This window comes from Pagrus major, chromosome 21 (genome assembly GCF_040436345.1).
Source record: "Pagrus major chromosome 21, Pma_NU_1.0".
Lineage (NCBI taxonomy): Eukaryota > Metazoa > Chordata > Actinopteri > Spariformes > Sparidae > Pagrus > Pagrus major.
In genome coordinates, this window is record NC_133235.1 from 3069768 (window position 1) to 3213946 (window position 144179).

At 40.5% G+C, this 144179-nt stretch overlaps 3 protein-coding genes across 4 annotated transcripts; all 3 read left to right on the plus strand.

Annotated features, from left to right (window-relative positions):
- The first annotated feature begins 21967 nt into the window (after positions 1-21967).
- On the plus strand, positions 21968-29461 carry LOC141017438 (proenkephalin-A-like). The gene is made up of 2 exons (XM_073492167.1): positions 21968-22111; positions 28862-29461. The coding sequence occupies exons 1-2, from the start codon at positions 21968-21970 to the stop codon at positions 29459-29461; spliced, it is 744 nt and encodes a 247-aa protein (XP_073348268.1).
- A 19832-nt stretch (positions 29462-49293) lies between these two features.
- LOC141016298 (epidermal retinol dehydrogenase 2-like) lies at positions 49294-111359 on the plus strand. Of its 2 annotated transcripts, none has more exons than XM_073490581.1 (7): positions 49294-49433; positions 52076-52403; positions 61532-61663; positions 63529-63628; positions 74059-74203; positions 87236-87361; positions 107861-111359. In XM_073490581.1, the coding sequence occupies exons 2-7, from the start codon at positions 52083-52085 to the stop codon at positions 107955-107957; spliced, it is 921 nt and encodes a 306-aa protein (XP_073346682.1). In that variant the 5' UTR covers positions 49294-49433; positions 52076-52082; the 3' UTR covers positions 107958-111359. The 2 variants fall into 2 exon arrangements, with proteins under 2 accessions (XP_073346682.1, XP_073346681.1); XM_073490580.1 differs by lacking the exon at positions 107861-111359 and adding an exon at positions 91774-91989 and having other exon boundaries at positions 49349-49433.
- Positions 111360-129386: 18027 nt separating this feature from the next.
- cyp7a1 (cytochrome P450, family 7, subfamily A, polypeptide 1) lies at positions 129387-136216 on the plus strand. Its single transcript, XM_073490687.1, has 8 exons — positions 129387-129628; positions 130591-130831; positions 130957-131166; positions 131482-131676; positions 131791-131990; positions 134173-134303; positions 134488-134666; positions 134788-136216. The coding sequence occupies exons 1-8, from the start codon at positions 129546-129548 to the stop codon at positions 135088-135090; spliced, it is 1542 nt and encodes a 513-aa protein (XP_073346788.1). The 5' UTR covers positions 129387-129545; the 3' UTR covers positions 135091-136216.
- The last annotated feature ends 7963 nt before the right edge of the window (positions 136217-144179 follow it).

The following is a 144179-nucleotide window of genomic DNA, read 5'->3' on the forward strand; positions in this document are numbered from 1 at the left end:
CAGAGCTAAGGGTATGGTATCCAAATTGTACCATTTTCTGCAGGTAACATACCTTGTCTCACTCCCTGTGGAGAGGGTCTGGAGGAGAGATTGCTCAGACCTAGCTCAGGATTTTGATTGGGATGGGGTGTAGTCCAGCATTCATGAAGCATCTCGTAATCCAGACCATCAACAAATTCACTTCAATTTCTTACACAGAACATACCTCACCCCTGTTAAACTCCATCACATGAAAATTGTTAATGAGCCGTGTTGTAATCTGTGTTCATTGAAAGCTCGGGGCACGTTTATTCACATGTTCTGGGACTGTCCTCCTGTCAGACAATTCTGGGGCAATGTTGCATCCAAACTGTCTGATTTGATACATGATTCGGTGCCTGTGACTACATGTGTGTTGATTTTAAATGATCTGTCAATCCTCAATATTTCTAAACTCAAAAAGCGAGTCATCTTTGCTGGACTGACAGCAGCCAAGAAAATGATTGCAACTCGATGGAAGCCACCTCATTCTCTAACTATTCAATCTTGGATTCTCTCCCTTTTGGACATCATATACATGGAGCTTTCAACAGCTCGGATTAATGGTGCTAATGAAAGCACCCTTAACACCTGGCGTGACACCGCTGACTCTTTGAAAAACATGCTGTAAGTTGATTCTGCCACTGGCTCTCTCACCTTAGTGCCTCTAGATGTCAAGTCCCCTCTGTCTTGTCTATATGTTTGTGGGTCTGTGTGGGTTTGTGTGTATTTTTTGTAGCTTATGTATGTAATTTTATTTTTATTTTAACTTTTACATTTTATTTATTATTATTATTGTTACTGTTATTATTATTGTATTTATTTATTATTATTATTATTATTATTATTATTATTATTTTGTATTATTGTTGTTATTACCATCAATACTACCCATGACACGTTCTTTTGTCCTGGGCTAACTGTCTTTCTCTGTGAATTCATTCTAATAATATTGTATCCCCTGAAATATTTCTGTTGAACTTAATGAAAATGAAAATAAAAATAAAAATTTGATCACAAAAAAAAGAAGTATCTGCTGCTGTACCACCAGACTACAGAGCAGCTTCACTCCTCAGATTGTGAGACTCCTGAACTCATCCTCAACAACACTTGACACTCCATAAAATAAATCTAGCAGGACTCCAGGACTTTCATATTATTATGTTTTTTAAAGCCTTGTTTAAAAAATGACAAATACATTTATCTTCAACCTTCAGTTAACTCCCTTTCAAATTACTACATTAAGGAGAAAGTCATTTCTATACTTACCAGGTTTTCTGTGATATTTCACAGCCAGCTGCTTTCAATTCCAATACTATACAAAGTATTCACCCCCTTGGGTGTTTTCCCCTTTAACTGCTTCTACAAATGAAATCATGGTTGATATAATTAGGCTTTTCTGACAAAAAAATACAAAAAAGCTCTTTAATGTCAAAGTGAAAACAGATTTCTACAAAGTAATGTCAATTAACTTGTGAGAATGACCACAATTACGGCTGGATGGTGCAGCAAAGAATGATCCACAGGCAGGTTTGAGGTGGGTCACAGAGGTAGTTCTTTATTCATCCATCTCAGCAAACAGCATAGACACATCAGTACCATGTCACCCAGGTTGTCAAAATGGCACCTATTTATAGGGTGTCACAGCTAATGACCCTGGAAGATTCCATCCACTGGGATCCACTGCCTACCAACATGTTTAACCCACCATTTTTATTCCTGTATTTACACCACATAATCGGTAACCTAAATACACACCCTCATTTACCTCCACTAACAAAGAAAATACACATATCCACTTCATATTGCATTTACTAAAATACAATACACACATCCACCACCTCCACACCAATTTACACTTGGTTGCCCCCAGAACTATAAAAGCGGTCCGTTTCCGTTTCCTAGTGATGGCGAGATGAAGCTTCATGAAGCATTGAAGCTTTCCATCCAATTGGTTCACTCATGGGCCGAAGCTTCATGGTGCTTCATTTGCTCTACTGTGCCATAAAGTGGACAATAAATGTAAAACAGGCAGAGTGATTATAATGACACCAGGGCTTCGGTGCGTGAAGCTTTGAATTGAATTGTGCTTAAATGATAATGCCAATAAACAAATAATATACTCATTAATATAGTGTCTGTTTTTCTGATAGAATGATGGCAGGGACAGAGGGGAAAGTTGAAACAAATTTGGGAGAGGGTTGTGATGTGAATGTGCTTGTGTTACTAACTCCACAAAATGTGAGGTGATGGGAGACCTCCATTGCGTTTCGTTGCCCCTTATATTTCGAATCGCACGCCAAACCGGCGACGCATTTCCTGAATCAGTCACGTGGTGCGGCCGGCTTGCGAGGCTTCGAACGTCACCACATACGTCATCGACACAAGCCTCGATACGCGCTTCACAAAAATCTTCCTGGACTACTCGACACACACTTCGAACCCTCGACACGGAAGACACATCACTACCGTTTCCTGGGGAAGCCTTTTGCCTGCACACCCTGAAGACAAAGACTGGTGAGTACACAATACACTTGACTTATTCAATGCATACACTTATTGAGCAACACAATACACATTCTTAGCTTAGCTCCTTGTTTAAGCAATTAACACATTTAATATGCACATTTAACCCTATGTCCCTCTGCTCTAGGTGGAGCTGCGTGGCCCACACAGCACCCACCAGCAAACCCAAGACCCGACAAAGGACAATAAACATGGCGACCAATATTCAATAAATACGTAAACATATCCATACAAATGTGCAAAAAAGCAATGCATTAAAATGTATTGTGCAAATCTCCAATAAAGTGCTGTTGCTCCTCTTAAAGTGTCTGTGCAATTATTAAAGTGCATATGTAGTCACACTCAGTCCAAAGTGCGTGGTGCCATGTGTGCAAAGCCAGGTGATGATGTGCTCTTCGTCACATAACTAAAATATATAATGTAAAATAAATGATTGGATAAGTATCCACCCCCTTCAAAGTGACTGACCTGGTTCAACAGAGGTCCAGCCGTTTGGTGCGAGTAGTGTCACAATTAAAATGGAGATCACTTGAGTGCAAGTGAATGTGTCTCAAGTGATTGTAGTATAAAGACACCTGTGTCTGAAGGTCCAGTCACTGGTTAATCAGTACTACTGGCTACAATTACACTATGAAGACAAAAGAACACTCCAAGAAACTCCATGAGAAGGTTATTGAAAAGTACAAGTCAGGGGATGGATACAAAAACATTTCCAAGTCACTGAACATCCCCCGAAGTTCAGTTAAATCCATCATTAAGAAATGGAAGGAATATGGCTCGTGTAAATCTGCCTGGAGTAGGCCGTCCTCACAAACTGAGTGACCGTGGGAGACAGAGAGTAGTGAGGGAGGCCACCAAGACACCTATGATTACTCTGAAGCAGTTAAAAGCTTCAGCAGCTGAGATGGGAGAGACTCTGCCTGCATAAAACAAGTCACCAGTCAAAGCTTTATGGGAGAGTGGCCCAAGAGAAAGCCACTGTTGAAGAAAGCTAATTAAATCTAGAGTTTATCCAAAGGCATGTGGGAGACTCCAAGGTCAACTGGAAGAATGTTCTTTGGGCTGATGAGACCAAAATGGAGTTTTTTGGCCATCAGACTTGATGCTTTGTTTGGCGGACACCAACAAACTGCACATCACCACAAACACATCATCCCCACTGTGAAGCGTGGTGGTGGCAGCATCATGCTGTGGAGATGCTTCTCAGCCTGATTCAGTCTGCAAGAGAACTACGACTTGGGAGAAGATTTATTTTCAAGCAAGACAATGACCTGAAGCAAACAGCCAAAGCTACACAGACAACAAGGTGAAGGTTCTGTAGTTCTGAGTCAAAGCCCAGACCTCAATCCAATGGACAATTTGTGGGCTGTTCATGCCCAATCCCCGTGCAACCTGACAGAGCTTGAGCAGTTCTGTTAAACAGAATGGAATAAGTATTTATTTATTTATTGGTTTATTTGACAGGGACAGTGCAACACTGATCAACAGAATTTAAAAGAAACTGCAAGTGAGCCAGAGTTAGCCATTAAGGCTAATTTTCATCCATTGTCCCTGGCCAGATGTTACAGGCAACCTAAAAACCAAAAAAGGGTAACAATTAAGCAATGCATTAACATACAACTGAACTTACATATCAATTTACCTAGTAAAAGCTCGTAATAACAAATAAGACATGTACATAACAACAGCTCATGAAGGCAGGTGACACATAGCAACACTGGCATGCAGCCATAACATGCAGACAAGGGGGGGAAAAAAATGTAGATAGCACATAGAGCTATGACATTAGCACAAACAGTAACAGACATTAAAAAGCAGGATATGCAATGGCAAACATGGGCAAACATAGGGAAACAGCACGAACAATAACAAGCATTGGAAAACAGGACATTGACATGTACATAAGACAGTGACAGACACGACAAAGCACAATGTAGTTCACATGATTAGTGGGTAGACATGGCATAAGACAGTAACAGACATGACAAAGCATAATGTAGTTCACATGATTAGTGGGTACATGATTGATTATTGATTAACCACTGCCTTAACTGCCTTTTAAAGGAATACTGAGTCTTTGATTCTCTAATATGCCCTGGTATTGAGTTCCAGTCCTGTGCTGCTTTAACTGAGAAGGCAGCTTGGCCAAAAGCACTTTTTCTTATGGGGACAACACAGTCTCCTCGAGCTGATCCTCTGGTTGCCCTGTTATTGCTTGATCTCTGGGTTATGAATGTTTGAAGAGGAGGAGGGGCAGTATTGTGCAGTATTTTAAAGACCAGGCATAGATTTGCATACTTAATTAAATTATCCCAACTCAGAAGATTATGCTTTTTTAAAATAAGGCAGTGATGATAGGTGTTGGGTTTTTGATCCAGGACCTTAAGGCTTTGTTTATATAATGTTTCAAGTGGTTTAAGAGTGGTCTTGTTTGCTTGTGCAACACTCGTCAAACAGTATGTTAAACATGAAACAATCATTGCATTTATGTAAAGCTTTGCTGCATCCATGCTCATGGAGTTTCTAATAAATCTGAAGTTGGATAAACTAAATTTAAAGCTATGGTCTACAATCTGAGAACGATTTGAAAAAAGCACCCCCCCCCACACACACACACACACACCCCTCCCCTCTGTGCTCCTTCATCCCTCCCCTCCGAGCTTGTATGGCTCTCCCCTCGGAGCCTCCCGCGACACACCCCCTCCCGCAACAAGCATCAAGAGCGACAAGCCGGTGTGACAGTTTAACTGGTGTTCATTTTAACTGGCGAGGGTCCCAGATGTGCTGGAGGTGTGGTTAGAGAATCCCGCCTCGAGAGGGGTCCTCGGCCCTGTCCGCTGACCAGGAAAAACATTCCGATCACCCTGCTCATCGATCCAAGTCATGTATATGTATATTAATGTTGACGTGGCTTGAACACTCCTATTCCACACGGAGATGCCGGGGTCCGGGACCTGCAAGCCACTTCAGAACGAATGCTACAGAGCGCACAATGACAGTGTAGGTGACTGTGTCGATGCCTGTCCAAAAAACCGCAACTGTCAATAAATCGTCCAAAAGTGCATGTTGTCGGTCTCATATCTGTGTCGCGGATGTCTGTACTTACATACAGCTGGTGGGTGGAACAGTATGAGACATTTGTTCACGCCGAGCGGCTCGAGAGCAGCGTGCAGAGCGCTGTTAGCTGTGGCGTTGAGTGCGCAGCGTCCAGGTCAACTTGTGACACTTGTTACCATCGCGTATTTCTGTCATTCCACACTCCGTTCAAATGGTCACTTAAAGTCATCGGTCCCAGCCGTATACATCGCTATTAAGCTGGCGCCAAGTCGATGTGAAAACTGTGTACACTGTCATTCAGCCTGCTGGTGAAAGAGTCTGCAGAGTATGTTGACACCCAGCCCGAACTCAGCGTGAGGTCGGTCAGCTGTGGCAGAGCGTGAGATACCCAGATCAACCTGTGATACAAACACTTGTATCGACTGTCGATCGTGATTCATAGCAAAGCCCAGACATGTATCTCACACTGCTCAAAGTGCAGAGATGAATATCAGAAGGGATAGGATGACTCCTCACCAGAAGTTAGGGCAGGTGTCAGCAACTTAGACTTAGACTTAGACTTAGACTTCACTTTATTGATCCCGTTGGGATGACTCCCTCAGGGAAATTGAATTTCCAGCAGCATACAGTTCACGAGAAAATAGACTCTTAGCAAAAATAGAAAATAAAGATAGGAATAGAACAAAATACAATAGAATACAATAAAAATAGATTAAAATAAAATAGGATAAATAAAATAAAATAAAATAAATGTGAATGTAGGACTGTATATTTGTTATTGTACAGAAATTATTGCACGAAAGTGAGAGTGTCCAGGTATGTATGTGAATAAATAGATAAATAGATAAATAAGTTGTTGCACAGTGAAATCACAGTATTGCAGTATTGCCGGTTATTTGTTTCCTCCTATTAGTGAGGAGTTGTACAGCCTGATGGCATGAGGGACAAAGGAGTTCTTAAGTCTGTTGGTCCTACACTTGGGAAGGAGCAGTCTTTCACTGAACAGGCTCCGCTGGTCACTGATGACGGTGTGCAGAGGGTGGCTGGTATTGTCTATAATATCCAGCAGTTTTTCCAGTGTCCTCCTCTCTGCCACCGTCACCAGAGGGTCGAGCTTCATGCCGACCACAGAGCTGGCCCGCCTGATCAGTTTATCCAGTCTGGATGTGTCCTTCTTGGATGTGCTGCCCCCCCAGCACACTACAGTGTAAAAGAGGACACTGGCAACCACAGACTGGTAAAACATCCACAGCAGTTTGCTGCAGATGTTGAAAGACCGCAGTCTCCTTAGGAAGTACAGCCTGCTTTGCGTCTTCCCATACAGGTGGCTGGTGTGTGTTGTCCAGTCCAGTTTATTATCCAGCCACAGCCCGAGGTATTTGTATGAGTCCACAGCCTCCACCTCAGGTCCCTCTAGCAGGACTGGTCGCGGTTTTGGTCTAGACCTCCTAAAGTCAATGACCAGTTCCTTCGTCTTAGAGGTGTTGAGCTGTAGGTGGTTGGTGCGACACCAGACAGCAAAGTCCCCCACCAGACTCCGATACTCCTCCTCCCTGTCATCCCTGATGCATCCAACGATGGCTGTGTCATCGGCGTACTTCTGTATGTGACACAGCTCCGAGTTGTAGCAGAAGTCCGAGGTGTACAGGGTGAAGAGAATGGGGGCCAGCACTGTTCCCTGGGGGGCTCCGGTGCTGCTGACCACAGTGTCAGACGTGGTGTCCTTCAGCTTGACGTACTGCGGCCTGTCGGTGAGATAGTTGGAGATCCAGTCCACCAGGTAGGGGTCCACTCCCATCCTGTTCAGTTTGTTTTGAAGCATAGGGGGCTGGATGGTATTGAAGGCACTGGAGAAGTCCAAGAAGAGAATCCTCACTGTGCCACTTCCCTTATCCAGATGGGAGTGGACTCGGTGTAGCAGGTAGAGGATGGCATCCTCCACACCAACACCTGGCTGGTATGCAAACTGCAGGCAGTCCTGGGCGTGTTGCACCTGGGGTCTGAGGAAACTGAGGAAGAGCCGCTCTAACATCTTCATTAGATGTGAAGTGAGTGCCACCGGTCGGAAGTCATTCAGCTCCCTGGGCCGGTTCTTCTTCGGGACTGGAACGATGCAGGATGTCTTCCAGAGGGTGGGCACTCTCCCTAGCTGCAGGCTAAGGTTGAAGATCCGTTGTAGTGGTTCCCCCAGTTCTGTAGCGCAGGTCTTCAGTAGTCTTGGACACACCTTGTCTGGACCTGCTGCTTTCCTGGGCTGGAGCTTCCTCAGCTGTCCTCTGACCTGGTCTGTGGTAATGTGGGGCGGAGATTGTGTTGGGGTGGGGGGTGGGGGAGGGGGATGTTGTGGTGTCTGGGGGGAGGAGGGTGTTGTCGGAAGGAGAGGTGGCTGCGGTGAGGGTGGGGGTGGGGGGGACATGGGCTGGTTGAACCTGTTGAAAAAGTCATTCAGTTCATTCGCCCTCTCCATTGTCCCCCCTTCAGCTCTGGTCTTTGTGTTGTAACCTGTGATGGTCCTCACACCTTCCCAGACCTCCCTCATGTTGTTCTCCCTTAGCTTTTGTTCCACCTTTCTCCTGTAGCTGTCCTTAGCTTCCCTCACACAGTGTTTCACCTCCTGTTGTGCGGCCTTCATGGCCTCCCTGTCTCTGCTCCTGAAGGCAGCCTTCTTTTGTTGAGTACAGCTTTGACTTCACTATCAAAGGAGACGTTTCACCCCGTCTGGTGCTGCAAAACACATTTGTGTCCTACAATGAAGGTAGCGCAGCCCAGAAAGTAAAAGGAGTATCAATAGGCCCAAATGAGCATTCATTCATATTTTCACAACTCTGCAATGGGCAACTTATACTCATGGGCTACAGTATAAAGGTACTTGAACTTCTCATTTCCATGATGCCATGTTGTGGTGCATTTATGGAATAAAAACTAACCTACCATTAAATTAAATATAATAGCAATACAGAACTATATATGCAGACCTCCTTAAGACCTCCCCGTGTTGGCGAAAATGTACAAAAAGTAGCCGCAGTCAACACATAGCAGCAGCCCAGATTCAAAAACAGTAAGAACAAAATTAAATATAGTACAAATTCCATTTCAGTCTAGTTCAGTGCGAGTTAATGCTTCTTTTTAGTCCTCAGCCACATACAGCGGGCAACCCTCAGGCTTGAGCATAAAACACAATGATATCAACTCAGGATCATTCAATTAATCACAACTCGATAGAACAGAGACAATTTGCTGCGCATGTTTATTGGCAGAAAAGAAAATTATTTCTGGCCATTGCAGCCTGTACAAAAATAGGCCCCCTCAGCCGAGGGACAACCAACACATGTGGAATGAAACCACACGCTGCATTTGGTACACTCAATCTGAAAGGGAAACAGAAAAACAGATGTACGATTTTGGCAAACAGGTAAGCGTCACAGTAAGAGAAGGATGTGTACAATGAATAAAGTAGTCTAACACTGAGTACACATCAATACGGTGTATCATTACTCAAGATATTGTGACAATGTGTGCTGGATTCTGCGTTTAAATCCTAGCTTGGGTCAGTCCTGTCAGTGTTCCTTCAGCTTCAGTGTCCTCGGGAAGTGCAAAGACATGCAAGTGAGTATAATGAAACTGCATTTTCAATAGCCATGTGATAGATAGTGAGAGTTCACGCAGTGTTGTGGAGGTAACCTATCCAAGGTGGATCCCAATCTTCCATCTTAATGTCAGTCAACATTAAAATACACTGTCTTACCCACTCATCCACATCAGCCCCTGAGCTCTCCTCCCCACAGGCCCGACACAGCTCCGACAGGTCATCTTTAAACACAGACACAACAATGATAGGTATTCATGTATGTAATGTTAATACAGACACAAATGTTTCAGTAAATGTGTTGGAGTAGTACATACCAGTGTTAGTTAAAAGGGCTGTTGCCATGTCGAGCCTGATTTGGTCCACACCCTGCTGGTCCATGGGGTAGTTTATGTCTTCACCCTGCAGGATCTGCTCTGCAAGCTGAAAAGTGACTGCTCAGTATCAGAAAATTGACTCATCCTGATGATGGATTGGCAAAGGCATAGTCAAATTGTTACCTTGCATATGAACACACCACATGAAGTGGCATCCACCTGTTGTGGATGCTTCATTGTAGAGCAGGCCCATCGTCCCATTGCTGGGCAATGTCTCCTAACCAATGCCCTACACAGACAAGACATTGATCACAGCTCATTATTTCTAACCTCAGCCCATTCCACAGACATGTATTCCACACATCTCAATCACATCCAACACAAATCAACACAATGCCATCCAAAGTACACACACCAGTTACTTGTTGGGCAGTTAGGGAAGGACATTGGTTAGTCATCACTCACAGGTGGACAGAGTACTACATCAGCAGGGAGAATCACAGGCTGTTGTAAAATGGCAACCCATGCACATCTGCAAGAACTCAAATCAATACAGGGGTGGGGTGGTAGCCTTTAAAACTCACACACACATCACATCTTTGTGGGTTCTGAGTAGGTTGGAATTAGACAGCAAGCAAGCAAGCGAGAGAGAGATACCATTTGAGATAGTATGGATCCAAAACTAGTGCAGGAGGTGGTGGACCTGAAGCTCCGCAGTCACTATCCTGATGGACTGACCTCCAAGGACCGTTATATAATCAGACGGAGGGCGGACACCTTCAGGATGAAGGGTAAGGATGCATGCTCTATCAACCCTAGAACACAACGATCAACTGCTACGGTTCAACTCCCTACAAAACTAACACTATACCATTGAATCATCAGATGGAGAGCTGCATTACATTTGCAGGAGAAGGAAGGACGGCTCTGAGCACCTGGCCAAAGTTGTGCTGACTGCAGTGGAGGCCAACTCCATCTTTGAGGAGTTCCACTGCAGTCCAGTTGGTGGACACTGTGGGGTGGAAAAGACCCACAGTGCCATCATCTGCAGGTACTATTGGCCAGGAATGCTGCAAGACGTCCGCAAATGGGTAAGTTGGTATCCTCAGACTCTTGTGTTGATACATGTGCTGTTCACACACACTTCATTATTGATTATCTGTGGTACATCCACCTGCCACAGTTCTGTCCTGGTGCACTGGGGAGTGTAATGTGTATTCTTGCCAATGTAGTAGGGGCGTCTGTGGATGTAACACTGAACTAATGTGTCCGTTCATCACAAATTTGACTATTTCGTCTCTTCCAGGTTGCTCAGTGTCCACAGTGCCAGACCAAGAGGGCAAGCATTAAAGAAAAGAGGCAATACAACCCAATAGAGGTAGAGACAGTCATGGCAGACAGTCAGCTTTCAAATACACCACTGATCTGATCACATTCTCATGTCCTATTGTCTGTTCCCTCAGGTGACCGAGCCTCTCGAGCTTGTCGGGATGGACTTGGTGGGTAAACTAACACTCACAGGTGGTGGCAACCAGTACATGTGTCATGGTTGATTATTTCACCAAATGGGCTGAGGCCTACCCACTGAAGAGTAAAACAGCAGTCGAGGTGACAAATTGTATACTTGATTTCTTTTACAAATTTGGTGCACCTAAAAGACTGCTAACAGACCCGGGCAAAGAGTTTTGTAACAAGGTACAGTAATGATGCCTCATTTGTCCCCAGTATGCAACTACTGCTATACTGACTTATGTCATGTTCATTCAACTAATCATTTGAAGGTCAACTTTGAACTGTGTGAGAAGCTGGGCATCCAGAGAAGCCTGTGTTCCCCCTATCATCCACAGACCAACGGCCTTGTGGAGAAATTGAATGGCACAATACAGAGGTATAATTTGTTGTCAATACTGGAATGAGACGTAGCTCTCTCGATATGACATTAAGTTGCTGTTGCTAGCAGAGCAGCTTTATTATGCACATGAATGTGATATCTGCATTTCTAGGTCCCTGAACAAAATGGTGGCTGACCACCATGCTCAGTGGGACCAATTTCTGCAGTCCACCATGTTCGCCCTGCGAACAAAGAAACAGCTCACGACACAGTACTCCCCGTACTACTTGATGTTTGGGCGGGAGGCGAGGTACCCCTCAGAGGTGCCACAAGTACAAAGTAAGATTCCTAAATGTTCCCACCATTACACTGTGTGTGTGTGTGTGTGTGTGTGTCTACTACAAATGATTTGTCGCAGGTCACAGAAGACAGGGTCACCAACCTGCTAAACAGGGAGGAACCCTGTGATGGCCTTCAGAGGCAGGGCGCCGTTCACAGGGCAGTTCTGGGGAACATTAAGAAAAGCCAAGACAAGGTTCGGAAAAGGAAGGAGGACAGAGGCCAGGAGGACCATTTTAAGGTCGGAGAGCTTGTCCTCAGAAAAAACAGATGGCAGGAAGAACGGAAAGGGGGCAAGCTGGAGGCTGATCTACTTGGCCCCCTTAAAATTATTAAACTGGAGGGGAAAAGTGCAGACCTGGTGTCCCAGAAGGGAAAGAAACAGATCAAAATTAACATTGACCAGCTAATACATTACATCCAGCCAGACGAGAGGGTCCCTGCCAAACTAAGAAAGGTGTTGGATTCCTCTCCTCTGGCTGGTCCATCACAGACAAACACACAACAGACACACACACACAGCACACATGCACACATCCACTGGGACACCAGGCTGCCAAAAAGCCCCAGGCCCTGCAAAGGATAAAGAACATTGTGAGTAAAGATTCATTAAAGTACACCATGAATCATGCATTTCACAAATGACTGTCATTGATCTGCATCCTTGCAGTAATCAGGGACATATGGGCAGGTGGCCGAGAAGAGACCCTATGGTCAAGGGTTGGGCCATATAAGGTCTTTTCAGAAACCCTGTGGCACCTGGCCCCAGGGAAGGAGTTGGAGACGGAGGTAATATCTTCTAAGTGCTCATTGTTGTTCAATTCATTTTTCTCTCAGTTAGCTAAGTGTAACGTCGGTCACTCTTGTACTCACAGATTGTCAATGCATATTTAATGCTGCTCGGAAGGAGGACGGGCACGCATATCATAGACTCCTTCGCCATGTCTGCAGTCTGGCGAGGATCACAAAAGCAGTATAAAAGAGTGAGTACCCTGTCTACCAATTCCTATGTAGTGACATTTTATACATTGAGATGTTTGTGTGTAAAACATGATTCTTGTTTCTAGCTGGATCTTGTAAACCATGATGTGGCAGCTGGGGCTGTATGCCACCAGGGACACTGGACCCTTATTGTGAGTAATTGTTCACTGAGTGGATACAAATCATGTGACTATCTGGTGTACAAGAGGCTGGCTGTAATCATCAATTGCATTTCCATAGATATTGTATCTGAAGGAGAACAGGGCCCTATATTTGGACCCATTTGGGGCCACGAAAGAGCAGCTTGACACTGCAGGGATGTCACAAGGTTAGTGAAATGTCAACTCTAATGATGTATTCCTTGGATGATATTGTGGCAGCGACACAACACATTACATCATTCTCTGTGTGACCACTGTTTAACTTAGCTACCATGAGCTTGTCCTTGTGAATTTAACACCAGTTAACTGACAGTTAATTGGTGAAGATCTTGAATGGGCTGAGGTTAGAAATAATGAGCTGTGATCAATGTCTTGTCTGTGTAGGGCATTGGTTAGGAGACATTGCCCAGCAATGGGACGATGGGCCTGCTCTACAATGAAGCATCCACAACAGGTGGATGCCACTTCATGTGGTGTGTTCATATGCAAGGTAACAATTTGACTATGCCTTTGCCAATCCATCATCAGGATGAGTCAATTTTCTGATACTGAGCAGTCACTTTTCAGCTTGCAGAGCAGATCCTGCAGGGTGAAGACATAAACTACCCCGTGGACCAGCAGGGTGTGGACCAAATCAGGCTTGACATGGCAACAGCCCTTTTAACTAACACTGGTATGTACTACTCCAACACATTTATTGAAACATTTGTGTCTGTATTGACATTACATACATGAATACCTATCATTGTTGTGTCTGTGTTTAAAGATGACCTGTCGGAGCTGTGTCGGGCCTGTGGGGAGGAGAGCTCAGGGGCTGATGTGGATGAGTGGGTAAGACAGTGTATTTTAATGTTGACTGACATTAAGATGGAAGATTGGGATCCACCTTGGATAGGTTACCTCCACAACACTGCGTGAACTCTCACTATCTATCACATGGCTATTGAAAATGCAGTTTCATTATACTCACTTGCATGTCTTTGCACTTCCCGAGGACACTGAAGCTGAAGGAACACTGACAGGACTGACCCAAGCTAGGATTTAAACGCAGAATCCAGCACACATTGGGTCTCATTCATGAAACGTGAGCAGAACGAATTTGTGTGTAAACTGTTCGCAGACGGAAATTTACGTGCATCTCGCATTCATCAATATTTTAGTAGCTCCGATCTTTTCGTAGCTACTAACAAAATCTACACATGCTGCTGACCACGCGTAGTGCTTGTGTAAATTTAAGAATGCACATAAATAATGCTTGTCACTATTGGAAATTACAATTTAAATTCATATTGCGCTCTGTTATGTACACAATACGCAGATGCCTTTGAAACACGTGATATAGCCTAAACATATGATAACAATATAACACATTTAGTTAAAGTAGTTGGCAATTGGCAGGTTTAAGATCCAGATTAGGTTCATGATTGTGAATTATCTATGTAAATCGACTCAATAGATTACACATTCTTTCTACATGTTGAATGATGATAATAAAAATATAGGCTCCAGTGGAGGCATGTCGCTGTCTCCGCCAGGTATAATTCCTGACAGAGAGGTCTCCCCAATTATCCCTGCGATGCGCTTGTCTGCAGGTGATAGCTGCGACTGTGAGCCTCCTCCTCCTGTGGCTGATATATTTCTTTTGTGTGAGGTTATGCGTTTCTTTGCCTCCAGTTTCATGTCAAACCATTTACGCTCCACCTCGGACATGGTTCTTTGGACTACAGAGACAATATTGACGGCATCTGTCACCTCCCTCCAGGCCTTCGCTTTGCCTGTCCCTGTCACACCACTGCTAACAGATGAAAATACATTTTTTTTTCTTAATTCCACTTCACCCAAAAGTATTTCTATCTCCGCTTCCGCAAAGTTCTTTTTTCTTTCTCTCCCTTTCTTCGTTTGCGCCATGACTGACAGGTCGACTGGATGCATCTACACCTCCTTATATGGTGGTCATTGGCAATTCATGGGCGGGGATTTATGCTAATAGCTGATTACCGGGAGCGCGCTGTCACTTTACGATGGATTGGCATTCACGATCATACACACGTGTTTACGATCAGATCTGAGTTTCCCGCAGTGTTCATGAATCCGGAGTAGGTTTTTAGTAGCGTAGGCTTTTATGTGCAAATCTACGCACACATTTACTAACGTTTCATGAATGAGACCCATTGTCACAATATCTTGAGTAATGATACACCGTATTGATGTGTACTCAGTGTTAGACTACTTTATTCATTGTACACATCCTTCTCTTACTGTGACGCTTACCTGTTTGCCAAAATCGTACATCTGTTTTTCTGTTTCCCTTTCAGATTGAGTGTACCAAATGCAGCGTGTGGTTTCATTCCACATGTGTTGGTTGTCCCTCGGCTGAGGGGGCCTATTTTTGTACAGGCTGCAATGGCCAGAAATAATTTTCTTTTCTGCCAATAAACATGCGCAGCAAATTGTCTCTGTTCTATCGAGATGTGATTAATTGAATGATCCTGAGTTGATATCATTGTGTTTTATGCTCAAGGCTGAGGGTTGCCCACTGTATGTGGCTGAGGACTAAAAAGAAGCATTAACTCGTGTAACAGTTGGATATTTACTTTGATATAATTTCACCAAAATATTCAGTTATTATTTTATTTTTCACACAGTTAAGGTTTTTCTCTTCTGCCTGTCTGTTTTGGGGAGCTCTGTGTGTGTGTATGTAGGGGAGGGGCTATGACGGGGAGTTATGAGGTTCTGCGCCTGCGCGTTATGGTCAGAGTCTGACTGAAACATGTCTGCAGGTAGGATGTGTGGAAGCTTCTCTCCCACTAAAAGTACAAAAAGTGTTGTTTTATGAGACTGTTGCTTAACAAGTCCGGTGCGGTTCATGTCGGGATGTTGTGGGTAGTGTTTTCAGCCGTTAACCGCATTGTGTGTATGTAAAAAGTGACTCCGAAGCGGTCTGTGAATATCGCTAGTTATCGTTAGCTTGTGCTAATGTTTACATTACACGCTTCATTAGCCGAGAGCCGATTCACGGTGTTTTTGTTTTGTGTGTGTGACTCTTTCATTTCTCCTCGGCGGTGTCGACAACCTCTTCATGTACACCGCTCAAGTCTCTCCTGTTTATGTTTATTTTGTGACAGGTATGGAGATGGTTAATTATGTTTATTAGAGGTCCACTGGTTAATAAGTGGGGATGCTATTCATATGTGAATGACTAGGGTTCTGTGAGAATAACCGAAGTTATTTCAGTTAATTTATTTATTTTTTATTTATTTTGTTAATTTATAATATTCTGGAGATTATATTTTTCATTTTCACATATTATTTTCTGTTGCTTTGAGAAAGAACATTATTATTTTATGTGAATGAGAGTCTGACTGAAACATGTCTGCAGTGTCGACAACCTCTTCATGTACACCGCTCAAGTCTCTCCTGTTTATGTTTATTTTGTGACAGACCGAGTAAAGTGAGTGTCAGAACCCTCCAGCCCGTTTCCCTGGTCATTCTCGCACAACACATCGCAGAGTAAAGACAAAGAGGTTTCTACATGGGTTACACTCGCACTGAACTAGACTGAAATGGAATTTGTACTATATACTGCGGCTACTTTTTGGACATTTTCACCAACACGGGGAGGTCTTAAGGAGGTCTGCATATATAGTTCTGTATTGCTATTATATTTAATTTAATGGTAGGTTAGTTTTTATTCCATAAATGCACCACAACATGGCATCATGGAAATGAGAAGTTCAAGTACCTTTATACTGTAGCCCATGAGTATAAGTTGCCCACTGCAGAGTTGCCGCCTCATGTGAAAATATGAATGAATGCTCATTTGGGCCTATTGATACTCCTTATACTTTCTGGGCTGCGCTACCTTCATTGTAGAACACAAATGTGTTTTGCAGCACCAGACGGGGCGAAACGTCTCCTTTGATAGTGAAGGTTGCTGACACCTGCCCTAACTTCTGGTGAGGAGTCATCCTATCCCTTCTGATATTCATCTCTGCACTTTGAGCAGTGTGAGATACATGTCTGGGCTTTGCTATGAATCACGATCGACGGTCGATACAAGTGTTTGTAACACAGGTTGATCTGGGTATCTCACGCTCTGCCACAGCTGACCGACCTCACGCTGAGTTCGGGCTGGGTGTCAACATACTCTGCAGACTCTTTCACCAGCAGGCTGAATGACAGTGTACACAGTTTTCACATCGACTTGGCGCCAGCTTAATAGCGATGTATACGGCTGGGACCGATGACTTTAAGTGACCATTTGAACGGAGTGTGGAATGACAGAAATACGCGATGGTAACAAGTGTCACAAGTTGACCTGGATGCTGCGCACTCAACACCACAGCTAACAGCGCTCTGCACACTGCTCTCGAGCCGCTCGGCGTGAACAAATGTCTCATACTGTTCCACCCACCAGCTGTATGTAAGTACAGACATCCGCGACACAGATATGAGACCGACAACATGCACTTTTGGACGATTTATTGACAGTTGCGTTTTTTTGGACAGGCATCGACACAGTCACCTACACTGTCATTGTGCGCTCTGTAGCGTTCGTTCTGAAGTGGCTTGCAGGTCGCGGACCCCGGCATCTCTGTGTGGAATAGTAGTGTTCAAGCCACGTCAACATTAATATACATATACATGACTTGGATCGATGAGCAGGGTGATCGGAATGTTTTTCCTGGTCAGCGGACAGGGCCAAGGACCCCTCTCGAGACGGGATTCTCTAACCACACCTCCAGCACATCTGGGATCCTCGCCAGTTAAAATGAACACCAGTTAAACTGTCACACCGGCAGAAACCAAATACAGCGCCAGCTTTAGTAACGATGTCGGATTCACAGGTAAAGTTACTACAATGCACATTGAAACTAACGTAAATCTTGTAAGTCATTACAATGTCCACAGCTAAGCTCCACAGCCAAGCTAGCGTAACGTCATTAGCATGTTACAGCTACGTTACGTTACAGCCAGGTAATAAGTTACTATTTGTCAACAGCTAAGTTAGCCACTTCTAAAAGTTATTGAGGGCCAAGAGACTAACAGATGCTGCCGCTAGCTTTAATCATAATGATCGCTTCCACATTGTGACTGAAAAATAAACCTGCATGAGCCTCGGACCAGCTGTGTCCCAGCTGTTGTTTGAGTAGCACCAGACCGCGACACAAACGTGCCCTGTAAACCGTAATATCTTGTTTATGACAGATAAGACACACAAATACGCACATCGTAACGCCTATATGATAATCCATCATATTGATTTAGCAAAGGCTTCATTGAAAACAAACGGACAAGACCGGGAGGAAGGTTAGCAAAACAGTTGAGTAGTGACCGGGCGAGAGGTTGTTATGGAGAAATAAATCCGGACAGGATGAATGAAACCCCGACGTGAAGCGGAGGGTTTCATTCATCTTACTCGCATTGCTGCTTCATTTAGCTGACACGAGCAAAGAAATAGGCTGATTTGTTGTAAACATGATAGCAATGTTAGCTTACAAGGCTAACATTGAGGCTAACGTCTCTAAATTGTTTCGACACCGCCTAATAACACAGACAAAAACGGCAGCTTTCACAGTCATAAGCCAGCATCGGCATGAAAGTTATCGTTGTTACAGCATCCACAATAAAGACGAAAGATTACCTGCTCAACAGAAACTCCGCTGTATCAGAATAGCTTTAGCTTGCATTACTTGCTGCTTCATTTAGCTGCCACGAGCAAATACATAGGCTGATTTGGTGTAAACATGATAGCAATGTTAGCTTGTTGTTAGCTTACAATGCTAACATAGAGGCTAACGTCTCTGTCGAACAAGTAAACAAGTGTTGACAATACTGCAGAGACAGAAATTGTCTCGACGCCGTCTAATAACACAGAAACAAACTAACAGCAGCTTTCACAGTCATAAGCCAGCATCGGCATGAAAGTTATCTGTGTCACAACATTCACAATAAAGACGAAAGATTACCTGTTCAACACAAACTCCGCTGTATCAGCATCGGGTCCATATCTTCACGGACATTTCACCACCGTTCAAATGATGACCCGATGTTTACTCGGGTTTGAGACCTCTTTGTTTCACATCTCCGCTTTGTGTCTGCCTTTTCAGTGACAGCCTTTCACTTTCTTTCAGCCTTTGCCGGTGGGGCAAGCAGACGCCGCTTGCTGTCGCTCTGCTTTCCCTCAATACCTGAACTGCTCAGGGCAAAACAAACCTTTTGTCCGCTTGTAGTTTCAAATGCGGAAGTGGGTCGGGACGAGGCGTGACCAGGAGCAGGAGAGTGAGTGAGGGGAATGGATTGGAAAATTGACCAATAGGTCAATTTCTTTTCAGTTTTGCAGGCGCTATTTATTTGGTTCCTTTTGCACTTCACATTGTGTAGGTCATACTATTGGGTCATAACCACCATCTAAATAATGTTAATAATAATGATCAATCTTTCAAATCGTAGACCATAGCTTTAATCTTATGACAAACTGTCTTCACGTGAGATTTAAAGGACAGCTGTTGGTCAATCAGTATGCCAAGATATTTGTGCTTATTTACAATTTGAAGTTTTTCACCCAACAAAGTTATGTCTGGATCTGGGCTTGTGGTTGACTTTTTAGAAAAGAGCAGTCCAACTGTTTTACTCGTATTTAATTTGAGACAAGACTTATTTAGCCATGCTGTGACACCATTCAGTGCCTAAGTGAGCTTTTCTGCAGCCTGTTGTTTTGAGCTGCCATGAGCATATATCACTGTGTCGTCAGCATAAAGCTGGATCTCAACTTCAGAGCATACAGAGGGCAAATCATTGATATATAGACTGAACAAGAGTGGTCCTAAGATGGATCCTTGCTGAACACCAGTAGGGCAATTAAGAGCGTCAGATAAGTGGTTGTGGACCTTCACATGTTGAATTCTATTATGCAAATATGACTTTATCAACTCAAGGGCTTCATCTGAAAAGTTAAATGTAGATAGTTTGGAAATGAGCACTTTATGATTCACTGTATCGAATGCTGCAGTACAGTCTGCAGTGTCCAGATGTGCAAGCCTGATTGAGATCAGTCCACACACACTGAATACTTGTGCAATTACGTATTTTACATTCTAGATTTTTTATTTATTGACATTATTTTGTAGAATTATGTCTTAATGATGACATTAAAAAGGTTTTCTGTACATTTTTTGTCAAAAGAAGCCAAATTATATTGATCCTGATTGATTTATAAAAGCAATAAAAGAGGAAAACATCCAAGGGGTGAATCCTTTTTATAGGCACTGTATGTAAAGCTACAGAGAAGACAACAGTGGATGTTTCAAAAGGTTTTTGAAGCATCAGTGGGTTCTGACAAAGGATATTGATAGGAATAATGAACAGAATTACATTTTGAACATAGAACATAGAATTGATCTTTCGTTTGATTTGACATTGATATGGGGCTTTTATCTATGATCTCCAAAAATGTCAGAAAATCAGGACTAGTAGTTTAAGCTCCGCATTACTGGAACAATGGAAGAGCAGCACACAGAATCTCTGCAGCCCGCCTTAAAATCAAGCTCAGACAAACCGAGTAACTGAATAAGTGCAAAACAAAAATAACACGTGCAAAACAAAAAGTCCCTATAATTTCACACTGTAGCTCTTACTCCTTTTCTGGCATGATAGTAAGTTTTATTGGATATTTGTGATCCCATTTTTCTTTGTGTTAACGGAAGAAATTAAGCCCATAGAAAATGAAAATTCTGACTGAAAATGTTCTCACCCACATTCAACTTTGTAAAATGTGGATTTTGGTGTTATATCGATTGGATTTTTGTATAAATGTGACCTTTACTGGCCACACAACATTTTAAAGCATTTTAAACCCCAGTGTTGAACATTTCCTCTCATTCCAATCATGTTACTGAAATAAGGACTGCCACCAAAGGTTTATATGCTGTACATAGCAGGGCAGGTTTACAGAGCGTGGAGTGGAATAATATTACTCATGGAATATTTTCCCATCTGTGATCAGACATCAGACTGAAAATCATAAGAGTAAAACATTATGAGTAGCTAGATGTGGTCAGTAAAGCAGTGACTGGAGCTTATTGGATTTTCCATAAAAGAATAATCCATACAGCAGCATGCAAAAAACCCTGCAGGGTTCCTACTGGCCCTGCTGCATCCGTATTCACATTCAAAGCTTGTATGCGTTAATTAATACTTATATTAAAGACGTTTGTAATTTAGAGTTTCTAGTTTCTGAGGAACAATAAATTAGATGACCAGTCAATGCGTGACATAAAATAAGTGTGTGTGTGTGTGTGTGTGTGTGTGTATGCGTGTGTGTGTGTGTGTGTGTGTGTATGTGTGTGTGTGTGTGTGTGTGGTACAGAGAAGGGGGAGGCTGTCACGTCACATTATCACGCTTTTATCCCCTGCACCCCCTCCCCATTATCCTCGGTGACGTAAGCCTCACAAACTACTTAAACAAGCCGCGGAGCCTCGAGTCGCAGATGCAGCGCTCTGAGTGGACTCCTCCAGAGGTGACCGGTGTCAGACAGACGACACACAAAGGAGAGAAAGCGCGTGTGTGTGTGACCCCTCCAGTGCCACACAGGTAGCCGCACGCAGATACATCGGGTGCGCAGTCTCGCGCCACTCAACAGTTTCCCACTCCGCCAGCACTCCCGAGGGCACGAGGACAGCATCCACCGGCTTCAGTAGCGTTTAAAATAAGACAGAGGTAAGAAAAGAGCTGTACTGTGACCTCTGCTGCTCCTCCTCACTGCGGGCAGCCTGCAACAGCTGGAACCACAGCAGACACTAAGACACTCAGGCAACTTCATGGCATGGTCTACATTCATATTTTCAAATGTGTTAAAATGATTGATGTAAGAAAAACCTGTCACCTTAATATTAAGCATGATGAGTATTAGTGTGAGGCTGGTGGTAGTGGAAGAAGCAGACTTAGTAGGAGAGTTAATAGTTACAGTGGGAATATTATAGACCTAGTGGTAGAAATCTCTACTTAAAGGTTGTCACCTTTGAAAAAAGATTCATTTTATCGTCAGATTTTTTAGTGATCATGATTCAAAAGTGAAGTAATTGTTAACAATCTGAGCTGAACTTTTCGTGACTGATGTTGCTGTGTTTTGTCCTCTTCTGTCTTCAGTCCATGGCTGCCGCTGCACACAGCAGCTGCGTGTGGATGTTGGTTCTGGGCATGTGTGTGTCGCTGGTTGTTGGAACAGACTGCAGAAAGGAGTGTGCACTGTGTGTGTACCGTCTGCTGGGACAGCAGTCTGGTTTCTCCTCCCTGGTAATGTCACTATATTTAATTATTGCTATTAAGTTAAATGATTATTTTATAATATATATCAGTAAAAGTTGCAGAGACAGTCTGGTGTCTCACCAAAGGTAAAATGTATTCAGACTACCAGAGCGGGTACCAGACGCAGCAGTGTGGTTTTTTCTCCTCATGAAGTCGTACAGTATAGGTAGCTCTTTAATTTATCACTGGACTGCTCCTTTTTATATTCTACCATTAAGATATATTAAACAACAGACAGGTAGAATTTTAGAAGAGTTTTTGAAAAAAAAAGGGTTGTATTTTCTTGAAACGTTCTCCTTTCCTCTTCATGCCCTCTGCAATTTTATTGTTTCACTCCTGATCTGTTTTTTCTGAAATTCCTCTTTGTCCCTGTTCTGTTCTCTGTTCTCTCTGTGCCTCCCATTCCTTAGCTCTTTCCCTCTTTCATTCCCCAACGCTCCTCTTTTCCTATTTCATCTTTATGTCCTCAGTTATTAGATGACAGTAATTATGATGATACTGTCCCGTAGTTTTCTAAACAATGTAGTCTTGACAAATACAAGGTGAGAACATAAAGTCATTTGAAGTGAGAACATTTACAATAAAAACATCTAAGTACATTCTCTCATTTGAAGTGTCAATAATTAATTTATACCAATTTCTAGGTTATTGTTTAATTTGTGAAAATATCAAAAGTGTAGCAGGGGCTTAATGGGGAACTTTAAGCCCATAGGTGGTCCAAATAAGCCACCGTAATGATTTGTTGATAAATAAATCAAATATATATTTAAAGAGTGATATCAATACTGTAACAATATTACTATACTATACTACATTGCTTTACTATACCATATTACTATACTTTAACAAAATATAAACACAATGAGATTTTCAAAATAATCATCAGTAATGTGAATATAATGACTACATGTGTAAAGACAAGTATTAGAACAGGTCGGTACGTTCAGAAAATGACATCACTTTACTGTAATGAGCCTTTAAAAGTAGGAAAAGACAGCACATATACCATATCACCATATAACCATATCCAACATCTAAGACGATATACATATAGCCTCCTATTCCGATAACGATATGATATTGATATATTACCCAGCCCTACTTACAACTTGTCTACTTTGAAATGCAGCCAAAAAACTATGTGGGAACAGAATCAGAACTACAGTGGAAATGACTCTTCAACACTTCTTTTTTCAATATGTATTGTCATTTTGTCTGTATCTCGCTGGTGTTGCCATTTGACAATTAGCACATTTGACATGTGCCAATTGTCCACATTTTCTGGTCCAGCCAGCTGGTTTAAGGTGCAAATGTTTTTATGAAGGCTTCTGAATACAGACTGACTGAAGGAAAAACAGTTTGCCTTTTCAATTCTAATGTTCTAAGGATAGTAAGGTTGCATCAATTTCAGGATTTATTATGAAACAGTAACTTTATTAAATTTTTTAATTTTCATCTCATTTAGGCGAGCAGACATTGAATATATTCGGATACAGGGCCATCCAGAACACCACCCACACAGTATCACTGACATTTAAACATGAGAATTAATGATCTGAATCATGGAGCCAGTTCATCATCAAAAATATGAAGGAAAATGGTTCAAAGGTCAAAATGGATAAAATCCCCCTTGAAACACAGTGAAGTGGCATAATTGGAGGGAACATCAGTGAGTTTATTGTTTAGAGACAAAATATTTTAGTCTATGCACATGACATTAAACAACAACAATATGAAATGAATCTATAAAATGCACTAACATAGCATGAGAAGTATAAATTGATCATGCAGAGAAGTAATTAGCTGTATTTGATCGTGCCGCGTTGGTATTGCTCCAAAAACATCATAATTAATGTTGTTCCAGGACCATCATTAACTATTGTGATGTCATGGCTTTGCCACGACAGTCAGAATTCAGAGCTAATGTTTCTCGGGGCGACATTGTTTCAATGTACGAACCAGCATTGAAAGAGAGCTCGCGGTCGTGGCTGAGTGAGCTCCATACAGGACTCTCACTCAGGAGGTGGAGGTTTGTATCCTATTTGGAACCATTATACTTTTCACTTATTATTTTCTGTTTCTTTTCAGTTTTCTGACGCTGATTAACGTTAAACGTGTTTTGAAACATGTGGCCCGTCTGTATTTTTCCAGTCTTTTTTTCACAGAGTCACTCAGCTGTGACATTACAAACATGTAGCAGGTCAGTTTATATGACGGCTCTGCAGCAACATTAATTATGATGTTCCAGGAACAACAGCAACGCAGCGACATCAAGTCGCGTACTCGTTTACACCACATACAGTGTGAGTTTTTTTTGGTAGGGGCCCACCAGGTACAAATGATAATTAAGAAATTAAGATAGACATTAATTGACTGTTTAACAATATAATAATATAAACTGCATTCCAAAATTTAAACTATTCATACTTATCATGCTTTATGTCATTACAATGAACTACGCTACGCAGCTACTGTATTGATACAGCTTTTGTTTTCATTTGATTTATAATTAAGTCATACTGTAATATGTCTCTTTCATAACAATAACTTACATTTTGATAATAGAGTACTTTACAAATCCTCTGAGGGAAACAAACACACCACAGCGTTTTCTTCTTCAGGGATCAGCAGGTTTGTCACACAGATGTGCTTTGTTAACTCAATATCGACAAATCTGATCGGCTTACAATAAAAAGTCTCGTGTAAGAAAAAACATCACAGAACAAACATTTTGATGTAGTTTTTTTTATTTGACTCAATATGTAAGTGGCCTTATATGGTCCGTGTGCTAAATAGGGAGGTTTCTCTTTTTCTTTTTCTCTTTCTCTTTTTTCTGAGCGTTCTCCTTTACTTTATTTCTCTGTACTCTTCTCCCTCTCTGCTTTAGTTCCTCCTCTCCCTTTCATCACCTGTCCTCTTCTCCCATTTGAAACCTTTCAGCCTGTCGAGGACCACAATCATGGTGATATTGTTCCAATAATGCCAGTGTTTTTTTATGAGGCCTTTCCTTTCCTCCATTCTTCTTTCCTCTTCCCTTCTCATTCTCTTTACTTTCCATGACAACCTTCCCTTTCTCAATTTTTCTTTCGTCGCTTCCATTCCCAAACATTTCAATACCACTTAGAAACCCATAATTGCCAGTAGGAGGGAAATGACAGTATAAGACCCAGAGATATAACTAGAAATACTAGAAATCCAAATGGAATATTTTCTTTCAGCTTGAAATCCAAAAACTGTCCACATTTGGTCGTTCCTGTGTCTTTTTGCTCTTTACACAATCATCACTTGCTGCATACTTCCTATAATGCCCACCAGAGAGTGCTGCTGCCTTCCCCCCTCCTGGCCCCTCAGGCAGTAATTTGTCCTCAATTCAATTTTCTTGTTCATTAAATCTGTCTTCATAAGCCGGCAGCACTGAAAGCTCAGCAAGAATCCCTCCTCCGAACGATCAAACAGTAATGTCTGATGGCTCGAATAAGTGAAATCCAATGACACATGTGGGGTTGGGAGCAGGTGATCCTGGCAGTATGCAGCCCCCAGGGCTCAGCAGATGCCTTTAGTCTGATTATACTCCTGCCATCAGTGTTATATGGACTCACATAGTTAAAGGATGACTGGGATAAGTGGGCTTTTATAGCAGAGGCTTCCATTAGATGAGTAGGATACTATGTCAATATATGAGGAACAGGCTGCTACAAAGGGTTTTTAGGGAGAAATTGTGTTTTTCTAAGTTGTTAAGGGGCTGTGGGAGACAGCGTGAATTAAATGTGCTGTTGTATTCTCCCAACCCAGCTATTGAATCTCCCCCTCTTCACTGCTTCTCTCTTTACTCTAGTCTTTGTTTGTATTTCTCGATATCAACACAATGTTTGAGTCCCACATCTCAGATAGCAGAGCTTTCTTTGTGTTTCTTTCCGTCTACATTTGAATTTTTATAACAATTCATCAATCTTATTGTCAGGTTTTAATATGTTTCGTCTACAGTGATGGATTGATAAAACAAAATTTTAATTTCTTATCTATTTGAGGACTATAAGAGACAATAACCTCAGACGGCTGTCCTATCACCATAAAGTTAGTTAAGAACTGTTCATTTTTTCTGTGATCCAGGTGACAAGGTGGTGGGAGAGTCAAAAAAGCACAACATTTACATAAACTATTTTTATATTGCCTTAAATGCATTCAGTTCTTGTGTTTTTGGATATTTAATCGCTGAAAAACATTAAACAAAAGGCGGCACACTGTCGCTCCCTTAAGTGCAATTTAAAATCCATTGGATGTGCTAATAAATTGCACTTGAGGGAGCTACAGTGTGTGGCCCTTTTTTTTATAATTTATATATTTTTTAAATTGTTTTGTGTCAGCCCTCATCTTCTTTTCTTCGGTACTTGAGGTGAGCTACCACTAAGCATTAATTATTTAACATCTTGAATAATAAATCTGTGGCGTTTCATGGTGAATTGGTAAAAAATAATCTAAACTGATTTGCCCATGACAAAATTGCTTGTTTTTTCAAACGCATAATCCAAAACTCAAAGCTGGATCCAGAATTTACTTTGAAATTCTGCTTTAAAGAATGTGAATCCATTACCCACATCAGGTAATACTTTATATTATGGCTTACCCAAGTAGGGGTGCAGCAATACAGTGAGATTGGTAACCGTAAAGGCTTACCTACTCCTACCTACTAAGTCTTACTGTTGTTGGGAAGCATTTTATTATTTTAAGGACATCACGGACTTAACCTGTTAACTAATGCTTATTACAAGGACCTTAACATAAAGTAAGAAGCAGCAGAGGCCAACAAACAAAACAAAATGTTGTAAAACAAAATGTATCCTACATTTCCTGCTCAGCAGTGTTTCTTCATTAGACCCGTTGTTCCCGCTAAATGCTGACATATTTATGAGTCCTGACACGCAGTTCATAACACAAGCTTTCCCCTTCAGGGCCTTCAGTGCATTGGTGCACAACAACCCCGCTCTTGTGCAGGACATAAGGGAATTGCCTTGCATGGTCTTCAGCGAAAACTTTTGTCAGTAAATGTGAGATGTTCAGATTTTGCACATCTGCATCTTCAGCCTGCTGCTACAGCCACAAAACTTGACTAGTTTTCAGTACATGGACAAATGAATCTTATTGGAGCTGTTTTTATGAGGTGAACCTGAACTACTAACTCATACGTTTCATTTCCTATAAATTCTTCACAATAAAAACTCCTCATTATAATTATGATTTAGTTATTTAAAAGTAATTACTATGAAGCAGCAAAATCAGTAAAAATGTTGGGTTGTCATCAACAGTAACTTAACACAACGCCTTTACAGCTGCATTTGAAACAGGAAAATAAAGCAGATATATGTCCTCTGGCTCGCTTTGGCCCCTCTATTAGAAGGTCGATGGAAACACAAATCCTTGCAGCGTGATTTGACTCGGTGTGGCCAAAAGTGCTGATAGAAAAGCTCCAAAGGTGTCTGCGAGAATATCACAGCATCATTTTCCATTTAACAGTAGCTCATCTTCTATCGCCATAAGGTTAACTACTCTTATGGAGCACAGAGTTGTGGTGAGCAAAGACAGTTCTACCTTCTCTCAAATTAATATACATTCTGCAGCCCATCTGCTTGGCGAATTGTCTACATACGTTACATTGGACTGCAGTGATGTACATACTGATGTGCATTTGAAGAGGTGTGATTGTTTGACTTGGGAAAAAAATGAAATGAACTACAGTATATTTTCAGACTCCAGCTCTGTACTCATCGCATATAGGATTGATCATCTTCTCATTTTATTTTCAGAAAGACAACAAATTATGGAAGAATAATCCTATCTTTATTCAAGAGCGTAGATTTTCAGTTTGAGAGCATGATTTCATTCCTTTTCAGTGACACAGCTCCTTCTCGTGCTCAGATTTATTCTCCTCACACTCACATTTTGTGCTCGCACTGAGATGTTTGCTGCTTTCTTTCAAAATGTGTGCTTGAACTCAAAAATCACACGCTTGTGAAGGAATGCACCCAAGGCGGCATCCGTCATTTGATTGGTCCACACTCTAGCTGTGCCCCTATTGGCTGGTGAAACACAATATTTTGAGCGCAGGGAGGGACAGCCTTGAGTCTGAGCAGACTCCTCAACTGGAGAGGAGGTGCTTGTTCTGAGTGCGTGCACATTAGGTTTGAGTGCGCAGACTTTAGATCTGAGCGAGCACAGGACATATTTGAATGCGAGCGAAATTTTTGTGTGCAAGAAGATGTGTGAGCACAAGCATGTGATTTTTGAGTTCAAGCACACATTTTGAAAGAAAGCAGCAAACATCTCAGTGTGAGCACAAAATGTGAGCATGAGGAGAATAAATCTGAGCACGAGAAGGAGCTGTGTCACTGAAAAGGAATGAAATCATGCTCTCAAACTGAAAATCTACGCTCTTGAATAAAGATAGGATAATTCTTCCATAACAAATGTGTATTTTCTAAAATGTTTAGTTCCTTAAATATCTGCTCATAGGCCTCTACATAACTAAGGGACTCACATTGAGTCCCTTCAGTTCACAAAGTGTTTAAACAGCAGTTTGAGGGTTATTTGATGTAGAGAATTTAAAAAAGATTCTTTCCCTGATTAACCCATAGTGATTCGGGTACTGATATTTCAATAGAACCATGCCATGTTTTATTTAGCAGACATTACATTGATAAAATTCATTATGAAAAGTAATACTCATTACTCTGACTTTTGCAGACATGCTCACTTGAGTGTGAGGGTGGTTTGGACAGCCAGAAGCTGCGCCTGTGCCAGGACTTACTATTGGAGGAGGAGAACCACAATCCTCTGACTGCTGACTCCCGTCAACAACAAGAACAGGAAGCGGCGGGTGGAATCATGGCCGATAATAACGACGCAACATCTCCAGAACACCAGCTGGCCAAGAAGTACGGCGGCTTTATGAAGCGCTATGGTGGTTTCATGTCTCGCCGTTCCTCTTCTCCAGAGGGAGCACTTGAGGATCCTGGGAACCAGGACGAGGAAGAAAATGCTCGTCTGGAGATCCTAAAGATTCTCAATGCAGTGTCCGAGCATGGCGGTGAGGGGGATGGTCAGGGAAGTGAGGCAGTTAAGAGGTATGGAGGCTTCATGCGTCGGGCTGAAGAAGGGGTGGTGCAGGGTGACCTGTTGGAAGCAGTGTTAGGGCGTGGGCTCAAGAAGCGCTACGGTGGCTTCATGAGGCGTGTGGGCCGGCCTGAGTGGTTGGTGGACAGCAGCAAGAGTGGGGGGGTTTTGAAACGGGCTTGGGAGAATGGCAGTGAGCTACAGAAGAGGTACGGGGGGTTCATGGACTAGGACCCTTCACTCCACCCATTCCTCCAACCGCCTCTCTTCAACCAGTCACCTTGTAGTCTGGACTTGAACGGCCCAACTGCTCTGCTAATCACATTGCATCATCTGGCTTTGTATAACATGCTGCTGCCTAATCCATTGGTTCAATTAATCCTGTACTGATAAAAAAAAGATAAACATATATTGTTCAGATGTACACAAATCATTTATGGTCTGCTTTTGTTTTTCATGACGATATTATTTATTAAAAGAATCTGTTGATCGAGGTGTGTTAGTTAAGTGTATGATGTTTTAAAAATGACCATGACCACCAAGTGGAAGACTCAATCAAGTCAAGGGCTCTTCAAACATTCAAATACACAAGTATCTCAACACAGCATAAAACATGGTGAAAATGCTTGCTTTCATGCTTTCCATAAAAATGGTACTCAAACAGAAACAGTTATAATTTCTAGTACTTTTCTAGTATGTGTTTGTCTTCAGTTAGAATTAGTTGCACTTAACACCTGGCCTGACCTCATGCTAGACCTGATACGTCCAAATCTAGTGTGTTTAATTACATATAGTAATATACATATGGTATTATAGTTGTATAATTTACATATTTCCCCCCTGAGCAGGCACAGGTAGGGGTTGTTTTTTTCAGCATTGATAACTCCATGCTACATAAATTACAGAACATATATACATGTTGATGAAGGCTCTCAGTCATCCAGGTCATGGTAATTCTACCATGGTGAAACATCTTCAAGAAACTGAAACAAGTCCAGTTGCCGACAATATAGCACTTAATACACAGTTATTTATATACATTATATACAAATCTACATGAACACAAAGTGCATCTTTTGAATCTGTGTCAGGGTGTATGTAAGCAGCAGCAACAAGATGGTGATGAGCACCAAACAGAGATGTTATAAACATTGGGTGCGGCTGCTAGGAGCTGGAGTCCGCCGCTCCTCGTCCAGCTGTAGTCCTGCGCTCTATCGGCTCAGAACACGGTCCGCCCATCAAGTGCAACAGCTCGATCCAAGATGCTGTGAGTCCCATTTTGTGACCAGACATTAGCCATGAGTAGCCTTAAACGAAGATTCGCATGACTCTTATTCTGACTGTCTCCCTCCCTTGGGCGGTCCAGTTGGTCAGGTTGGATGGTCCAAAGACGCTGTGGGCTGAAGGTACGGAAGCGTTTTGCTGCCAGACAAGAAAAGAAAAGCAACAAAACACTATAACGTGAAAACTTTATTGTACGAACGTGGTAAGTTTCACATTATTATACGTACAACATATTAAAATAGTTCTTCAGTGTTGTGCTGCAGATGAATGCAAAGAGCAGCTTTTCACTGAGACCATGATGGACTGTATGATAACCCTCATCCCTAACGTATTTGGTTTAGTCCCTGCTTCTATTTGTTAACTTAAATGAGAACCGGAATGGATGTGTATGGGTATTGCAAAGCTCACCTGGATCTCTGGTAAGACATGTTCTTTTCTTGTGTTTACATCCAAGACATTTCTGTATAGACAGCCTGTTAGTAGCTGTACAGCCATAAGGCTAAGTGGTAACCCTTACACCTAAAAACAAAACCTTTTTACCTATAAAACACAAACACACATGCAATATGTATTTTCACATGAGTGGTTCAGATAACTGGACTAAATGTATGGGGATAGAATACTGAATCAGAATCAGAATTCCTTTATTTGTCCCGCAAATGGGGAAATTCCTTAGTCACAGCAGCCAAAGGACAGTATCACACTTAAACAATAATAAAAAGTAAAAAGTAAACAATATAATAAGAGATAAGAGATAAGAAATAAGAAATAGAATTAACTTGTATATACATAGTATTTACAATATGAACTTGGTATTTACAATATGACATAGTATTTATAATATGAACAGTGTAAGTATAAACAGTTTGGTATTGTTATTTACAAACAATAAATAATAAATATGGGTATTAAAAATTGTCCAATTAGTGCAAACCAGAAAGTGTGTGGATATGTGTAGAGTTTTGTATTGCACAGTGCACATGTGAGGTCTACTGGGAGCAGTGCTGGTTGTACAGTCTAACAGCCTGCGATACCGCTCCTTCACACACTTGGGGTGTATCAGTCTGTCGCTGAAGGAGCTGACCAGTGCGGTGATAGTGTCCTGCAGGGGGTGGGACTCCTTCACCAGCAGCGATGACAGCTTATCCATCATCCTTCTCTCTTCCACCACCTGCACTGGGTCAAGAGGGCATCCCAGGATGGAGCTGGCCTTCTTGATAAGTTTATCAAGTCTCTTCCTATCTGCTGCCGAGATGCTGCTGCTCCAGCAGACTACACCATAGAAAATGGCTGATGCCACCACAGAGTCATAGAAAGTCCTCAGGAGTGCCCTGACAACTTTTCTATGACTGACAACTTTCTGACATAAACCGCGCGCGAGCAATGAGACTTGCGCGTGCGCAAATTGGATCCGTAGTACGTAATATTACGTTTATAATTTTCAGGGAGAAAGAAGTAGATCTAGAATATGAACAAAACAGTTTTACCAAAATAAAAAATGTACAGTCTGTGTGCAACAGGACCCAAGTTACAAAAAACACGCGGATGTTTGATTTGCGTGCGCGCAAGTCTCATTGCTCGCGCGCGGTTTATGTCAGTATTCTATCTCCATATAAATGGTTTTCACATTATGATTACTGATTATTGTTTATTCTCTTCTTCTTTTTTCTTTTTACAGTGTCAGGTGCCATAAATGCACACTTCGCAAACCCACTGAGCAGAAACATATCCAAAAAACGTAAATTCAACAAATCTTTGAAGACGTTGAAAAGACTTCCACTGTTTTTTTTTGACATCCTCTTGATACATCTTTCCAACGTTCACTATTCATGTCCAAGTGACACTCTTATAGGGTTCAGAATGAAAGTTTTTATGTTTTTTAGCAGACCGCAGGTAAGCAGTTTTGCTGTCTTTCAGTGTCAAACGTATAAATATAAAATATATTTGTCAAAAACGTTCTCAATATTGTGCAGAAGATTATGCTTAAAGTGAACATACTCAACATTAAAACAGTTCATCACTCATTTTTTCAGAATTTTCAACCAAACATAACAAAACTCATATGGTGTGACTGTCCGGCACTTGTTTCTCAAAGTTGAACTTGAATAAAGCTAAGAAAAATAAATGCAAAAATTCTCAGAACAATACAGAAAAATAATACAGATGTCTATTTGTGAGCCTACTCTTTTCAAAGTCCAAGCATAATGTTTTGAGTCAGTTCTGATCAAAAAGATTTTGTCACACAAATCAAAATCATATGGTGTGACACTATTTTGGGATATTTCAACGGGCAACTGTTTTGATATCCTTGGGAATGAGAGGTCCTTCTTCAGCAAGGTTGTTCAGTACTTCCAGATGTCTTTTGGTGTGACACATTTTTCATAGAAATGCAAAAGAAATTTTATTTTTTTTGTCATAATTACATGTAAGTCTATGTTGCTTTGTTATAGTTAGCATCTTGTTAGCATGTTAATGTGTAGCTACAAGACTCAAGGTTGTGCTAAGTGCAGAAAACATAATATGGGGTGACACTTTATCATATGGTGTGACCTGTCTGCCTGTCACGCCATATGATTTTGATTGTCACACCATATGATACGAATTGTAATTTCCTGCAGATATAACAATAAATAACAAAGTCTAATGTATGTTTTGTCCTTTTAAACATTTGTTTGCATCCATCATCACATAAAAGCTGTAATTATCCACAATAGACTGTGTTTAGTTTAGTTTAGTTTTATTCGGTGATACAGATTTCTAGTTTATCAGACAGACACAGCAGACCCCTTCACAGAAACCTTAGAATGCTGTTTAAGTCTAAACAATGTTTTGTCTTCGTCTTAAACCATACAGTCCCTTTTCTTTTGTCAGCTTGAGGCAAATAATGACACCCTGCGAGGAGAGAGGAGTTGCTGAGGCAAAGAAAAGAAAAGTAAATGACAACGGTCTGTTTCCATTCGCTGACCAATAGGAAGGTCTGAGGGTGGGTTTTAGAGGGTGCCTTCATTGTTGATTCAAAACGCTTGGGGCAGATTACTTGAAGCCTGGCAATACATGATATAGAATAGAATATATAGAATATACAGAGAATCTCATCTCATCTCAACCCTAATTAATATTTCCTGCCATATGAGTGATCAGTACTCACCAATAGGTAGGTTAATACATGTTTTGCATTGACACATGGCGACATGATCATATGGTGTGACACTATATCATGTGGTGTGACATTCCAAATTGTGAAAATAACATACCTTTATTAATGATAAAATGTGAAAATGTTCATGGAATACATAGAAAATAGTATGAGCAAGAGCCACAAATATTTTTATAATTTTATAGCAAGGTTTGTCACAATAAATAGAAAATACGTTGAAAGACTGACGACATAGGTCTCACATTGAGCAATGATTTAGAAAATAATACACAAATTTAATTAATTTTCACAACACTATAATGGATCACAGTTTAGTTATGATAAAGGACTTTGATAAAGTGAGTAACTTAAGAAAGGTATAATCCATTTTCATTTTATTATTTTATTATTACAATTATTTTCATGTCACACCATATGACGATTTTAGGCACTAATACAACAAATTGTCACATAAATTCTGATTCCAATTGAAAATCTAAAAATAACATATGTTTCTATAAAGATGAGAGTTAGTAGAACAAAAGTCAATCATTTTTATGCCTGTTATTTGAAGTTTTTGAAAAAACACTTTTTTCTGGTGTATATGTCACTGACCCATATGTGATGTAGAATATTTGGGTGAATGAGCTGAGAAACCTGATGGCTTGGTGTTAAAAACTGGCCTTAACTCCCAGATTCAACCAGGCATGTGGTAATTGGTGTTCCCGGTGGAATCCTGGCTTAAGTCTTGTGGTACACGCAGTTGTGGCAGCTGGTGAGTCAAAATATTGGGGAGGACGGGAGGAAAACCATCATGTTATTTTACACTAGCTGGCTTGTTATCACCACTCTTTTATGGTCAATGCAAAATTTCAGGGTGAAACAAATTCTTGTTGGAAAAAAACAATTATTAATCCTGTTCTAGATTAACCATACAGGCCTAATACAGAAGAAAGAGTATTTATCAAGGCTTTATAAGGCTTTATTTTTTATAAAGGCCAATCATAGATTACAAAAAGATTTGTATCCAAGGTTTTATTATATAACAATTATATTATATGTTATATATATTTATTATATAAAGCTTTATGATATTCTCTTTATTTATCCATTCTAAACCTTTTTGAGAGGAGTTGTTTCAACTTTGTAGCCATTTTGAAGGCTTTGAATATTTCATTCTTACTGTACTGACACAAATAGGGTGGACAACATTATGGAAAACTATCACTATAATAAATAAAATACAAGCAACAGCTATGAATTATGGCGCAGCCGTTCTATTATGCTACATAGATTTTTACCTTATAAACAGACAAATGAGTTACAGCAAGGGAAAAATGAGCACTTTGTTTAGCCGAAAGAGTTCACATCCTACTAACTGTTCAAACTGTCATAAGTTTACACTTAACACTCACACTCAATAACAGCTGTAGCTTCACAACCTGTGTGACTGCATTTGTGTCCGCTCCCTGTGTGTCCTGCACCTTGAAGGCACCGTTCATCTAGTCTTTCTTTCTTTCACATCAAAATTATCGTCCAGGAGTTTGTAAACATCCATTCGGCCGGTTCACTCCTTCACTATTGCAAGAAGCTGTTTGGTGTTCAGTCAAACTCTTCTGCTGTAGAACAGTCTTTGTAATCAACTCATTGCAAACATTAGCAACATTTTCCCAAACAATAGCTTCCACACATTTACAAACATAAATCAGGAAAATGTAGCTAATCAATGCTAGTTACACTGGCCCTGAAAATAACTGGGTCAGCCCTGACCCACACTGCAGAGGGCAGCAGTGACCTGAACATCTCAGCCGGCACTGGCTAGGGGATGGGATTCATGAATAACAGGAAGAATATTATATATAGAAGATAATATAGGTTTTGTTAAAAACAGCAAGTCACCCACATAAAGTGCAATTTTGTGAGCAGTTCCCCTGACTGTCATACCAGGCACATCTTGTGACGCCTAATGGTCTCAGCTAGTGGCTCAAGCGCTAGTGCGAAGAGCAGAGGAGATAGAAGGCAGCCATGCCTCGTACCCCTACGTAATGGGAAAGGCAATGATTGCTTGCCATTGGTGATGACATAGGCCTCTGGGGAGTTGTAAAGCAGTCTAACTCACTTAAGAAACCCTGCCCCTAACCCAAACCTCTCAAGTACATCAAATAAATATTGCCACTCTAAACACACAGGAGACAGGTAGGATATGAGAAGCAAAAGGTGAGCGTTTAATACTAAAACTAAAATAACCAAAAACCAAGAATCCAACTAAAACCAAGAAGAGCAAACACCAAAAAACAAACACAAACAAAGTAGCAGCACAAAAGTCTAATTTTAATATTTTTTCTTTAAATTAACCAAATCTCTCAAGTCATTCTTTTGCAATTGTTTGCAAGTACAGCTAGAAGTCTACTCCTGTGGCAGGCTATTGGTGTTGAATGTAAATATTGTTGGCTCATCTAAGATTGGTCCAAAAAATTATGCTGAAATTAGTATTGCTTAATTATTATTGACAATAGTCAATTAGTGCCTCCATTGGTTCTCATGATATGTTGCATATATTGATGACAGAACAAGTAAGTTTCCAATTTGCAAGCGCGTATAATTCAAATTATTCAGTCAAATCAATCATATTAATCTCTGTGCTGAAGCCCCCCTGCAAAAGCCTGCAAAGATTCCTAAAAGCCACAAGCAAAGCACGCCGTTTGCTATATTAATAGGCATTCATTTTGTAATCCTCCTTTTTATGTAGTTAACGTTTTGACTTTTGAAGACTTTTTGGCTTTGTGCATCCCAACTCTGCAGCCTGTCACTGAAGGCAACATGAGGTGTCTCCTTTGTGTCCTCCGATAAGGCTTTGTCTGAAGCTGGATTCATCACCCTGAATAAGCGAGACCAGCTGCTTCACTGAACCTAATGTACAGCGGTTATCATCTGGCTGTCTCCGTGGCTCCTGATGATCGCCAAGTCTGCTTGCCGTACTGAACTTTGCCTCATCATCAGCCCATTCATCACCACAGAAAAGTAGGAAATAACCATCTCCATGTGTTCTGTCTGAGAGTCGAAGTAGAAGTAATCATAAATCACAAAAAAAACAAAGATGATTTAAGAAAATAATTTTTGTTTTTATTGATCTTTTATATATATATTCTGCTTTATGTGTGTTTCATTCATTTATTCTGTCAGCAATAGTTTGTTGAATAATTTAACCATTCATTCATGTCATGTTGTTCATTCTTGAAAGTATGTATGTTTAGAGGCCCTGTGTTCATCATCCACGCCCCTAAGTTCAACGAACATCAATCAACATCTCATACTAAGTAATTGTATTTGTGTTGGGTTTTTTTTCTAACACAGATGAAAGTCAATGTAATCAGAATTTACAACTTTCAGATATAAGACTGAAATTTGATGGGATTAATTTTCCTTCTAAATAATTATTCAATCGTTTAATTAATCAATGGAGGTGGTGCCCCTTTTAACGAGTGCTAAATAATATTTCATATATGTGGTGAGAATGCTACAAATGACAACATGGACTTGTTGGCAGGTGAGTTGTCTTCTTGGATTATATATTGAGCTGTGACACAATGTATCGAAACAGTGCACTTCACAAGAGTGACTCAGGCTTCAGACCTTGGGTATAGTCTGCCCATCACTATAAACCCCTGAGGGTATTTTCACAGTTACTTCATTCAAATCATTTTGCAAAGTACCTGAATCATGAGGCCCAGGACTATGGCAGTCAGGGATTGTGGTTATCCACAACAGCCCATATTGAACCTTAAATTACCCGTCAATTTTTTTGAGCCATTTATTTATCTCTGAAGTAGTAAGATACATAAAATCTTTATGGTGAGAAACAACAATGGATGTCCATTCATGTAGAAAGGGTGGGGCAAGGTAAAGAGAAGTGGGAAGTGCTGGGTCAATACAACCATTTAGGATTACATCTCAATTCAGAATTTCAGGCTATTTTTATTTTCTTGGCAATGGAGAGAGGAGAGAAAATAGAAAAATGTATATGTATATATGTATATATATATATATATATATATATATATATACACACACACACACATGTATATATTTACACACACACACACACACGAAAATATATAAATCACAATGTTTGAGCAAGTAAATGGAAGTGTTAGAAGTCAGATTGTTTTTCTAAGCAAAGAGAGGCTTTATCACTGTCAAGTCATGGCTTGACTTAAGGTTTCTCAGGGGCCAATGCAAACCTCAAAACAAAAACTCGATCAGTTGTATCCAAAACACGGTTAAGCAGACCCAAAGTGACCATACCATCAGGGGACCAAAGCATCGAGCTTAGTTCCCCCTTCCCGACGGTCCAAAGCTCCTGTGAAAGTGGTCTAAACCAGCTATGTAGCCATGGGTGTCAGGGGCGGTTCCTCATAGGGGCAATATGGGCAGCCGCCCAGGGTGGCATGAGCGCCCGCAAAAAAAAGAAAAAAATACCGAGCGGACAGTCGCCCACAGTAACCGGCTCTGTAGCAGCCACCTCTGGGCTTATCTCGGCGGATCGCCCCCGGTGCCGACCCGTACCGGCTGCCTTAAATTTGTTTGCATTCATTTACTCCGGTTTTTGTATTGCTCATTTACACATCAAGTCAATGATGTCATGTTGCCGTGTGGGGAGTGGGTGGCTGGGCGCCCTCTGTTTTGTAAATGTGCGTCTGCTGCTGCTGCTGAGAAAGTCTCATATGCAGAGGCTGTGGAAGAAGGGGGAGGGGAGGGGGGCGGATTGTTTCACCTCTGAGTCTGGACCTCAGCTGTCCCTAGTGGTGCGGGGGAGCGGTGAAGCAGGGGATTCAGAGTCAGAATTCCTTTATTAGTCTCGCAAATGGGGGAATTTGTGTGTCACAGCAGCCAAAGGACAGTTCAATATAACAGTAAACAATAATAATATTAAAAAATAAACAATATAATAAAAAGGTAAGAAATAGAAATAGAATCGTATATACATAATATGTACAAATATGAACAGTGTAATTATAGACAGTGTGGGCAGTGTATTGTTATTAATAAATAATTAATGAGTATGAAAATGAGTTATGTACACATTCATATTAGATTCAGCTAATAGTGCACAACTAAGGCAATTAGTAGGCGAAAGTCAATCACATCACAAATTGCTTCCAAATAAAGCACATTTCAGTCATAATAATATTGTGAATATTAGTTTAATAAAAAGTTATATAATAAAAAAAGTTCGCCCAGGGTGTCATGTAAGCCAGGACTGCCACTGGTGGATGTGCCTGGAAGTGCCTGTGCCATCTAAATCTAAAGCTGCCACACCCAACAAAATCATAGGAAAAAACAGGAGTTAGCAGCAAATTAAAGGAGCACTCTGTGGTTTAAAAACTAAATAAACAAACTCTCTTTTATACTGTTTTAGTTTGTTTATATTTGGCGGACCCTGCCACCTTATATGTGGAGGATCCTGCTCGTTCACCAGCAGACAGGCCCGCCTCTTTATGGAGTTCTCTGTCCTGATTCAAATATATACTATGTTCATATGACATGTCGGCACTTTCTTTGAATTTGTGAATTTGTGTTTACTCACCATAACAAAAATCATCATTGCAACAGGAGTTGTAGAATTATGTTGGAAAATTTTGCTTCAAACAGTGTTCTGGGATCTTATTCTCCTCCTAAGAACAGCTTGTTTATTCACTTATGGAAAAAAGTTTGTATTATTACCTCATTAATGTTGTAAATATTAAAATTCTGAGTTTTAATTTCTTCTACACAACTACACAGTGCCCCTTTAAAGAAACACTATTTCTCATGTTCTTCTTACACTACTGAAATTAATTGGAAAAATTACACTATTAGAGAGACTTCATTCATCTCACCTGGAATAAAAGATGTGCGTGGTTGCCTTGACGCACTGTTGCCTTGATGTTATTCAATTTGGTGGTCAGTAACAGATACTTATGGCAAAGATGTCAAAACAAAGCTCTCTGGACTACATTTTTCAGAGGCCATGAATTGAGGAAGAGGACCAGATCAGTCAGGAAAGAGCGGTCATTCATGTTGCCAAGAAACGGTTAACAAAACCAAAACTTGTATAAAAATGAGAGTAGGCAATACAAAGTGTTTCTGTGGTTTTAGCTAACTTCCTGTCTGTGTTGCAGTTAGCAATCCCCTCCCCCTCTCTAACTCACCAGACAGCAACAAAAAAGAGGATCCTGCTCGTTCACGAGCAGACAGGACCGCCTCTTTATGGAGTTCTCTGTCCTGATTCAAATATATACTATGTTCATATGACATGTCGGCACTTTCTTTGAATTTGTGAATTTGTGTTTACTCACCATAACAAAAATCATCATTGCAACAGGAGTTGTAGAATTATGTTGGAAAATTTTGCTGTCATAACAAAACTGACTTTTCTGTGTTTTTACCTCACTATTATTTTCTAGTAGACATAAGCCATTAAACAAACAGTCAGTACCAATTCAAGATGAGTTCTGATTCATTCAACTGGAGAACAGATCTCATCTCCATCCTGTGGAGGTGTCAATTGTCCTTTTGGTCCTGATGTTCCTCCAGGACTGTCATGATTATGGTTTTGTGACTCTGTTATTTCCTGCTTTATTTTGAAATTGTGAACGTGTTGCTTTTCAGTTCCTCCCATTGTGTGCCCCCCCCCCCCCCCCCCCTTTTCTGTGTTCACCTGTGTCTTGTTTGTAAATCAGTCAATTTAGTCTATGTGTTCCCTGATGTCTTTTGTGTCTAGCCCCATTCCCCCAATCGGCAAAGGAGTTGGTGGTATTAGCCAGAGTCTTCTCTCCACCTGGACACAGTCTGCCTGCACAGCCTATACAGTCCTAACCTCTTCTGGAATCGCCCATCTTTTTATATGAGAGATGGCACCCATCCCTGCAAACTGGGTAAACGTATTTCAACAAACAACATGTTTTGTACAGTTATTAACGCTCATGGAGTCTGACTATCCTTTGCTACATGTCCAGAAAACCAACAAGGCTCAGTCATTTCCAGTCACCAGGTGCAAGCTGACCCCCCTCTCACACCGCTGCCAGAAATACTCTGCACTAAACACAGCCAACTGATAACCGTGGCCTTAGATTTAGTTTTTACCCTGGGTTTGAGCTTCAATTCTATGGCTTTGGAAAATGTTTTTATCTCAGATCTCATTTGTGTCAAGTTTGACACTGTGCTCCATACTGTGCACAAACGCCTTGTCAGTACTATACGCTCCCATATCCTAAACGAACATAGTGCTTCCAGATTTTCCATAAATTTTGCTCATGGCCTATTACATCTCACTCCAGCTGAATTATCTTAAACCAATGATTTACTCACTAGCTTTAATAATCTTTGTCAAACTACCTTAGATGCCATGGCTCCTATTAAATTTAGATCAAAGTCACCTCTCCTTGGACTAATGACAGCCTACAAATTCTTAAAAGATAATGCAGTAGAGCAGAAAGGAAGTGGACAAAGACCAAATTGCATGTTCACTATTTTCACATGAGGGACCTTCTGCAGGACAACTACTTATCTGATCTAATCACCTGTAACCAATATGATCCTCAGTTTCTATTGACAACCATTAATCGACACTATTGACCATAATTCTCTTATAAATAGATCCCAGTGTGTAGCTTTGAATGGCTCCTAAATGGTTTGAGTCATATCTGTCAAACAGAATTTTCAGTTTCAATTGGTAATTATGTTTTATCCTCAGCCTCACTGATATGTGGTTTGCTGTAGGGATCTTTTCTAGGTCTGATTTTGTTTTCTCTATATATACTCCCATTAGGAAACATTATTAGTCACTTTAAAGGGGTCTGTTATCACTGCTACGCTGACAACACGCAAATGTACCTGTCCTTTAGGCCAGATAGACAGAAGTAATCATTTTCAGCCCTGAACATGTAGCCAGCAAATTAACCATAGAAACAAATATAAAATCTACAGCCAGAAATCGTGGTGTTGTATTTGATTCCCAACTGAAGTTTGAACCACATATCAATAATCTCACAAAATCCTGGCATCCAAGAAATAGTCATGAAATTAAATCAGATGTCTTTTCCGAACTTAGAAAGACTTATTCATGCCTTTGTCTTTTCACGTCTTGACCACTTTAATGCACTCTTCACATGCCTCAGTCAATCCTCTGTGGCTCAACTTGAGCTAGTGCCGAATGCTGCGGCCTAATCGTAGGCCCCACATTACAGTTATTCTTTCCTCTTGTCATTGAATGCCAGTTAAATTTAGGATTGATTTTAAGATTCTTAATAATTTGATATGTTTTACATGGTCTGGCTCCCAGTTACATTACAGAACTACTGACTCCCAATGCTCAAAATGGCAACCTAAGATCATCTAACCTACCCTTGCCAGATGTACCTAGGTCAAGGCTGGTGCCAAGGGCGACCAGGCTTTTGCCATCAGAGCTCCAAGGCTCTGAAATTCCCTGTCCAACGCTATTAGGCAGGCAAAAAAATACCTGTTTAGTTATGTCATTGCTTAAAACTTTTTTATAGGAAAGCCTTTATGATGACTGATTCTATGCTAGTTTGTTTTACTTTTTATCTGTTCTTATTTGCAAGTATGTTGGCCCGTGTTGTTAATTTGTTTTGTTCTTATGTATTCTGTGAAGCTCATTTTAACCTGTATTTTATGTGAACCACTTTGTAACCTTGCTAAACATCAATCAGCCACAACATTAAAACCACTGACAGGTGACTGGTGTGAATAACATTGATCATCTTGTTACAATGCAATGTTCTCCTGGGAAACTTGGATCCTGGCATCCATCCGGATGCCACTTGACACACAGCACCCATCCAAACACCGTCGTGGACCAAGTACACCCCCTCATGGCAACAGCACTCCCAGATGGAAGTGGCGCCCCTAGCAGGACAATGCATCCTGAAACACCACAAAAATTGCGGGAACGGCTTGAGTAACACAACAAATAGCCCAAGGCATAGACCCGGCCTCTGGGGGTGACCAGGGGGTGACCAGGAGGTTGGGGGGAGGGACAGATCCAGACCCTGGGGCGACCAGCAGGTCATGACCAAAGGCAGAAGCCCTTTTGAGGCCGAGCAGGAGGATAGCAGCCAGCACCCCCGATGCAGGAACTGGAGTGATGTCAGCCGGCACCCCCGACACCAGAACTGGAGTGGCGTTGGCCATGACACCAGATGCCACCGCATGGGAACCACTGGCTGATATTGTGTTGGCCGGGACCCCCGACGCTGGAACTGGAGTGGAGAAGGCCAGGACCCCTGACACTGGAACTGGAGTGGAGAAGGCCAGGACCCCCAACGCCGGAACCGGAGTGGACCAAAAACCAAGAAGTGCAAAATAAACCCATAAAAATATGAGGAACAAAAAAACTGAAAAATACTATGGGCAAAACACAGGGAGACACTGGAAGAGGCTCAGGGAAATAACACAGGTCAATGGCTCAGGTGAAACACAGGTGAGTAACAAAGGACAATGATGAGGACATCAAGGGGCACACAAACTAAATACACACAGTGCTGAGTGACAAACAAGACACAGGTGAACACATGATCAAACAAAAGGTGGAACTGAAAAACACACATGAGGACAAAACTTCAAAATAAAACAGGAAATCACAGAAACACACAGTAGCTGTGTCTCAATTCAGGGGTTGCATCCTTCGAAGGACGTGGCCTTTGCGGCCTCCGAAGGCGAGTCCTTCGGAGGTACCTTCGGAAGTCGCGTCGACCATTGTTAAATGGGAAGGTCTAGCCTTCAGAGCATTTCCTGGTTGCGTTACCAGATGTTCCCGCCCCTTACCCTTACATCACGATTTCTGCCGCCCAGGCCCGCAAAAGTGACGATCTATACAACTTGATGTCGGCATTTTCTTTCTTTCTTTCTTTCTTCTTTTTTGGGCGCGCAAAGAATCTTGGGATATGGGAGGCCACGAAGAATAGTAGCGGTGCATCCTCCAAAAAGAGGGAAAAGAAGGCTGCATTTGTGGGGTGCATTAGAAGGAGCCTGCAAATTGGGACGGCCTTCGCGCGGTGTTGTGACGTAATGCATATGCATGCATAGCTATGCATATATTGCCATTATTATTTATGTTTTTTGTTTATCTTTTGCAGAACCATATTGTTTCTTCACGGCCCAGTGGCTGTAGACTACTGCTTTTAAGGGCTGGTTTACATTCTGCATTAAAATAATCCCATGTGTGTATATATCTTTATATCATATAATAAAGAGATAGATAGATAACTCACACTGCTCTCTCTGTTACACAAACCCTGCCATCCGACTTCTGTAGATAATATCCGAATGCATTCCCTAAATCAGTCAGCCTGATCTCTATTCATTACACCTGGAGGTTGAACTAGAGATTAACTGTCTTCATTAAAAATCAATATTAATTCCTATCTTGCCATAAAGTCTGGATTAGGACAGATTGTATCAGCCACCACCACCAATATAACTTTATATTAACTATTCAATCAAAACATAGGTTACTTTTCAAAAAGCCATTCTTTTTGTGATCCAAAGTTTTTCTCATAACTAGCATGGACTGTGGGTAGTGCAGACACAGCATAGTGTCTGATGTCTGTGATGCGTTCTCCTATTTTGGAAAGGCTAGAAAAAAGTACTATTATGGTATCATTATGGATTCACCATGACACCATGACATTTTGGTATTGTGTATTTAGGTACGTATACTGTTCAAAAGCATACGAGTCATCATAATTTTATTTTTATCTCTACAATTTAACCTAGATAGATTTGATGTTAGTTGTAGTAAAGTTCAGGCGAAAACTGTACACTTTAGGCTATAGTCTACTATTAGGACGGACAGCGCAGCTGTGATGTCTAATATCAACCGTCAGGGTGAGTTGAGGTCTCCATCCCTGTATGTAAGAGTGAGGAAGATGCTCTTGTGGGCTCAGTTCAAGGGTGTGGTCCTGAGGGCATTCTACCTTTGCAGCGGCAGATCTGCAGTCATGGAGAGGTCACCATCCTGGTGAGTGGTGCCTGCACCAGCACATAGTGGGCCAGGTATGGCTTTGCTTTGGCCAGGTGGAGGTAGACCTTTTTGCCACAGTGGAGAACACTTACTGTCCTCTGTGGTCATCGATGGGCCATCAGGATGCCTGGGGACAGACACCCTGAGTCTTTCATGACATTGTGTGAGACCTTCTATCCTTTGCCACACCTTTCTGCAGAGGCTGAGAGATTTCACAACTGTGTCCTGTGAGAGCACTCAGACTCTGTGTTGACTGTCCTTCCTATGAAGTCCTTCTGCACTTCAGTCAAGCTTTTTGTGTCATATGGATGACTCATATGGACAGGCCTATTTGAAAGCAGCGTCTGGTCCATTGGTTAGTGGATGTAAAACTGCATCATGGGTGCTGTTTCAGGGCACATCCTTGGGAGTGTGTGATGCTGCTGGATGGACATACCACACCAACTTTCACCAGGTTTTATCACCTGAACCTGGCTTCATCCACTGTCCTCTCATCTGTTCTTGGGGTTGCAGCGGATGATTGCGCTTTTTCCATTTGTTGCCCTGTCTGGGCCCTCTTTTGTTTAAAAATTCCAGTTGGCCAGCATGGGCTCATGCTTCTGGGTGTATTTTTCTTTTCCCATTGCAGGTCGTATGCAGGGTCTTAAAAAGTATTAAAAGTTGATAAATCAATTTAGTGAAAATTAAGGCCCTTAAAAGATATTAAAAAGTCTAAAATGCCATTCTCGAAAGTATTACATTGTATAGCTTGTTTTCAAAATGTATATTTACCCAAATAGGTAAAATTTGCCTGAATTTAATCATTGCGTAACCACGAGCTGTTACCAGATGTTCCCCAATTAACTCCTCATATGGTTTAATTTAAATAGATAGCCGAGGCTCTTAGAGGTAAAACTCTTAAATATTTCACAAAAAAGCTAAGATTAGACTAAAGCTCCAGAAAAATAATACAAATTGTTCCTTATTTTCTACCCCATTAATAATCTCAGCACCCCTCAGATTTATCCTTTAAACCTTTGGAGGGGCCCGTCCACTAGGTTTGGAACCACTGGATGAAACTACCTAATAGTATATAAAGTAATTACAGCTACAATAGAATTGATGCAATATTAATAATCTATGATAAATGATCTAATAATATATCAGTCAATAATATATCAGTCATTTTCTACGGAACAACTTTTGATACTTTTTTTTGTCGTGGAGTACTTGGATACATTGTTGAATTGCTACTCTGACTTGAGTATAAGATTTTTATTCTTCTTCCACCATTGACTATTTTAGAGGAAGTTCCTTTATGACATGACACTCCTGAAGCTCACCAAATTTTAATATATTTGATTTTTAGTTTTGTCAATTGTTTTGTTTATTGGTCAAATACTGGTTTCTAATGCTTTCTTTCTAATAAATCTTGCACTGGGTTAGTCTCTCAGTTCATTCTCTTGTACTTTGTTCCCCACCCCGCCTATTTGAGTTATGTTGTACTGATAAGGAGTTATCACAAACTAAGACTGTTTAGTTGTGGCACCTTACAATCAATATGGAGTAAATGGTATTCTATTGCATTTAATCCTTGTTGTAAAGCACTTTGTGATTTTATCTATGAAAAGTGCTATATAAATTAAATTTACTTACTTACTTAAATGTAAGTTAAAGTGTATCGCTTGTGTAACCGGTTAGGACTCGAAGTGGCGATGAGGTCTTAAAATGTGTGGAAATAGTCTTAAAAAGATCATAAGATGTATTGAATTTATCTTCAGGATTCCTGCATATACCCTGCATTGACATGGAATCATTCATTTGTTTGTATACATTTCATTTGCTGGCAATGAAATGCTTTAACTCACTGTGTTCTGTTGTTTTACTAAGATGTGGTTCAATCCTCCTTTGTATGGCTTATGTTGATGAAGGTTCTCAGTCATCCAGATCATGGTAAATCTAAGTTGCTGTATCGTAGGCAACTGGACTTGTTTCAGTTTCTTGAAAACATCCAAGAGGCTTCTTCAGTTCTAACTAACTCGAGGAGCTGCAGGCTTTTAAACTCTGTTTGGGAGTGTCCTTACAGAGTCGTTGCTGTTCAATGCAGCCAGGACTGCACAGATTTGTACATTGGGGAGACAAAACAACCTCTCCATAAACAAATGGAGGAGGGCCAACTCCTAAGGTCAAGACTCTGCTGTCCACTTACATCTGAAGGAGACAAATCATTCCTTTGAGGACAACAATGTAAACATCTTGTCCAGAGAAGACAGATGGTTACAGACAAAGGAGGTGGCCTAAGACGTTACTTATCACCCACCTACAATGCTGTACTGAGTTCCCTCCCCAGACAGCCTAACAACCATTCACACCTGGGCTCACCTAGCCCTAGAAACCCACATGAAGGCCGGTTGGGTCAACGACCCCAAAGTTGCCCTAACAACTCTGAAACTCAGAGCTCACACGTGTCCTTAACGACTCTGTAAGGACACTCCCACACAGAGTTTAAAAGCCTGCCTACTCCTCTCCAGTTAGTTAGAACTGAAGAAGCCTCTTGGATGAGAGGTGAAACGTCTTCAACAAACTGAAACAAGTCCAGTTGCCTACGACACAGCACTTACATTTGTATGGTTTACTTACTCTACAGGTGGTGCCAACTCACTCTCCCCATGACTGATTTGGTAAACTGTTAGTGATCAAAATAACTACTGAAAGGAGAGGCGAAAGTACCTATAGAAAAAATGTTACATTATCATTATACTCTATTAAGTTAAAATGATATTGTTTGCTTGGTGTCTCCTATATTACATAATGATCCGAGAAATAGATTATCACATAACAATGCCACATAACAATACATACATCGACAGTACATAACACAAATGCAAACAATACAGTGAGTGCCAAATACATCCCACCACTCACCCTCATCATATCTACCCCCTCCACAACGTATGTGTAGAATAGACCATGTCAGTTATGCTAAGAAGTAAATATAGTGTAGAGTGTAGAGAGTGTGTAGTAAATAGAGTGTCACCGTCTTCCAGTGTCCTTAAACTTTGATTTAATCCAGTTCAGATGTCCCAAGTCCCAGTGTGACCCCCCACATTCGGTCTGTCCAATCACATGAAGACAAGAGTTTAGAGATGTGGCCACATCAGTCTGTTATTTTTCTGAAAATGTCTCAAATCAAATGACTCATTTGATGTCATGACTTCACTTTTCCTTTTTTAAAAAAAAAATCATAATCTTATATATTGAGAACATTTAGGCATAGGCCCATTTTTGTTTTAGGGAATTATTACCGAGCTCGGGACCGCGTTGACCTCACAGCTGTCTACAGCCATGGAGGAACATATCGTTGAGACACAAAGTTAAAACAGTTTGTCACTTTTCAAATGTGTCACAGTCATGTCTCACATCTTATGGAATAATTGAAGATCTAAAGATTTTTGGGCTGGGCTAGGTCAGCTGAGCAACCATTTCAAGCTCCTAACATCTGTCAACGTTTATAATGATGTTCTAGGAAGAACCCCAACTGGAGTTACAAAGCCATGACATCACAACAAACTGATTGGTCTTTCGCTAAGACAACATTTTTTTTTTAGATTTCTGAGAATAAATTCATAATTCTGAGAAAAAAGTCAGAACTCAAATAAAAATTTTACAGTGGCTCTAATCCTCTTCCTTCTTGCAGAGGATGTTCATAAGTGGTAATGTCGGTATCCATGATCGGTTATGTTGATGTCATATATAATCACAAGCCCCCGCCCTCTTCAGTCTGAATTGGTGGGACAGATGTTGACATTGTGGAATCATACACATACCTGGGTGTTGTGCTGGACGATAAATTGGAGTGGTCTACAAACACGGAGGGCCTGAGCGGGCTTTACTTCCTGAGGAGGCTCAGGTCCTTCAATGTCTGCAAACGGATGCTCCAGATGTTCTATCAGTCTGTTGTTGCGAGCACCATCTGCTTGGCTGTGGTGTCCTGGGGTGCGAGCATCAAATCAAAAGATGCCAACAGACTGAATAAACTCATCAAGAAGGCAGAGTCTGTTGTTGACTCTAAGCTTGTCCCCCTGGAGGAGGTGGTGGAGGACAGGATGCTGGCAAAACTGCTGGCTATCATGGACAATGCCTCTCACCCCCTCCACAAAACTCTGGACAAGCTAAAGAGCAGCTTCAGCAACAGACTCATTCAACCCCGCTGCCTTAAGGAACGGCACAGGAAATCATTCCTACCTGGTACTTTTGTGTTTCTATATTTGGTACTATTTGTATTTTGATTGTATCTGTACTTGAATGTACTTGAATCTATCTATCTATCTATCTATCTATCTATCTATCTATCTATCTATCTATCTATCTGTCTGTCTGTCTGTCTGTCTGTCTGTCTGTCTGTCTGTGGGATGCTAATACCTTTGTAGAGTCAAATAGAGAAGTGTAGACTTACTGTGGAGCCAAAGGCGACTTCCCACGTGAGTGTACACTAGATGCCTGTTCTCTTCTATCAGCCTTAATAAAGGAGGGAAAAAGCACACAAACACTCCAAGTCCCACAATCCCTCGCGAAGCAGGGGAGACGGGAGGGGCTGGGACTGGTTAATCAGCAGTCATGTGACACATCCGGCTTCTCCCTGTTCACAACAGTGTTAGATGGTAAGCGCTGCCTTTCTCTCCCCGGGGCTATACAAACGGCTGTAACGGCTCAAAGTACAGGGAAGACTCACCGAGCTGCAACTGCTCCACACCTGCCGTCCTGCTGCTCAGCTCACCACGGTACGTTCACCGGCCTCTAACCGGAGCTGCTAACTCCTTCTTAACTTACATTTATCAACCTCAGTGTGCTCAAAGACGTTTGATGGGAGCGTTGCTTTATGTGATGTAACGAGAGCAAAGGTCTCTCACAGCCGGACAGAGCGCAGGACTGTTCACTTGTTTTCTTACTTTTTATTGTAAAATGTCGTTTGTCTTTTGTTCACCATGACAACTGTCAGATGTATCGGAGACATGATGCGGTAACAAGAGACAGACAGACTTCTAAAGGAGCTAAAACTTGTTTAAACCCTCAGAACAAACGGGCCGAATACAAGTGACGGAAATGACCCGGGTTCTCCGCATATTGTAGCTCATTACTACTATTTACATAAACGTGACATCACTTCGGAGGTTTTTGAAAGCATGTTGTGTGGATGTGTATTGTAGGTGGGCACTAAGGATGGAAATGTGAGATGACTGTAAAAAGTCTGAATGGAATCTAGTAAGATTTTTTTTTCATTAACTTAAAGGGGCACTGTGACGTTTTTATTGTTATATTTACAATATTAATGAGGTAATAACTCTAGGTCCCAGAACACTGTTTGAAGCTAGAAAGATGGCAGGGCCCGCCACAGATAAACAAAGTAAAACAGTATAAACTGTGTTGTCCTTTAAGGTCAGTTTGTTTACTCAGTTTATTCAGTTATGAAAACAAAGAGAGTTTGTTTATTTAGTTTAAAAAAAATCAGCCAATGAAGATCTTTCTCTTCTCATCAACATTTCTTCAACAAAACTACAGAGTGCTCCTTTAATGTAAATATAAAAACTTTGTTTATTTCAAGTTGATTAAACTTAAAAAATTCTAGTTTCTACTTTCAGACCCACTTCAGAACTCACAGACTGAATCACAATGTTTGTTTACAGTAAGTTCCAGGCAGAAATAAAATGCATCAGCTTACATTCAATTGAACTGACATTTTTCATGATGTTTCGACAATGCGTATACATCTCATTCATCTAAACTGCATGTTTGATGCTTACGTATCTCATTAATAACAGCACTTTCACTCACACTGGTCAGGAGACCGAATTGACCTGTTGAGCCACAAACTGAAGAAAGTGACAGCTTGAGTTTACCAAAAACTAGACAACAGTTAGACATCAATGAAGCTAGCAAAGTAACAGTACATGAAAAAAGCACAGCAGAAACACCAGATGGACCATCATGTTTTACTCTAATCTTTCCATGTTACCATTACCGTTACAAAGACAGCAGAAATAAACAAGTTTGCAGATTGCACATAACTCTACAATTAAAACCAGCACCCGGAAGAGTTGTTACCACAACGTCTATAAACAGCACATTTCTCCCCAGCATGCATTGTTTGAGGGTTAAAACTCTAGCGAGACCCTTTTTCTTCAAAAAAGGTTTCCAGAAACATGTTTTGGAAACTGGGAAAAAATCACCAAATTTTATGTGTTGTGGAGTTTTAAGCAACTTTCTAAATTTAGTAAAATGCTGTCTACAACACATTCTTAACTATTTGGATTTCTTTATTAATACAGCAAATCTTATACATGAAGATATTTAGTTCTTTGTGTTAAAAAGTACTCTAAGTACTCTCGTGCCACAAGATCTCGCCATATTGAAATGTGACGATATTTCTTGTCGAGGTGAAAAGCTGTCTTGCGGTATCGGTACATAACAGACAGAGCAGCCGCCAGCATGACAGAGTCTGACGTTGAACTCGAAGTTAGCATAGAAGATGCCCCCTCCACAAACAAAATGTAAACATTGTTAGAAAATAGTGCCGTACACCGCGGCGAACACAAGCACTTTGCAAAGACACCTTCAGAACCAGCACAGCTGTCTACTAAAATCAACCGCACCTGTAAAAAAAAAAAAAAAAATCCCTGACAAACCAGACAACGCTGACAAATGCCTATGCGTCTGAACTTCTACAGTCAAGTGCCAGAGCCACGACAATAACGAAAGACATCTGCGTTTTCACTGCAGCTGATATGAGGCCAGCGACTCCTCCACACGTTAGAGCCAAAGTACACCATTCCATGTTCCAAAGTGCTTCCTGTCTGCTTCCATCTCTGAAGTGTCTTACCTCCCAGAAGCTTTAAGTTTGAACACACTGTTTCAACTGATTTCACCTTTTATACAAAATAAATTGAAGAATATAACATATTGACTGTAAGCATGTCAATTTTTACAAATACAGTTAATGGTTACTAATAATAATGAACTTTGAACGGGAGCAGCTGTAACACAAACAATTTCCCCTCGTGGATAATAAAGTATTTCTAATTCTGATTAATAGCTGCTTCTTTGACACCCATTGAGAAAGTCCCCAGACTCCCCTGAGACTTGTTGAGTTAAGTGAAACTTTATAAACTTTGTGAAACGCTGTCTACAACACATTCTGAACTATTTGGGCCTTCTGGTTGCAAACATTATACATGAACATATTTCTTTCTGCTTGTTAAAGAATGTTGGATTTGTTTGTTCCAGTGTTGTAGGTGTGTATTTGCATGTAGAGCAGGGAAGTGAGATCCTATCACAAGAATCAAACTTGTGATCCAATCACTAGGCTACCAAATGTGAACAGCTGCTATATTTCTCTAATGTATCATTTCTCTTCCTTCCCTTCTAGATCCATTATGAATTTCTTCCTGGAAACACTTCAGGTCCTCCTACTGTCCATCTGGTACAATGTGGAATCTTTTATCCACCTGTTTGTTCCCATTAAGAAGAAGAACATAGCTGGCGAGGTGGTCCTGATATCTGGGTCAGGTAGCGGCATCGGTCGCCTCATGGCACAGGAGTTTGCAGCTCTTGGCACTGTGTTGGTGTTGTGGGATATTAACCAGGAGGGAATGAAGGAAACGGCTAGACTGGCTAAACAGAGCGGTGCCAGCAGAGTCCACTACTATCTGTGTGACTGCAGCGACAAGAACGAAGTCTACAGAGTGGCTGACCAGGTAATCTGTAAAAGTTGCAATAACATAGTAACCATCAAAGTCATAGCAGATATCTGGGAACAGCAACAGCATTAACAAGAAGTGTGATGGTTAGACGGTCACAGGTTTTAAACTAACAGTTTGGCCAGCAGTGAGCAAAATGAACTTTTTGACTGGTAAATGAAAAAACCCACTGGCCAAGCATATTTTCTATTTGCCACAAATTTTGTGTCACACATCGTTTCTCAGTACATTTCATAGAAATAATAAGGTATTATGTTGCATACAGAATAGTTTGCAATGGAAACGACTGGACAACTCTACACCCGACAAACTTTCAACAGCGATGGCTAAATGGGTGGCTACAGCTTGCAGGCCGCTTAACATTGCTTAGTGAACCCAGGGGTCAGCAACCTTTACTATTAAAAGAGCCATTGTCCCTCGCCAAAAAAATCTGTCCGGAGCCGCAAAACATATTTGTGTCTTATAATGAAGGCAGCCTAGAAAGTCTAAATTAGCCTAAGAAGATTATTAATAGGCCTAACTGAGATTTAATTTATATTTTCACATCATGCGGCAACTCTGCAGTGGGCTACTTATGCTTACATTATAAGGTACTTGAACTTTGCATTTCCATTTCAATGATGCCATGTTTTGGTGCATTTATGAAACAAATGAACGAGCCTACAATAAATAGAAATAGAGTAGCAATACAGAGCTATATATGCAGACCTACTTAAGTCCTTGGTGTTTGTGAAAATGTACAAAATAAAAAGTAGCCTCATCTGATAATAACTAAAACACATAGCAGCAGGCTGGATTTAAAAACAGTGAAAGTCAAAAAAGGCGAAAAAACACAGGACAGTTTACATTTTATTTTAGTCCAGAAATGACTGTCGGTCCAGTTTCAGTGTGAGTTAATCCTTCTTTTTTTATCCTCAGCCACATACAGTGATCAACCCTTGGGCTTGAGCATGAAACACAATGATATTAACTGAGGATCATTTAATAACAACTTGATAGAACAGATACAATTCTGTGTGTAGGCTGTATTTTTACTGTCGGAGAATGTAAGAATCACTGTAGGCCTTCAACAGTGATGATGATAAAAATTTCAATATAAGCTAATAAGCTGTGAGCCAAACGGCAATACTGACTTGAATTTGTGTCAAGAAGCAGCTGATGAAATATGAAGAGATGTTACAGTGAGAATGAATCACGTACTGTGAATGGGACTGAAAAGTTAAATAAATCTCAATGTATTAATGAACATTTAAATATTTAAAACGAGTTTCTGGCTTGAATGATTTGAAAAGATAATAATTAAATATAGTTCAAATGTTGGAAAATATACTGTGTGTCTGTGTGTGTGCATGTGAGTGCGTGCATATTTGGCATCATTTGCGCGCGTGTGTGTGTGCCACTGTGTGTTTTAACGGACTCATTGATAAATCTGTCTCTCTGTGTTGGCCCAATTGTTATCGGTTGCCATGGAAATGGTAACTAAGTTGTTTGTGGTAACGAACTGAGAGAGCTGATTTCACATTATCACCTCACCATCATGCTTCTCCCTCAGAAACAGTAACTGTTATCACTTACACACACTTGTGTGTATGTTTGCTGCCTCCAGATATTTTTCCTCTGTTTAATGGGACTTAATGCAGCAGTTGGTCAGTGTTTCTGTCATTTAAAAGCCCACCGAGCCAAAGGTTTTGGCCAATTGCCTCCAGAGAACCACTGTTAAGTCATTTTTCTGCTGGAGTGAAGATTGTGGAAATGAGGGCAAGTTGAAGACAAGGGCTGTGTCCGAAATCACTCACTACTCCCTATATATTGCATTACCTAGTGAGTACGCCATTTTGTAGTAATGTCCGAATGTCTAGTGGGAATTATTATACCCTATATAGTGGACTCAAAGTATCCCACAATATATCGTGAAAAGTAGTGTGCAACCGATGGTCACTAACCAAGCAATATTTACCATCATGCATTGCGCTGAGAGAAAAATGGCGGACGAATGCATTATTCGTGTGTGTTTTTATGAGCTATTATTAACTTATTTATTCATGTGTGTTTTTATGAGCTACTGGACACCTGATTTTCCTCTAAGGGATGAATAAAGTATCTATCTATTTATCCATCTATCGAATTTGAGTTAAGAACAAAGTTGTGCCATGTCTGTTTCCACAGGAGTGGGTGTAGTCTGACAATACAAATGAAGTATTGACACTGACAATGCTTTTATGATTTATATTTCTTGTATAAATGTAAAATCCTTCATCTTTATACTTACAATCTGACGATGTCTTGCTAGATTAGCAAGAGCCACAAACCTCACTCTCCTTCGTCTTGTTTGTTGTATTCTTATTCTCCTTCTGATCAAAATCATCTGGATGATGGTGAGTAAGAACACAGATAAATTCATATTTGGTGGCATTTTGGGGAGCTCTGAGACTCGTATGCAATTGCGGGGTAAATTGGTTCTAACTATAGCTCTTTGATCGAATGGTACAAGATAAAAGAGATAAAAAAGAGACAAAAAATGTGGCGCAAAAAGTGTATATATACACATACATGTATATAGTATATTTTAAATAGTAATATAATTAATATTAAATATAATCGGGATGTACATTGAAATGCTTGTGTTTTGACTCAGTATTAACTGTATACTTTTTTTTACTCGTTTTAATATATATTTAAGTATTTATTATGGATAGTCGACAACAGGCAATGATGTATGACGTTTCAACTGTGCGACAGCAGTGACGTAATTAACAGCACCTGAGTAGTGTCCGAAAGTGCTTTTTTCTTTCTGCCGATGAGCTCCCTATATAGTCCACTATGTTGGACTCCCTATGTAGTGACTAGGGAGTAGTAGGGGTGGGCGATATGGCAAAAATATCATATCACGATTTTTTAAAAATAAAATCACGATTTTGATTTTATCACGATCTTAAATCAAAAAAAGAAAAACAGACAATTTAGGCCATAGAACCTTTCTGAACAGATTTTAATTTAAATAGTTGCAGTTTTGCCAACGTGCAAACAACGTAAACATACTAAAAGGTAAACAACAACACTCTGATAAAGTGCACTCTTGCAACATAAAAGGTAGCTTTCAATAAACATGAAAGTAAAATATCAATGAAGACAATACTGTATGTTTTATTCAACACAGTCATTTTAACAGGATTTAAGTATATCAAGACACTAAATAGCTTATTGAAAAGGGTCCGTCAGTGGTCGGACTATCCGACGGGGGGGGGGGTCGCGGTAATTTGACCACTGTACAATTAGCGCATTTACTGTTTATTAGCGGCCAAGCGCGACCTATCCATGCGCCTGTGTGTGTGTGTGTGTGCGCGCGCGTGCGTGCGCACCCGAGAGAGGCGGCAGGTGGAGGGGCTAACTGGCAGAGATGAGAGATGGTGAAACGCTGTTTTTTTTTTGTTTGTTTGTTTTTTAAAGCGACCAACTCCTCCGTTTGGCTTTCAGCCATGGCTCTCCCCATGCGGCTACCGCTACACACATAAACAAGGAGGAGGGTAAGAAAGCGCGTCACTGCCCGTAATTCGCTATGATTGGTCGGTCAGGTTGACGACGTAATACGTTTGGTGCGTCGGTGCATCAGCATAGAGCTGCAATTTATAGAATGTGCCCTAGACGATCCCTACGATCTCTGCACTTTGGCAGATCGTCTACACATTCTAATCCTTCACGATCTAATATCGTCATATCGCACACCCCTAGGGAGTAGGAAATGAGTGAGTGATTTCGGACACAGCCAAGGTTTTTATAATTTTTTGAGCTCCTCCCCACTCCGTCAGTTGGCTCCTCCACTCTGGCTGTCAACATTCCACCACATACACACCAATGCAAAAATCTTAAAGTGGCTGCAAAGTAATGAATTATGAATGCTATGAAATAGTCAAATTAATGTGAAAAAGTCCTAATCTTTGTGAAAGTTTCACAGTTTGAGTGGAGTTTCTATGAGAATGTATGAAGGAGGGAGAAGATTTGGAAAATGAGTGAGTTTGAAGTGATTTCTAATTGACAAAGCTTTAAAGAAAGTTGACTATTTTGAAAAGTTTTAATGGGATTTGAAAGATGAATATAACCTTGAATGTAGACAAATTGTGGAATATTTCAAAGTTTGAACGGAGTTAGAATACCTCCGAAATTATGAATGACATCAATGAGAAAAATAGACGCAGTCGATTCCTAATTGAGATAAGTATTTTGGTGTTTGAATGGAATTAATTTGTTGAAAAATGGGGAAGAAGTTAGCGAACGAACAAATCAGACCCAGAAGATATAATAATATTAAAAATTAAGAATTCTGTGCATTGAAGAACAAAAAAGACATGTAATCGTAATTATAACTAAATATTACACATTTTTGTTATCATTACTACCGGTTCTAGTATCGCAGTTGTGCATGGGGTTTGTCTAAGTGGTGTCGCCGTAGTACCCCATCTAGCAGAACTCGTTGCTCAACCGCTGTGGGTAGGCAACGTCAAACACTTTCTCTCTATTTCATTACCTCAAAACATATTAAAAAATGCAAGACAAGAATGTAATATGCTTGTTACATAGACTATATTATAACTGTTGATTGTGATTTTGAAGGGTTATGAAAATGTAATTTCATGAATGGTTATTGTCTTGCAATGTTGCATGGAATGTATACTAGCTAGCTGGCTAGGCACAAATTAATTCCTGTCAGAATGTTAGCCAGCTAGCTAGTATACATTTCGTACATTAGCTAGCAAACAGCCCATATACATTCAGAACATATTCCACTCGCTAGCTTTGCGTGAAGTTAGGAACATCACTGGAAAGTTAATTTGCTCGCCACACATTCACCCAGCGACAGTGCTCACAGCCGTATGAGCTAACGTCTCTGCTGCCCGTCTAAGTTTGCTTGCAGGTACGTAACTAAAAACAACAATTGGCAACAATACCTGACATCTGCTGGGGTTTGGTCCCCATCAATGTTGACCCCTTGCCTTTGAGGTTATTCTGGAGAATATTCTGCGCAGTTTTGGATTGTTGCAATAATAATAAACTTACATTTGCATAAAGAAAGCATATTTGTCCACTCCCATTTTGATACGAGTATCAAAAACCTATAATGATAAAAACTTAAATATCCATTTAAGGTACATTTAGAGCAAATAAAAAATGTGTGAATAATTTGCGATTAATTGCGAATTAACTTTGGACAATCGTGCGATTAATCATGGTTAAATATTTTAATTGATTGATACCCCTATTAAAAACACTACAAGGAACTTTCATTTTCTGTTGTTCCTGGCGGCGTCTGTGGACAAAAGCTGGATGAGCACTACAGCCGCCTGTCGTGAAGATCTTGATCTGGCTAATGTATTTGTTTAGGAGGCGAGGCTTATAATAATCTGATAATAGTCTGTGAGCGAGCAGAGCTGTGTGCCAAAGGGAAGGCAAAACATATTGCCAAAGTTAAATCAAAGTAAGGGGAGATGCTGTGTCTGAAAGGGTGAATGCTGGCCTGTCTTTGAAAGTGCTTTGAGTGGTCAATAAATGGTAAATGGACTGTATTCATCTTGTGCTTTTCTATTCTTAGCGACCACTTAACGTTCTTTACAAAACAGCACTCAATCACTGCTTCCATGCAAGACGCCAGCTGCTCATCAGGAGCATTAACCATTCCTACACACACGGATGGAAGAGCCACTAGGAGCAATTTGGGGTTCAGTATCTTGTCCATAGATACTTCGACATGTAGACTGCAGGGGCGGGGAATCTAACCACCAACTTTCCGATGGTGGGAACACTTTGGCGGCCACATCCGCCAAATAAGACTAGAAAATTGCTATATGCTGTAAATACGGTCCATTTACCATTTGTCCATTTAACTAACATTATCAACAGAGAGTTAATATTATGTAGAAGACGTCTATGTACTGTGTTACAGAGATGTTTACTGGAGTTAGTATGCTAAGCAGCAAGCCCTCTCCAGAGTCCAGGTCCAATGTGTGGCCACCCCGCCTCCAAGTGGGCGTCGATGACGTCTTGTGACCACAGCCAATGTAATGACCCCCTTCCTTCCCTCAAATGAGCCTGTGTTGTGATATGTATGTATATATATACATATATATATGTATGTATATATGTATGTATATATGTATGTATATATGTATGTATATATATATGTATGTATATATGTATGTATATATGTATGTATATATATGTATGTATATATATGTATGTGTATATATATGTATATATATGTATGTATATATATGTATATATATATGTATGTATATATGTATGTATGTATGTATATATCTGTATATATATATATCTGTATATATATGTATGTATATATATATATGTGTATATATGTATATATATGTGTATATATGTATATATATGTGTGTATATATGTATATATATGTGTGTATATATGTATATATATGTGTGTGTATATGTGTATGTATATATGTATGTATATATATATATATATATATATGTATATGTATATATATGTATGTATATATACGTATGTATATATATATGTGTATATATGTATATATATGTGTATATATACGTATATACATATATATGTGTATATATATGTATATATATGTATATATGTATATATATGTATATATATATACACCTTGTGTCACCTTGCCTCCAAAATGTTCGTAAGCATGTGTCAAAGTATGCTTGCAGGTGCGCACATTCTCCCATCAAGTTGTTTTTTATAAATCACAACTTTTGCGTGGGAAGTGGCGTACGCCCCTGTCAGGCCCCATTTTGTGCGTACGCAATTTTTATAAATGAGATCCCAGAACAGAGCAGATGTGTGTTTCCCTCCTGACAAGGCAGTGCAAACTTCACTGCCCTCTTTTCCAGCCGCTCTGCTCCGCATGTTCAGTAGCCCCATTCACACCCGAAAAACAGTGTCTGTCGCCAGCAGCAGAGCCAGGCGGCTCCCACAGTTTAATGGAGGTGATTATGTGATGCAATTTAGAGCAAAAAACTTTACCTCACCATGTCTTTGTCTCCTTCCACTATTGTGTTGTTGTAGTTGCTGTCTCTGGAAACTTGTATTGAAAAATCACTGCGACTTTCAGCCCTCCTGGCCGAGATCCTAGTGAACTTTCCCCCAGAAAACAGCCTCCCTCCCCACGACTGACAGTCAGACACTGTCCTGTTTACTGATGGTGACTATGTAATTATGTAATTTAGAGCTAAAAAACTTTGTCACTTTCCAGGATGTTCGGTGAGTCAAGATCTCAATCACAAAAACATTATAACAGCATCCATATGATTATAAACAGTCAGCAGGTACATGTTTAGATTAACAGGAGGTCAACGGGGGAAACACATTGAAAAAAACACACAGACGCCATCATCATGACGCGTACCATCACGCCTCTTTTGGACCCACAGCGTGGCTTTACGCCGGAGCTGCTTGGTTCGGAAAGGCAGTGAATTCGTGAACCTCCGCTGCGGAGATAATGCAGAGTCTCTGTGTGAAAAGGGCTTGTGTCTCTTCTCTCAGCATGGAGCTCTGAAACTCTGCCCTCCTGCAGCCACAGACACACCAGCTGCTTCTACTCTGCTGCAGTCATGGATTTGTCACCTGTCTTCTGTTTGATCCTCACACAGTTCAGTAGGATTTTTCACACTTGGGTTTTTACTCTGTAACAGAGGTGACTTGAAATGTAACAAAGTACAGTACTTGATATTATAAATAGTAGTAAAATTATTGATTTTTTTTTTATTGAAGTGCACAAAATGGACCCAGCTACAGTAACAAGAGTAAATGTAATTTTCTCTGCAGCAGCAGCAGCAGCACAGACTACCTCTGAAATGAGCATAAAGCTGCTAGCTAGTCAGAATTTGTATATGTGTAGTTCTATGTAAATAAGGGCATGTTCAGCCAGCCCCGGTGTGTGTGTGTGTGTGTGTGTGTGTGTGTGTGTGTGTGTGTGTGTGTGTGTGTGTGTGTGTGTGTGTGTGTGTGTGTCCTCGAGGCAGGGGAGGGATGGATGTTGTGTAAACAGACAGTTGGCCCATTAACTTAATGTAGGCAAGAACTTAAACGACACATGTGAAAGAGAGGAAGCAGGATCTAACCAACACTAATGCCCCTTTTTCACTGGACAAAAATCCCACTTAAACCCGCTAAGATCAGGCTTTTGTGTGCAATGGGAATGTGTAAACTCTGCATTTACACCCAGGTCTATTGACTCTGCAGTAGACCTGTTTTTTATCACCTCTGCTCAGCTTTGATCTAAACGTAACACCGGGGTGAATATGCAAAATTCCACCGTGTGAAGTGATGACGCGTTATCAACATCTGGTGGTGGCGCGTAAATAAAGAAAGGCTTTGGGATGTGGTCTATTCAAGGACGTTTTGTTACTGGACACAGTGTTAGAGGCAGAGCCCGTTCATTCCTATGAAAGCTGCTCAGTGGTGTTTTGAAGCCAAAAAAGCTCGACTTCCCGGTTGTGAAAATACCTGGATCGCCGGCCGAGCTGGCTAACTTCCAGTTTAGCGCCCGGCTAGCTTGAATGGGGATAAAATAATTTAATCGTGCGGCTCTTCTAAACTTTTTAAAATGACAGACCCTCACAACAAACAGAGGAATAACAACAGTCATTACAGAGTGAATCATAGAAAAAGAGAGACATCCCACAGGTAGAAGTAAAGGAAAGAGCAGGGAGGGTTAATAGATAATAAGAATAGTTAGAATTAGTTCTCTTATAATCCAACATCTTCAGATATGAGTGCAAATTATTGTTCTTGCAACTGCATTCATAAAATGTTTTGACTTAAATGTAGCTTACCTCTGTTATTTAATTTTCATTAGTACACTTCAGGAAAAATATTAAGAGGGATAACACAGAAAATTTCCGGGGAGCATTTAATATCCCAAAATTTACATTATATTATTAAGACATTTTTTAACACAGTTTAATTCCAGAAATGTTATTTTTATTCAGGGAATAACAGTAAAAATGGTGTGAAATGTAAAACAGTCTTCAGTAGCAGCTGCAGTTACATTTCAAATCTGTATATTTGGAAATACCTTTTTACAAATGGGATTGCATCACACATGTTAAACATTTTACTTTGGTCCATCTAGGTGAAGCGAGAGGTGGGTGACGTCAGCATTCTGGTGAACAATGCTGGGATCGTGACAGGAAAGAAGTTCATGGATGCTCCGGATTCCTTGATTGAGAAGACGGTGGAGGTCAACACTATGGCTCACTTCTGGGTCAGTTTGACACAGCAAACATGCAGAGCTGTCAGCTAGAATATCACTGCACATCGCCAGCAAACTTTTTTCATGTTGTTTCCTGTATTGTGGATTGATGTGGTTTCTGATTGAGACTTTATCTGTGAAAATCTGAAGATGCAGATAAAGATTTGTCAGTGTTGTAGTGTGAGACTTAACATTTTCACATTAACATTTTCTCCCGCCTTGACTGTTCAATTGCTTGACTTCTGGCACTGCTACTTGCAGCTCATCGAAAACCCTTCACACTGATTGTATCGAGTTATCAAAACATAAAAATTAAAACTGAAATTAGCTAACGCCTTGTTAGACTGAACCAGAGCTGTCATGGCTGAGGGTGTAAAGTAGTTTAGATTATTTTTCTATCAATGAAAATATTGGGGGTTTTTTTCGATTAGTGGATCAATCTATTAACTAAGTTATTGATTATTGTAATGATTATTTATCGAATTCTTGATTAATGATAAAAGTCAAAAACTTTCCCCATAATATTTCAATATTTAAGTTAATCACCTATTCATTATTATCTAATTTCCACACTTACTGCTGTGTGGTGATGTTAATAATAATAATAATAATAATAATAATAACAGACCCTCTGTGTTTGAGGTCCAGTGTCAGAAAAATTCTGGACCTCAAATTTGAAAGATCGCAGCGTGTCGCTGTTTTGATAATAATACATTTATAATTTATAATTAATTTAATCACTGAATCTCATAGAAACCAGTTCCTCCTCATGTGTAATAACATCCTGTCATGAGTAAGCTGCGTGCTCCAGCCAAGTTTAGGCTGTTATGGGTAGTTATCATTATACTATCCTGGTTTCATTGTTTTACACTGCGAGCAAAATAAAAAAACAGAAGAAAACAAAACATTCTATGAACAGTCATCTCATCTACTTATTAATGTGAGATGTTAACTCTTCAGAGCAGCAGCTTTGTAGCTGGTGGACCTCTGGTTCAATAGGCCGCATACCAAATTCCTTCCTTTTTACGCACACCACCGGATGTTGATAACGCGTCCCAGGTGTAAAGGCTGAGTTTACACATTCCCAACAGCCTGATCTTAGCAGGTTTAAGTGGGATTTTTGAGCAGTGGAAAAGGAGTATTAGTCTGGACCAACTCTGCTGTTAAGAATGCTGGAAAATGCTGTAATAACTTGCATGAGCAGGCTTTTAATTTCTCTTCTGTGGCAGCAATCAACATGCATTGTTTCAGTTACTGACTATTATACTGCAACCTGAGCCTATCTGTACACTTAATGGGTCACTGCAGCAATAATAGCATGCACTTTACAGTGACTGCAGCAACTTGCTCGTAGCTCTGTTGCATACCGGGAGAGACTCGCTCCCTACAAACCCCCACCGCCACCCTCCACTCTCACCATTGCTAAACAGAGCAGTGGTCCACTGTTGATTCAAAATGTATTAATATTGAATGTATCACGTGTCCAAATTGCACCACATTCGACACTGCACCTGCTTGGATCCTCAGCAACAAACCTGCCAAGTGTGAAGAAGATTGGATCAACTTTTCCTGAGATATTTCTTTGAATCGATCAACGTTAAAATAATTTATTTCCTCAACATTTGAAATGGTGATTTTAATATGCCACTAATAACTAACAACTACAGATGATGATAAAGTAAAGAAACCTTTTGATCAATGATCATGATTAGCATCAGTGGATACTGCTTCATGCAATCGATGATCATTCCCAAAAATCCTGATCAGAGCACTGATAGTACTGAGGAAAGAGGTTGTCAGTTGTCCTCTGAGCTGTGCCTGTTTGGGCTTCTTGATTAGTTTCATGGTTTACTTGTTTTCTGTTTCTCTCTCCTCAGACCTACAAGGCCTTCCTTCCTGCCATGATAGCGAACAATCACGGCCATCTTGTCAGCATTGCCAGTTCTGCTGGACTCATAGGAGTCAATGGATTGGCAGGTTTGTGTTTTCCCCCTCCATATCATGTATGTCATGAGTGCCATTGATTAACACCCATAAGTTTACACTTTTTATGTGATTACAGCATTTTTAAAGTTCTTCTGATCATCAAAGGTTTTGTTTGAAGAACAATTTGTCAGATCTAGTGAGAATGTATGTCCTTATCTGTCCTGCATGATTTCTGTCAGGGCCGATCACAGCATCTTCTAAATGATAGATAAAGGTTGCCTAAAGCTGAACTCGGCCTGGTCTAGTGTTTTTTGTAAACCATTGTGCTCTGGGCAGTGTTTCTGTGATTGGTGCTGGTCGATGTGTACAGTCAAATATAACCTTCAAAACAATTTACAGAGACCGCTGATGCTGTGCATCACCGACCCAAAGCATTGATATAAGACAACCTGAGAATGAGATGCAGCTATCAACTTTCTTTCTCCAGAAAGGCCTTTAATACAAAAAAAAACACGTGAAGCGAATTGACTGCGGGATTATTTGCTATTATTCAACCAGACCGCCAGAATACCTTACTGTACATTAACCATAAACTAACAAGCAACTGTAGTCACTGACAATGTTTGTGTCTGTGTTTGTGCTCAGTTGAGCTGCTGACTAAACTCAGTACTCACCAGAGACTCTGGTTATTTCCCTCCAGTCTCTTCTTTTTCCCCATGTCCTCTCTGTACATACATTAAATAAAATAAGTTTTCCCTCTAGTCAGCAATCAACAAGGATGAAGAGAGACTTACAGTACAGAGTGACAATAAATCCACTATTAATTAGGAGTGGGCGATATGGGCAAAAAATAATATCTAGATATTTTTGGGGATTTTGGCGATAACGATAATCAGTTGATATCCTTTAAAATTCAAGAATATTTGTGTCCAGACCGATCCACTGAAAATGACTGAAAACGCTGTAGTTCATATTCCAGGCCTATAGGTGGCGCTTGAAATTCACCAAAACGGAGAAGAAGAGACGGAGCGAGCGCAAAAAACTTGCGCGCTGTAAACAAACAGACAGTAGACAGAGAAACCGAACCCAACAAGAAGAAGACGAAAATGGCTAGTGCAAGGAAACCAGAATCATTTGTGTGGACCGATAATGAGGTCGAACTGCTGCTGTGACACACTCGACTACAAGGCGAGTAAATTGCAAGAAACACGAACACAAGCATGTAGTCCGCCATTGAAGTTGTTGTTGTTATGAGACGTCGCGGGGTTCAGAGGTCGAAGGCAAGAGGTCGAGGGGTGGGGCGAATCCAGCCATGCTGTAGAGAGCGTTGCTGCACCGTGTATTAAGTGGATGTGAGGAGTTTCCGCGTGCGTTTCAATATTTTTGGCGAAGTAATTTAAATACTCGATAATGGAAATTTGCACATCGTCAAAAAAAAAAATGACGATATTATCGCCAACGATATATATCGCCCATCCCTACTATTAATCCCAAATGTTTTAACAAAAGAAACTCTAAGCTCTTCTCAGGCTTGTATACGGCTTCAGATCAGGCAGAATCGGGTGTGACTGCGGGTGTTGATTCCTCCAGCAGCTCCAGCTCTGCCCCCAGCCCTCTCCCTCATAGCTCCATGGTTCTCAATAGCTTAGCAGTGGCTCTTCCCCTGCGTCTCACCCATTCATCCCCACACAACACTCTGCGAAGCCCTGTGACACGCTGCATGGACATTGTATATAAAAATGCTGCACGAAAAATTTGCTTTGTGTTTAGTGTGAACACTGCACATTTTGACCAGAGAGATTTAAATTAGTCTTAGACTTTTTTCATGGTAAAAAAAATTATATTTACTGGATAACCAAACCCTTTCTCTGGGTACACAAGCTGTAGAAAACACTGAGCTGTGTGCTTTTAAATCAGTAGAAGTGTATTCTGAGTCAGAGTTGTGAGTGAACCTCTCGACTCCACCTCTGAGCAGCACAAAGTAAACAGTAGGCAGCGCTCTGCAGTACTCACCCTGACATTTGTGTCGGCTAGAGATTTAAGCAGTTATGTCTCTATATTAGTGACATGAACAGGTCCTGCTGTTATTGTTTAAAACTGCATTCGAACTTTAGCATTTGATAATGCAGGGTTTAATGAGAGGCTCACCAAATCCTGTCCGATCTCTCCTGCCATACTGCCACACCTTTCTCCAGAAATGGTACACAACACATTGGAAACTATTAACCCTTGCGTCGTCAAATTTAACCCAATTCAAATCTTCCACTTTAAACATTTTTTTCACCCTATTACATCCTTTGTAGGACTTCATGAATTTGTAAGCGAATAGCATCCAAACACATTAAATAAATGATGACATTTTCGCTCAATAAAAAGGGTTTTACTCAAACTTTATACAGTATGTCCGTGTTTGCAGTCAAAAACGACCAAACAATAGTAATCTACGTATTAAGGTCACACCCACATAGAGTAAAGGTGAAATTGTAACTTCAAACGCACTGTCCAAAGTACTGGACTACACAGGAGCATTTTGGGTCTTTACTCAGTCGAACTTGGTTATACACATGTATCGTGCATAGAACCTGTCCGAAATTACAAATAGGTGCCACAAATTGCAGCACCACTTGTGTTAGTTCTGTATGGCAATGATAGTAAATCAATATTATGATTGAAACGCAACTCAAACCATGTGATGAAACTTTAAATTCCCCTGAGCATGTGTAAATCAGCATGTATCAACTGCATCTGGCTGGCCTGTGCCCATCTCCTTTTTTTTTAATAAAGAGCCCCTCCTCCTGGCTTTAATGGTGATGTTAGACCTCTTTTTTTAAGGTTCAATCCTCAAATGGACAGCATTCTCTTGTGTTTGTGACAGTTTATTATTTTTTTCTGATACAGCAGCTCAAATTGTATGAGTTGGAGTTGGCTGGAAACATTTTGGCCCAGCAAGTGCTTCCCAGGCATAATTGGCCAGATAGTGGAGCTGTACAAAAATGCAATTTTGGAAAGGCCGATTGACAGGAAATTGGACAGACAAGTCCAGCTTTGTGTCTTCTTGGACCATTAAGGTCTGCAGTGATGGATTTTTCTTTGAGGAAAACTGAAATGTATTTTCTCCCTCTGCTTCCATTCTGGGATGCGGACATAGTCAGGCACCGCGACAGTGCCGCGATGGACAACTGTGGTCATTGCATGTTGAAAAACTGTGATGAAGACATGGAATGATTATATTGTTAGTTTTTGCTGTCATTGACCATTTTAAGTGGTGGCAGCCTGGAAATAATTTTTGGGCAAAAAAGACAACATAACAGTGAAATGCAAGTTTAATCGTTTGTATGTAAAAACTCTGCTAGTCTTACTGTTTACAAAGGGCTTTAACAGAACAAAAGCAGGACACTCAGCAAGATAATATAACAGACTGCATAACAGTCAAGCCAAACTAGTCGAAGTTAAAACAGGAAGCCAAAGAAAGAGAAAGCACAAATGCATACATACATACATACATACATAGACACACACACACACACACACACACACACACACACACACACACACTCACATACACTCCAATCAGCCGCAGCATCATCCAACCACCCAAACACCAGTGTTTCCCACACATTAATTTATTTGTGGCGGTCCACCACAATATCAACATTGGCCGCCACATATTGGTTTTCTATTTTTGGAGCCGTGCATACCTTTCTCACTCACTCAAGACAGCGCACCCGTCAGTGAATAGCATGATGTTATATACTCTGATACAGTGGATGGCAGTGTGGTTTTTAGTCCGCCAGTAAAACCAACGAAGAAGAGGAGGACTATTTAACGCAGTTGGCTTGACCGTAACTTCCTCTGCAAAGAAGACCTGTCAGAATTTTGGCAATCTGGTCCAATAAAATTCAGAGTCTAGAAGAGCCGCCCGATTACATTTTATCCCCATCCAAGTTAGCTCGGCGCTAAACCGGAAGTTAGCCGACTCAGTCAGCGGAAGTCTTGAGTGCGCATGCTCTATGGACCCCAGCTGGACAGCCACCGCTACAATTAAAGTCTGATTCTGTGGGAAACACTGAACACCATTGCAGAGCAAACACAGCCCGCCCATGGCCCAGTGTTTTGCATGTATTCAAGTTACTTGCAGCAGTTTGACTGCGGGTTTATTCTCCCTAAACAGACAGAATACCTTGCCGTACAATAGCCGTAAGCTAGTGAACAACAGCAGACACCGCTTGTGTTTGTGTCTGCATGTATGTGTTTTTTGGCCCTCTGACTAAAGTCAGCACCCACTAAAGACTCCCAATCTTTCTAGTGTCTGCCATTGTCTTTGCTTTTCTCTTCTCTTCTGTATGCTCATGAAGGAAAGTACATTCCCCTTCATTCAGCAGTCAAATAAATAAAGAGAGAGAATTAACATTGCAGGACATCACAGTGGATTTTGGCACCGCTGTGCCTTGTTGCAGCAGAATGGTTGAGAAGCAAGTGTGATAATAAATCCACTTTTTGTTCAGAAAATTAAACTCCTGCCCTGTACTCAACTCTGGATGTTTGTTATTTCCGCTGTAAAGTAGGGAATTTTAACATTGGCTCTTATGGGGATTAACTCTGTTCTTGAGCTAGCCTTGAGTGGCCAGCCGAGGAACTGCCGTTTATGGCACTTTCATGTTGACTTCATTTTTCAGCCCTGGAGCTTGCTGCTTGCTTACACTGCGAACATTTTTTTTAATGATTATGTCAATATATAAATCAAGAAATAAACAAAAATTGCAGCTTGTCAAACTCTGTGCAAAAAATCATATGTAAATGTTTTAGCTGAAAGTCTAATAAAAAAATAGACAAAAGAAGAAAAGCAAAACTGTACAGACAAGAAAGACAAGTGCGTTTGTGATGTGTTTGTCTTTGATTAGTTGAAACAACATCACCCTTTAGAACACACAGAAAGAAAGAAAGAAAGAAAGAAAGAAAGAAAGAAAGAAACAGGTTTATGGTGTTACCTGTCCATCTACCTGTTATCTGTTTTTTGTTGGATCGTTAATAGCCAAAATATCTCCAAACTACTGAAGTTGAATAACTAATTGCACTGCTTTAATGTTGCTTATTCAGCTTACTTGTCGTCTTAGTCTTTGGTTTATTGGTTGGTGGCAACTAACATTTTAGGTGCATTAGTGCCCCCATTTTCTGGTAAAGGACTCATGAGTGGTTTACAGTTATTGTTGCAAACATTTATCAACCTTTCTTACACTTCTGTCAAAGATAATTATTTTGAGATTATTATCGGTGTCTTTCTTCGCCCTACCTCTGTGCCAAATTTCAGCCTCTTGGTGGGAAAATCATGGCTGCCAAACAGAGTAAATTTTTGTGGACCGATCGACACACCAACAGCCACACACACATAGCGACCTATAGAACTGCTAGTTGCAGCTAAAAATAGAACTTTTGTTTTCTTCTGTGCAAGTGCAAGAGTTTGAGGGACTTATGGTTCTGTGCTACGGGATGCATTATCATCATGTAATCATGATAGTGAAGTTTCATATTGGCCGATATTGATAATTACTGATCATTTTTAATGACCTGTCTTATGATGGCTCATTAAGTACAGTGGTACTTAATGAGCCCGGAGACACTTCACGGCAGTGAAGTGCGGTTCTGGAGACACTTAGAGGAGCACAGGCAAAGGGTGTGTTTGCCGGCATGGTTGCAGCTCATAGGCTGCCATATCAGACCACAAGAAGAGCAGACATTACCACAGCCACTGTGTTTTTTTTTAGCCACAACAGTTTTACAGGCGGAGAACTGTGGTCCATAGTAACGCCTCTGACATGCCCTTCTGTTGTTGTCAGTCACATGGCGATGGTGCAACTGAACTACACACCTGTTAAATGATTGGCCGTTTGCGTGTCACTCGTAGCACTGATTATCAAAATATATGATAGGCCGTTTATAAGCCAGGGTGTATTCGCTATGTGCTGTCATGTTAGTTTGCATTAAATGCATACATGTGAAACTATCGACCATTTTACTAACCTTGTTCTATTGAGATACATGTTGCTATCATTTTAAAAACAATAAATGCACTAAACATTGAAAAAGAAAACACTTTGATCGTTCTTCAAAAGATTTCCCTCCTCTAAACCAAAGTAAAACTACTAAAGTGTGTTTTTTACACTGACACAGTTATTATTTTATACTATACTTACCGAAAAAAGAGGATAGAACTTGGAGTCATAAATAGGAATTAAGTATGTGAACTGAGGTTAAAGTGCATTTGATCTCACTTTAAGTTTGTTTAAGTTTAGGACCACTTAAACAAACCCATTTTTGGATGGAAACACAATTAAGGAATCATGAAGCAAGCACAAGGGTAAAGCACATTTGGTAATACTGGTTTTATTTCAGATACTACTTTCCACTGACTGTCCAATCAAGTCACGTCAGTTGTATTTGTGTAGTATTTACATCTACTATCGGCCGACAGACAGCGATGATGACAGTGACTGTAAGAAGGATGAGGTGAGATGGATACTGGCACTCAATAACCGACCTTCAGCCTTAAACCTTCTACGTCGCCAAGGCCAGAAAAACCTTTGGTCTCACCAGATACAATTTTATCTTTATTATAGCTTTATCTGTGTTCAGGTTTGATTGTCCCTAAGATATCAGCCACTATACAATATGTAGTATTCTTCTGAACTCTGTTCTTCGTGTACTTTGCATTAAATAGATGAATATATTTCCCATCTCCAGGTCTGTGGTATGAAGTCAGTATGCAGGCTTATAATTCACCTGCTGAGATGTAGTTTCCAAATGATTAATGTGGTGACAACAAAATAATGACCTTAAAGTTTACTGTCTGGTTACTTAACATGGTCATAGGTGGGTAAGTCAATTACTGTTGAAAACCAAGATACAGGTAGAGTTTGTCAAAACAACATGGCTATTTTTAAGTTTTAAGACTTTAAGTTACTTTTTCTTATTATTTTTCTTATTATACTAGCCCTAGTCCTACACTAAGGATAGCCCTGGGATATCTTAGCCCCTTTTGACACACAAATTGTTAACCTAAGCTCAGGGCTAAACAATTCACACTGCACCTCTAATAGCTCTGGGGTAAGCACCCAAGTGCTTTGAAGTCAAGCTGAACATTTTGGAATGTTGTCTTACTACTTCTTTTATCTTTAGCCCCATTTTAAACAGGCATCTCTTAGCCCCAGGCTTAATTGATTTTTCATGCCCTAGACTAAAGTCAGGGTTAGCCCACTTTGGAGTATGCCAGTGTGAACGCTTTCTTAGGGCGCACTCACACTTGGCCCAGTTGCTCTGTACCGTGCAGCAGCATGATTGTCCCTCCACCCCAGTGCCCCGCCCACCTGCACTTACATTGTTCCAGTCCCAACCGGGCCTGAGCACAGTTACCTCTTGTACATACATCATCATGTCGTAGCGCAGTTGCAGCACAATGGAGAACAACACAGAGAACATGAATAACTTTAATAACTTTTTTGTGGCTTATTTTGTGTCAGCCGTGCCGTGCCAAAGCACACCTCTTCCAGCCGTGCTAGTGTGAGTGCGCCCTTAGCCTGGGACTAACAACTCTCTATTGCAGTTTTTCCACTAGCACTTTTGGCCGCGCCGGGTCAAACCGAGCCGCTCTGATTTTCTTTTCCATTACTAATTTTACTGCGCCGAGTTGAGCCGGCGATGGACTTGCTCTGGGGATGGGCCTCTGGAGTTGCAACTGCCCCCAAGCCAGTCACGGTGACGTCTTGCGACTGCAGCCAACCTGTGACAAGCACCCGTCTCCCCCTAAAATTGATACTGAAATCATGTCCGTGCAGGAAACCTGAGAGAAAGATGTTTTTAAAAGTCAGTGCATTCAGCTCTCAGTACTTTTGTAGCTTCTAACTAAATCTCTTTAGTTTCTTTCATCCTGTTTGTACTTTCAGACATCTGCTGTGTTTTACCGTTTCATTGTGTTCACTTTCAGCTGTTTCAGGGCTAATGTTTAGTTAAAGCTGCTGAAAACACAAGGTTTGATGTAATGCTGCTTCATAATAAAAACTTTTAAATTACTAAATAACGGGGGGCTTTGATTGTGAAGAAGTTATAGTAAATTAAACTTGTTTTTAACTGAATTAGCGGAGCCACATTGTTAGAAGTGATTCTCACATTGTTAGAAGTGATTCTTTGATAAGACCGCTGGGATCTGGACAAGCATGTAATTGGTTTAAGACACACCTTCAAGCAGGTAGCCCAGTTGTGATGGAAATGCAAAACCTGGGCTGCGCTGGGCTGCCGCACCGAGTTAAACCGAGTAGAGCTAGGCTGGCAGATGCAATTGGGAAAAACGCCATATGCCTGGGGCTAACAGCTCCCTTAGCCTGTGGCTAAGTGCTCTCTATGGGCGGCTGTGGCTCAGGGGTAGAGCCAGCGTCTTGTTATCAGAAGGTCACTGGTTCGACTCCCCTGGTCTGCATGTTGAAGTGTTCTTGGGCAACATACTGAACCGATGTGCTGCTCGATGTGCTGGTTGGCACCTTGCATGGCAGCCACCGCCATCAGTGTATGAATGTATACATATACATATATATATACATATATACATGTATATACACACACATATATAATATATATATATATATATATTATATAGTATATGTGTATATATATGTATATATACACACACACATCTCACATGTACACGACTCGGCCATGTACCAGGGATAGGTGTACTCATCGATGATCCACAAGCATCGATGATGCTTGTGGATGGGCAGTGTTTCCCAGATGATGAACAGTGTTTCCCAGATGATGAACTTTTGATTTGAAGATGCTGACCACATCATCACCATCTTGTTGATGCTGTTAACGAAAACAAAACTGCAAAACAACTGCTTCACCAGGCATAAAACTGGAAAAAAAATATAATATGCGGTGTTAGGGGATAGACTTCACTCACACACAAACACACTGGAAGCCAACCACGTTGGGTGTTAAATGATCCTTGTGAGGCATTCTTTTTCCATGGTTGTGTTGAGATGAGGAGCAAAGAACGCTCAACAGGAAATCGCTTGTGACTCCACTGTCTTGCAAGGAAAGACATCAACACCCACTTGCACTTAGTTGGCTCATAACAGCATGTTAACAGCATCAACAAGATGGTGATGATTATGTGGTCAGCATCTTCAAATCAAAAGTTCATCATCTGGGAACACTGCCCATCCACAAGCATCGATGATGTAAACAGAGTACACCTATCCCTGGTACATGGCCGAGTCGAGTGCAACACTTTGATCCGAGATGTTGTGGCAGAGACAAAAAACCTGTGTTTCAGCAATAAAGCCAGCACTAGGGTGAGGGAGCTGTTATTAGATATTAGATTTACATTTAGGGCATCTAGCAGATGCTTTTGTCCAAAGCGACTCACAGTAATTCATACATATATATATGTATGTATATGTGTGTGTGTGTGTGTGTGTGTGTATTAGTGTGTGTGTGTGTGTGTGTGTGTATTAGTGTGTGTGTGTGTGTGTGTGTGTGTGTGTGTGTGTGTGTGTGTGTTTAGACAACTTTCATCAGGATATATCCTGGCTGGCACCATATAAAATAATGACATAAATGAAAAAAAGTGCCTCGACATAAATTTTAAAAGATGCACTGTGTGTTTATGCACAGTTGTATAAAATTAACTGAATATAAGTTCTGTGTTTTTGGAGCGTGAAGGAGTTTAAGAACTTACATGTCGTTAGTGTATTTCTAGAATTAAACTTAAAAACACAGGTTGCAAATGTTAAAATTGCAAAAACTTTCATCCGGAATATCAAATATCCTTTAAAGGTACCTTGTTTCCAGATTGGTAGTGAAAAAATAGGACTTGGACAGATGGAGCAAAATTTTCCAAAGTTAAGTGAAATTCAATGTTATAAGTCTTTTGGAAATGTCTAGGAAAAACAATGGCCGAGTTTGGCATTTTATTTATTTATTTTTATTATTTTCTTTACTGACTTAGACACGTGGTTGAGGTGTTTCTATCACAAGTTAAACAGGGTTTGGTGAATCTATGTAACATCACTGTAATGCCCATCAATAGCAGTCTGTTTCAGTTGAACTGAGCAAAAACAATGCATGTGGTTTGGTGTTTGGAAAACTTTACATATGGTTTCCTAATCATCTGTAAGTAAAGAGGATCAGGTGTCTGTCCTGGTGGCATAATATTATTGAACCACCTATATATTCACTAACAACTGAAGGTATTTTGGAACAGGTGGTGGGTTAGGTGTATGAAATCACTGCCGTGGTCCAGCTGCATGAGATGAAAAATAACAAATATCTAAAGTAATTAATTACCATTTCATGTCCTGTTGGAATATATCCTGTCTGAGACTTCAGGTAAACATCAAATAAGACTATAAACTGACGTCTGTGACTCCTTATAAGTGATAATTCTTTTGACATGTGTTTTCCTGTATCTCTGACCCTTCTCCCTGCAGACTACTGTGCCAGTAAGTTTGCAGCAGTGGGTTTTGCAGAATCAGTCGGTTTGGAGCTGCTTGCAACTGGGAAAGATGGTGTCAAGACAACTATTGTGTGCCCGTACTTCATCAACACTGGGATGTTCGATGGATGTCAAACTAAGTAGGTATCTTTATATGATTTCGACCTTTGATAGTTTTGTTTAAATTTAGGTATCCGGCACTCTTGGCTGAAATGAAACTGTTCATTAAAAATAATTTGCACATGCAAAGGTTGTATTTAGGAGCTTGTCTGAAGGTATCTTAGTTCATTTGTGATTATCCAACACAGAGTTGCACAATGAAATGTAAGTTGTAGCCCCTACATGCTACATACACACTCAAAAGTTTGGGGTCACAGAAATGTCTAGGGATGTCCCGATCAGGTTTTTTTTACCCCGATCCCGATCCGAGTCAATTAATATTTAGTATCTGCCGATACCGAGTCCCGATCCGATACTTAGCCCTAACTAATATTTTCCTAGATAATACAGCTGCATTAAGAAAAAATTACCTGCATCCAAGCTGTTCCTTAATAGGTTTTTTTATTTTGTTGAAACAAAGTAAATACTTTCATATGGCTCTTTGTTATTCTGCATATGCTATTGCAACATTGGTTTTCATTTGTTTTTTGTTTTTTAACGAAAACAACCAAGTAAACAAAGTCAGTAACTAAACCCTGATCCTCTCACGGAGATGGGCTGGTTATCCAGAGCAATGAATACAATTACCTTCTCTGTAATAGTTTTGGCCATGTCGCTGTCTCGAGGATATTTCTCTTTCCTTTTGAAAGTATCCGCAAGTGTTTGTTGCTTCGGTGCCATTGCCTGTATTGCTTGAGTGAACTCGTTGTGGTCCTTTGAGTGTTTGTTTTTTATGCGCCGTATCAAATGTGTAGTATGAAATGCAGCTCTTTTGTTACCAGCTCGCGAAACAGTCATATTGCAGATGTTACATGTCGCCGTTGGACCGCTTTCGCTTTTCATTAGCGAATTAAAATATGTCCACGCTGCAGACATTTTATCCACAGGTTCTCTAGACTCTCTAGACTCCCGATCAGTGAAACAATGCCCGTATCGGCCCCGATCCCGATCCTGCAGATCGGCTCGGGACATCCCTAGAAATGTCCTTATTTCTGAAGCACAAACACTCATAAATACAGTCTAGACATTATAAATTTGTGTTAGCTTATCCAAGTTTGCTCATGGATCACCAGAAAACCCTTGTGCAGGTATGTTCGAACAGCTCAAAACTGTTATAGAAGCGAAAACATTGGCTTCTTTAGGCTTTTCAGTATCTGGAGCATTAATAGTTATGGGTTTGATTTTAGTCTTGATGGCCAGAAAAAAAGAACGTTCTTCTGAAAACCGTCAGTCTATTCCTGATCTATACTATGAAGGCTGTCCCATGAAAGAAATTGCCAAGAATTTGATGATCTTATTAGGGATGGCTCGATACAACTTTTTCATGTCCGATACCGATACCGATATTGCAACTTAGAGTATCTGCCAATACCGATATCAATCCGATACCTTCTTTTCTCCTCTGTTAAGTTGTTAATAATACATATAATTTGTATAGACGTACTTTGCTTAATATGGACATCTAAAAACACCATGTTCAAACTGTGCAACAAATATTCTGCTCCCCTAAAGGAAGAAATAAAATAGCCCATGATTTGCCTAAAGCCATAAGCTCTTTATTTAGACTTCAAATCAGTGCAAACTACAAACTTGAATGTTTCCTTTTTCACATGTAACCTCTGGGGTTGTACTGTAAAACATCCATATCAAACTAGATATAGAATGGACTCAATTCCAATGTTGCATTGAAGGCTATAGGACATATAGCTGCTTTAAATAACTGTCACAAACACTTGCTTTTACATTCCTTTCTCACATTCATTTGGTCACTTCAACATGAGGGGCAGATTCTTCTTCAGAAATTAACATTTCAGCCTTTTCAGCTGTCAGTCTGCTCCTTCTTTCATTGATAATAATGGAGGCTGTGCTGAAGAGCCTCTCGCTCTCCACACTTGTTGAAGGTGCACTGAGATATTTAGTTGCCGTAACTGCCAGGGAGGGCAGTCTAGGTTGGTTGATCTTCCAATACAGCAGTGGATTGTGCGAACGTGGAATAGTTGGCTCACTGAAGTAGGTCTGCACTTCAACATGTACATTTGTGGTGGTGGACTCCAGACCAGGTGCACTTTCCTCCAGGATTTCATCGAAAATGCTTCCAAGTTTGCTCTTGCTTGTAGCCTCTACCCATGAGGTCTTCTTTGTTGGCTCTGAGGTAGATGAGCCCCCCCTTGCTGGCTCTGAGGTGGAAGAAGTCCCCTCTGCTGGCTCAGAGGCTGTTCCCCTGGTCTTCCTCATCACTTCCTCCATCTTCATAACCTCTGCCAATAATGCATCCTTTCCCTGTGTTGAGGTTTCTGCATTTGTGAAGTACCTGTAACGACAAAAATTAACATACAACATTGAAAGTTTTTCTACCCTCAAGATCAAGTGATGAATCCAGTCTGAAAATGAAATATGTATTTCTGTTTTAGATTTACAAGAGTAAAACACACACACACACACACACACACACACACACACACACACAGAAGACACACAGAGACAGACACAGACACAGATAGTACTATAGTTAGGAAACCTCACACACCTGTCTTTGTACTGTGGATCCAGTAGTGTGGCAACTGAGTATACTGGCTTGGATTCCAGGTCTCTGAAACGTCGGTTTACAGTCTCAAGGAGGGTCCTGTTCATGGTCTTGATTCCGTCATCAGCCTTATTTTCTCGACTGAGAATGCGTTTAAGGACACTCACGATAGGGATGACTTCAGATGCAGATGCTGATGAAGCGCTCACCTCCCTTGTGAACTCCTCAAAAGGAGCAAGAGCTGCAACAATCTTTTCCAGTAGCCCCCACTGGCTTGCGGTCAGTGTGGCTGGCAGGTCGTACTCCACTGTGTATGCACACAGGGCCCTTTTCTGTGCAGTGAGGCTCTGGATCATGTAATATGTACTATTCCACCTCATTCGTACATCTTGCTGCAGACGACTGGGTGGCATATTCAGCTCCACTTGAATGTCCTCGAAACGTGAATACGCAAGCGACGAGTGCTTGAAGTGACCCACAATTTTTTTGCAGACAGCAACCGTTTCACTCACACCGCGTTGCGACAGCAGTCCCTCATTCACAATAAGTTGTAGTGTATGCGCGAAGCATCCCAAACTGGCAACTCCAAGACGGTCCATTGCTTTTATGACATTACTAGCATTGTCTCTTAAAATTACATGGACTTTGCTCTTAATTTTCCATGCATCAAGCATCCCATCAATCACTGTGGCGATTGACTCTCCTGTGTGTGAACCACGGAACTGCTTAGCCTGCAGCACAGCTTTTTGCAGCGTAAAACTCGAGTCTACCCACTGTGCTGTCAGGCTTAGAAGGGACATGGGACACACGTTTAAGCTCCAGATGTCAGTTGTTAAACTAACCGTGTCAGTGTTTTCTAAACATTTCAAAATGAACTTGCGCACTACTTTGTACTTAAGTGGGACAGCCGTATCAGAAATGAAATGCCGATTTGGCAACTGATATGGAGGCTCTAAATGTTCAACCAAGTGTCGAAAACCCACATTTTCGACCACGGAAAGTGGCTGGTCATCTAACAAAATAAATTCGATGACCTTCTGTGTTATCACCTTTGCGTTGTTGCTCTCTGGGGGGTGTTTTTCGCGCTTCAGTATTGTTTCCTGCAATGACTGCTGTCGCGGCTCACTTTTCTTCTTCGCACTTGTTGACTGCAAAAAGTCTTCATACTCCTTTCCGTGATGCTTTTGCAAATGCTTTATCAAGTTCTTGGTGTTGTAATGTCCAGTGCTGCTGCCACCCCTTGAGACACTCGTATTGTACAAGTTGCATTCAGCTGTATTACTTTTTCCTTCCTTGTGCGCAAAGAAATTCCACACAGTTGACATGATATAAGGCTGTCACTCACGACGTTCTGTTTACACATGCTGCAGTGGCTGCATCTCTGTTATTTCTTAGAAATAATACCACATCATATTTACACAAATATAGCTGCACTTCTCTTTTCCAATGCATGCAATCTGGCCGACATCTCATAAAGCAGCACCTCTTGAAGACATGGTGCTTCTAAACAACCTGCGGAATCGGTTCTTTTTCTGAATTGTGTCCTCCAAAATCAGTGGCGGCTCCAGAGATTTATTACTGGGGGGTCCATGGGGGGGCCGGATTGTTTATAGGAGGTGCTAGTGAATTCTGACACAACAAACACCAACAAATAATACCGCAATAGATTAGAAGATTTGTTGATCCAAATGTCCGACGCGGGTATGACTGGAGTTGAGGCCGCCTCGGTCCCTCTGCTGGGTCTTGGCTCAAATCCACAGGGCCACCAAGATTCCTGCCGCCCGTGACCGCAGCTACACTGCTCGTTGAAGCTCGCCCTTCACTCTCCGCACCGTTCTCATTATTGTGTCTGTTAGCATTACCTCTGGTTTCCGAGTCCGAGTCTGTTGTTGTCGGAAATAAAGCCTCTGCGGATGCAGCAGTCGCCGCTGATTCCGCTGACGGCGTCCCCGTTAATGCCTCTTCCTCGTCTTCATCCTCCCCTTCATTCTCATTCTCCATGTTTGGCACCATCACTCTATCCTCCACGCTAGCGCTGGAATGTGTCTGTGAATCGCCGCAACCGCTATCGTCCACTCTTACTCGTTTTTTTGGGATAACAAAAGTAAATGGGTCCATGATGCTAACTCGCAAGCTAGCGGATAATAGCCTACACCAAGCAACATCAAAAGATCACATGTAACTTGCCGTCTGCGTGCAAACCAGCCAATCAAATTGCGTGACAAAAGGGCAGCAAAATTCAAGGGTCATCGTCATTTAAAAACGTTATAAACAATTTCATTTCTTGTCATAATTGTTACCTATGATTGTTACATACAGTCTAAACCAGAGAGATGTATTTATTCATTGTGTATATATATAAATTCATATTTCGAGGGAAGGGGGGGCATGAGGGGGGTCCCAGCTGTTTACAGGAGGGTCTTAAGACCCTGCTTGCCCCTCCCTCCCGCCGCTGGTGTCCAAAATACAAATTCCTTAACTCATAAGCTTATTTGTTGTTTCTTACATATAGACCCCCTAAATTCAACAAGATTTTTATTGATGAATTCTCCCACTTTTTAATCCTCATTAGACACTATAACTGATAATCTCTTAATTTTTAGGTGATTTTAACTTCCATATTTGCTGCCCATCAAACCCACTTTCCCAAGATTTTCTCCATTTAATTGACTCTTTCAGACTTACCGAGTTAGTCACAGATCCCACACTCTTTACCTCATTTTAACTTTTGTTATTCAGATCCCCACTGTTCAGATAAACAATGGCAGTTTATTTGAATCATTGGCCCTTTATGTTTTGCACCTCATTTCTGTCCCAGACTCCTAAACCGCTTTATTTGATAATAAATACTTAATCCAATGCTCACAAATTGTCATGAAAAATACACTGGATACCTCTGAACATTTCTGAGGATTCTTTATCAGCAAAATTGACATTAGACATCCTCAGATCTTACCACCTTCCTCTGATCGGTCAGAAGTAAGTCAATGCACCTCAATTCTTAACAAGTTTGAGCTGATTCCTCTCCCCTCTTTGACACCCATTATCTTACATATAAAGGAGTGCATGACCCCAAGATATTGTTCCCTGACACCTACATGAGGAATTGCTGGACACTGTTGAACTGAGTATATTATCAGCAATTAATAGTTCTCTGCTCAACGGCAATGTCCCATCCTACTGTAAACATGCTGTTGTTCACCCTTTCATCAAAAAAGCTAATTTAGATCTGTCTGTTCCTAATAAGTACCGTCCAATATCAATGCTCTCGTTTTTATCCAAAATCCTTGAAAGAGTTTTTTTTTTCTCAACTCATCTCCTATTTAAACAAATTCAGCACACTGGACAAATTTCAGTCAGCCTTCAGAATGCACCACTGCACAGAGCCCACTCTCCTGAAGTTGACGAACCACTTGTTCCTGTCCTTAGACTCAGATAAACTCTATATTCATTCTTGTCAATGTCTTGGCTGATTTTAAAACAGTTGATCACTCCATCCCATTGGACCGCTTTAAGCATGTTGTTGGTATTCATAGACTGGCCCTCCTGTGGTTCGCCTCATACCTCCAAGACTCCTGTCCTGGAGGTTGATTTCCATGAAAACCTGGATGAGAGCCAGTGCACCACTGCAAGCCTTGATCTCTTCATTTTCATAGACCAGAGACGATTCTGTCTTCAGTTTGGCCTTGTCCAGTGTGGGGTAGGCTTCCACAGTGGTTTCCAGTGCTGAATCCGGGACCTTTACGCTGTGTTGGGGGAACAAGTCTCCTTGCAGCAGAGTGGCACTGATGAGGTGCTTGGTGAAAGAGAACCTCTCCTTATTGTTAAATATCATTTACGAGTTAATTCTATTTCTTATCTCTTATTATATTGTTTATTAGGGATAGACCGATTATCGGCCGGGCCGATTATCGGCGCCGATATTCGGCATTTTGAAGCATATCGGCATCGGCCTTTTTTTTAATCCAACGGCCGATAAGAGATCAATTTAAAACTGGGTTATTTTGGCTCTGATGCAGCCGCGCCTCTCTGTCTGCTGTCACTACTCTGTCTCCAGCATTGTCCCACCCACATTGTCCCCCTCAATCGTGAAACTCGGCAGGGCTGTCCATTTTCCCGGTTACTGTTCGCCATCGCTATTGAACCTCTGGTGGTGGCCATCAGGTCCAGTCAGATCCGGGGCATCTGGAGGGGAGGTGCTGAGCATAAACTGTCATTGTACGTGGATGACCTCTTACTGTTCATCTCTGACCCAGACGGATCTGTCCCCCTTGTGTTGGCCATATGCTGAAGGAATTTGGGCAAATTTCTGGTTACAAACTAAATCTTCAGAAAAGTGAGCTTATGCCCATTAATACTGCAGCTGCAGCCTTTCCCCTTTCGGACTTGCCATTTAAGACGTCTTTAAGTAATTTTAAATATTTAGGCATCCGGTCCCTGCAGCTGGATGCTCCCCCCACTAGCTAAACGGCCCCCTGAACTGCACCTTCTTGTAGCTCCTGGCTGGGTTACGTTCTCTCCCTGTACTAGCAGCACACAGTATATCTCGTTTGTTAGTGTCTTTTAAGTGTCTCGCGTTGTTTTGTTTTTTTTGTCTTGTTTTGTTTTCAGTTTTTCCCCATTGGAATTATGTGTTTCCAGGTTTGTGATTCTGTGTGGGTATTGACAAACTTTATCCTCTTGTTTTAAGTAACACCACTTTCTGTTATTAGTGCTTACCTCACCTCATTCAATGGTCTGTTGTATCTTACTCACTCAGATGTATGTAAGGGTCTGTGTCTGATCTTTTTTTTAAAAACTCAATAAATAAATCATATTAAAAAAAAACAGCATGTCTACATGTGCCATGATCTTGTGAAAAAATGCCAGGAAAAAACAAAATTCTTCATCTTCCAGCATTCTCTCAAAACCCCCAGCCTCTCTCACAGTTGTTGCATCAAATTCACCTTTCTCTCTGATGGTCTGAAAACACTTCAGGAGGTCATCCTTGTGCTCATAAATGGTGTTAACAGCACAACTGTGAAAGTTCCACCTTGTTGTTGGCGCTCCAGGAAGTCTGTGTGCCACCACTTTATCAAGTACAGCGGTTCGCTTGGATGACCTGGAGAAAAATGCAGCAAATCCACCCAGATCTGGAAAAAAAAAGCGCTGACCTTGGTGATGTGGGATGTTGCCTGCTGCATTATCAGGTACAGCTGATGAGCATAACAGTGTACGTAGTGGGCACTCCTGTAAACGTCTTGAACCTTGCACTGCACGCCACCTGTGGCTCCTCCCATCACGGCAGCTCCGTCATAGACATGGGCGATTAGTTTTCCCTGTTCTCCCTCAGGAAGAATAGTCTTCAGTTTTTCCAACACCGTAGTGGCGACTGTCAGCGGTCTCGTTTGGAAGCTGGATGAACTCGTAAAAACGCTCTCGGACTTTATTCAGGCTGTCAATGTAATGTAACACAAGCACCAGCTGACAATGAGTGGCAGTGTCAGTTGTTTCATCTGCCAGGATAGCTAGATAATCTGCCCTTTTTACATCCTCCAGAATGCAGTCTCGAAGAACCGACAGCATGTAGTCCAAAAGTTTGTTTTGAACTGTCTTTGAGGTGCCTCTAAAGACAGTGGCGGTCTTCAGGTGCTCCTCTAACACACCGTCCAGCGATGCCACAAGATCGACTAATCCCCGAAAAATGCCGGGGTTGTCGGAGGATGCTGTCTCATCGTGGCCTCGCAATGCCAGTTCAAAAGCTCCACAGAATTTTACTGATCTGATCTTAGATAAAATATGTCTGTTCATGTCCACCTCTTCATTGTGTTTTCTCACCGCAATCCTGTGTCCTTCATCCAGCTGCGCAGCTATGCTAGTCCTGCCTAGCATGGCTAGCTTGACAGCGTTGTTCATGTGTACCTTTGAGCTTTCATGGTTTTTAATCCGTTCTGATAAATGTTTTAGGTTTCTAACTCCTGTTACAGTCCATGTAGTATCTGTCCCCGGCATTTCAAAAAGTAAACACGGGAAGCAGAATACTGCATTTGCAAAACTACATCCAGTTAGCCAAGCCTTCCTGTCATACCAATTCAGAGAGAAGCTCCTCTGGTACACTTTACCTTTCTCATGTGTCTGCTGTGTTAAATTCAGACCGGGCTTCTTAGGTCCAAGTTCTTTAACACAAAGTTTTTCCCCTGAAGTTCTCCTTTTGAAGGGGTTTAGCAAGAGAGAGATTTTACAGAATGAATAGGTAGCGGAAGCCCTGTGTGTTCTTGTTCTTGTCTACTTGACGCCGCCATCTTGATTTCCCACACTTGTTTCTGGTTGCTAGGATACTTAAACAATAAGCTTGGGGCGATATTTTCAGTGCCCCAAGCGTATCAAATTTGACGACACTAATTGGCTAAATTACCTGTTTCTATGTGTTTTTTTTGTCTCAGCAACAGTCTACCATTGGCTGAGCTGCTGCAGTACTGGGGTGACTTTTCTAGAGCCCCAGGAGAGAGGGGAAATGACCGTGGACGCAAATTACATATATATATGGCTCGTTCTTGATAATTAAAAACACATTTATTTGTAGAATGAACAGTAATTATTTATTTTTAATGATTATTTAGGGAAAAAAAAAAAAATTAAAAATCACTTTGCATCAGGGAGGGTGGTGCCCTAGCGCCCCCTATTGGCCAGCCGCCACTGGGTATAACTGTATCAAGTTTAAATGTACGTCGTAAAATGTTCCCAGTGTATGGAGCACTGAAACTGAAAGCAGTTTTCCCAAATGTAGTGTTTACCTGGGGAACTTGGAGCATTATACAATCACTAGAGTGTGTTGAATAGTGACTGAGCAGTTTAACAAAGAGCTGATATATGGTGGCATGTTGCCCTTCAAGACTTTAAAAAGAAACAGAAACCAATGACTGTCATGTCTTACTGTTAAAGGTGCCCACCCAACTTTTTCATATAGAAAACAATGATGATTAGAATTACATTCACCAGTAATGAATCTGAGGGCGGAGTGATAAACTGAGTCTAGCGGAGTAAGAGTGGAGACAAAAGCATGTCTATAGAACATCACCATAATCCAGGACAGATAAAAAGACAGCCTCAATGATCCGTTTCCTACAGAACATGGGGAAAGTAGTTCTGTTTCTGTATAAATAAACAATTTTTTGTCCTGGCTTGCTAACAAGCGTGTTAATATAAAATTTAAATGTGAGTTTCTGATCCAACCAGATACCCAAATATTTGTCTTCAGAAACCTTTTCAATACTGTGTCCTGTTAGAGTGGTAACATGCAGACCAATGTCTGCGATATCTCTGGCTCTTGAGAATATCATGAATTAGGTTTTGTTTGCATTGAAGACCAATTTCAGGTTAAAAAGAGAATCTTGCAGTTTGTCAAAAGCTTGCCAGTGAATTGTAATGGCTTTATGTGCAGTTTTAGCACAGCAGTAGAGGACTGTATCATCAGCATAAAGATGGGCGTTACAATTTGTTATAGAGGATGTAATACTGTTAATATAGATTGTGAATAAGACAGGACCCATTTGAACCTTACAGAACCGCTTTAGACAATGGTAGAAACACGGAATGATAATTTCCTACAATCAAATATTGTTGTCTATGAGACAGGTAGTCCTTGAACCAATTACAGAAATTACAATCAAAACCAACATCACTTAACCTCTGTATGAGCAAAGCATGGTCAACAGTATCAGAAGCTTTTGTTAGATCCATGAAGAGGGCAGCATAGTATTTCCCTTTATCAACAGCAGATATAGTGTCATTAGTAACTGAGTTGAAAGCAGTAACAGTACAATACCAAACTCTGAGAACAGACTGGTGAGTATCCAAAACAGGATATATTGAGAGGAATGATTTGAGCTGATTATTGACTAATGATTCCAGGAATTTAGCAAGACAAGGCAGTTTAGCAATTGGTCGATAGTTGTTAATATGAGCTTTATCACCACTTTTATGCAGCGGGACAACATGTGCTGTTTTCCAGATCTTAACCCCAGAAGAAATGGATAAGTAATTTTATCAGAAATAAATGGAGCACATAGATTTATTGAATCAGTTGTTACCAACTGTTATGCCTCAACTATGTCATGACCCTAGATAATGCTGACCAACTTCCATGCTAATCTATGCTGCTGATTGAAAGATAGAAACCTTTCACATTTGTGCCTTCCTCTGGCTCAAAATGTTTGAGTAGGTCTATTCCCTAACATGGCCTGAAGATACCTTCCAAGATTTATAAGATTGACTAAATCGTTATGGGCATTTTCCTGCTAAGCACCGCCCTCTGCAAAGTCTGTTGTCTGTTGTTTTTCGACTGATCGTGCTAATTTATAAGAGAAATATGCATCTCAGTCCTACAGTGCTATATACCCATTTTGTGTTAATGGAGTAAAAATCCAAAAATAAGAATCAACATTACTGGTTTTCAGTTTATGCTAATTAGCCAAAAAACAGGCAGAATTCAATGATCCAAGAGGCTTTTTTTATAGATCACATTGAGCTGGATTTCACTGTCCCTTCTGCGCTTGAGCCATACCTAGCTCCAGTATAGCACAGATGTTTATGAGGAACTACTAACAAAATAAAATACAACAAACACAAAATAATGGGGTCTTTGTCATGACGTATCGATTGTAGATGTGAGTCTGACAATATCTTTTTTTTTTTCTTCTTTCGACTCACACATCATTGTGGTACACTCCCTGATGTCCTGCGGTCAGGTTTTAGAGGTGTTTGGAGACTTGTGTCCATATTTGTTTTGTCTCCCTACCTTCATCCATCCAACAAGCCCCCCAGGCCACCAGGGCACATGCTCTATGCCAGCGCCAAACACTTCGCCTGTCACTTTCTACTTCTCGCATCTGTACCTTGAGGTCCTTAAAATAACCACAAAACAACACACTTCGATTACACATGTGTTAGCTGGACCTAAGAGTAAGTTTTCTGACATGTATTTCCTGCAGTGGTAGACTCAATTGTGGGGCTCATGTTTAATCTCAGCTTAATTACTGCATACACATCCTGAGCCATTTTATCTCAAACATTTAGACTTCATTCTTTTAGAGACATAGGTAAGTTTACTTCACTGGTCAAATTATTCATGTGTACTGTGATCTTGACCATCAGAATTATGAGGGTAATAAAAAAGGTGTGCATAAACGAAGTGAGCGTCTGCATGAACACGCATGAAGCATTTTCCTTTGCTCTGTTTCACAGTTCATTCAAAAAGCATCATTCGTTGTTCATTTTGCTAAACTGTATTTCACAGTTGTACATGGAAGAGCACTCTGTGCTGCTACTGGTCAACATCAGGAAACACACTACAATTTGTTGAGGAAGGCAAAAAAATCAGACATGCTGGCCTTTTTTGTCAAGACATTGTGAGGAGCCGGAGATGCAGTGTCCGTTGTCATTCACTAATGATACGTTACACAGGGGAAAACTATCAACTATCGTGGCCAATGCCCATTTTTGTTTCCAACGGCCTAAATCTGTCTGGCTGGAGTTGAGAAAGGAGACAGGGTCTGAAGGAAAAAAATTGCGACACTACGAGTTTTTGTCAGGTTTTGTGTGAACATCAAGTGCAACACTGTGAATATATTCTGAGAGACACTGGCTGAAAATGTATTCCATTATCCCATATTTTAAAGCTTTGTTGCTTGGTAAATGGGTACCAGTGATGTATTTTACAGTTTTAATCACCCGCTTCAGAGCCTTACTGTCTTTGGTTGTGCACATTGCATGCCAATTTGTGATGTTTCCTGTTAGGATGCTTTCTATCACTCCTCTATAAAAGTTGACAAGATCTTGGCACAGGAATTACAAATTACACATTTTTACAGGGGTGAAAATGTGTGGTGTTATCATTTATTACAAGCAGTAAGATGAATCTAAATTTCCTTTTCATTTAGAAAGTATTTCAAAAATCAATCTACAGCAGTCCAAACTATATAAAAAGCTGCATCTTTTTTTGAATACCAGTATCTGTTAGACCTGGCTCAGTACATAAACATCATTTAAACAAAAGATAAATCAATTTGCAGATCATTACACGTGTGCTGTAATCTACATGAATATATTTTGATAAAGTAGCAGTTTGTGAACGTGACAAACATTGTAAACATGACTCTGCTGCACACACTTTGTGTCTTTGCTTTGTGTTTCTACTTCTGTGCCCCCATTCCACTCTCTCCCACAGTGGGACATTCAGCCATAGCCTCTCTCAGACATGCTGTAATGTCAAAAGGTTTCAATACAAAAATAATTGTAAGATTTTTAGTTTTAATTTGCATAACATTTAACTGACTGTAAAATCATCAGTCATCTTGAATTAATACAGATTGTTTGGAAATGCCATTTTAAAGAGAACTAGCAAGCCACAAGTCATCTCTCTGAGGGAAAATGCAGAATGTAGTTGTTGGTAAGTGGTTCAGTGCTGATAGCATTTGTATTTTAACTTAATAATTTTTTTTGTCTTCATCAGGTGGCCGAGGCTGCTGCCAATCCTGGATCCAGACTATGTAGCCAAGAAGATCATCCATGCTGTGCTCACAGACCAGGTCTTCCTGCTGATGCCCAAGAGCATGTACCTCATCGCAGCTCTCAAGAAGTAAGAGTCTACCTTTTCTCTTCTCTTCCACATAACTGCACTAAAGTTACATACATCTCACATACAAATAGTAATTTGATTACTTCCTTTGGTTTCTATTGGCAAACAACTGAATTGAGCATTACTGCCATCATTTGATAAGTAGTAGAGTTGAACAGTGGGTGTTCACACAATATTATATAATACTATGACTTTAGATGAGACTTAGGCCTGGATCACACAGGAGTATCTGATTTAACCCCAATTCGAGGAGAAATCTGGGAGGAGAGCTTGGTCGGGAACGAAGGTCATCTGAGATTATCTTGTGTGGTGAGGGGTGTACAGATCCAGTCTAACCCAAGCTTATCAGCGTTGTCCTGATAAATATCAAATGTTTTTGATATTTAGGATTCAAAATGTGGAGGACAGCCAATGAGGGATTTATCCCAGAGCAGCTGACTGTGTCTCTCCGAACATCATTTTTAGTCTTGTAGTGTGTGCAGGTTTGACATTAGAGAGAAGAACATCTGTGAAGATTCTCCTTATGTGCCTGACGCAACCAGATTTTATAGTTGGTTAGGTTTTCAAAAGTCCTGTAGTGTGAACCCAGCCTTAAGCAGCCTGTTTGCTGATCCTTTCGACTTGTGCCTGTGGCTCATTAGTATTCAGTGCCACTTCGAACCATATGTGGTTTATCTGACCAAATGGTGTAATAGTGAAGGCTTACAAATTAAGTATAGGATGTTTGTTGATTGAAGCTGAATTCTGGTCCTAGTAATGGGTTTTAGCTAAATAACTACATTAATGCTAGCTTGTACTACTGTGACAGTACTTGGAGTCCTGAGTATTGACTGTGACTTTCTTTAGACTTGTGTTTTCTTCTTTCATACCCTGCTTTGCTGTGAAAGACACATCTCCACCACCTACTCCCTGACATGAACCCGAAAGTTTGCGCTCACATGAAGGGTCTGATGTCAGCATGACTAGAAGAGGTGGTCGATTCAAAGGTGATCATCCTCTTAGCTTTGATATTGCTATAATGGAAAGATCTCTTGGTTCTCTTTCACATCACTAATTTGAGAAAATCTTATGGTGCTTCCTAGAGTTGCGCAATCTGTCTCTTATGAGACGAGCCAATACGTATCTAAATACATGGGCTACGATACAATTCAGGGATGATACTTTTTTATTATGGAACGATTCGATTCGATCTGGTTGCAGTACGATACAATCAGATGCAATTCTTTGTTTCATGTGGACATTCATTTTCTATTATAAATTAGAATAAGCCAATTCTAGAAAAAGTGGCATTGCTAACCTTGAAATAGATATTTCATAAGACCAGGGAAGCCTATGTATTTTTCTTACTATTATGAATATTTTTATCTTCATCTGCTTATACCTCAATGTATAAAAAACACACCTGTTGTCTCATCCCGGATCTGATGAACAACTATCCTGTTGTCTGGATCTCCATGAGCTGGATCTGTCTGAACTGGATGTCCCTGACTCTCTGTATCCTCTGCTTCCTAGTAATAATCAGTGTATAAAATCACACCTATGATTAACAATCAGACAAATGTTTACTACTGATAACAAACTAAAAAGTTGGATTAACTTAACAGTGTTAACCGATCGAAATTAATTCACAATCTCGAACTTCGAATTAAAAAATAGAATCGTCGATGCTGCCACGCCCCCATGTCACGTCCGGTCGGCTTGCCAAGGGGAAAAAAACACACACGTGTTGAAGTGCTGCGAGTCAACCTCCTCTAACTTAGCTACTAGCTAAGCCAGTAGCTATTAGCTACAGCCAGTCAAACGATAGCATGGTGTTACACCATTCCTGTTCGGCTCCCGGACCGTGGTCGGGAAGCACAGGGGAGATGATTTCCTCCAGGGCCGAAGTTTATGTTTACCTTCGGGGTGAACCCCCATTCACGTGTTAAGCTGGTCGGGAAATAATACCAGGGAGCTTTGCTGTATCTTGAGGAGCCGTCGCCTTTATTCACAGCCAAACTGCAGCCTATATTGTACACTTTATTGCTGTCGCTACTACTGCTACTCCTTTCCTTCTCCTTCCTCTCCCATTCATTCACTGTCTGCACGTACGCACGCTCCCTCACTCTCGCTCGCCCACTCACACTTTACGCACCTTGTTTATGTCCAACTGTTCAGAAAAAGTTTGTTAAGACACTTAATTGTTCAGAGAAGACTATGGACATGGCTGTTTTATTTTTTTGTTTGTTTTGTTGTGAACTTGAATGTCATCTTCTGTGAAGAAGACTGCAGTTACAAAAGAGAAACTAGATGGCAGGTTATTTTGTTTAAGTTTCATTATGTTGTTAATAAATGTTTTAAATTCGACAATGTAGTGTGGTACAGTGCTAACAAAGGTCAGATATTATATTGCATAAAAGTCTAGTCTAAAAATGGCATAGCTACCTGTGCTTTAAAAAAAATAAATGTAAAAATCCAGAATCGAATCGAACCGTGACCTTAGAATCGAAAATTGAATCGAATCGAGGATTTGGAGAATTGTGACACCCCTATCTATTATTGATGGTGATTATGTAATTATGTAATTTAGAGCTAAAAAAAAATAACTTTGTCACTTTCCAGGATGTTTGGTGGGTCAGGATCTCAATCACAACACATTATAACTGCATCCATATGATTATAAACAGTCAGCGGGTACATGTTTAGATTAACAGGAGGACATGGGGGAAACACACAGATGTCAATGTCATGACGTGTACCGTCACGCCTCTTTTGGTTCCGCAGCGCTGGTGTGCTGTATGAAATGACACACTGGCGTGCATTATGCTGGTGCTGCTTGGTTCAGTATGAACACACAAAGGCGGCGTAAAGGCAAGCCTTCTTTGCGGTGATAATGCAGAGTCTGTTGATTGAGTTGATTTAATAGTGAATTTAGCTGAGGCTCTCTCTATCATGCTTCTCCCTCAAAGACAGTAACTGCTCGCTTAAATGATGACATGACGTTCAACCAGCATGAACTTTCCTACAAGCTGATGTGTAAATTATACTAGTGGAGTGAAAATAGTGGGAATGTGAGCGAGTTGAAGACAAGGTTTTCAGACTGTTGTGGAGCTTCTCCCCACTCTGTCAGTTGAGTCCTCCACTGGCTGTCAACATTCTGCCCCATAGACACCAATGTAAAAATCTGAAAAGTACTAAAAAATGATGCATTTTTGATGCTGAAAGTTGAATTGATGTGAGAAAGCCCTAATCTTTGTGAACATTCCATTGTTTGAATGATGTTTTCTATGTGAATGTATGAGGAGTGGGAATGAATGTTTTCAAAGTGTGGAAAAAAGGTGATGATGTAGGATTTTTAAACATTCTTCTTGAATGGGGAAAAATGACCAAAAAACATTGACATCTCTGATATTATGAATAATGTGAATGAGAAAAGTCATAGCACATCCTTCCTCATCATTGAGCTGAATATTTTTGTTTTTATGTTTTGAATTGAGTAAGTATGTTGAAAACTGTAGAAGGAGTTAGGGGCTAAAAAAAACAGACCGGGAAGAATAATAATATTGAAGAATCCCGTTCGTAGAAGAACATATATGTTGCTTCCAGCATTCACAACCAATTAGGTGATTTCCAACAATACCAGAAAGAAAAATGTCTTCTAAATTGCTATTGAAAATCATGAATGAAAAGACATGACATAGAGGTAAGATAGGAACCAACATTTTATAGAGCAGCAGTTGTCAACCTCATTTTTGTCAGCACCCCCCTATTCATTATCCAGGTCCTTTACCACCCCATCAGATAAAATATAGGCAGTGTCTTCCCTGATCATGATGATCTGTTTATGATTCATTTAAGTAAATTAAAATTATAATTAAATGTATTTGTCATTATAGAATTTTATTTTTGTATTTATTTATATTCTTATTGTATTGTTATAATTTTTTTTGTAATTGTTATTTTAAGAGGAAAACACTCCACAATAAATACCAACTGACACAGTAAAGGCCATGTTCGTGAAATTTTATAGATGACCAAATTTCGTTATCTTATTATAAAGGTAATAACCAAAAATGTATATTTCATAACATTTTAATATTTTATACACACAAACAATCAATCAGTTCTCTACATTCAAAAGTATTGCTCCAGCACCAAATGCCCCTGGGAGCAGAAACACTGACCTAATGGATGTATGAGAAATTATTTTAAATTTTGAGGGGGGAAAAAAACGGCACAAGCGATATCAATGGCAGAACAAAGGAGGTATCCGGTATCTCCATTGATATCAGTCCACTTGACAGAGATGATATATATTGATGAATTAAAATAATGAATGAACTGTTTTCAGCTGTGAAAGAAGTAAAGTCAGAGTGGAACATTTTGTATATTTCTTCCTTGCCCTCATGCTGTCCCTCCATCATCCTCCTCAGTGTTCTGCAGTGGAAGTTGACCTCCCTCATTGGCTCTTACCTGGGATTGTCTGAAACAGACTGCCGCACTAACCCCAGACAGCACTGCAAACTGCAGTAGCACACATTCAACATTATTACAATGTTTTTCTGAACAATTTCTGTGCATCTCTGCCTATTAAATGGTTATCACAGCCATCAAATGGGCTACCAGGGCTACAGTGATGTTATGGAAAATGGTGTGTGTGTCTGTGTCTCTGTGTGTGGACATTAAATTTTTCTATTGAGTGTTGGTGAATGAGGCAGCAAAATGTATACCATATTAAACATATACCAGGGCGCCAGACTTACTTGTAGCCCTGGTGTTCTTTGCTGAAATTTCATGAGCACCAGCGCCATTTAAATGGACAAGCAACAACAGCAACATTCATATTTTCTCTCCATAAATTGTACTGCTGATAATGCTTTAGAAATAAATAGATAATTCAAAGAAATAACAATATGTTCAATTAATGTTTAAACTGCTCTTTTCCCCTTACGTGTAACACACAAGTTTTTGTGCTGGTAAAGAGGACTTTGTTTTGTTTTTTATACATTTATTATCATACATATTCGTCCATTATTATTTTCCTTATGATGGATCATTTATTATGCTATCCCTATAAAAGACTAAAAGAGGTATTGTGTATGTATTATGTATTTAAGAGGATTTTTTTTAAGTGTCCCACCGAATCCAACAGACACCAGGCTCAGACATAAGGTAACTGCTATTACTGCTGTGTACAGTGACACTTGGGGGCTATTTGTACAAAAGTGATTTGGTTAAAGCTCTTGATTAAAAAATAAATCTGAGAGCTAGAGACCGCTCTGAAATATCAGATAATAAAAGAAAAGGATTTGCATTTTCTGAAGAAACTATGTGGGATTGTGGTTGATCTGCTGATATCTGCTGCCGTGCAATGCATGCAGTAATCCATAAACTGGAAGAAATAAATTAATCACAAAATTCTGCACTTAGAGATCTGCGACCAAAGTCAGCCAAATTGAATTTGTTCTGTACCGCCACCTAGAGTTGATTGACATCACCTTTCACAGCAGCACTGGCGATAGATGTCTGATGGTACGAACCGAATTTGGAGAATCATGCGTTAAAGAGATATGGCGGCATTTCATTAATGACCACAAGGTGGCACTACTGCCCTTAAATTTTCTCACGCACATGCTCATGGAGAAGTTGTGTACCAAACTGGGTGGGTTGTTTTCTTTTGTGATTTTTTTTTTTTTCTTTGTTCCTGTGGCAGCGGTGGCAAAACGTTACGAGCAGTTTCTGTTTCAGAAAGCAGGATTAGTGAAAACCCTGAGTATGTTAAACCTGAGATGAGGGAAACTCTGGATTTTCCGTTATAGAAAGAGAGAACTTAAATTCTGGCTCAGTTACTGCAGTAACTGACGCTGTAAAGCTAACCTGCTCACTGGCAGGTTTTCTTCAACAAACTCTGAGTATCTCTCTGACTCCTCCCCTCCGGCTGACACAGCATTTCATTTCTGCTGAAAATGACTGTTGTTGAGATCAGTCTGTCCTCGTTGATGTAAGACACAGCCAGCCATTTATCCTCAGCACAGAGGAACATCTGTTGTCCTTCATTATGTCATTGTGAACATTGAGACAGCTTTTACCCTGCACTGAAACTTGTACTGTACAGTCATTGAAACAGTAATGAAGCTTTAGACACAAACTGTAAGACACTTATCAGTCTACAATAAACTGTCCTGTTGGGATCAGTCGCACTGAGGAAACATTCCTATCAGAAATATTTAGTAAATGTTGTTTAAAGTGAGTTTTTCATTCACATCATACGTCAGCATTTCACTGTCTAAGTTTAAATTTACACATATTGAAATATTGTCAAATTTTTAAATGTAGGTAAGTAGGCTGGATCTCTAAACATGTACTCCGGTTGAACCTAGTCATATTTTCAAGTGCAACTCCACTGAATCATTATCACTGGGTCAGAGTGTATCTTATATTAAAGACCCATAAATAAGTTTTATTGGAGCAAATGTCAATCCTTAATATCAGAATCAAAATAATAACTTTGAAGAAGCTCTCTATATTTTGACACAAGGACACAGCTCATTGCAGGCATGTTAATACAGACAGGACATCAATAACCGTTTGCATGACTTCACTCATGGTGCCAGAATGTCTTTTACTACAACAGCTGTAATCTATTAGAAACATTTGTAGAATTGGTGTGAAGAACAGCGACACAAATTGGTTGACAGGTAACATTTGTGGTGATTTAGAGCACATTTAGACACGCTTGACTTTGGCTTATGGCCTCAAACACATTGTCTCAAAGTATGCTGGGAAACTCCACCCACTTACCCCCAACACACTACAATAACTATTCCTTTTGAGCCATATTTTCATCTTCAGCTGCTACAACCTGCATTTCCTCGCTGTCAGGTTACATTTAAAAATGTAATGTTGACAAAAATGCAGTAAAATTCCAGCTCTGTCATCCATTAAGGAAATTTAAGTTTGGTGAATGATGAATGTGGATCATGCTGAATTGTGAATAGTTTTAACTTACTGACTACTTTCTTCACTCCTGTTGTTTTTTTTAGATAAAAGTCATGGTCTGCATTTGCATGTCTTCGTGTTTTAGCTCCACTGCACTTTATTTACCTGTTGCCATGGTGAATCACACCATCGGAGCACCATTGATAATGGCTTTTTCTCTCTCCTCACCCATGCACTTAGCTCAGGCTGAATGTACTGAGACTTGATTGAACTCATTCTGATCCACTGTTCTGGAACTGAAAATCCTGAGTTTCCCATCTCAGGCTCAGTTAACTCAGAGTTTGTTAAGCCTCCTTTCTGAAACAGGGCTCAGGTCTTTAATATGATGATTTCACAATGATGGTTTTAAAAAACACTCACAGGGGGCATATTTGCAAGCTGCACTGGTGCCCCTAGTTATTAAATTTCAAAAAATTGTCTTAAGACGCGACACAATGGTTGCAGTCTGGAGCCCTGTGTACTACAGCCAAATGTGTTACTTATCTTTGGTTACACAGCTGTCATCTTCCTTGACAATGTGCAAGTCCTGTTTTATTTTGAGGGTGCTTAAAGGGGAGTTCTGGATTCTTTCATCTTGGATCTTATTTTCAGCCATCGTTTCTATCAGGTACAATAACATTACACTCATCAAAGTAATTGCTGAGATCTGGAAACACAAAGTGTAATAGCTTAAGAAACACATTTAGTCAGGTTGTAAGCAAACCAGCAGTTTATCCAGACTAGTTTATCCAGTTTATTCAGATTATCTGCACCACTTTATTTGTCAATAAAATTAAGAGTGAGCACACTTGGAATGTCACCAATAACACTAGGATTATCCCAAATTTAAACTGCCATACAAATCTGGTAAAAAATAAATAAATAAATAAATGAAATGTCTCTGTCCAAATTAAAAGTTAATATCTCTCTCAAAACTCTGAACTGTTGCACAACCTGTTGTCCTCTGAGTGAACGAGACAACTGTCTTTGTTGGAGGAGCAGTTTTGATTCAATAGCAAATATGGATTGTAATGATATAAATAATGAATAAAGGTATGGCTGTTTTCTTCTTAAAAATGCCACCTGCTTACTGCAAAGTTACTAGGACAGTGACTCTGGAGTTGACTGGGAGCCGAGGCAGTGTGAATGAAGGGAAGCACATCAGGTCTCAAGCAAAACGAAGAAAAGGCTACATGATATACAGTGGTGGCCAAAATTATTAGAACACCAGGCATATTTAAGAGGTTTCAGTTGTTTTTGTTGAATTGGCCGTTAAAATACCCATAAAACGAATGAAATATCTACAAAGTCATCATTATGCTCTATAAACCATAGAATAGTGCCATCATAAGGTGATTTAGGTCATTTTCCTTACAAAAAACAAGCTAGGCCTATTTCACTGTCAATGTCACAATCATGTTCCTTCACAGAAGAAGCCAAATTACTTGTGTAATCATTGTCAGGTGCGATCGTGGTTAAATTGATGGTGATGCAAGAGTCTTAGGACACAGCTGTGTGATTCTTTTGAATGTACAAGGCCTATCCTGCTCATTAAGTGATTGGTAACATCAGGGTTTTGTCACTGAGGCCACACCACCAATTGGTATAAATTCAAAGCCTCTAGAAGTAGTCTTGAAGCACATGTTGCTCTTTGAACATGGCTAAGGTGAAGAAGGAGCTAACGAGTGAGCAACGGGTTCGAATAAAGGCCCTTTGTGATGCTGGCTGGAGTTACCGCCGCATAGCCTAGGACTTGAGATACAGTCCAAGCACTGTAAAGTACACTTTAGACCGTCATGATGCCACCGATTCACACCAGAACCGAAAGGGGAGAGGTAGAAAAAAAAAACTTTCAGACAGACAAGTGAAGCATCTCAAAATTCTCAGTCTTAAGGACCGAAGAAAGACCTCACATGCTTGACGAGATCAACACCACAATGACTAATGGTGCAACAGTGTCTTCAAGAACTGTGCGTTGAAAACTGGGAGAAGAAGGACTTGTTGGCAGAATAGCAGCAAAGAAACCATTATTGAAAGAGAAAAATAGAGTGAAACGCCTGAAATTTGCTAAAGAACACAAGAAATGGACAAAGGAAGATTGGTATAAATTGTGGACTGATGAGTCACAGTTTGGCAAGAGTGTATGTTCGACGGAGGGAGGGGGAGATATAAAAATGAGTGTCTCTTGCCAACAGTTAAACACGGAGGGGGTAGTATTATGGTGTGGGGTGCCATTTCTGGAATAGGTGACTTGGTGAAAATGTCATCATGGATAAGAAGTACACCACGACATTCTGGTGAGGCACGGAGTACCATCTGGGAGTCGTCTTATTGGGCCTGGATTTATTTTCCAAGAGGACAATGACCCTAAACATTCTTCTAACTATTGCCGGAACTACCTGCGACAGAAGGAATCTGCTGGAACATTGAAAATGATGGTCTGGCCCCCTCAAAGTCCGGACCTCAACCCCATCGAGCAAATTTGGGGCAAGTTGAAAAAATAAACTGGACAGATCTATTGTACATTCAAACGAAAGCCTTTGGCTTGAGTTGCAGAAGGCATGGGATAACATTAGTGTTAAAGTTCTCAGGAAATATATTGACACTATGCCAAAGAGATGTGCTGCTGTAATTGCTGCAAAAGGTGGACATACCAAATATTAAAGTTAAAAGTGGATAAAAACAATAGGACTCACTCCATCTGATATTTGTTGTGTTCAGAGCAACAATCTGCATGTTTCATTAACATTATGAAATGAAATCATGTTTTGGAGGCAAAAAAAAGGTCAGTATTTTAAGATCTGTCAGGTGTTCTAATAATTTTGGCCACCACTGTAAATAATTATGTGTTAGTTCTTATTCATCCCACCTTGATTTATTATTATCATATAAAAAGTGACAGTCCTAGTAAATGGCAGCTCCAGTATGTTAAAGATGAAGGAAGACGTGAGTCTGTATACTGTGATTAATGTTTGTTTAATTAATTAATTAATGTGTGTTTTGTTTGACTTATTGTCTAATACTTGTGTACTTTGTGCATTTGTACTTTGCATCTACCTCAGAAGAGCTTTTGAGAGGGATCTTATCACTAGTTGAGTATTGAACTTACTAACCCAAACCCTATTGATTTATGGGGGAAATGCGCTGCAGAACAGAGCTGACGCAGTGGTTTCTCTGACCTTGGACAGTTTAGTGTGTTTTTAACCCAGGGACAAAACTGAGCCTGTTGTGTCATGAAGAGACACAGCTGGCTGAGGGACTGACTTTGAAAGCTATGTGGGGTTTGTATTGTTTGTATTCACACGGTTTCTTGTACAAGGGAATAAAGATGTTCCCACAGGCAAATCAGTTCACAGTATCAAGTCTGTTTTCAGTGTGTCGCTCCGGGTGCAGTGCAGTGTGTCAGGACTCAGCAGACGGGTTCTCTAGTTTGGCAAAAGCTTGTTCAGGTTTTGATTGAATGTCAGTGTCAGTTGAAGTAAGCTTTGTTATTTTTCATGCTGCTTTTCCAGTGTTGCTCGAGTAACTTCAAGCAAGTTAACAACTAAACACTAAAATGTGCCTCATTACTTTACCTAGTAGGTATTCAAAAGTGTTTAATTAATCCAACAGAATTTTACTTGATGAGCACTGATCTTTTCACATTGGCCTGTAGTTGATATTACACAGCCAGACTTTTCCTAGATTACCCTTAACATACTTCAAGAAAACTGACCGAAATCAAGAACCCAGTCCTCTACAGTTGCTTTGGAGGTTGCACTGAGTAAAATCTTTCCAGTTCCATTCTGTCTCTCTAGTCTTTGCTTTTCATTCCATACTTGATGCATTGAATGAGCCTGGTTGACACCGTGTCTGCTGACATTGAGCACATTCAGGATAAACCTGAGCACAGGCAGTTTTGATAAATGAGTACATGTAACCTGAGGCCATCACAGCTGGACCTGTTTTGTAGTTTCATCAGTGTGCAGTGCTTCACTGAGCGGTGCCAGGACATACAGACCTTTTTCAATTTTCACTTCACCTCTAAAAGCATTTAGCTTTAGTCTATTTCTCTTCTCTAGGCATCCCCCATTTGTTGACTTAATTTTTTTAATTACACATTAAGAGTTCAGGGCTAGGTTGATTTATTCAAACAATATTTTTTCAGAAGCAGGGAAAAGCAGGAAAGGAGACAACAACAGGACATTAAAAGCAACCAGCACCCAGATCTAATAAATCACAAAACTTCAGGACAATATAGAAATAACTGACCAATCAAACTCACTATATGGGGGAACAAATGAGAAGAAGTTTGGATGGGTCAAGTCAGCAGGAGATCCCCGAGGCTGACTGAGCACACGATAGGTGCTGGGCAGAACCTAGTGGCAATCAGTGAACGCATATGAGACTGTACATCTAATCTTGAGTTAATGTCGACCTTGGGCTGGTGCAGTGTAAAGATAATGGCAGCATCCACGCTGTACCTGGTGTGAATTGGAGGCTCTGCATTTGCATCACAAATTCCAAAACTGTTGTTTTGGGGTTTTTTTTGTTGTTGTTTTTTGCGTTGACATTGACATTCTGGTTTCTCTGTGCCATGGTGATCAAACAGAATGTAGTCACAACTCCCAAGTGACGACACCTTTTTTTCATCCATCGTTTTTCCATCTACCTCATCTCATCTTCACTCAAAGTTGTAAGGTGGGAGAAAATATTATCTTTCAGCAGATCAATGAAGGTGTGGAGGTATAGAATTATTACTATGAGGTGATTCAAGATTTAAGAAACAGATTCTTTGACATCATTAAAATAATTGCTAGATGTTGTGTTTAACTAGCTCTGGGAGGAAACAACTCATAATATGTTATTTTAGGAATAGTGCCAAAAAATCAGGGCTTAACATCATGCACCATCACCCAGAAGCTAAGTGTTCCTGACTGGAAGCATCACAAACTGGCAAGGTTCATCACGGCCCAGGACAGGAAGGCTCTACAGCGAGTGATTAAAACCACCAGAACATCACTGTTACCATCTACAGACCATCAGTGGCATCAGTGAAGTGAGACGTCTGCACAGAGCCCAAAGATACTAAGAGACAACAGCCACCCAGCCACAGTCTGTTCACCCTGCTGCCATCTGACAACAGATACAGGAGTACCTGCTGCTGTACCACCAGACTACAGAGCAGCTTCATTCCTCAACTCGTCCTCAACACTCATATCATAAAAATACGTTTGTTTTTTCTTGTATAGCCCAAAGGGACGATAACTTCCATCTCTTTGTCCAACTCTGTGTTGTAGAAAGAAAGAAAACAAAAGAAAGTAGAGCATTAAACTCCAGCTGTGGCCCAAAAGCCACACTGCAGCACATTACAGCGAGCCAAGTCTGATTAAAAGAAGAGCTTATTTCATCTAAATTCTTCATACGTACAGTGTCCATATTAGGCATGTCATGAGTTCAATTCTAAATCGAAATGATTTTCAGTTTTAATATTTAAATCAAAAGCAGAGAATTAGCAATCATCCCAGTTTGTTTCTCTCCACCGGTGCCGAATAGCACGCATTTGAAGAAGAATAGATAACACTTCAGAACGACACAGCAAGCTCAAGAGCAGCCTGCAGTGTCACATTCAGACTCCTGTCCTGTGTGCATGAAGACGATCAGGTGACTGGTACAAGAGGAAACTCTGACAGTGTCGCAGATGGTGGATTTGCTTTTTCAATTTTTATTGTTTTGTTTGTTTTCTGTCTTTTGTTGCTTATTTTTGTATCATGAAGGCTGGTATGTTTTGGTTGAACTCTAATCAAATCAAAATGAAATCAGTTTTATTTATATAGTCCAAAATCACAATCACATCGCCTCAGTGGGCTTTACAATCTGTACAGTGAATGACATCCTCTGTCCTTAGACCCTTGATTCAAGTGAGGAAAAACTTGCCATGTTGAGAAAAAAACCCTTTTAACAGGGTTTCTTTTAACTTCAGGAAGAGCCACAGAGGAGGGATCCCTCTCCTAGGATGGACAGACATGCAATAGATGTCGGATGTACAGAACAGAACAACAAAATCACAGTTTACAAGTTGCATTGACAGAATATCTGAAACAGTTTATATAATATATGCAAAATGTGTGGATCCAGGAGCTGACTGAGCAGGACCAGGCATCACCAAGTGGAGCCCGAGCCACACGACCTCCTCTCAACCGTGGTGACCTGGAAGAGGACAGGACACACAAGATAATTAGCAGTAAAACAGAGAAGATCAGAGTGAAGAGGCATCACATTCTAAAGAAATACAGATATAAGGAGATAGTAAAACAGAGGAGAGCAATGATCTAGCAGAGCCCAGGGTGTGACGATCCATATGCATCAATATGTGAGGCAGCAGGAGCCAGGAGAGGTAGATGGTCCCAGAGGCCTGTGGTCCATCAGAAGGGAGCCTGAATGAAAAGAGAGGAGGAGGAGGAGGAGAATCAAATATTATTTGATCTTTCCTCAGGGAAGCTAGGGTTACCAAGCTGCTGTTGTGAAATACTCCTATCTTTTTAACTCTCTGGGGTCAAGGCCGTTTGGCCATTTTTGATTACTTTTGATTTTACCTTTATATTTCACTTTAAAAACAGTTTACCTTGCCTTGTTTGGTGTCATTCTTTTCAGCACAACCTCACATGTGTGACTTTACAGTTATTTTTTCATTTTGACATACTGTATTAACACATTGCACCTTAAATCACACAAAAAACAAAAATCCGAGTAGGAAAAGGGGTGTCATGTTTTTTTTCACTTGCAAGCACTTTCGCTTGTGAGCACTTTCCTGAGAATAGCCCATTTTTACCATTTCTTCCTGCACCAAACACGCACAAAATGCGACGACAATATTCAGGAAAAAGCATGGCATAAATTATTTATCATAAGTCTGGTTTTACTTGGCCTATCAACACAATTTAAAAACTGGTATATAGTTTGAAGCCCGCACTCTTGACACAAGTTGAATCGAAGAGTTTGAAAATATGAATGACAGTTGTCAGGGCATAAAAACAATGATCTGTTGATTTTTATTAATACAAATGCAATAGTCTAACAATGGCAGAGCTGTTTAAATTGAACATTTAATCAAATGGTGATGTTAAGATCAAAAGTACATTTGAAGCCTGAATTTGGAGAGTCGTGACACCCCTAGTCCAAATAGAGAGGTAAATAAAGGTGGGTCGTGGTCCTGGTACTAACATGTAGCAGAGCTTAGATCAGGCCCAAAAAATCAAGCCTGACCCTACCCGAGCCCGTGCACGTTGTGTCCGAGCCCGGCCCGGCCCGACACATTAACTGTAATTATGAGCCCGAGCCCGATTTAAACCCGACAATTTTTTAACACGTGGTGTAACAGTCAGAGTTATTCAATGTTGCGCCACTAGGTGGCGCCTCCTTTTGTTTAGTGGGTAATGTAACCTGTACAATGAAGAAGAGCAGGTGTACTTCCGCTCCCCATGAGAAAGGATACCACTGACAGAGCGAAGACTCCCCATTTTATTTTGTCTTTATCTTGTAAAGTGTTGGTGCAAGAACCTCGGCCTGTGTTTGTTTGCGTTTATGCCTGTAACATCTAGTGCCTTAGAGACCTGGCATGGTATGGTCAGTATTATGAATAAAAGTGCTGTGCAGAAACCCCCACATGTTGCCTGCCGTCTCTTGAGTAACCGGAGCCACCCACACTAAAGTGGACCATCACCTTCCCCTTCACCAGCCCACGTTACAGTGGGCTGTTATAACTGACGTTCTCAACTACAATTCCGAGGTGTTTGAACTACAGAAATCTGTTTAGAATTATCTTAATGAATAATGCAACAAGGACGAAGCATGTAAACTGCGTTGTTTGTTTATTCAGAATGGAATGGATCGCAAATGAATAAAGTAATGATTAAAAAAAACACAAATGCTTGATTAAGGGCCCAGCCCGGCCCAGCCCGGCCCGAGGATAGTGGCGGGAAATATCAAGTTCGGGCTCTGGCTCGGGCAGAGAATCTAAACTCTAATGTGTAGCTGAGAGGGATTTCTACAATGCTGGTGTTTGTACCAACACAACTCCTGTGAAACGGGCAAGGATCTTGTTAGTCTGAGTAGCTTCACAGTCTGCTCATGCTGGTACTATGCAAGTTTCAAGCCAGATACTGTTCTACCTGGATGTTTCTCTCACATGAACAGAACAGTTGATGAATGAATCAATAAAACAAGGGATGGATTAAAAGTACTTGGTTGGATTCATAGATGTGGGAATAAAATTGCTTCACACCCAGAGCACATCAGGTGATAAATGCAGAGCTTGACTGAGTACAGACCGGACAAACACACAGCAGAAACAGCAAACAGAGACATAATGTAAGAAGTAAATCAGCCGGCTGAGTGTTTATGACCTTCAGGCCTCAAGCTTCCTGTTATTCAGCCACGGCAGTTGGAGTCATTGAAGACCATCAGTTTTATGGAAACACTGGGTGTCATTATGACAGTGGGCACAATTATCTGACTAGATATATCTTATGAAGCATGATAATGTTCCTGTCAAGAGCTATTTTTTACCTGATTTTTAACAAATCAGTTGCAAGTACACACAGCATCAGCAAGAATAGTTTGATTTTGTACTTAGATTTTAGATGATTTAAATAATTAATAATAATCATTTTAATTTGTCTAGCCCTTATTTAACCAGGTTCGTCCCATAGAGATCAAGTATCTCTTTTACAAGTCAGACCTGGCCAGGATTGGCAGCAACACAGTTAAAAACAGTAAATTACAGAAAAACACCCTAAAAAAATCAGATAAAACCTTTGCACTCAGAAAACCTGGACTCACCATAGCTTTAAATGATCAATCTGTAGGTTTTCGAAGTTAATGCTGATTAAACACTTTGAAAACCCCAGGTATTTAAAAGTAGATACCAACGCCATTTGTTGATCGTTTCTAGCAACAATATTCTTGGACACTGCAAATCTTACTGTTTCTTTTTCCACCGGCTGTGCCGTGGTGCGGCAGCAGGCGTCTAGTTTTTTCAACAGAAGCGGACTGTAGCCGCATCAACCTGCACAGAGGATATCGCGCCAGACGGGAAGTCAGACAGTGGAATGGCATAGCATCTGGTCAATTTTCAAAATAAAACACCTGGTGCTGACTTGGGCTCTACAGCACAACAAAGTAGGAAATATTAACAATAAACACAATTAAAACAGACAAATAATGAAATGATTTTACTTGGTAGCCAACCACAGTAGAAATCAAGAAGAAATGATGAAATCAACACAAACCGAGCATTCACCAACATCAGGCAGGTGTGATGCTCCGCTCCTGAAACACTCCCAGTGGGATATGAAGTCACGCTGAGAACAGAAAGAAACAGTGTCAGCCGCCGCAGGTAACAGAGACTCGAGGCGGAGCTGAATAGCCTGGGTGCTGTTTGTGAGACCGACTGCCTGTTCAGTACCATCAGTCCTCAGTCCACAAACCTCGTGCACCACAGTGAACAAAGGCCTTCTGATTGCTAGGAAAGAGGTCACATCTCTGCTTGATTTCCTGAGAACCTCAGTGACAGTGATTGATCAGTCATTGTCTCACTCTGTGCAGTCTTCCTTTTTTAATCTTTCCATCTCATCATTTTCCCTCCCTCCTCTCTAATACTCACCACTTTCATAGATCATTGTCATTCCTCCGTTCTTGCTCTTTACTTAGCATTCCTGCATTCTCTCTTTCATATTCACATTATTTCATGATTATATTTCTTTTCCACCCCGTTCTCAATACGGCCCTGTTATCCATGTTAGTGGTGAAGGTAAACATTCATAATAACTTTATTTATTAGCACTTTTCTAAACAAGAAAATAATCATGTTACATAGATGTATGTTTGCAGTTTTTTTAATACAGTAACTTCTATTCTGTCTGTTTTACAAACAGCTGCACATGAAGAACAAGCTGCAGTCTGTATTTATACTGTGTACTGCGTCCTGCTTAGAGTCACAGGAAACATTTCTACTGGTCAATGCGTTTCTGTTATTTATTCATCAGTTGCCTCTGTATTCATTGATATTCTGATGTGAAATCATCATTTAATAGCCCAGAGTATAGTGATGGTGTCTTTAAACGCTGTAGGCTAAATGTTCCAGGGAAAATTGAAATGATGTAACATATCAAACCCGACACTCAGGAATGATCAGCCTCATGTGTTTAAAACAGGTCAAAGAAAAGAAAACGCACCTACAATTGGGTGACAAAATACACAACTTGAGAGTGGTACTTGAGACTTGGGAGTAATACACTTCACTCTGGTATGAAACTACAGTGATGTGATGTATCAGATAATAAAGGGGTCTGTTGTCCTTGCTCCTCCCTCCTCACTCCTCAGTCCTCACTCCTTGGACCACAAATTAAAGCTTTTAAAGCTTGGAATGTGCAAGTGCTGGAAGTGTGCACCAGTGAATACCAGTGATACTGGCATGCTTCAAGTGTGTTTTTCCCAGTCTGGGTTTCTTCAGGATTTGCCCGTCATAGCTGAGCTGTTTTTGTAGGTTCCACTGTAAAACCTGGAGTGGACTTTTCAGTTGTCTTCCTTTTTGTGTTTGTGAACTGGATTGGAACGGAACAAAATGGACAATTGACCAAGTGGATTGTATTCTGGGACATCTTTCACATACATACCAATTTTGAATTGAGTTGAAGTCTATTTGTTTTTGTAGTACTGATTTTTGGAGATATGTATTTAATTGCTTTTATTTGCTTTATTGTTTTCTATGGTTTGACCGAGCTATTTTATCTCTATTTCATAATTTTATAATTTTGCAATTCCTGTATTATTTCATATCACAATGTATACTGGGGAAAAGAAAGTATAGCAATGATATTTTTTCCAATATTGTGCAGCCATTCAGGGTGTCCAATTCTTCTATGAGCGTGACCATCCTTTAAATGACTGCAGTGTCCTTTACTGTTCATAACAGTTAAACAGACATAAAACTGATCATCTTCGAAAAGTGCCTCTACGATAAAAGGTTTTCAGCCTCCTATACTCCAAAACAACAATGAACAGCACTCTGTGTAACAACACGCTCAATAACCATAAAGCTGTACTACCTCAGGCTGTTTAAGTCCTGTGTGGATAAAATATTGTACCCCATACTGTAAGCTCTACTCTACAACATATACAGTAACATAAAGGCTATAGGCCTACAGTATGACAATTGTCTTTGCCTCTTGCACCACATAGAGCTTACTGTGGCCATGTATTATTATTATATTTTTTAATTATTAATGCACCAGGAACCTCATCCACATGGCCCCGACAGTCAAATCAATCATTGGGCAGGAAAGAGACAAGATAAGAGAGATGAAAAACATTTCCCTGGAGAACCATTCAGTTATTGAAGCTAAATATTTGTTTTCGGAAGTTGAATAATTAATTTTCATAGACAATGTTGTGTAACTGAAAGTTACAGCCTCTTACAGGCTTGGATGGACTTGAAGGATGGACTTGAAAGTCTCCTGATTTAATCATTAGCACAAAACAAAAAGAAAAATGCATCAGAAAATAGCTTCCTAACTACAATTACCAAAGTGCATTTCAGTTACAAACACCAGTCCGATCAAACTTGTATTGAATGCAGATAAAACAAAATATATGCTGCTCTGCAGAGGTTCACAGTTCTCTGTACATTTGCACTTTAAATGGCACAGTTGTTGAAAGAGTCTCACAGTACAAATAATTAGGAATTTTGATTGATCGCAAAATCACTTTTAGATCACACATGGACTCGCCAATCAGAAAACAGGTCTGTGTTTCGCAGACAGAGGATTGTGGGAGCAGTCTTCCCCTCAGTGCTTGATTAAGGTGATGTGATTTAGAGGCGTGCAACAACATCCACCCGTCCACCTCTAAAAGCTGTGTACCATTCAGCCCTTAGATTTATTTATTGATAATTCCCCCTGCCTACAAAATGTTTGTACACATGGGTTTTTTAAAAAGCCCAATTTATGCTCATAAATTGGTGTACCCACGTTTCAAAACCTTTTTTGTACACGCAACATTTATAAATGAGGCCCCTGGAGTACATCTTTTAAACTAGACAAACATTGCAGAGGCTAATGCTTCTGTTAGTGTCAACAATAAGAATCAGTTTCACAAATAGCTTGTAATGGAACAATATATTTGTGCAGATGTAAATAAGCTCTGTTAAATAATTGTTGGAGCCTCCCTGCATCCCTTCCTAAATCAGCCTGTTTTAGAAGCTTTTGGATGACTAAAAAGAATCCTCTGACTAACAATGAATGTCTTCAAAGATGGAGCAGAGACAAAGCTGGATAATGCAAAATTACATTATTAAAAGCTTGAATACAATGGCTTTCATGTAAAATGAACAGAAGGTGACAGCCAAGCACTATCTCCATTTGTGTGAGCTGTGTTCTACAGATGAAAAGCTTTCTAATAGAGAATAATGGCTCTGTCCTCAGACAAATGGACCAGAGAAAGAAAAAAGAACAATGAGAGAAGACATCCCAGAAAATTCTCTTGTCAAATGTAATCAAAGGGCAAAACTAGGAAGCATTGAGGGTTTTAGGCATACAGTAGTTTTGAGAAATAGTGTATTTTCATTTCCATTACCAGTCTTACTGCAAACATATTAGACATTTTAAATCATTAAGGTCAAGTGATGCAGAGCTGCCAACAGCAAAACACTCTACCATCTTTCTAGTGGAGCCTTCGCAGAGTCTGATGTGATGCTAAAGGGACAAGGAGGTGCCACAACTAAGCCTACCTAACTCTTAAAAGTTGGCTGTGATAAAAATACAATATGTTTACACATTGCAATATTGTGTCCATAAAGCTGATTTAAGACAAAACGGCAAATTGCATTTCTCAATAAAGAGTGTACCAAGTCTGAACATGTGTTTCTGGGAGTAGCAAGTTGAACTCATTACTCTCAGGACAGGCAGGACGCAGTGCGGGAGATGAACACAACCTCATGATCTTAGTGGGGGTGGTGATAAGCCAACAACATGTGTTCGATGTAGTCCAACATTCCATTCAGGGATAATCTGTGCAGGAGACATAGAGTGGCACATAATAACACAAAAATCCTCCAAGCACAAGTACAGGATGCGGTTTCCCCCAGAGAGCATCATCAACACAGTAAAGACATCTCAGATCTCATTGACTCAGTTTAGAGGAGGAAGAGATGATTAGTAGTGAGTGTATCGATTCAGGAGGAAAAAACAACTCCATCTTGGATTTTTTTTAAAAGGCATGAAATGATAAGATAATAAGGTGTAGCCATTTCTCAATATTGGTTTAAATTGCTTGTTGTTTTTAAACATGAGGTACATTTTCCTTCACATGTGCTGGTGTTCAGTTAGTGGCCATACTCATCTAAACTGATTTTTTCAATGATTAAGACATGTACTGAATATATGTAGGGTGCCAAAGTGCATAAAAAAGCATCAAAATAGAACAAAAGTGTCAATTCATCTACAGAGGTCCAGGGTAAGCCCCCAAAATGGCCAGCTAATTTCTTTGTTGTGTTTCCCTCCACAGCGTTCTCCCCATGAAGCTTGGCATTCTGCTGGGCCAGTATCTAGGAGCCTTCAACCTCATGGACACATTCAAGGGGCGCTCCAGAAAACAGGACTAAATGAAGGAAGAGGAGAATAAGAAGTGAAGGATGGCCAAATGGAAGGAGACATGTTTTAAAGCCGTCCACTCGACACCTAAGTTTTTCTTTATCTGTCAGTGTTGGTGTGATAATACTGAATAGGGCAGTTGTGGATGGATTGAATCTTTGAGTTTAATTCCTCCTTAATTTCAATGGATTATACTTGAATACAAATGGCTATTTATCTCTCAATATCTTGTACTATATATTATGTTGGAAGCATTAATATCCTTAATGTACTTGCTTTATTTGACATTATGGTTAGTGAAATGCAAATGTGTTTGTATTAATAATAATATCTCTTGCCACATATTAACAGGCAACAGAAGGACCCCTCCTGAAAGATTATGAAATATACATGTAATTTTGTATATTGTAAAAATCTGTCACCAGGTGCTCATACTCAGGAACACTGAAAGGCCGGTAGCCAATGGTCCAGACCACTCAAATCTCATGTGTTCAGACTGAACATGAGGAGAATTTTAATTTTATGTCATGATCCGAATCACCGTTACACTGCGCTGACAGCAGTAGTCACTTCTGGTTAGAAAACTGGCTGTTAATTTGCATTGTATGTATGCTGAAAAAAAATGTTTTTTTTCTCTTGTGATTTTCAGCCGTAACTGTAACATTTAAAGATATAGAGTTACATGTAAACATGGTGGTTCGACCTATTTCAAGTTTCTGCTCTGTAGGGCTGCACAATTAATCACAAAATAGTGGAAATCGCAATATGACTAAATGCAATATCCAAATCCCAAGAACTGAAATTATTTTATAAAGGCAAAATGTGTCACAAAACAGTGCTTAATGAAATGTTGTAGTTCTGCAGAGATGCTCTGGCCTACAAAGCTTTCTCTCCAGATGTAAAAAAACATCTGGAGAGAATTGTTTGGCAGAGAGAAACACCACATCATCCTGATTTTACTAGTTTTTCAATGACAATGAAAATTGGGTTGTAAAATGTAATCCTCAATAATAATCATGAATTATATGGCAATATCTGTCAATATAATCGCAATATCACTTTTTGCCCATATCGTGCAGCCCTACTGCTGCGCTTATTTCATGTACAATATTGCAATGCTATCGTCTTCGCTAACTTCACAACAGGGAGATCTCAGACTAGCTGCCAGTGCTCCTTCCTTTCACGTGTCCTTGAGCGAGATAGGCAGCTCCGCATCCATCAGCGTGAGAACGTGTGTGTGTGTGTGTGAATGACACGCAAAATTTTAAAGCTCTTGATGATGAAGGTTCTCAGTCATCCAGGTCATGGTAAATCTAGGTGCTGTATTGTAGGCAACTGAAACAAGTCCAGTTGCCTACGATACAGCACCTACAAGTTATAAAGCTATTGTTTCATTTAGGTAGAAATGCATTATATAAATCTAGTATATTAACTGACAGGTAAGACCTTAGCTGTAATAAACTAGCACTCTACTAACTAGCAGCTTACTAGCTTGCTATAGCTAGCTAGTGTGTGAGTCAGGCCCCTGTACTTTTCTTCTCGTTGCCACAATTTCTTCAGTTGGAGGGACTGAGCCTCAAATCTTTCACTCAAGCTGAGACATGTTCACCTTGTGCAGATCCATATTCACCTGAGTTAGCTATACACTGCACCATAGATTAAAGTCATTGAAGAAAGTTGATTAAGAAAATACAAGACTAACTTGTTTAAGCCGATGAATCACTTATATAAGAATGCTGACGAGGTCCTGCAAATGCACTGATTAAGTTCAAGTTCTGAATGGGTTTAATTCAAGATACTTATTCTATGAATGTTACTTAAACAGCTGATAGAAATACCCTAAAAATGAGGTCATAGTCTATATAGGCCCACTGTGGTTCCTGATTTATTTTCAAGAGTAAAAACGTTTCAGAAACATCCCACTCTCTGATTCTTTCACAAATCACACACTGTGTATCACAATAAAGATATTGGCTTTTGCTCCTTCTCTGGCAGTTACAGTGTTGCCATGGAAATGGCAGAGTAATATTTCTAGTGATAAGTAAGGTGTGCTGTCAGGCTGATGTAGGGGTGGGCGATATGGCAAAAATATCATATCACGATTTATTAAAAATAAAATCACGATTTCGATTTTATCACGATCTTAAATCAAAAAAAGAAAAACAGACAATTTAGGCCAAAGAACCTTTCTGAACAGATTTTAATTTAAATAGTTGCAGTTTTGCCAACATGTGCAAACAACGTAAACATACTAAAAGGTAAACAACACTGATAAAGTGCACTCTTGCAACATAAAAGGTAGCTTTCAATAAACATGAAAGTAAAATATCAATGAAGACAATACTGTTTGTTTTATTCAACACAGTCATTTTAACAGGATTTAAGTATATCAAGACACTAAATAGCTTATTGAAAAGGGTCCGTCAGTGGTCGGACTATCCGACGGGGGGGGGGGTCGCGGTAATTTGACCACTGTACAATTAGCGCATTTACTGTTTATTAGCGGCCAAGCGCGACCTATCCATGTGTGCGTGCGTGCGTGCGCACCCGAGAGAGGCGGCAGGTGGAGGGGCTAACTGGCAGAGATGAGAGATGGTGAAACGCTGTTTTTTTGTTTTTTTTAAAAAGCGACCAACTCCTCCGTTTGGCTTTCAGCCATGGCTCTGCATGCGGCTACCGCTACACACATAAACAAGGAGGAGGGTAAGAAGGCGCGTCACTGCACGACGTAATACGTTTGGTGCGTCGGTGCATCAGCATAGAACTGCAGTTTATAGACTGTGCCCTAGACGATCCCTACGATCTCTGCACTTTGGCAGATCGTCTACACATTCTAATCCTTCACGATCTAATATCGTCATATCCGCACACCCCTAGGCTGATGTGAGCACATTCTAAATGTCAAGTTGACCAATCAGGTGTCTTGGTCAGAACTATTTGTATAATACCATGTAATCACCATATTCGAAACATATCTGCATATCTTGTTTGACTTTAACTTTGCTTTAATCTAGCATTGTTAATGTATGTATTTTTTTTTGCCTATGTAATTTCCAGTGTAATTTTTAACTGATTGCCATCAAATGAGTGTCTGTAATTTGTAGAATTTGATATTTTCATTTTCAACACAAATTATGTAAGAGACTGTAATTACTGATATATCTGTATTATATAGATTGCGGTTAATAGTATACACATGCTAGATTAATCATGCTAAAAGTTGAATAAACTCATACAGGCAGTTCTGGAAACATGAAAAAGAATGTCAGAAATGTAGAGATTGTTTTAAGTATGCATCTAAAGGTATATTTGACTACATGTGTGTTTTCAGAGCTATCTCACAGTGTTTCAATGTAAACTACCTGGAACTGTAATTTTGGGAATTCTTATCAATACATTTTCTTAATTTCAAATATTTATTTCTGTGTTTTGTTCTTGTTCAGCACAATAACTTTATCATTCTTTGAGTACACTAAAACAATCACAGTCTCATCACATTATCTACAACCCTGATTCCAAAAAAGTCGGGACACTGTGTAAAATGTTAAAGTTATTTTTTAGCCATACAAAACAGCACAAAGACAATATAATTGATGTTGTAAATATATCCGTGGTTTGAATTTGTCAAATGAAACAAGTTTCAAATAGTTGACACTAGACCAACACCCAAAAATCACATATTTGGAACATTCCACAGGTAAATTGGTTCATCTGTAACAGGTGATAATATGATTGGGTACCAAAGGGGCATCATGGAAAGACTCAGTTGTTGACAAGGATGGAGCGAGGTTCACTGCTTTGAGAGAAAATGTGGGCAAATAGTTTTAGAACAATGTTTGTCAGTTGACAGCTGTAAGAAATTTAGGGATTTCAACATTTGCAATCCATAATGTCATCAAAAGATTCAGAGAATCCAGCAAGATCTCTGCACGTAAGGCCAAACCTAAAATGTGACATGATTAAGGAACACTTTGGAAAACCATTGTTGGTTGAAACAGTTCACCACTGCATCTATAAATGCAATTTAAGACTACCATGCAAAGCGAAACCCATATTTCAAAATCCAGAAACGCCACTGACTTCTCTGGGCCCAAGTTAATCTCAAATGGACTGGCACCAGGCTGAAAAGTGTGCTGTTGTCTGCATTTCAAACAGTGATTGGAAATCGTGGACACTGTGTCCTTCAGGCTAAAGAGGAAACAGACCGTTAATCAGTCAATCATTATTCAATCAACCCCACAGCAGTAATAACAGCTTTACTAATTGAGATATGAGCATTAATAATACTAAAAGTATGGAAATAATAATAGTAATAATGATGATAATGATGATGATGATAGTAGAAGTCAAGCAGGACCACAGCAGCAGGGCCAACCACCATCCATGGTGTAACGTGGGCTGGTGAAGGGGAAGGTTACGGTCGGCTTTAGTGCGGGTAGCTCCGGTTAGCTCAAAGACACGGCAGGCAACATGTGGGGTTTTCCGTACTGCACTTTTATTACACTGTACTGACCATACCATGCCAGGTCTCTACGGCACTAGATATTACATGCATACATGCACGGACGGACACAGGCCAAGGATCCTACACCAACACATTACAAAATAAAATAAAATAGGGGAGTCTTCACTCTGCTGGCGGTATCTTTACTCATGGTGGAGCGGAAGTACACCTACTCTTGGTACAATTTACATTACCCACTAAACAAAAGGAGGCTACATTCAATAACTCTGACTATTACAATGGGAATCTGCAAGATGAGAAAGCACAGAGACTCCGGGGAAGAAGCATAGTTAGTAACACGCATTAATGAGGCATGAATGTGTACAGATAGAGAGTGTAAATAACCCAATTTGTGTTATTTGCTAAAAGTTCGTTTTATTGTCTAAGATTTGCTTGTGGTGTTACTTCGGGTCATGCTTTTATTTTGAAAGTGACTCCCAGGTATCCTTTCGGAGTTCCTGTTTTAGCGAAGGAAAAATGAAGTTCATAAAACGGCAAAGTTGATATAAAATAACAAGGGTTAAGGCATTAGCAACCCTCCGAAGAGGCACAAGGTTAGTATTTGTTGTTTTGTTGTAATTTTAGCACATGGTTTGTGTCTCTAAATCATTTGGAAGTGCAGAATTTCTTTGAATTGATTTGGTCAATGAAATAATGTTAGCTTATTTTGCACTAGTATCTCATTTTAATATATTGCATTTCATTTTCGTTTTATGTGCTTTATTTCCAGCTCTTACATTGTTGGTTTAGATTTGTGATAAATCTGAAAAACATCAGTGTGTCTGACCATCTTTCGGGGGATCTGCTACAGTAAGAGCTTGACCTTGATGTGCTACACCATGCAGCGGAAAGCAGTGAGTTGCAGCAACTTTCATGATGGTCAACGGTGACGGTGAGGAATATAAATACATCTGAAATGGATGACATAAAGGAACAGATACATAAACTGCAAACGGAAATTCAACAAAGTAGAGACTTACTACATCAAGCAGATAATGAAGGCATGTCATCTCAGGAATCAAAGGAGGAAATTAAATCTAAAGAAAAACAACTAGCTGAGCTTCAACTTAGAATGGACGACACAGAGGAGTTAACATTACCACGCCGTTCAGAGCGGCCTAATATGCCCACAGAGAAAATGCTTGAATACCAAAAGGAGGAGGTGATTAAAAAAGAAAAAAGACTGCTTAGCCTCTATGAACAATGGAAAATTCAAATCAGAGCATCCAAAGAAAACCTAAAGAAAAATGCATCAGAAACCGAGTTGGCTACAATGGCAGACAACATTGAAAAAAGAATGAATGACATAATGGGAGTTTACAGTGACATAAGGACGCGTGCCACACCATCCACCGAACTGAGACATAAGATGGATGCATGTGAAGCTGTAACTAAGGACATTATGAAAATAATTTATGAGCGTTTATCAGCAATAGATGGTGATTTTGATGCATATCAAGAAAGACATCGCCTTCGTCAGCTACTAGCCCACAATTATGCTCATTCTATATATGGTACTGCCTCACTATCAAGTGCTAGTCAACATTCTGAAACAACGAGCATAGCAGCAAAAAGACTTGAGGCTGCTGCAGAGCTAGCTGCAAAGGAGGCTCAATACAAAATAATGCAAGAAGAAATAAGGCAAAAGGAGAAAATAAGAACAATGGAAGAGCAACATAAGAGGGAAATAGACATGCAGAGGTCTGAATTAGAGCGCCTACAGGCAGAAAGAGACGTGGAGGCTGCTTGCACTAAACTGGAGATCTATGACAGAGAAATCAGAATGGAAGTTGACAGTCAGCCAATTCAGCAAGATAACAGAGCCATCATTTCCAGCCCCTCTGTGCATCGTCAAACCCCTCATGTTGTTACACCAGTACCTCCTTCAGACGTCTCTCGTCTGGCCCCAGCAATCCAGGACAGCATAGCCATAAATAGACTCCCAACGCCAGAGCCCACAGTGCTCAGTGGGGACCCAATCCTCTACATTGAATGGAGAGCCTCATTCATGTCATTTGTCGACTGCAAGGGCTTTTCTGCAGCTGATAAACTTAATCTATTAAAGAAGCATGTTACCGGCCCTGCTCACAAATGCCTTGAAGGCACCTTTTATCGTAGCAATGATGACGCATATAAAGAGGCTTGGAAGAAGCTTGACCAACGCTATGGTCAGCCTTTTGTTGTCCAAAGAGCTTTCAGAGACAAGCTGTCAAAATCGCCAAAAATAAGCCCCAAGGACGCTGAATGATTAAGGACATTCTCAGATTTCTTGAATGCATGCTTATAGGCCATGCCACATGTGAAGGGTCTAGAAATACTAAGTGACTGTGAAGAAAACCAAAAGTTGATACAGAAAGTCCCTGATTGGTTAGCAGCTCGCTGGAATCGCCAGGTTACAGTCACCCTCATGGATGGCAAAGATTTTCCCTCTTTTGAGGACTTTGCTAAGTTTGTGACAATGGAAGCGGAGATAGCATGCAACCCAATCACTTCTCTACATGCTCTTCACTCCATTCACACCATGACAAAAGAATCATAAAGGAAATCAAAGTAAACAAAGCCACAGCTCAAGTTTTCACAACACGATCCACAAATATTGAAACAGGACCAATCAATGTAAGACCAAATCTGCCCTGCATGTGGTGCAAAGATGACAAGCATCAACTGTCAAAGTGCCCAGACTTCAGGGGAAAGTCTCTTGAAGATCATCGGATATATGTTAAGGATAATAAGTTGTGTTACGGATGTATGAAACCAGGTGACAACGCCAAAGAATGTCGTCATCGCCACACATGTGATGTATGCAAGGGAAGACACCCTACCTGTCTTCATGACGAGAACTACAGAGCACTCAAAGGTGGAGAAAATACTGTTCCCGTTGTGAACACAACTCCCTTAAGACATACTGTAGGTTTTTCGCCATGAATTAGCCTGTAGCTTAGTTACTAAGAGGAATTATGTGATTCAGGACCAGACATTTGCCATAAGAGGGAGAGAGTGAGGACCGGGAGAGCCCTGGACCATTGGAGAGAGACTGCAGCTGCTGTACTTGAGCGTTGGTTCACCGCCCCGTGTTGCTGCACGCCCCATTCCCTTTGCCGCTGAAACTGCACCTTGCCTTTTGCCCTTCCCCCCCCCATCTTCATCTCTGACTGTTGTTGGACTTGTGAGTACACCTCTAACACTTTGCACGTGCCTTATTGTTTATGCTGGGTAAACCCAGTGAAGCGGCCATTTGTTTCTGGCCTCCACGTTCACAAGCCTCGACCGGGCCTGCCACGTTTTCCTTTACTTACATTTAATAGCCCTGTGTGAATGTGTGTGTGAGTGTGGGCTGTGGACACTTGAGTTTTCCTGGTCATTTTGATTTTACCTTTTCTTTTTGGGTTCATCAGGGGTCCTTTGTGGGTCAAACCTCCCAGAGCATGGTATGAGAGTTTTGAATACTGTTATCAGTGCATACTTAAAGGTCAACAGTGAACCAGTTAACTAATTTCCAAATGACCAATTTGTAACTTTGTAATAAATAAGTCTTGTTGTTCAACTAAATCCTGTGTTGTAATTGCAAAGGTGATACTTTCTGGATAAATAAGTGATAAAACAGGTTAAAGTGAACTTTTAATTTAAAGGGGAAGTACCAAATTTTGTGTTTACTTCTTAAACATTATTGGAGGCACCGCCAAGTTATTTTACATCACTATCCTACTTATCACAGGTACGTAGCGCCATCTTCAGACGAACTCAGGCCCCGTCCCATTGTACTATAACACCCTAATTATTTGTCAGTCAATATTTACTAGCTACATGGGACTGGGGTTACACTTGTTTATATTTTATATTTATTTGTCAGTTAAAGAGCTGCCATCCATGTTTCGTTGTTTTTGAAACAATGACAATAAAAATCTATTATTCAATCTATTCTATACCCCAAAGATGGCACAGAAGAGGACAAGGGAAGCGTAGGTTTTCCTAATCCTAATCAAGTGTCTGAGGATAGTGGGTGTCATATGCTGTGCAATTTGTAAAGCCCCCTGAGGGAAATTGTAATTTGTGATATTGGGCTGTATAAATAAAAAAGATTTGACTTGGCTTACTAGCCTGAGTTCAGGGCAAAACAATTACTCTAGAATGTTCCACTTTCTAGCAGGGCATGCATATATAGAATACTAGCTACTTAAAGGGATGACAATGAAGGCCGTTGATCATGTTAGCCTAAGCCTTGGCTGACCAAAGGTCCCTAAACTGTGTGTGTAAGTGTATGTCTTGAATATGAGTTTATCTGATAGCACAATATAACGGAAGGAAGGAAAATGTTTTGAATCTTTGTTTAGCTTTGATTCTTATTTTGGTCAACAAACGTGATAGTTGATAGTTGTACAAATTGTGTGATGATTCAAATAACAGTGGAAAAAAAGTGAACATCTTCGATATCAAAGGCTTCAGCGTTGTCCAGTTTAGAATTGTACATTTTATGGCAATTTGTTGCAACAATAAGGAAATGGTAAACTATTTGTGGACAGAGTTGGACAGAGAAAGCAGCCAATGAAAATGTATATCTGATGGACCTAATGTTAAATAGTGTTTGAACTCCATTGTACAACCTGGAGGGAAAAGAGCAGGGAATTTATTTGGCACATTGGCTCATGAATGGCACACTTTAAAGGCTAATATTCCTCTGTATTGGGTAGCTTCTGTGTAATAAAGAATAAAGCTATTTCAGAGCTGAAGTGTTCCTCATCATGAGGTATGTAAACCATACTCTGAACCCTACTGAGAGCAGATGAAGAGGGTGGAGGCTCAGAGTTTCACTGTCAGTCTGTCTCTTAACTGAACTGCTACTGCCATCCTATGGATTTGTAAAAAATAACAACCTTTAGTTCAAACATTTAACTTTGTTCAGACTTGGCTTTTGTTTTCCAAACAAGCTCGTCTTCCATTTGTCTTGCTGAAGACCTGGCCTGTCCAATAGCTACTTTGACTCAAGCAATTATGCATGTGTGACAAGCAGCAATGTTGTAACCTGAATTCAGCAGCCACCGAGCGACACACAAACACAAGAGGGATCTGCCTGCACTAGTGATTTGAAACTTTGAAACTCACAGCAGGATGTAAATACCGGTGTCTATCTATCGCGAGTTCTGTTGATCTTGTCTGGCGCGGCTTCTGTAGTGCAAGCGGCTGTGAGGGAGACTCGCGTGCACGCGGGAGCGTGCCTCCAGGCAAATATAGTATAGTGACTGTTTAGGCTAGAAAAATGTACTAAATGACGTTGTTTCAAGTAAACTCTGGATGTCGCCACTTCAGGACATTTGGATTGCAGCGGACGAGCAGTATGGAGGAATATTTCGTCTCAGACACCATTTACGCCCGTTATATGGATTACTGCTGCAGGAGGGTACCCCCGCAGGTCTCCAGCTGCACTTTGAGGAATAAAAAACTACACCGGACTTCTCATCAGCATGAGGGTGAGTCGATAATGACTGAATTTCTTTCTAGAGTGAACTATTCCTTTAAGCTGCTGAAAACCACCAGAAATACTGATCAAAGGAATGTTTCCATATTTCTGAAACATTCAAAAAATACTTTCTATTTTATACTTGATTTTGATACTTTTTAAATACTTTCTTTTAATACTTTATTTCACCTTATTCTGACCAATACAGACAGTCATTTACATCCAGCTGTGAGTTTCAAAGTTTCAAATCACTAGTGCAGGCAGATCCCTCTTGTGTTTGTGTGTCGCTCGGTCGCTCACAGCAGGATGTAAATACCGGTGTGTATCTTTTGTGAGTTCTCGTTGATCTTGTCTGGCGCGGCTTCCGTAGTGCAAGCGGCTGTGAGGGAGACTCACGTGCACGCGGGAGCGTGCCTCCAGGCAAATATATGTAGTGACTGTTTAGGCTATAAAAATGTACTAAATGACGTCATTTCAAGTAAACTCTGGATGTCGCCACTTCAGGACACTTGGATTGCAGCAGACGAGCAGTATGGAGGAATATTACAAAGTTTTTGTGTAGTTTTATGGACCTTTTCGTCTCCGACGCCATTTACGCTCGTTATATGGATTTTTGCTGCAGCAGGAGGGTACCCCCGCGGGTCTCCAGCTGCACTTTGAGGAATAAGAAACTACACTGGACTTCTCATCAGCATGAGGGTGAGTCGATAATGACTGTATTTCGTTCTAGAGTGAACTATTCCTTTAAGAGGAAGCTGATATCCCCAAAACTCAGCATCTCACACCAAAACAATGTAGATGGATAAACAGCACGACAGGTAAGACCAAAACTATGAATGTTTGATTTGGGGGTGAACTGTCCCTTTAAACTGGTTGTTGTGCTTGGGCTGGACATCTGGGCTGCTGCATCAACTTGTTGACTGTTGTGATGTAATGGTGACTGATTAGCAAAAATATTGTTCATGGAGTGATATGTAGTGCAGGTGTTTTGTCAGTAGAGGGCAGTGTACAATAAAAAACAAACCATAAACTGGCTCATCACACATGCACACACACACACACACACACACACACACACACACACACACACACACACACACACTCTCTCTTTGTTTTATTGACATGACCACAATAAAATACAGTATGAAGTTAGACATCTTGTTCTCCTCGCTTCAAAATGTGACCAAAACTTTGAATCTCTCTTCTCTGATTGTTTTTGTTGCATTCTGTGAAAATTCCAAATACAGTTACTCAGACTGAATGTTCATGGTAATTACAGTAAGTAGGTTTATTTATGTAGCACTTTTCAAACAGTCACAAAGTGCTTCACAATAAGAGACAACATTCAAATAAAAGGCAGAGCAACATACATGACATGCAGACATTAAAAATACACTTAAACATTAAAAGAATAAAAGTCAATAAGATGATAAAAACTAAACGAAAGAAAGTCCATGCAAGTGAGTATTGAGCTGCTTGTTAAAGGTTCCATTTTGTAGAACAGACTCTCAGTTTTGAAACTTTGAGGCTTACACGAGGTGCATAAGTGAATATTGTCTGCATAACTGACCTACAGATACCTGCCTATTGCCTGGGATTATCAGCCAAGCTGCAGTGGTCCACAGAATCAAAAGCAGCAGTGAGACCCAACATCCTGTTGCATCAGTGTGCAAAAAGAGATCATTTGAGACTCTGAGATCCCAGACCATGTACTAGTGGAAATCATTCATGAAGCGGCAGGATATGCTTCGAGATCCATCTCAGCTCTGCCCTTCTCCCTCACCTCCTCCATGTCTGTGGAAACTTCTGTGATGTAGTCCACAGCCAGGATTTGGAACACCATGATCCACCATGATGGCGAAAGAGTCTGGCAATCACACAACCAAGCAGCAATTTGATTGTTAAGGTAGTGAAGAACAAATAAATCAACAGACAGGACAGGTAGGACAAGATGGGACAGGCAGCAGCAAAGCCAAACACAGCTGCCATCATGCCACTCTCACAACTACAAACCGATTCTTCATCTACTCTGTCACTGCAGGACTGCTTGTTTTCATATTTGGACATTTTAAGCCACGTGAAAAAAGACAATCACTTGTGAATATGTCCAGTTCACATGTGACATTACATTACATGTGATAATTCTAATCCAGATGTGAAGAAAAGCTGGTCACATATGAACGTATGTAATGGAATTCTGTAAACCACCACCGTTGTGGTGAAGAGGGAGGTCTCAGTTTACCAGTATATCTACTTTCTGAGCCTCACCTATGGCCATGAGCTATGGGTAGTGACTAGTGACTAGTGACTTAGAGTAGAGCTGCTCCTTGGCTTCAAAAGGAGGTGGTTCGGGCATCTGGTTAGGATGCCTTCTGGGTGCCTCCCCTTGGAGGTTTAACACAATGACCTGGGAGGAGAGCCCGGGGCAGACCCAGAACCCGTTGGAGAGATTATATATCTCATCTGGTCTGGGAACACAAGCGTTGCTGGGGAGAAGGACGTCTGAAATACCCTGCTGACCCTGCTGCGACCCTACTCCAGATAAGTAGAAGACGATGGATGGATGGATGAATGGATGGATGTGGAAAAAAGACAATCATCTGTGAAATTATTAGTTTCAAATGTGAAATTAAAGTGTCATTAAAGTGGCAACCTGTTTGTTTTTTTGTTGTATTTCTTCTAATTTACTTTTTTACTACTTTATGATTTCCCTTTTTGAAGCTGGGGTCAAGTCTCAAAGCAAGTCCACATATACATGCTGCTTTTCACTACAGCCTTACTTTAGACATTTTATTACCATCCTTTTTTGACTTACACATGAATGAGTTTCTGACCAAGTGTTTTATTTATTAGTTTATTTGACACAGACAATACATGTAGGCATTGTTGCATCTTTATTAAAAGATAACAGTGTAACTAATGCAGTGTATATGGGACTTCTAGCCATGGCTAATTTGCAGTCCTTGTCCCTGGTTTTTAGGGAAAGAAACAAATGATACATGATACAAATGATATAACACTTTAAAATAGACATAAAAACTAACAATCAAGCGGACATAGACAAGCAGCCTCATAGATGCATATAGATTAACAGTAAAACAGACATGAAATTGTCAAAGCTTGATAAATTATACTTTTGTTGAATTCTGCAATGGTGCCATTTCGTTGGCTTCTGATCCAGTGTTTTCAGGACTTGTTTGTGTAATGACCATGTACAGTCGCAGTCAAATGTTTCCATCCACTCATAAAGAACATGTTCATCATGTCAGTCTTCAGTTCCTGTGATTTCTACAGCTCTCATGTTTCTGTGATGAATGAGTGGAACACAAACTACTTTGTCACAAAAACATTCATGAAGTTTGGTTCAGTAATGAATTTATTTATTTATTTAGTTATTTTTATAAATCTTTCTATTAGATTTTTAGTTCACATACAGCAACACTTGACACATACAGTGTATCCAGGTAATCTTGTTGGAAGGTAGTAGGAAGTTTGTCTTACACAGTGTATGTTGAAAACAACAACCAACTTAACCTAAGCCATTTTTTTTAATTTTATAAGTAAGTCATGATTTACAGTATCAGTCCTTTATCAGGTCCAAAGTCCCACCCACTTTTTAAAGAACTGTTCTCACTGTATAATACACACAGTGCTAACATGTTCTAATAAAAACAATGTGTATGAGCTAAACTAACTTTCCTGCCACATCTTTGACCAGAATTCCTGTCCAGCCACCCCCAGTGATGAATTACCACCCTGCCCTTTATGCTCTTCTGCAGTTGGTCTCATCAACAAGCCCCCCAGTGGACGTCTGTCTCTATGCATTTTTATTTGTATTGTTTAATTTTACAGGGACAGAGCACAATTATAAGTAGCTAGCAGCTATTTTGCATCTGTTGTCTCTGACATCAGCTGACATCTTTGACCATCATCATCATCATTTGATCATCCCATATATTCTGTATACTGTGAACTTTTGCACATCCCATGATGAAGAGGACTGCACAAAATTGTACAGCGTTGGGGGTCTAAAACATACATACTGTACTTGCTATAGTATTTGCCTTAGTATTTCCTTATTTTTTTTATCAGAATTTTTGTATTCTGTATTTATAGTCTTGACTGCACCATACACCAAGGCAAACTTGCACTACAGTATTTGAACTTATCGCGTGTTTCTTGTACCTTTGTAATACATGGCAAAACACAAAAGGCGGTTTGTGTTGACAATAACTGAAATGAAACATTCCAAACAGCTGGAAAGGCTTTTGAGCTGACTTTACTCGAATATGTGTGACAATGGTACTTCAGTATGCCTACTTATACACCTGACCTGTGTTTGTTACACCAATAGAATGGGTTGCTCTCAGAATTTAGTATCAATGTATACCTCCAAAAGTTTTATTTAGCAATTATTGTGTAAAACAAAAATGCAACAATGAAACTTAGGAAAGGTGAATATACGGGTAAATAAATACATACTTAATAGTTAGTTACAATTTTAACTTGAATGAATTTGCATAGAAACAAATGAAAAACATAAAATTACTGACAAAAAGCTTTTAAACTAAACATTGAGTAGGGGTGAAATACTGCCAGTTCCTATATATTAGTATGGATTGGATATGACTCCTAAGCTGTAAATAAGTTAAAAATTGTGTTTCAATGAGATTTCATTCGATCCTGAGCTGTGAAAAAGTTACAAGATCTTGTATTTTAGAAATACCAGCATCCTTCCATGTTTTGAAACCCACATCTGAACAAGGCTGCACAAAATCAGGATTACATAAAGAGGTGTTGAAGCAGGGTAATGTTTCATTATACCAAAATCCTGCGTTATTCATTGCAGGTTTTGAGAGTATTTCTGACAGAGAATTGTCTTTTATTCCCAGTAGTGAGACTACATTATTTATAAATCATCAAAACAGCAGGCTCACAACCAGTGTTCTCCAAATCCACAAATGTAGATTAAGGACACTTTTCATCCATTCAGAAATGTATCTTATTTGTGAAGCCCACTGAAAGCCCATTATATGGCCAGTGCTAACCCTCCTTTGTCCACCAGTGACTGCAATTTTCCCAATTTAAGTCAGGGGCATTTCCACACAAATTTAGAAATCCTTCTATGAAGTGGTTTAAAAAACTTAAATTGAACTGCAACATCTTCATTGGATATAATGGCCATGATAACAAATTCATCTTCATAATGACAACCCATCCAAGTAATGATATTGAAAAAGGGCTGGGTCTAAATGAATGATATCACCAAAAGTAGAAGAAACAAAAATCCCTGGAAGCCTGAACCAGGAGGCTCAGGAGACGGCTGAAAAGGAATATATTTTGATAAATTGGCGCATCTTAAAGTCCTGATAATAGTTGGGACTATTAAAAAAAATGTAAATCTATGTGAAAATGTTTATGTTGTTTGTTTTAAGCTGTTGATTGTTGCTCTATGTGAAACTTTTTATGCTGCTGTCTTGGCCAGGACAGATTCTGAATCTCAGTGGGAATATCCCTGTTAAAATAAAGGATAATAAAAAAGTACAAATGTCAAAGTGTATTCCCGGTGGCTCCTCCATGGGTGTGTGAGTGTGTATCACTGGTTATTGCTCGCCTTGCACATCAGCCTCCATTCATGGGCTAGACAGCAGTATAGATAAAAGGGATAATTGAGTGTCAAGGTCAATAGAGCGGCTGATTACCGAAAGACACTTCAAGAATACAAATGCAGATTGAAGTTCATTGGAAAGAGTAGTAGTTGATTGTAAAATGAAAATGAACCTTCCTACACAGTGGGTGTAGTTAATTCTGCAGGTATTAGTCTTTGGTTCTTTAAAATAGTTTTAAACATCAACACTTATAGATAATTATCACATGAGTCCATTTTTGATACTGATAAGCCCTCTAGGAAACTAAGGACTTACTCAAGCAAATAGAAAAGTATTCCCCAGTGATATGATCTAAGAGCAGCCTGACCTGCAGACCAGACGTGTTTGATTTGTAATCCCTAATAAATAAACCATGTTTCATCATATTTAAGGTCAAGGTGCTGAATACATTAACTACCTGTTATCAACAGTGTTGACCTTGTTCATTTAGACCACTATCTCATATCTCTGGCTGTGGTGGCCTTGCAGGCTGTTATCTCCTTCAAGTCATCTAGGCATCTATTACAGGTCATTCATATTGATATGAGTGTGAACTCCTTTTAGATATGCCTGTTAAGACCTTGGGCTTCGGGAGACAACCCCGCCTTCTGTCTGACTTGAGACAAGATAAATTACTTTCATGTGCAGTAAATCAGGTTTAATTTGACTGATGCCTCTGACAGTGTTACGGAGAAAAGCATGAATTAAAGAATCACTTGTTATACAATACTTTGTTATTTATATTAATGATCGTGACACATTATGATCATTGGTGACTGAAAGTCATATTTTACTTGCTTTTGTTTTTATGCATCTCTATTTCATCACAAATCACAAATCACATTGCCTCAGTGGGCTTTACAGTCTGTAGAGTGTGCGACACCCTGATTTGAGAAAAAGACCCTGTAGTAGGGGGAAAAGGAAGAAACCTCAGGAAGAGTCACAGAGGAGTGATCGCTCTTCCAGGACAGAGAAACATGCAATAGATGCACAGAACAGACCATCATAATCAGAGAGTATACAGATTACAATGACCAAATTTATATACATAGTAGATTATGAAATATACAGTATGTTAAGAATGCAGATCCTGGATGGCGACTGGGCAGGACAAGGCGTGGCCAAGTGGTGCCTGTGCCACACAACCTCCTCTACACCATGGTGACCTGGAAGAGGACAGGCCACACAAGATAATTAACAAAAACATATCAGAATGTATAGATAGAAGATGATTATAAAACAGGTGCAGGCAATGATCCATGATGGGGCCCTAACGGGCTGAACACACTGCCCACTTGAGCAGTGCGTGTACGTGGTGGAACGTCTTGCTTTTCATTTCGGGGTCCATGTCAACAGGTTAGAGCAGCCTCACACACACACCGGCTTGACTAGTACTGTATGTCTTTATCTGTAGAATATGTCACAGACATGAAGAGAATCAAACAATAGTTAACGGGCAGTTATTTTGCTGTGCACTCTCTTTTTCTTTTACTCCATCCCTCCGTCTCTTTCCCCCTCCTGCTGTCTCGCTCTTTCAGCGGGGTAAAGGAAAATCACATCATCAATTTTATTGATATTTATCAAAAGCAAACTCCATGTAAAAAGAGAGGGCTGGAAGTATCTGTGCTGCAGCAGCGCAGTGGACACGAATATGCGAGTGAGCCGCAGCAGTTCAGCAACCCACGACATGAGTGGAAGTGTAGACATGAGAATTCGCTCTGGGCAGCAGATTAAGGTGTCCAAGTGTTCTGAAAATGTTTCAACTAATGCAAAAAAAACACACTTATCATGGGTCATTATGACTCCCCTTCATGAACATGTGGAAGGCAAGAAAAAAACACAACACAGGCATGACTCATTCATAACTCTATAGAGTTGCTTAATTGGATGTTTGTGTAAATAAACATAGTGGTCAGATTTGATTAAATAATGTGAAGTGAAAATTTTCTTCGAAAACAATTCTATCCATTATAACACTTAATAACCTGCAAAGATTGTGTAATAGAACAAGCCAAACCAGTAAGAGGGTTTGTCCTAACTGCATGCAACCTGAGTGAGTGTCAGTGACGAAATCAGCTTGATTATATTGTTTCCTATTGTGTCCTAACTGGCGACGAGCATTGCAGCACTACACAGTGTGACGCAGTGTGCTGTTTTGACCCTGTCACCCTGTTTCTATTTTCATTCCTATTGCTCGCATAGACATGGACCAGAACCAGTTAATTCATGAAGTTCAGATGAGGAGCTATCTGTATGATACTTCCTCATTTCACTAAACAAACCTGAACAAAGTGGCAGCTGGCTGGAGGGAGATGGCCAAGGCACTGGGAGTATCTAGTAAGAAAATGTTTCTTGTTTTTCTTAGCCTATTTTACCAAGTGGAGATAGTGGTACATTAATAATACCCATACCTGTGATTATCAACGTCTTTTGTCTATTGATATCACTGTCCGTAAATATCAGCATCCCTGGCCTTTGAATCCATCCCCTCCACTGAGTTAACCTATTGACTGAGGATGGAAACAGTGTTGCCGGTTGACAAACCAGTCTGATATCAGCAAATTCCCTTTTTTGTTTTGTTTTCAAGGTAGTTAGGCTAATACAAACAGTTAGTTGAGGTTGGCTAGCATGTTCAGCGCAATAATTTCGCCTGTCAGAGTTGTCCAGACATGTTTTTATGGAAAACTAGATGGCGGCTGAATACCATATATCTCTTTGTTAGGAGAAGGACAAAGAAACAATGGTGGTGCTCAAACCATGTGCTATATGATATCACACGTATTGTGGGTGTGATAGAGTGTGTGTGAGATACAATTAGAGTTCAGTTTATTGATGGCTCTCGGATAAAACACTGTTTTTGAGCCTGGAAGTGCAAGCTTTAAGGGCTCTGTAGCAGGAGAAGGTGGTGACAGAGGTGGGCATCATCTTTCAGAATGCTGCTGGCTCTGCGGAGGCAGAAGATTTCATCCCGTGCAGGCAACGTTTTGAGATTTTTTTCTGAGATGTGTTGATGACTCTGGAGAGTTTTCTTGTCTGCTTCTGTACAGTTTGCATATCATGCTGTGATACAGTATGTCAGTGCGATCTCTATGGAGCAGTGACAAAAGGCTTTGAGCAGCTCAGCAAAGAGTTGGGTTTTCTTAAGTGTCCTTAAAAGGTAGAACCACTATTTAGCCTTTTTGATCAGAGCCATGGAGTCGATTGTCCATGTCACGTCCTCTGTGATGTGGGTCCATAAGATCTTAAAGCTGGAGACCCTCTCCGCTTCCTCTCCTGTTAAAGAACAAAGGTCCTCACTGTGTCCCCTGAAGTCGATAAGTTCTTTGGTTTTTTTTATGTTCAGTGTGAGTTTGTCTGTGTCTTTGTCTGTGCACCATCCTGTTAGTTTGCAGGAGTTTGCTCTGTAGGCCATCTCATCCCTGTTTGAGATCAGTCCCCCCAATCGTATGCAAATTTAATGATTATGTTTTAGTGGTGTGCAGAGATGCAGTCATATGTGTGAAAGGAGTAGAGCAGGGGACTCAGCATGCAGCCTTGTGGTGCTCCGGTGCTGAGGGACAGGCTTGAGGAGAGGTCTGGACAGAGTCTGACTGTCTGTGGGCTGTTGGATAGAAAGTCCTTAATCCACATGCACTGACCCACATGTATTCTGGACCTGGTCTTGCTGTTACTTGACTTAAGTGCAGCCTTTGACACTGGATCACGACATTCTCCTACATTGTTTAGAAACTCTTATCCGTCTCAAGGGGCTAGCGTTTTCCTGTTTTGGTTCATATTTGAGTAACATTTCACATTTCAAGTGTCACAATCAATAACATCATGCTATCCTGCTCTCAGGTCAGATTTGTTGTTCCACAGGGATCACAACTGGGTCATCGCTTGTTCTGTGTGTATATGCTGCTCTTGGGTTACATTTTCAAAAAACACAACATAATGTACGATTGCTACACGGATGACATGCTAATACATCTTCCCCCGACAGCCAATGATTCCTCCCAGCTGGTTGAACTCGAGTCATGTTTATCAGAATTCGAGCTCTAGATGTTTAAGAATTTTATGCATCTGAATGCTCAAAAGACTAAAATGTTGCTCGTTGGTCCAAACAGATTCACCTCACTCTTTTTTTTTTTACTTAATAAATACACTATGGGATTCACTGCTCTACCATAAGAACTGAGGTCTACCATGTGTTCTTTTAAAAGCAGACTAAAAACATTTCTTTTTGTGCAAGCTTTTGGCTAGGTCTTAAATGATTGGTTAAGAGGTAGCACTTTATTAAAATTAATTATTATTGTTATTATTATTATTATTATTATTATTATTATTATTTCATTACACCCTTTTAACAATAATAACAACTCTTTATCTAATGTCTTTTATTGTATTTTATTGTATTGTATACAATTTTGTCATGTATGGTATTTACTTTTTATTTTTAAGCACATTGAGTTTACGCCTGTCATATGAAATGTGCGATATGAATATACTTGTCTTGACTTGACAGAATGCCTAATGTCATTTCAAGAGAGTAGCTAGGATCGACAAATCGACAGCAACACTCTTGACCTTGATTTTATTCCTCTGGTTCTCTCTCCTTACTCAGGCTGGCTGTCTTCTCAAGTGAAGACTGCTCGTTCAAGGCTACTCGAGACTATGATGTTGTTTGGCTTTATTTTATTGTAATAAACAACCAATTACCCTGTAATACTGAAACTATGTTAAATAAAGCCCAAATAAATTAATTTTGTCTTTGTCTGTCCATTATTAGTATGGGACTACATTTGCCAAATTACAGCCTGCGTTGTCTAATTAACACATCATATGTCCATGTTAGCATTAAGCGTGGTATCTGCATTATTATTTGGTAGTAAGGGTAAAATATATATATATATATTGGATCTGATATGGCATTGCATTTGATTTCCAGTTGCATGGTCATGTAAAATAGTGTGTAACATTATATTAGGATCTCCTAGAGTCCTTGAGTATAATTAGTATAATGGTGTCAAAGTATAGTATATTTTTTGTCTAATCTGATACATGCTTAACAAATGGTGACTGTGGCAAAACTGCTTTTACTAGCTGTGAAAAAGCACACATAGTGAGGTGCAGTCTAATGCTTCAAAGGCAGTTTATTATAACTAAAACATCTACACAAGTATAGTGAAAATATTACCACTACAACCTCAGCTACTGTTTAAACACAACTTCCGAAGCCCCTGCACATGTGCACACGTGCACACGTGTGCGTGCGCGCACATACACACACAAACACACACGGCATACAGCAGGGACCTTGAATCTATTTACCCACCCAGATCTACTATCACAGCATGGTCGTTCAGGTAATGGACTCCAGTCAAGGCCATCAATCACACACATAGATGCATGGAATCTTGTTTCCTAGAGAAACTCCTCTGACAGAACAGCCTTGATGATTTTAATATATTTTTTTTAATTATGATTACCATTATTTTTAAATAAATTCACAAAATTAAAATGATCTGAAAATGAAATCTGAAAGCATGTTTATACAAATATAAACAGTTTGTGTCAGAATTTTAACAACCGATCTGATCTTGCAATACTATTTGCAGGTTTTGGACATCCTTTATCCAAAACTACATGCAGTGTAATGTCAAAGAAAATGATTGCAGATGGTATAATAATGCTCCTATTGTTGCACAACAAATAAAGAATAAAACTTTGTCTTTTTGCTATTTGGGTGTTTGTGCTGACGCTGGCTCCAGTGATGACATCATACCATTCCCATGAATCCGCCCTTGGGTCCACCCTAAGGGTTAAAGCAGGCATAAAAACCTGCTGCACGCTGCCTGTCGTCACTCTGGGTTGAACCAGCACTGCTTACTGAAACATAGTCACAGGTTGCTTACTCAATCTGCAGTGACAGACAGTGTCACTTTGCATTCATTGTCTGTGCGTTGGAAAACTCTTAGATAAACATCCTCTCATCATCATCAACATCAACACCATGATAATAAGCATCGCTCTGATCTGGGCAGTAGTGGTAGGATTCTGCTGCCTTCTATGGCTCGCTGTGGGGATGCGACGCAGGTAAGGCTTTTCTTTTAACTTAAACTGCTGTATTTTACTGAAGTAGTGTGTAACATTGATAGGAATCTCCTAATCTAGAATGATCTGAGTGACACTCAGATCAACACTGACGCAGCCTTTTCCAGGAAAAGTAACAATACTGTGCATGATTCATGTGACCACTGATGTAACCACACTATTGTGAATGACACAAGTATGCATGTTGTGTGTTCTAACAAGACAAAAAGCTTTTGTAAGGATGGTCACATTTGTTTGGTATGCAGTTGATTCACAAACATTGTCACCAGTGTGCTCTTAGTGCTTAGCTGCTATTGTCAAACCTAAAATTCCTCAATAAGTTCACCACTGAGATGTTCACATCCACACATATTTAGAATGAAGATGTAGCTGATAATGAAGATGGGTAAGTGTTGGGGTTAAAAACACTGGGCCACCCGGTCGGGTGTCAGTGTGTCCAGGCCCATTTTACTATGACACGCACGCATGCACGCACAGACACATGCAAACACACACATGCACACACACACACAGACTTACATGGGGAAAACATTACCAGCCGACACTTTCGTGGCTGGTAATAGCTCTACAAACTTCTAAAAAAAACAAAAAACAAAACATAATTGTCCAAAAATGCACTCTAATGAAGCTTCAAACAAGATTTCAGGAAAACCTGCTATTTTTGAGATTTGCAGAAGTTTTCATTGGACAGAGACAAAAAGAAAAAAGTTCCATGAGCTGGTTATAAATTGGACCAATATTGATGAATATTGTGATAGCAAGCAGCAAAATGAGCAATAAATAATTAAAATGTATTGTGCATCAGAGTTTATATCCAGGCAAACAACTGCAACCCAATACAGAAAAGACTTCGACCTTGCATCAGTGTTTCTGCTGGTAGTTGTTACTTGTTTTGGCGTCATACTGAATATTGTCTGCTGGCTCTTTCTTGTCAATGGTCGTAGGCAACCTGGTGAACCTGCAGTTGAGAATGGCTTCATTCCTTACCTGGGCTGTGCTCTGCAGTTCGGGGCCAACCCTCTCCAGTTCCTCCGCAGCCGCCAAAACAAATACGGCCATATTTTCACCTGCAAGATTGCAGGCCAGTACATCCACTTCCTGTGTGACCCCTTCTCTTACCATTCAGTCATCAGACAGGGGAGACACCTGGATTGGAGGAAGTTTCACTTTGCTACGTCAGTCAAGGTCAGTTTTTGTGATTTCATGTTTTAATATTCATACCATAATCTGTCAGGATTTTTTCCTCTTCCATAATGGACTTTTTCATGCTTTCATCTGTGAGTCTAAGTTCTTCTTTTATCCCTGACCAGGCTTTTGGCCATGACAGCTTCGACCCTCGCCATGGCCACACCACAGAGAACCTCCACCAAACATTTCTGAAGACGTTGCAGGGTGAGGCTCTGCCCTCCCTGATAGAGACAATGATGGGCCACCTCCAGGATGTCATGCTGAGATCGGATACACTCAGCCCCAGCAAGGACCAGTGGGAGGTGGATGGCATCTTTGCTTTCTGTTACAAGGTCAGTAATTGGACTTAAGACTGAGAGCAAGAGAATTTAAGACACTGTAATAAGTAGTTTACTATCAGGCCTAAGGCTCTGCAATAGATTGCAGAAACAATCCAGAATAAGATTTGCATCCAAAAAAAATGACTTCTTTTTTTATAAAACTTGATCAAATTTAACACAAAAAGTTCTCAGTTGGGACTAGATTAGTAACTAAGTTTGGACACCGTATACTGAGTTAGCATTTCCATAGCCTCTATGCCCTACATTTGGAAACGAAAACAATGTATTTGTTCCTAACGGGTTTCCATCTGTCCTGCTGTACTCCAGGTGATGTTTGAGTCTGGCTACCTGACTCTGTTTGGTAAAGAACTAGGTGACGATAAGTGTCAGGCTCGGCAGGAGGCTCAGAAAGCCTTGGTGCTCAATGCTTTGGAGAACTTCAAAGAATTTGACAAGATCTTCCCGGCATTGGTGGCTGGCCTGCCCATCCATGTCTTCAAGAGTGCCTACAGTGCCCGCGAGGTTCGTGTGCTTTTCCTACAACTCTCAGTGGAGGCAATGATCAAATAAACATAAATGTATGTAAATGTATGTATCTAAATTTATTTTTTGTACTTATTTTCTTCAAATGTCTAGAACCTAGCAAAGACCATGAATCCTGAAAACTTGTCCAAGAGGACGAATGTTTCTGATCTAATCTCTATGAGGATGATCCTGAATGATTCCTTGTCTACCTTTAATGACCTGAGCAAGGCCAGGACCCATGTCGCTCTGCTCTGGGCTTCACAGGCTAACACCCTACCTGCTACCTTCTGGAGTCTCTTGTATATGATCAGGTATGCTGATAGTTCTATTTTTCTATACTGTGTCTGTAAAAAAGTGTCTGTTTGATCATGGAGTCAGATCAAGAGTCACATGCCAGTGAAAGTTTATCAGCAGCAGAAAGATTTACAAGCTCCTCACCATATTAGCAGAATTAATTTTCTATGTATTCTAGAGTAAGTCAACACCTTTCAAGCTGTTGCTATTAGATACTCAATTTAGTTCACTGCAAAACACAATTTGCTTCTTTTAGAAAACCTTAACAATTACAAGGATAATTGTGAAAATATAGTGATGAGTGATGCAATTACAAAGGAGGTATATCTGTAGTCTCTGACCTCTCTAAACCATTGTTAGCAAAAACAAAAAATAAAATGAGCTGTCTTCCTGTTGTCAGCAAAATGTCAGGTGTGATTAATTATTATTACAAAAACACACCTCTACACAGATAGCCTGGGGCTAGGGTGGTTATGTTGCCATAGACATCTCAAACCCACATTAGACCAGTCTAACTGGCTGGTCTAACTCAGTTGGTATACAGTATGTTTGTGAAACTATATAAGTAGCTTACATTCTTGTTGTAAATTAAAATAATTTATACCCCAACTGTTAAAAAGAAGATAGTTTAGTTTGGTAAGCAGTCAGGTCAACATGAGCTGCTTTGCTGAATTAAACGTATAATATATAGGAATTCTGTATTAAAATGTCAGAAAACAGCTAGGCCTTTGTTACATGTTTTTTTGAGTTGTGTACTCACATTATCCTAAATGTTTGGAACAATGTTCAAACCCAGAGAAAGTTTACTCTATTATGTTGCCGTCGCTACTTCCAGGATAGGGAAGTTGGTAAACGAAACTATATTTGATATGAATAAACTTTTAGACATTTCCTCATCTGTGAACATTTGTGCCTGATTCACGTCAGATAGATTTTTATCAGCAATGGTGATTGTTATAATGTTGTATTAACCACCAGCAAAGCAAGTTTGACTGCAGATCCTGCAGTCAAACTCGCTTTGCTGATGGTTAATACAAATGATCCATTTGTGCTTATTTGCCTTACTCATGCAGTGTTTGTCCACCTCAAAGATTGCTACATTAGCAGAGAGCTAACATCAGTCAGCAACGGGACACAAAGACTGAGCAGCGGCTCCTCCCCATAAAACATTGCAAATGTCTCATGTTTTGTTTTAAATCAGACTCTCAGAGCAGCAGAAATTACATATTGTATGGGCTATTTAGCTTAAGTACCTAGCTAAATAGCTAACAATACTATCACGTCACCAAGAATAACTGTGTTCACCTCCCTCAGACTTGCACCAACGTGACAAGAGCTCAAGAAAAAAATATTACCCATGTGCAGCAATATATATTTAGGACAAATCCACCAAAATCCTTCATATACAACAATTCACTGTCAACTATCCCTGTACCCCATATATTGTATAACCAGAGATTTTACATCATATTGCTGCATATTTATCATTGTCAGACAGTTGATCAACATGATCTTATTTTAACTTATATCTCTAAGTTAACTCATGTATTTCATGTGTTAACTTAGAGATGTAAGTTAAAATAAATACATGGTGTATGTAACCTTACGTATTTATTTTAACCCAAACCATGATTTTTTCTAAATCTACCCAAGTAGTATTGTTGCCTAAGCCTAACCTAAGTGCAACCCTGTTAACATGTTTACAACATTAACATGTTTATAGTTGTTACTATGACAAAGAATGTCACATGACCCCCCTCTTTCTTGCAAGTCCAAAACTGATAAAGTGTAAACACGCGAAGATATCAAGTGAAAGGCTTATGGAGACAGTGTTAAACGACATGCAAAAGCTTAAAATGCATAGACCTGACAGGCGAAATGTCCTTAAAATGTTTTGCTACTTACACCACATCCCATGATATCACATTGGGTGCAAAAAATCTGGCATGAAGGCATCTCAGCTGGGTCCATGTTGTCCATTTTAGGACAATGTCACAGTATATTTTTCACACTCTTGCAGTGCATTAAGCTTATAAAGCAGGGTTTCATAACATGTGTATCTGCACCAAGCGTCACAGTTACAGATAAACCCCACTGCAGGAAAGTAGAAACAATGAAACAGAGTAATCCTATATCAGTAAACAATAGTGCATCTCTAACAGTGACAGTAACATTACTAACAGGCTGCTTCATTCTCAGGAGTCCAGATGCTATCAAAGCAGCTCGTGAGGAAGTGCAGAAAGTTCTGGAGGACGCAGGTCTGACGGTTGACCCCAACAACCCCACTCTGAGCTTCACCAGGGAGCAGCTGGACAACATGCCTGTTCTAGGTAAGACTACTGACATATACCAGCCCCCCAGGGGGTTATTGTTGTAAGACTGGTATTGCATACACAGTATACAACAAACCACTTTGGTCTGTGTACATAATTTAGCCATGTTTTATCCCTTGATTGCAGTAAATAGATGTTATTAACCTATTGTCTTCCTTTACGTCTTTCTTTCTTCCTATAGATAGCATCATAAAAGAAGCCATGCGTCTTTCCAGTGCTTCCATGAATGTGCGTGTTGCCAAAGAGGACTTCCTGCTTCACCTTGACAACCAAGAAGCTTACCGTATAAGAAAAGATGATGTCATTGCCCTATATCCGCCCATGCTGCACTATGATCAAGAAATCTATGAGGATCCCTATGTAAGACCACTGTGTAATAACTGCAAAATAATTAGAAAACTATCTTTCTTAAGAAATCACTATAACTTGAAACTACTGAAAACTCCTCTTCCTCTCCCCCTCTCTCCTCTGCAAACTGCAGGAGTACAAATTCGACCGTTTCCTTGATGAGAAGGGTCAGGAGAAAGCCACTTTCCACCGCAATGGCCGGCGGCTACGTTACTTCTATATGCCTTTTGGCTCCGGGGTCACCAAATGCCCTGGCAGATTTTTTGCTGTGTATGAGATAAAGCAGTTCCTTTCCCTGGTGCTGTCCTACTTTGACATGGAACTATTGGACCCTGCTATCAAAGTCCCACCTCTAGACCAGTCGCGTGCTGGTCTGGGAATCCTCCAGCCTACCTACGATGTGGATTTCAGATACAAGCTAAAATCGAACTACTAGGCTTTGTTGTCAAGCAGAGTGAAATATTGTACATAGTGTATATTTGGAGATGCTTTGTTGTGTATGTAAATAGACTGAATTATATGTGTTGCTTTAATTTGCTGCTGGTAGTTTTTGAAAGATCATTGTTATTTCAAAATGAAGTTAAGAGTACAAAATGCTAATATCAATCCCTGGACATACAAGATATCCATCTTAAAATGTAATGTTCTAAGATTAGTTCTTTAGAAATGTATGTAAAGTATACATGACTTGTAGTAAATTGACTAAACATGGAAAAACACTGATTTGCTCCTTTAAGCTCTAGAGCTTCTGGAAGTTCCCATTTCTGCGGCAAATCATGTTCTTTTTATATTTGGCACATAGAATGGTGAAAAATCTGTGTGCCATTTTCATTTCACATTAACTCATTTTTTCTCTTGGGTGAAATTGCTGAGTAATGAATGCATCATTGTAATCAGAATCTGTTTCTGACTTAACCTTGTAGTTGAAGATACAGTTTTCATCAACCTTGGACTTCGCTCTTTTTGGCTGTCTCATGCTCCAACACTGCTGTCACTTCAGGACATGTCTGATTGCTGGTCTGATTGTGCGTGTCTACCCTGTCAGTATTGTTAGATATGCAGCTTAACTATAAGATAAGTTTAAGTTTGTTTAATAAGGACAGAGTACATTTGTATGCTGCATTGCTCAAGCAGTTCAGCTGACTAGGGTTAGGGTTTGTGGCAACAAAGCCAAAATCCTGAAGCATATACAGTGTGCAAAGAAGATGAACTTATTAGGAGATGCAGTTCTTAATTCAGATGCATGAAAGAAACAAAGGAATGGACACTGACATCAGAATGAAGTCATAGTCTGACTGCATTGAGAAGGAGGGTAATACAGTTAAAGGTGTTACTGTTTTCAATGGAACTCCCCCAACTCCACATTAATATTTATATGCATTCACCTTCCATATTACAAGTTTAAATGTGAAATTGCGTACAAGATACCATTGTAAACATGCACAACTTTTTGACTTTTTCCCTTGACAATCTAAGGTTTGTCACTGTTGGAGAGTGCAATCCACATGTGTATGTTGACAAGTACATACTGTGCAAATGGGTAATAAATCAATACATTTGTACACCTGTCTGGACTGTGTTCTGATGTCTCTATCTGTTAAACTTAGACACACAATAATTCAAATATTTGGTTAAATGTCTCTCGGCCATTTTCGTCCTCTGGATGAATCTTTAACCTCTCCTCTTGACAGAATCTGTAAAGTTCAACTAAATTTGTTGTCTTCCTGGTGCAGACTTGTTTCTTCAGCACAGTCCACATGTTCTGATGGGGTTCAAGTCAGGACTTTGGGAAGGCCATTCCAAAACGTCAGTTCTAGTCTGATTGATCCGTTCATTTACCACTTCTGATGTGTGTTTGGGTTATCATTGTCCTGTTGGAACACCCAACTGCACCCAAGAACCAATCTTCTGCTGATGATTTTAGGTTTTCCTGAAGAATTTGGAGATAATCCTTCTTCTTCATTATTCCAATTACTTTCTTTAGAGCAGCAGATCCACTGGCAGCAGAACCGTCCTGCAGCATAACACTACCATGGTTGACAGTAGATGTGGTGTTTTTGGGGTTAAAGGCCTCGCCTTCCATCTTTGTTGGATGTTTTTAATGTTTATTACTCGGGACAGTTTGGATGATTATCCACACATGCCATCATTGAGCTTGCCAGCCTATTTGTTTGCAGGATATATAAATATGGATGTGGTTTATTCATTTTGAAAAGTTTGACCTGATGAAGATCCAAGTGTGATCAGATCATAAGCCATTTTCACACAGAGATTCCGCATTATCACCGCAACGAAGGCTCGCCTTTACACTGCCTTTGTTTGTTCACACTGAACCAAGCAGCGTTGGCGCTGCTGAACAAAAACAGGCGTGACGGTACACATCATGACGTTGACATTCATGCGTTTTTTTTAACGTGTTTTTCGTATCCACCTGTTAATCTAAACATGTACCCGCCTACTGTTTATAATCATATGGATGCAGTTATAATCAGTGTTGGGCAAGTTAATGAAAATTAGCAATTAGTTACAGTTACTAGTTACTTCTTTTAAAAGTAATTGAATTGCTTTACCTATTACTGCATATCAAAAGTAATTAGTTACTAGGGAAAGTAACTTTTAAGTTACTTTTATGTCTGCTTTTTAAATGTAAATATAAACAGTACAGTCAAACACAATAAACATAATTTTTAGACCTATTTATTGTAATCAAAATCACAACTTCAAATCAAGCAGTAGTACAAAAGTCCCTTTTAATACTTGAAACAAAATAACAACTGTCTCAGTCATTTAACAGTGTGTTTTTTTTTACCACATTAGGCCCAATGAAATAAAAGTGATTGGCCTACAGTATTAACACTAATTAAAAGAGAAAACAAAGGTGCCTTGAGGTGCTGCATATAATTGAATATGTGATTTAACAAAAGCTTAACAAAATGGTTTAACAAACATGCCTCATAAGGCAAAGCTAAATAGAGATAAGAGATGAGATTCTCAACAAATGTTAAAATGGGCTAACAAGTCTCATCTCTCATCTCTGACCAGTAGCCACAACATTGCTAGCTCTCAAACCAGTGATTGTACCTCAGGAGGAGAAGCTTCTCAAACTTTTGGTCTGAGAGCCTATTCCTCTTTGGAGAGAGAATCGGGTTCCCAAGGCTAAAGAGTCTTTCCACAGGGGCACTGGACGGAGTGGCTGCATTATATTTAAGTGATACTCTCTTTATTATGGGAAACTGATTCAGAGCGTCCATCCCTGTGGCTCCTGATTTGAAGTAATCAGCTACTTCATTTTCAACAGAGACATAGGCATCCTCCTCAATCTCATCAAAGCAAAAGAATTCATCCTCTTTGCTAGATGGCTGGCGCTGTGTTGTTGGGGTTTCCCCTGGGTGTTCATCCTGCTCTGGGACATATTTTCTGCATTTTGCTACTAGACTTGCTTTTACCAGGTCCTTCCTCTCCTGGTCACGCAGCCAACGTAACTTGAACTTGGGTAGCCAGTAGAGCATCTTTATCCTCAAGAACACGTGCAAATCGTGTTTTGATTGCCTGAAATACATAAGACACAAAAGATATAACAAGAGTATTAAAACAAGTTTTAAAAACAAGTGTATTATACAATAAGCATATTTGGCATATAGCATAAATCTGGCTACAGAGCAATCACTACTAAATTGACCTGCACTTATAAATACTTCACATTGCCTAGACACAAACAAATGCAGCTGAGCTATTGATTGGATAAATATAAATGCAAAATAAAATAGCAGCTCTTACCTGAACAATTGCCTCGGGTAGGCCATCAGGGATTGCAAGGTGTTTTTTTAATTCCAGAGTCTTGGACTTCTGACACCTTTGAAGCACTGTGAAATCTATAAGAAATAATACAAAAAAAAGAATACTTTTAGCATTTCACATATTAAAATTAAATACAGTGCAAACAGACTCAGTCCGCGGGGTGACCAGGAGGTCAGAAAAAGTCCGGGGGACAACGAGGCGGTCGCGGTGAGGGATAGATCCAGACCAGGGGTGACCAGCAGGTCAGGGCAAGGGACCGTCCTCTGGAGGCCGAATAGGGGGCCGGCAACGAAGACAGAAGCCCTCCAGAGGCCTAGCGTGAGGCCAGTGGGGAAGGTGGAAGCCCCCCAGAGGAAGAGCAGGAGGCCAGCAGCGAAGGTAGAGGCTCTCCGGAGGCTGGAGGCGGAGGCCTGATAGCCTTCTGGAGGATGGTTGGAAGGCTGGGAACCACTGGCGGATGTTGGGTGGACTGCTGATGGAGGAACAGGAGCTAGAGTCAGCCGAGGCAGCAACAAAGGTACAGGGGCTTGAGTCAACCAGACCGCCGACGGAGAAACACATTGGTGGAGGTCTTCTGGGGCACCGACTGGTGACCACTGGCTGATGTTGGCTGGGCTGCCCTTTGGCTGATATGGTGTTGGCCGGGACCCACAACGCCCGAACTGGAGTGACGTTGGCTGGGACCCCCAACGGCGGAACCAGAGTGGCATCAGCTGGGACACAGGATGCCGGAGCTGGGCCGCTTGTCAGGTTTGGCGCTGGGTCGCTGGGCAGGCTTATCTCAAACCAAAAGTGAACGCTGATTTAATAATTTAATCTTGACCATGACCTTTTCTACAATGTGCAAGTTACAAGGTAATTTATTCGTCAATATATAACACAGGGTTCTATAACAAAATGAAAGTTTGTAAACTTCACACTACACAAATTACAGAACATATACAATTATTAATATAGAAACATATATAAACACATAGTGCATCTTTTGAATCTGTGTCAGGGTGTATGTAAGCAGCAACAACGAGAAAGTGATGATAATGTGGTTGGTATCTTCATATTAGAAGTTCGACATCTGGGAAACACTGTCCATCAACTTTGACTGTGTGTGAGCACCAAGCATCGATGTTATAAACACAGAGACCCCCTCTCCTCGTCCAGCTGTAGTCCTGCACACTGTCGGCTCAGAACTGCCCATCAAGTGCAACAGTTTGATGTGAGATCTTGTGGTGGAGACAGGTCTCTGTGGGCACAGCAGTCTCTGATTTCACATTGTTTTGCAGCCTGAGTCCCATTTTGTTCATTTCCTTTCCCTGTGACCAGATATTAGCCAGGAGCAGCCTTTCATCAAGCTGGTATAGCATGGCTCTTATTCCAACTGTCTTACTCCCTGGGGCCATCTAAATGGTTACACCCCGCCTTTCCGAAACCCCGCTGTTCCGAAAATAGACTTCCATTCTTCGTAATGGCGGAGTTTCCCATTTTTTCTAAAGACCCCGCTATTCCGAAAAGGCTATTGGGGAAACCCTAACCCTAACCCTAACCCTATTGGGAAGTAATTTGAACTTGAAAGTCTGAACAGCTGTGTTTTTGGGGGAGGGTCGGAACAGCGGTGTTTCGGAGTGGGGGTGTTTCGGAATGGAGGTGTTTTGGAATTGAAGGCTGTCCCCCCATCTAAATAGTCATGTTGGATGGCCGAAAGGTGGGCCTCCAGAGGGTCCCAGCTTTAGCCGCTGGCCTCCCGCTAGACCTCCAGAGTGTTTCAGTCTTCGTCACCAGCCTTCCGGCGGTCTCAGCCTTCATCGCCAGCCTCCAACGGATCTCAGCCTTTGCCACCAACCTCCAGAGGGTCTCAGCCTTCGCCGCTGGCCTCCAGAGGGTCTCAGCCTTTGGCGCTGGCCTCCCGCTAGACCTCCAGAGTTTTTCCACCTTTGTCACTAGACTCCTGATTGGCCACTGCCCCTCACCCCGATCTGACTAGTGTGTCTATATATAGTCTTTGTTCCCTGTGTTCTTCTCCAGTGTCTCCTCCGGTGTCTCCTCCAGTGTGTCCTCGTGCCCCGCGTGTCTCCCTATGGTATGTTTCTGTTTTTTTGTTCCTTGTGTTTTCATTGGTTTGTACACTGATTTTGTTTGTACTTTGTTTAAGCTCTTTTGTTGATACTTTGTCTTTTGTCCTTTTGACTTGCTTTTGGTTTTCTCGTTGTTTGTTCCCGATGTTGTAAATATTTTTCTCTGACATAGGTTACGATAACAAATGCTTTTATTTTGAAATAGGAATGTGTTGTGTTGTCTTCCGCCAGTGTAGCGTTTAGACGTTAGTCGCTACAAAAGAATCTTTTTGTTGCTAAGTAACGGATCTGTTTTTTCCTCCTCGTACCTTTATGTCCCCGTTGCTGTTTTCCCTTCCTTGTAACAGTGTTTCCGTGTTTTAAATCAGTAAATATGATCGGCTTGAATGAGAAGCAGCAGTGATCATCATTTTTTAAGAAGCTCCAACACTTTTGAAACAACATTTTTTGGTGCCGAAACCCGGGATTTCAAGACTGAAAGACTGTGAACGTTGTCGAAGTTGGAGCTACCGTTAAAACTGCCGTTAGCAGCGGAGATGGCCGAGCACTACGAGCGGATGAAACGGAAACGAAAGACGATCCGCACCTCCACAACAAAACTTTTGACTCGTATGGAAGAGGAGGTGAGGAAGGATGGACCCGACTGTGACAAACTCCGTGAAATGCTGTCGGTTTTGGCGATCAAGGAGGAAACTGTAACGGACTTGGACAACGGCATCGAGGATGAAACGCCGACGGACGAACTGGAGGCAGAGATCGCGACCACTCAGGACTACCAGGACCGCATCATCACACTGAAAGCCCGGGTCGATAGGCTCATTAGGACAACGCGGGACCCCGTGAGTGAGCGGATGAGTGACGCAAGCTCTGGCACAGTAAGATCAGAAAGCAGACAGACTGCTAAACTGCCAAAGCTGGTGATAGAAAAATATGATGGAGAAGTAAGCCAGTGGCAAGAATTCTGGTCCCAGTATGAAACGGCTATTCATGAGAATGACGCACTGTGTAAGAGGGAGAAGTTCACCTACCTGAGATCCTGTCTGACTGGAACAGCAGCAAGAGCTGTAGCAGGACTAAGCATGACTGATAAGAATTATGATGCAGCAGTGGAACTACTTCAGAACCGTTTTGGAAGAAAAGACATTGTAATTAGTGCACATATGTCCAAACTGTTGAACCTTGCCCCTGTTAAAAGATCATCAGATGTTGCAGCACTCAGACAACTGTATGATGAATGTGAAATTCAGATCCGGAGCCTGAAATCCATGGGGGTTCACAGTGACACATATGGCTGCCTGCTATGCCCAGTACTATTACAGCTGATACCAGAGGACATAGCACTAGCCTACACACGCAAGTCAGACCCAAATGGTGAATAGAAAGTACCTGAGCTCATTTATTTCCTTCAGAATGAGGTTCAAAGTAGAGAAAGAGCACTTCAACTGACCAGACCAGGTAACACACAAAGGGGCATTCCGCCAAATAATAGACCTGTCTGTAAACCAGCACCCTCTTATGACAGAAAACCTAAAAGTTGGAGTATGCCCTCAGCTACTGCACTGCACACAGCGAGCATAGCACACAGACTAACACACAGAATACAGTGCCGCTCCAGACGGTGAAAGCATGGACAGAGGGCCCAGCAGGGAGAAAAATTGTACAATGTCTGTTGGATGGAGGCAGCCAAAGAAGCTTCATTCGTGAAGGTGTGGTGAAAGCTCTGGGATTACCAGTGCTAGGGAAAGAGACACTGCATCTGCACACCTTTGGATCTGCTGCTCCGGTGACAGTACAGCGTAACATTGTGAAGGTATCACTGCAAAACGTGTGGAATACACAACAGAAAATAGAGATTGAGGCAGTGGAAACCCCCCAAGTGTGTACGGCAGTGATAAAGGTCCCCAGCGAACCCATCCAAGAGGAGCTAAAGAGAAAGGGTCTGCAGCTGGCTGATTTTCCACTGGATGGTCCTGATGATGCAGAACTGTCACTGCTAATAGGAGCTGACTGCTACTGGCAAGTGGTATCTGGCAAGGTCCAGAGAATCTCAGAATCACTTGTTGCCATAGAAAGCAGCTTTGGGTGGGCTCTGCATGGGCCTATTTCATCTTCCAGTGTAACCGACACCACTTGCATGCACATCAGCCTAGAAGAGAACACAAAAATCTCAGAACAGTTACATGCCTTCTGGGAGGTAGAGTCACTGGGCATAGTCAACAAAAAGACCCAGAGCCCAGCAGAAACCAAGGCTCTACAGAACTTTGAACAGACTGTAACTTACAAAAATGGTCACTGTGAAGTTGAGTTACCATGTCGACATGACAAACCAGTGCTCCCAGACAACTTCAGAGTTGCAAAAAGACAGTTTGAAAGCCTCAAGAGGAGACTAAAGATGGATGCAACGTTGTACTCTAGATACAATGATGTCATCACAGATTATCTACAGCAAGGCATCTGTGAGGATGTAACTGAGAACACCTCAGCAGAAGAACATCCAGAGACTGTGAAATACTACATGCCACATCATGCTGTTCTTCGAGAAGAAAAAGCGACAACCAAACTGAGAGTAGTGTTTGATGCATCATCACATGAGGAAGGTTGCCCCTCCCTAAATGACTGTTTACTGACTGGGCCAAACCTTAATCCAAATCTGCTAGATGTGCTAATCAAATTCAGATTACACCAGATAGCCTTTACTGCAGACATCACTAAGGCATTCTTGCAGATAGCTCTAGCAGAGAAAGATAAGGATGCTATTCCTGTGGCTCCATGGACCTCCAAACAAGAACTGTGAGGATGAGCTGCGCATTATGAGAATGAGTAGAGTAGTGTTTGGAGTGTCACCCAGTCCATTTATGCTAGCTGCCACCATAAGAAAACACATAACACAGTACAAAAGTCAGCAGCCCAGGGTGGTGGAGGCACTGAGAGAGTCTCTCTACGTTGATGATTTCATCTCCAGCTCAAGTGATGTTGATGAAGCATTTTCAGTTTCCACCACAGCAAAAGAGATCCTGTCCCATGCTGGCATGAACCTGTGCAAATGGGTGACAAATTCACCAGATTTGAGAGCCAAGTGGACACAACATGGAGTGGAGCACACAACGGAGACAGATGCTGGTGGAAATGTGCTGAAAGTGCTGGGATTAGTGTGGAGATCAGAGAAGGATGAGTTTGTGTTTGACTTGAAATGACTACTGGACATTGTAAAGGGCAAAGAAAACACAAAGAGAAGTGTGTTACAAACATCAGCACGTATCTTTGACCCTATAGGATACCTCACTCCATTGACCATATGGGTAAAATGCCTGTTTGAAGAACTGTGGGAGAGAGGAATCAGTTGGGATGAACAGTTACACACAGATTTGGCTGAAAAATGGGATCAGTGGTGTGCAGAGCTACCAAGGCTACACCTTGTAGCTATTCCAAGATGGTACCACATTGAAATCCAGCCAAGGTCACAGACACTGAAACTACACATCTTTTGCCATGCCAGTGAGAAGGCATACAGTGCTGTTGCCTACCTGCAAGGACCAAACAAAGATGGAGACACTGTAACAAGTTGTGTGGCATCCAAGTCAAAAGTAGCACCATTAAAGAAAATGACTTTACCACGCCTGGAGCTTATGGGTGCACTGATAGGAGCAAGGTTAGCAAA

What these genes read in the sequence shown, in the direction of transcription:
- LOC141017438 (XM_073492167.1), top strand. Translation starts at nt 21,968, where the DNA reads ATGGCTGCCGCTGCACACAGCAGCTGCGTGTGGATGTTGGTTCTGGGC. An exon ending in AGTCTGGTTTCTCCTCCCTG is followed by an intron (nt 22,112 to 28,861) that starts GTAATGTCACTA and finishes TGACTTTTGCAG; the next exon opens with ACATGCTCACTTGAGTGTGA.
- LOC141016298 (XM_073490580.1), top strand. Translation starts at nt 52,083, where the DNA reads ATGAATTTCTTCCTGGAAACACTTCAGGTCCTCCTACTGTCCATCTGG. An exon ending in ACACTATGGCTCACTTCTGG is followed by an intron (nt 61,664 to 63,528) that starts GTCAGTTTGACA and finishes CTCTCTCCTCAG; the next exon opens with ACCTACAAGGCCTTCCTTCC. An exon ending in AGGAGTCAATGGATTGGCAG is followed by an intron (nt 63,629 to 74,058) that starts GTTTGTGTTTTC and finishes TTCTCCCTGCAG; the next exon opens with ACTACTGTGCCAGTAAGTTT.
- cyp7a1 (XM_073490687.1), top strand. Translation starts at nt 129,546, where the DNA reads ATGATAATAAGCATCGCTCTGATCTGGGCAGTAGTGGTAGGATTCTGC. An exon ending in AGTCTCTTGTATATGATCAG is followed by an intron (nt 131,991 to 134,172) that starts GTATGCTGATAG and finishes CTTCATTCTCAG; the next exon opens with GAGTCCAGATGCTATCAAAG. An exon ending in AAATCTATGAGGATCCCTAT is followed by an intron (nt 134,667 to 134,787) that starts GTAAGACCACTG and finishes TGCAAACTGCAG; the next exon opens with GAGTACAAATTCGACCGTTT.